The sequence below is a fragment of the Canariomyces notabilis genome (genome assembly GCF_033297395.1).
Source record: "Canariomyces notabilis strain CBS 508.74 unplaced genomic scaffold N656scaffold_5, whole genome shotgun sequence".
In the NCBI taxonomy this organism is placed as follows: Eukaryota; Fungi; Ascomycota; class Sordariomycetes; order Sordariales; family Chaetomiaceae; genus Canariomyces; species Canariomyces notabilis.
In genome coordinates this window covers 1,040,025-1,168,607 of record NW_027041827.1, presented here as the reverse complement: position 1 = coordinate 1,168,607, position 128,583 = coordinate 1,040,025, and the positions used below count along the sequence as shown (strand labels likewise).

General features: G+C 54.3%; 42 protein-coding genes across 42 annotated transcripts in view; 22 read left to right on the top strand and 20 right to left on the bottom strand.

The window, feature by feature from the left end:
- Positions 1–1,553, bottom strand: part of N656DRAFT_552781 (DnaJ-domain-containing protein) — a 2,134-nt gene extending 581 nt beyond the window's left edge. The window contains exon 1 of the mRNA XM_064810052.1: positions 1–1,553. This exon is cut by the window's left edge and continues 581 nt beyond it. Coding sequence (XP_064672428.1) covers positions 1–1,362 — 1,362 coding nt within the window. The 5' untranslated portion in view covers positions 1,363–1,553.
- A 5,651-nt stretch (positions 1,554–7,204) lies between these two features.
- N656DRAFT_821600 (Metallo-dependent phosphatase) lies at positions 7,205–8,885 on the bottom strand (the record flags this gene model as incomplete). Its single annotated transcript, XM_064818421.1, has 6 exons — positions 8,869–8,885; positions 8,785–8,814; positions 8,403–8,551; positions 8,267–8,327; positions 7,552–8,196; positions 7,205–7,365 (listed from the first exon to the last, which is right to left on the bottom strand). Coding segments are annotated over exons 1-6 (1,047 nt in total). The 5' UTR covers positions 8,870–8,885.
- Positions 8,886–9,994: 1,109 nt separating this feature from the next.
- On the top strand, positions 9,995–11,736 carry N656DRAFT_766999 (uncharacterized protein; the record flags this gene model as incomplete). Its single annotated transcript, XM_064813525.1, has 2 exons — positions 9,995–10,075; positions 10,156–11,736. 2 exons carry the CDS (start codon positions 9,995–9,997, stop codon positions 11,734–11,736), a joined length of 1,662 nt encoding a protein of 553 aa, XP_064672426.1.
- Positions 11,737–16,983: 5,247 nt separating this feature from the next.
- Positions 16,984–17,223, top strand: N656DRAFT_682943 (uncharacterized protein; the record flags this gene model as incomplete). Its single annotated transcript, XM_064810583.1, has 1 exon — positions 16,984–17,223. A coding segment is annotated over one exon (240 nt), but the record flags the coding sequence as incomplete, so codon positions are not given.
- Positions 17,224–23,448: 6,225 nt separating this feature from the next.
- Positions 23,449–24,395, bottom strand: N656DRAFT_552580 (uncharacterized protein). The gene is made up of 3 exons (XM_064810051.1): positions 24,173–24,395; positions 23,929–24,088; positions 23,449–23,855 (listed from the first exon to the last, which is right to left on the bottom strand). Exons 1-3 carry the CDS (start codon positions 24,191–24,193, stop codon positions 23,614–23,616), a joined length of 423 nt encoding a protein of 140 aa, XP_064672424.1. The 5' UTR covers positions 24,194–24,395; the 3' UTR covers positions 23,449–23,613.
- A 349-nt stretch (positions 24,396–24,744) lies between these two features.
- Positions 24,745–25,889, top strand: N656DRAFT_705483 (uncharacterized protein; the record flags this gene model as incomplete). The annotated part of the gene is made up of 3 exons (XM_064811273.1): positions 24,745–24,775; positions 24,835–25,263; positions 25,333–25,889. The coding sequence occupies 3 exons, from the start codon at positions 24,745–24,747 to the stop codon at positions 25,887–25,889; spliced, it is 1,017 nt and encodes a 338-aa protein (XP_064672423.1).
- Positions 25,890–26,257: 368 nt separating this feature from the next.
- N656DRAFT_705109 (dihydroxy-acid and 6-phosphogluconate dehydratase) lies at positions 26,258–28,126 on the bottom strand (the record flags this gene model as incomplete). Its single annotated transcript, XM_064811238.1, has 2 exons — positions 26,258–27,980; positions 28,047–28,126. 2 exons carry the CDS (start codon positions 28,124–28,126, stop codon positions 26,258–26,260), a joined length of 1,803 nt encoding a protein of 600 aa, XP_064672422.1.
- Positions 28,127–29,007: 881 nt separating this feature from the next.
- Positions 29,008–29,817, bottom strand: N656DRAFT_704858 (uncharacterized protein; the record flags this gene model as incomplete). The annotated part of the gene is made up of 4 exons (XM_064811217.1): positions 29,008–29,583; positions 29,636–29,661; positions 29,728–29,746; positions 29,794–29,817. 4 exons carry the CDS (start codon positions 29,815–29,817, stop codon positions 29,008–29,010), a joined length of 645 nt encoding a protein of 214 aa, XP_064672421.1.
- Positions 29,818–30,299: 482 nt separating this feature from the next.
- Positions 30,300–31,557, top strand: N656DRAFT_796466 (uncharacterized protein; the record flags this gene model as incomplete). Its single annotated transcript, XM_064817529.1, has 2 exons — positions 30,300–30,618; positions 30,674–31,557. 2 exons carry the CDS (start codon positions 30,300–30,302, stop codon positions 31,555–31,557), a joined length of 1,203 nt encoding a protein of 400 aa, XP_064672420.1.
- A 125-nt stretch (positions 31,558–31,682) lies between these two features.
- N656DRAFT_552126 (uncharacterized protein) lies at positions 31,683–32,315 on the bottom strand. The gene has a single exon (XM_064810049.1). The coding sequence runs from the start codon at positions 32,250–32,252 to the stop codon at positions 31,809–31,811; it is 444 nt and encodes a 147-aa protein (XP_064672419.1). The 5' UTR covers positions 32,253–32,315; the 3' UTR covers positions 31,683–31,808.
- Positions 32,316–32,422: 107 nt separating this feature from the next.
- On the top strand, positions 32,423–34,057 carry N656DRAFT_704869 (DNA primase, large subunit; the record flags this gene model as incomplete). Its single annotated transcript, XM_064811218.1, has 3 exons — positions 32,423–32,594; positions 32,663–33,824; positions 33,883–34,057. 3 exons carry the CDS (start codon positions 32,423–32,425, stop codon positions 34,055–34,057), a joined length of 1,509 nt encoding a protein of 502 aa, XP_064672418.1.
- Positions 34,058–34,552: 495 nt separating this feature from the next.
- N656DRAFT_788241 (phosphatidylserine decarboxylase proenzyme) lies at positions 34,553–35,859 on the bottom strand (the record flags this gene model as incomplete). The annotated part of the gene is made up of 5 exons (XM_064816677.1): positions 34,553–34,751; positions 34,851–35,409; positions 35,472–35,607; positions 35,672–35,707; positions 35,788–35,859. The coding sequence occupies 5 exons, from the start codon at positions 35,857–35,859 to the stop codon at positions 34,553–34,555; spliced, it is 1,002 nt and encodes a 333-aa protein (XP_064672417.1).
- Positions 35,860–36,648: 789 nt separating this feature from the next.
- On the bottom strand, positions 36,649–38,096 carry N656DRAFT_777030 (alpha/beta-hydrolase). The gene is made up of 2 exons (XM_064814747.1): positions 37,938–38,096; positions 36,649–37,883 (listed from the first exon to the last, which is right to left on the bottom strand). The coding sequence occupies exon 2, from the start codon at positions 37,728–37,730 to the stop codon at positions 36,828–36,830; it is 903 nt and encodes a 300-aa protein (XP_064672416.1). The 5' UTR covers positions 37,731–37,883; positions 37,938–38,096; the 3' UTR covers positions 36,649–36,827.
- A 920-nt stretch (positions 38,097–39,016) lies between these two features.
- N656DRAFT_704829 (uncharacterized protein) lies at positions 39,017–40,800 on the bottom strand (the record flags this gene model as incomplete). The annotated part of the gene is made up of 2 exons (XM_064811215.1): positions 39,017–39,849; positions 39,915–40,800. 2 exons carry the CDS (start codon positions 40,798–40,800, stop codon positions 39,017–39,019), a joined length of 1,719 nt encoding a protein of 572 aa, XP_064672415.1.
- A 1,417-nt stretch (positions 40,801–42,217) lies between these two features.
- N656DRAFT_552033 (uncharacterized protein) lies at positions 42,218–43,641 on the top strand. The gene is made up of 2 exons (XM_064810048.1): positions 42,218–43,480; positions 43,544–43,641. The coding sequence occupies exon 1, from the start codon at positions 42,416–42,418 to the stop codon at positions 43,388–43,390; it is 975 nt and encodes a 324-aa protein (XP_064672414.1). The 5' UTR covers positions 42,218–42,415; the 3' UTR covers positions 43,391–43,480; positions 43,544–43,641.
- A 1,101-nt stretch (positions 43,642–44,742) lies between these two features.
- Positions 44,743–45,241, top strand: N656DRAFT_766989 (uncharacterized protein; the record flags this gene model as incomplete). The annotated part of the gene is made up of 2 exons (XM_064813524.1): positions 44,743–44,803; positions 44,886–45,241. The coding sequence occupies 2 exons, from the start codon at positions 44,743–44,745 to the stop codon at positions 45,239–45,241; spliced, it is 417 nt and encodes a 138-aa protein (XP_064672413.1).
- Positions 45,242–45,358: 117 nt separating this feature from the next.
- N656DRAFT_777026 (alpha/beta-hydrolase) lies at positions 45,359–46,885 on the bottom strand. The gene has a single exon (XM_064814746.1). The coding sequence runs from the start codon at positions 46,544–46,546 to the stop codon at positions 45,368–45,370; it is 1,179 nt and encodes a 392-aa protein (XP_064672412.1). The 5' UTR covers positions 46,547–46,885; the 3' UTR covers positions 45,359–45,367.
- A 67-nt stretch (positions 46,886–46,952) lies between these two features.
- N656DRAFT_777025 (ribonuclease Trv) lies at positions 46,953–48,641 on the top strand. The gene is made up of 3 exons (XM_064814745.1): positions 46,953–47,425; positions 47,543–47,680; positions 47,744–48,641. Exons 1-3 carry the CDS (start codon positions 47,142–47,144, stop codon positions 48,183–48,185), a joined length of 864 nt encoding a protein of 287 aa, XP_064672411.1. The 5' UTR covers positions 46,953–47,141; the 3' UTR covers positions 48,186–48,641.
- A 2,966-nt stretch (positions 48,642–51,607) lies between these two features.
- N656DRAFT_704789 (uncharacterized protein) lies at positions 51,608–53,817 on the top strand (the record flags this gene model as incomplete). Its single annotated transcript, XM_064811208.1, has 2 exons — positions 51,608–52,404; positions 52,464–53,817. The coding sequence occupies 2 exons, from the start codon at positions 51,608–51,610 to the stop codon at positions 53,815–53,817; spliced, it is 2,151 nt and encodes a 716-aa protein (XP_064672410.1).
- A 1,931-nt stretch (positions 53,818–55,748) lies between these two features.
- Positions 55,749–56,419, top strand: N656DRAFT_796457 (uncharacterized protein; the record flags this gene model as incomplete). Its single annotated transcript, XM_064817528.1, has 2 exons — positions 55,749–55,845; positions 56,046–56,419. 2 exons carry the CDS (start codon positions 55,749–55,751, stop codon positions 56,417–56,419), a joined length of 471 nt encoding a protein of 156 aa, XP_064672409.1.
- Positions 56,420–57,995: 1,576 nt separating this feature from the next.
- Positions 57,996–60,357, bottom strand: N656DRAFT_704784 (uncharacterized protein; the record flags this gene model as incomplete). The annotated part of the gene is made up of 2 exons (XM_064811206.1): positions 57,996–59,203; positions 59,271–60,357. 2 exons carry the CDS (start codon positions 60,355–60,357, stop codon positions 57,996–57,998), a joined length of 2,295 nt encoding a protein of 764 aa, XP_064672408.1.
- A 279-nt stretch (positions 60,358–60,636) lies between these two features.
- Positions 60,637–61,616, top strand: N656DRAFT_551959 (uncharacterized protein). The gene is made up of 2 exons (XM_064810046.1): positions 60,637–60,842; positions 60,958–61,616. Exon 2 carries the CDS (start codon positions 61,030–61,032, stop codon positions 61,486–61,488), a length of 459 nt encoding a protein of 152 aa, XP_064672407.1. The 5' UTR covers positions 60,637–60,842; positions 60,958–61,029; the 3' UTR covers positions 61,489–61,616.
- A 1,972-nt stretch (positions 61,617–63,588) lies between these two features.
- N656DRAFT_705353 (uncharacterized protein) lies at positions 63,589–65,670 on the top strand (the record flags this gene model as incomplete). The annotated part of the gene is made up of 2 exons (XM_064811266.1): positions 63,589–65,223; positions 65,257–65,670. 2 exons carry the CDS (start codon positions 63,589–63,591, stop codon positions 65,668–65,670), a joined length of 2,049 nt encoding a protein of 682 aa, XP_064672406.1.
- On the bottom strand, positions 65,593–66,970 carry N656DRAFT_777019 (uncharacterized protein). The gene is made up of 4 exons (XM_064814744.1): positions 66,787–66,970; positions 66,524–66,667; positions 66,359–66,371; positions 65,593–65,980 (listed from the first exon to the last, which is right to left on the bottom strand). Exons 1-4 carry the CDS (start codon positions 66,839–66,841, stop codon positions 65,929–65,931), a joined length of 264 nt encoding a protein of 87 aa, XP_064672405.1. The 5' UTR covers positions 66,842–66,970; the 3' UTR covers positions 65,593–65,928.
- A 153-nt stretch (positions 66,971–67,123) lies between these two features.
- On the top strand, positions 67,124–68,674 carry N656DRAFT_551973 (uncharacterized protein). The gene is made up of 3 exons (XM_064810047.1): positions 67,124–67,913; positions 67,985–68,152; positions 68,227–68,674. Exons 1-3 carry the CDS (start codon positions 67,539–67,541, stop codon positions 68,584–68,586), a joined length of 903 nt encoding a protein of 300 aa, XP_064672404.1. The 5' UTR covers positions 67,124–67,538; the 3' UTR covers positions 68,587–68,674.
- A 1,913-nt stretch (positions 68,675–70,587) lies between these two features.
- On the bottom strand, positions 70,588–71,291 carry N656DRAFT_777012 (uncharacterized protein). The gene has a single exon (XM_064814743.1). It carries the CDS (start codon positions 71,110–71,112, stop codon positions 70,897–70,899), a length of 216 nt encoding a protein of 71 aa, XP_064672403.1. The 5' UTR covers positions 71,113–71,291; the 3' UTR covers positions 70,588–70,896.
- A 212-nt stretch (positions 71,292–71,503) lies between these two features.
- N656DRAFT_777011 (uncharacterized protein) lies at positions 71,504–75,023 on the top strand. Its single transcript, XM_064814742.1, has one exon. The coding sequence runs from the start codon at positions 71,661–71,663 to the stop codon at positions 74,799–74,801; it is 3,141 nt and encodes a 1,046-aa protein (XP_064672402.1). The 5' UTR covers positions 71,504–71,660; the 3' UTR covers positions 74,802–75,023.
- A 2,113-nt stretch (positions 75,024–77,136) lies between these two features.
- Positions 77,137–78,445, top strand: N656DRAFT_827773 (uncharacterized protein). The gene is made up of 3 exons (XM_064818517.1): positions 77,137–77,348; positions 77,442–77,708; positions 77,779–78,445. The coding sequence occupies exons 2-3, from the start codon at positions 77,489–77,491 to the stop codon at positions 78,144–78,146; spliced, it is 588 nt and encodes a 195-aa protein (XP_064672401.1). The 5' UTR covers positions 77,137–77,348; positions 77,442–77,488; the 3' UTR covers positions 78,147–78,445.
- Positions 78,446–79,414: 969 nt separating this feature from the next.
- N656DRAFT_705658 (ATP-NAD kinase) lies at positions 79,415–80,851 on the bottom strand (the record flags this gene model as incomplete). The annotated part of the gene is made up of 1 exon (XM_064811288.1): positions 79,415–80,851. The coding sequence occupies one exon, from the start codon at positions 80,849–80,851 to the stop codon at positions 79,415–79,417; it is 1,437 nt and encodes a 478-aa protein (XP_064672400.1).
- Positions 80,852–82,047: 1,196 nt separating this feature from the next.
- N656DRAFT_796449 (acyltransferase-domain-containing protein) lies at positions 82,048–83,432 on the top strand (the record flags this gene model as incomplete). The annotated part of the gene is made up of 4 exons (XM_064817527.1): positions 82,048–82,151; positions 82,243–82,486; positions 82,542–82,990; positions 83,054–83,432. 4 exons carry the CDS (start codon positions 82,048–82,050, stop codon positions 83,430–83,432), a joined length of 1,176 nt encoding a protein of 391 aa, XP_064672399.1.
- A 1,782-nt stretch (positions 83,433–85,214) lies between these two features.
- On the top strand, positions 85,215–87,635 carry N656DRAFT_796448 (MFS general substrate transporter; the record flags this gene model as incomplete). Its single annotated transcript, XM_064817526.1, has 8 exons — positions 85,215–85,442; positions 85,689–86,116; positions 86,329–86,415; positions 86,502–86,676; positions 86,747–86,844; positions 86,903–86,982; positions 87,043–87,299; positions 87,363–87,635. The coding sequence occupies 8 exons, from the start codon at positions 85,215–85,217 to the stop codon at positions 87,633–87,635; spliced, it is 1,626 nt and encodes a 541-aa protein (XP_064672398.1).
- Positions 87,636–90,426: 2,791 nt separating this feature from the next.
- N656DRAFT_766976 (Clavaminate synthase-like protein) lies at positions 90,427–91,921 on the bottom strand (the record flags this gene model as incomplete). Its single annotated transcript, XM_064813523.1, has 5 exons — positions 90,427–90,967; positions 91,076–91,245; positions 91,313–91,386; positions 91,450–91,680; positions 91,738–91,921. The coding sequence occupies 5 exons, from the start codon at positions 91,919–91,921 to the stop codon at positions 90,427–90,429; spliced, it is 1,200 nt and encodes a 399-aa protein (XP_064672397.1).
- Positions 91,922–96,271: 4,350 nt separating this feature from the next.
- Positions 96,272–98,204, top strand: N656DRAFT_705157 (uncharacterized protein; the record flags this gene model as incomplete). Its single annotated transcript, XM_064811245.1, has 6 exons — positions 96,272–96,625; positions 96,683–97,189; positions 97,242–97,344; positions 97,404–97,723; positions 97,774–97,993; positions 98,047–98,204. 6 exons carry the CDS (start codon positions 96,272–96,274, stop codon positions 98,202–98,204), a joined length of 1,662 nt encoding a protein of 553 aa, XP_064672396.1.
- An 812-nt stretch (positions 98,205–99,016) lies between these two features.
- Positions 99,017–99,640, top strand: N656DRAFT_796445 (TPR-like protein; the record flags this gene model as incomplete). Its single annotated transcript, XM_064817525.1, has 1 exon — positions 99,017–99,640. One exon carries the CDS (start codon positions 99,017–99,019, stop codon positions 99,638–99,640), a length of 624 nt encoding a protein of 207 aa, XP_064672395.1.
- Positions 99,641–99,968: 328 nt separating this feature from the next.
- On the bottom strand, positions 99,969–100,876 carry N656DRAFT_550718 (uncharacterized protein). Its single transcript, XM_064810045.1, has 2 exons — positions 100,732–100,876; positions 99,969–100,599 (listed from the first exon to the last, which is right to left on the bottom strand). The coding sequence occupies exons 1-2, from the start codon at positions 100,774–100,776 to the stop codon at positions 100,297–100,299; spliced, it is 348 nt and encodes a 115-aa protein (XP_064672394.1). The 5' UTR covers positions 100,777–100,876; the 3' UTR covers positions 99,969–100,296.
- A 3,957-nt stretch (positions 100,877–104,833) lies between these two features.
- Positions 104,834–105,636, top strand: N656DRAFT_549983 (uncharacterized protein). Its single transcript, XM_064810044.1, has 2 exons — positions 104,834–105,277; positions 105,392–105,636. The coding sequence occupies exons 1-2, from the start codon at positions 104,920–104,922 to the stop codon at positions 105,553–105,555; spliced, it is 522 nt and encodes a 173-aa protein (XP_064672393.1). The 5' UTR covers positions 104,834–104,919; the 3' UTR covers positions 105,556–105,636.
- Positions 105,637–108,605: 2,969 nt separating this feature from the next.
- N656DRAFT_788227 (putative UPF0364 protein) lies at positions 108,606–110,342 on the bottom strand (the record flags this gene model as incomplete). The annotated part of the gene is made up of 6 exons (XM_064816676.1): positions 108,606–108,836; positions 108,897–109,737; positions 109,813–109,929; positions 109,990–110,120; positions 110,194–110,264; positions 110,321–110,342. The coding sequence occupies 6 exons, from the start codon at positions 110,340–110,342 to the stop codon at positions 108,606–108,608; spliced, it is 1,413 nt and encodes a 470-aa protein (XP_064672392.1).
- Positions 110,343–110,839: 497 nt separating this feature from the next.
- On the bottom strand, positions 110,840–112,521 carry N656DRAFT_694927 (alpha/beta-hydrolase; the record flags this gene model as incomplete). Its single annotated transcript, XM_064810683.1, has 3 exons — positions 110,840–111,628; positions 111,684–111,933; positions 111,992–112,521. Coding segments are annotated over 3 exons (1,569 nt in total), but the record flags the coding sequence as incomplete, so codon positions are not given.
- Positions 112,522–114,366: 1,845 nt separating this feature from the next.
- On the top strand, positions 114,367–117,555 carry N656DRAFT_796441 (uncharacterized protein; the record flags this gene model as incomplete). The annotated part of the gene is made up of 4 exons (XM_064817524.1): positions 114,367–114,375; positions 114,455–114,568; positions 114,662–115,596; positions 115,650–117,555. 4 exons carry the CDS (start codon positions 114,367–114,369, stop codon positions 117,553–117,555), a joined length of 2,964 nt encoding a protein of 987 aa, XP_064672390.1.
- A 523-nt stretch (positions 117,556–118,078) lies between these two features.
- N656DRAFT_796440 (Glucooligosaccharide oxidase) lies at positions 118,079–119,676 on the bottom strand (the record flags this gene model as incomplete). Its single annotated transcript, XM_064817523.1, has 3 exons — positions 118,079–118,555; positions 118,612–119,146; positions 119,204–119,676. The coding sequence occupies 3 exons, from the start codon at positions 119,674–119,676 to the stop codon at positions 118,079–118,081; spliced, it is 1,485 nt and encodes a 494-aa protein (XP_064672389.1).
- Positions 119,677–122,193: 2,517 nt separating this feature from the next.
- Positions 122,194–125,483, top strand: N656DRAFT_843522 (ankyrin; the record flags this gene model as incomplete). The annotated part of the gene is made up of 6 exons (XM_064819096.1): positions 122,194–122,312; positions 122,380–122,564; positions 122,631–122,756; positions 122,811–123,704; positions 123,753–124,060; positions 124,155–125,483. The coding sequence occupies 6 exons, from the start codon at positions 122,194–122,196 to the stop codon at positions 125,481–125,483; spliced, it is 2,961 nt and encodes a 986-aa protein (XP_064672388.1).
- Positions 125,484–126,547: 1,064 nt separating this feature from the next.
- The window catches only part of N656DRAFT_776993 (uncharacterized protein), a 2,315-nt gene continuing 279 nt past the window's right edge, over positions 126,548–128,583 (bottom strand). The window contains exons 1-4 of the mRNA XM_064814741.1: positions 128,463–128,583; positions 128,327–128,404; positions 127,419–128,264; positions 126,548–127,362 (exon numbers count right to left, since the gene is read on the bottom strand). The exon at positions 128,463–128,583 is cut by the window's right edge and continues 279 nt beyond it. Of these exons, the coding sequence (XP_064672387.1) occupies positions 126,964–127,362; positions 127,419–128,264; positions 128,327–128,404; positions 128,463–128,583 (1,444 nt within the window). The 3' untranslated portion in view covers positions 126,548–126,963. The remainder of the gene's footprint in view (positions 127,363–127,418; positions 128,265–128,326; positions 128,405–128,462) is intronic.

Genomic DNA, 128,583 nt, shown 5'->3' with positions numbered 1-128,583 from the left:
GGTATACGATTCATGCGGCGTCGTGTGGGAGCGGCTCACACGCGGAGGCGATTCCGGGGCCACTGGAGGAGGTGAACTGTATGATTTGGCAAGAGTAGGGATCGGGCGGGCCTTTGGAGTCGCGTCGACAATATCGTACTTTGACTTGTCTCTCGACTTTGCGGCGTCGTGGGACGAGCGTCGCCCCGCCGCACGGGCAGACGAACGTCGAATACTCTCTTCCTCGAGGTCGACGGGAGCGGGCGGCGGCGTCGGAACAACCGGGGGAGCGGGAGGGGCGAGGATGGTCTCCTTCTCGGGAGATTGGGATTTCCAGAATGATGGCAAAACGGAAGGGGTAGAACCGGTCTGTCTCGCAATGTAGCTGGTCGCATGCTCATAGTTTTCCAAATGCTTTCGTTCGGTGATTGGTACGGCGATGGCATGCGGAGACTTGGCGCGTCTCGGAGTCGACTTCTCGCGTTCCCGCTCGCGCTCGCGCTCCCGATCCCTCTCACGGTCACGGTCGCGATCCCTCTCGCGGCCCTCGTCATGCTTCCTGCTCGACGAGCGTTTCTTCTCCAAGCGTGACGTGACATAGATTTCGTCTTCCGCCCAAAGCTCATCCACCTGAGCGTCAACGTAGGGTTCTACGTAGGGCTTGTGGCGGCGGGCTTTATCCTCGGCTTCGCGCTTCCGTTCCTTCTCGACCCGCTTCTTTTCGGCCCTGCGGGCCTCACGTTCCTTCTCCTTTTCTAGCCGCTCTCTCTCTCGTTCTTTGTCCCTTTGATACTCAGCTCGCATCTTGCTCGCGAGTATCTCCTCTTCTTCCTTTTCCTTTCTACGTCTCCTTTCTTCCCTGTCTCGCTCCCGCCTCTCCTCGTCCCTCTTCAATTCATAACTCGCTGCTCTTCGGGCCTGTCTATCAGTCTCTTCGTACAGTGGATGGACACGAGAGGACGGCATCTCCTCGTGCGAGCGGGCGTGAGGCGAGGAGTAGTGAGTGTAAATTTTGCCGCCCGATGGGGATGTGTGGCTCTTGTACCGAGATGCAGGCTCAGTAGTCCGGATATCGTAGTACTTTGTGGATGTGCGCGGGACCGAGGTGTTGGGCGAGTTCTTCACCGAGGCTTGCTTGGCGGCGCGCTGTAAATCCGCGAGCTTCTCCTCATATTTTGCCCTCTCAGCATCATCATTGAGCAGTTCGTATGCCTGTTGCACCTTTTGGAACTCTTCTTGTTTCTTCGCCTTGAGCGCCGGGTCTTGCACCTTGTCGGGGTGGCACTGGAGCACGAGTTTCTTGTATGCGGACCGGATCTCGGTCTTGTCCGCATTCCTCTCGACACCGAGGGTTTTCCATGGATCCGGCGGTAGGGTCGTCATGTTGGATGTTCCGATTGTACCGAAAAGGCTCGTCCCTGTCCAAATGCCAGCTGCGTATGTAGCTCACGACGAGCACACTGAGTAAGGTGCTGTTGGTAATCGACGTTTGCAAGTGCGATGCGAGATGCAGCAGCAGTCGGTGTCGTCAATCGGCGCAATGTGAATGGGAAGTGAGCCCAGATACTGTGGCGGCGAGAATAGTCGGCTAAAAATGAGGTAACACAACCAAGAGACAAGAATGCAAAACGCACTGGGAAGTGCTTGGGGGCTGTCGCAAGGGAAGATGGTGTAGTGGAAACTGAGCGAGCGGGGGACAAATGACTATTGTACTGGTGCAGCGAGCATATGGGACGAACAGGACGAGGTTTGGTGGAGCACGCCCTAGGTGATGCCGGGCAACCGTCGCCGCGAAGATGCCGTTGGAATGGCTGCTAGGATCTCTGAACCTGGGGATGGTGATGAGGCAAGCAAGCAACGGAAGAGAAGAAAACGGACGGCCGAGTTTACGGTCCGGCTGTGTAAAGTGGTCAGGGCCAGCCCAATATGCCGGCCTGCTGTTCCTGGCTCTGATGTTCGGTTGTCGTGTTGTAAGGTGATGGGAGAGAGGAGAACAGGCGATGAAATCACCTGGGCAGTCGTGGGATGGCCAGGGCGGGAGAGAGGGGCGCAACACCGTACCCCCAGTGCGTGGCTGACTTCCGGGGGCCCCGTTGCCGTGTGAGGGAAAGGATGGGGTCGTCTGGAGTCCCAGCTAAAGTACTGCAGTAAGACACTGTGCATTTGTACTGTCCTGTGCCTGTCTGTCCCTGGCACTCACCCTCGCATCGCTGACTGGATGTTTTAACAGGCTTTGGTAACCTGAAAGGTGGCGACTTTGGCGAGGAGAGCGCTGTGGGATCCACTAGAGTCTTCGCGGTCCAATTGTGGTGTTTGCCTTCGCCCGCTTAACAAACCTGAGAGCTGGCTTACGGCATCCACCCATTGCGGGGTCGAATCACCTAAGGGGGACTCGACCGTAAAGTTACGTAGGGAGTGGAAACGACCGGTCGTCCCTTCCTTTCTGTCGGTTTCTGTGCCCTCAGCTCTCCTTTGGACCCTCTCTGCCTGTGACGTTAGTTAGGTAGCTTATGCAGCTGTTGCACGCAACTCGGGGCAGAAGGTGAGTTTTACCCGTTTCAAGGCCTTGGTGCTTCCTCTATCCCATACACATACAGCACCCTCAGCAGTTGGAAATCCTTTGTAATATCAGGTCCATTGATTACCACAGCTATTATCTGAGACTCCTCGCGACGGCGGAATACAAGGGGTTCCTATGGTTCCAAGGTTGTCCCATGTGGATTCGCAGTGAAAGGGGCAACAACAATTCCAGTGGCCAGTTGATGGGTGGTCCTCCACTGGTCCTGATGCAAGCGGCCTCCCACGGCCCGGGGCCTCGGCAAGCGAACCAAGCAGCAGTTCCAGACTCAACTGAGCGGTTGGCCTCATAGAGATTTCTTCGAAGCTGGCTCACGATGGACAAGGTCGATTTCCAATCCACGAGAGAATTGCTCATATGAACTCTTCCATTTGACCAACAAGGCGGTCTGGAAGCAAGACCAGAAAGCTAAGGTATGGATACTCCGTACTTCGTACACGAGGGGACGAGACATGGAAGAGGGCGGGCCTGCGGTGGCAATGAGGCCCTGTAAGGGACCCGGCTTTGTGATTTCTCCTTCACCTTCATTGTGGCAACAGCGAGCAACGATCTCTTATTGTTTGTTACGAAGCGCTGCATACCGATCTGGTTTCATATTCCAATGTTGCTTCATCCGCAATCGGGGTCCTGGTTAGACTTGGGAAGAAGTTGAGGGGTATGCATGAATGACTGAGCATGTTGCTGGCACCGATAATGGCCACTAATAGTTCTAACGTTAAACGCTGGTTTACGGGGTCAGAGAACGCAATGGGCGGTGAGCTTGTAACATGTTGTCAAGGAAACCTCCAGTCCGATCACCTCGCCGGTCCGTAAAGCGGGGGCGGGCCGGAAGCTTGCAATCCCCCGGAATGAGAGTGAGGCCCCTGAGGAAAGACTTGTCTGCCTCGGGCGATCAGCCTCGATCGGATACTTAAAGCCATCCAGATATCCTCGACCAAGCCAACCCTTTCATCCAATTGACACTTGACATTGGTCTAGCATGCGGTGGGCGAAGACATAACCCATTTATAACGTTCTCAAACTGCTCGAGCGAGAAGCAGTCGCATCTTTTCCACCTCGAGCCTTAGCCAGTTGTCGGTTGACAGGCGTGCTCTTTGGGGCTAACGTTGTCACGAATTGGTTCGTTCTAGGCTCTCTTCCATACTGGCGGGGCAAGAGCGCCTTGTCGAATATCTCGCTCGAAGCCGTACCCGAATCCGCCAGCGGCAAACTCACTAAGCCGGGCGCGGCCTACTGTAGGACAGTGAATAGGCACAAGATCTTGAAGCTATTGATTTGGAGATGGCTGCATGGCATCTGTGACAGTCCACGGCTGAATCATCCAACTACCGTTCTCCTCTTTGTCAATGAACGCACCCAATATTGCTGGCTTTCGGAGAACCGAGAGGTTCGGCTTCTGTTGATTGGATTGCCGGGCTCTGAGAGTGAGCTAGCATTGCAGCCAGCGCACACGCAGCCTGCAAGGCGACTTGGTCGCGACTGTGTGGGCCCGCCAACCATTACTCTTCAGTTGTGATGTCCTGCAGGAGAGGGGCTATCACAGACCGCCGGCTAAGGAGCTCTTCCCCATGGCTTCACTGATCAATGGGAGCAAATGCGCTCCGATCCACCTCAAAGTGAGGCCACTCATTGACGAACCATCACCGGGTTGTCAACGTTATCCGCCAATGGGCTCCAGTTCTCCGCCATTCGCGCGCTCCATGCCATCCTGTGGTTACAGTGCACTATCGGGTGATGGTGAGTGAGGTACTTGTAAGGGAAGGATACGTACGGAGTAGCGTAGTCGTGTGGAAACTGGGAGCCATTGCACGTGCTGGTTGCGGTAGGCCATCATCTGAAAGATGGCAAGTCCAACAACAAGTCACAGCCAGTATCAACCACCTCACATAACAACACCCACAGGGCGACCCCCCCCCCTCGCGGGCCATAAACCAAGATCCCAAACCACCATCATCGGGATCCAACCACCTGCAGCCTGTTATACGACTTTGAAGCAGGTACGAGGCACTGCCTGACCGAATCCCCAGGGCGGTGTATGTACTTGTACCAGCCGGCTTCTGCAACAGATCGCCTGCTCACACCTCCTGCCCACTCAAACCTCACAAGGCTCCCCCAACTCCGGCACCCTGGGACCGATGATTGGGCGTGGGACGCGGTGAGCCCTTAAGACACCCGCATCTCACGGGGCACGAGGGCCTGCCTCGTTCCCCCTCATTGAATGAGTTAAAAAGGCGGGAGCTGATGACGCGCGGGTCGGGAGGGGGATTCGGCCTCCCCACCATTCGGTCGGCGCTCCTCACTGGCCAACAGTATCTGCATCGGTGGGCTGCTCCCGAGTTGAGCACCGGAAGTACTTACGACGTGAGGTGATATCCTATCAGGAGCCAGCTGCTGGGCTGTTGTGGGGAGGATTGTTGTTTCTCAGCCAATCATCGACCCTTGATGAAATATGCAGGGCTGCTGTCGCGGCACTCGGCGGGTCCGTTTCACTGGCCGCGGGGGCGGCCGCGGAGAGACGCAGCCGATCGGACGCTTGTGGGTTTTCGAGCTTCTTCTGGTCGACGGATCAAGCCGCTGTCATCGACGTGAACGACGTGCTGGTCGAGATAAAATCTTTCAGGGTCCCCTCTTCAAGCTTGCCGTGCCAGTCTTTGTTTACATAGTTATATCAAAGGTTAACTCCACTGGCAGTCGTGCTTCACGGTTCCAAGACCATTCTGACGGGCGGGTCGCTTGGTGGCCTTGAGGAGTTGGGCCGGAATATGACGATGAATCGTCATATACTTCGTACACAATTGCTTGATTGCTTGGTTTAGGTGCTCGACCACTCTGTCAGGAGACAGCTGCTTTTGGCGAGTCTGATTGGTTGTATGATGTAGGTAGAAGAAGCCACTGACTGCAGCAGACTTAGGTATGGACAGTACTTTGTATTGTGTTGTACCTCGCCAGAAGCACCTGTTATTAGCTTCATTAACGTCCCCGTCCCTCTCCGCTTCAACACTGTCGTCTGATGTCTCGTCTCGGGCTCAAGCTGGATTCTATACTTTTGACGCGGAACCAGAAAGCTTGCGGTGCCTGGACATGAAAGTTGGAGAATCGTGCGGGGAGGAGGGGGGGGGGAAGGTTTATGCTGACTCGAAACAGTAAAGACTGGGTTGGACTTGCTCCTTCCGTACAGTAGACATCCAGCTCTAAGAGAGACTAAGACAGCAAGAGCGAGATCCTCCACGTCAGGACCTCGGAGGGTTCCATTGCTGTATGGACACAGTAATCGCACCTCAACGCGGATCCTCGTCAGCGATGGGCTGATAAGGCGGGGTGTCGTACAGTACACCGTTGTTTTGTGGCGGTGAGGGACACCGCTTTGTTCCATTCGCTTGACCAGCTTCAGACCTTCCACACCTTCCACTCGTCCTTCCATGCTGGTTAAAGTTTCGGCTCTTCCGTTGGACTCTGAGTGGTTACACTAGACTTGCACGCTGACTGGTGCTTCTTGTTCTGGATACGGCGGCTACGCCCGCAAGGTCTTACTTGAATCGGGGTTTGTTGGATTCATCACTCTGTTCCTCGTGAAGTGCTGCATCAGCTGGTCGCCTGTCCTGAGGCATCTGCGCATGCCACTGGAGCACCATGTCGCTGCTACCAGCTGATAGCCTGATGGTATGAAAAGCGTAGCTTCTTGCTTCAGCTACGTGTAAAGCGACTAGGCTTGTGGAAACGTTCTCCTGGATCCTCCTCAATCCTCCACCTACCTGCAGTCTTGCACATATGATATCCACAACCGTGGGCAAGACTTATGTGCGAAGAATCGGCCACCTCCTGTTTATTGGCTCCTGGCTACAAGCTAGTGCGGCCTCATGACCTCTGCTTTTGTAGCCAAAACAACAAGCTGCAGGCCTCTAAGACGATAGATCGGTCCGGATGGAAGTGGATTCTGGGGTTATGTTCTGCTCATTTGCGAAAGGCCAGTTATATTGGCACTTCATTGACAATTCGACATGCCGTTCGGCTCGTGGGCCACCAGCTTTAGCCCGGGAGGAACCGATCAGGCCAAGCCGGCAATCGGTACCCCGTGCATACTTGCGAGGATGAACGAAGTTTGGGCCAAATGACGAGGCGTCGATGCTGTGCTGGAAGTGCATTTATTTTCCGACCTCTAAGCGCTCAAATGGTAAGAAACATACAGGGCAGTCCTTCGTTTTTGCGGTCCTGCTCTTGTCGTGATGATGAACCCCTTAGATCCATTGGCCCATGTAGGAGGTCAGGAAGCCACGTTCAAGGTCCGGTGCGGCCACGACGCAACGATATGCTAGTTTGTTGACGACCGGCCTTGCACGAAGTGGCCGAGAGCGCGAATCATTGGTAATTGGACATCCGATATATCGGATATGGAGGTTGGCAGTACTTTGATGCACGGCCTCGTGAACACTTGCAGGGCTTTATAGTCTATAATAGGTCATAAGCAAGCTCGATAGGGAGAGTTTGGGTAGGGATCGCCTCCTTGCTGGCATCAACCATTTCCTAATAGACAGGAAGGAGTCTCCTGTTGGTGTCGAGATCATGGATGCGGAGGCAGTCCCATGTTTGACGTGCTTAATGCTGTGAATCGCGAACACGTCGCCATGTCGAAACCGGGTCAACCTTGCCTCATCTCCACACAGGCAAGTCCAGGTCAACCACGATCGGTTTGTTGAACCGTTTACCGCCCAAGTGAGGCCATGAGGTGGCCACAATAGCACAGTTGATGACACATGTCTCTCGTCGATCAAGGGACCTCATCAGGTCTGGTAGTGCCGGAATTTGGCTGCCTGCCTCAGGTTCTGGAGTCTCCTGGTTCCGTACGGAGTCTCGGTCAGGACCGGGGCAGAGGTCGGGTTCGCCGTTGTCAGTGGACTGGTGTCCGCGCGGTCCCACTTGATCCGGACTTTCGGGCCCGGCGGACAGTGAGCTGCATAGACTCTGCGGTCGGGGCGCTAGCGGATCGGATATTGCACCCGGCGGCATTGCGGAGTCATGGAAGTCAAGTGCCCGTTTCCCACCACGTGCCGTCAGGTCAACCAGGCTGATCTTGGCAGAAGCGGGATCGGGGCTGGGATCTTGCCAACGCTCTACCGAGGCCCGGAGATTGTCGCAGTTTGCGGTGCCGAAGCCATCCGGATGCCACTTCACACGCTCTACCCCTCTTGACTGATGGAGGTGACCGCAGACGTGGAGCCGAGGGCGCACTTCAGCCAGAGCTTTACGCAACTCTTGACAGCCGAGAAAGCCATCACAATGACCGTAAGGCGGTGTATGGGTGAGAAGGATATCGACATCTTGCGGGATCGCAGCCCAGAGCTCCGCTGCGCTTGGTGCCATGGTTGTGGCTTGGTTTGATCCTGGGTCGTGATCTGCGCGGTCGTAGCTGAAGGCCCACGTACCGTGTCTGGGACTATAGGGGGAACCGAAAATGGTGAACTCAGTACCGGGCCCCTTGGGGTGTGTGAGTCGGATAGTGGCGCTGGAGTGCTGAAGATATGTGATGAAGGGGCTCGATGTCAGTAGTGACAAACACTTGGCCGGGTCTTGCGGATTCTGATTGTGGAAAGTCGACCCATGCTCCGAGTAGAAGACGCGATCCAAGGTGATATCATGGTTCCCTGTCATGGGTGAGTACACTACCTCAGAAGCCCAGAAAGGAACAAGCGTCCATCAAAGGGAAACAGTTACCTGCAATCACAATTTTGGCTTCGTAAGGCGCCTTCTCAAGCCACTCAACAGCACTCGACAGCTGGAAGGACGAAGGGTTAGCTACCTCATCTCGCCCTCCTCGTCTAAGTTGATAAGCAGGCAGCGCAAGTCGCACCTCGGAATAGGTCCCCTGGTTTGTCAAGTCTCCAGCATGGATCAGGACATCGCCCTTTGGCAGCCTGACAGTGGAATTATGGGTGTCGCTTATGCAAACAATCCTGGTCCGGCGTGTTGGACGTGGATTCAACCGCGGAGCAGCCATGGCTTCGTTGAAAAGTTCAAACTTCAAACTGCATCAGTGACATCGACAACCGAGACCAAGCTTGGAAGATACTGAGAATCGAATTTGAACACGTGAATCTAGGCCAAATTGTGCCAGCTAAACCCAGGACTCGGAATGAGGGCGGAGGATGAGCAGACAGAGGGGGTATTGTGCTTGAGGCCCTAGGAAAAGATCCATATGTATGTAAGGGAGGAAGATTATGTAGGGTTCTTACTATGGTGTTTCCATCCCAGCCATCCCTTCACTAAAGGCAATAAAGTTAGCAAGGTACTGTACTGTGTTGACATCTACTACTCACTACAACAGACGTTGGATCGTTCTTACCGTTCGTAGGATAGGTGCGAAGTAATTACTACAGAAACAACCGAGCCAGTGATTTCCATTGTTGCTTCTGAGAGTTCTCCATACAACTGAGACCCGGTCCCCCCACAGGCCCCAGTCATTGACCAATAGAATTCTGCATACAGATTGCTTGAATTAATGAGTGCCCCTTCTCCTTACCAGAGATCCATTTCTAGGGACCCTTGATGAATTTGTCTGACTTCTCGAAGCTCTTGAGAAAAATGAATGCTGCCGAGCTGCTGCTGTTCACGTCTTGCTTTCGCTGCTAAGCTGCTGCAGGCATTGGGCGGTCGACTGGCGTTTGAACAAAGCTAGGAAAACACGCACGCACCCCATGTTAAAATCTAGTATGGGTCTTGTTTGCACTTTCAGTTAAACGTTAGCTAGGGATAGAATCCCGCCGCCGCACAAGCTTTCCATGATCGCATCACACCCTCATTTCACCTTGACAACAAGCTCCCCGTGCTGAACACAAAGCACCCGAAACCTGGCCCTCTGCCCGCCGCACGCTGCATCGCCGTCGAACCGAAAAACAAAGACCAGCAACACAATTAGGAGTTAAGCTCCCAATAACTCGGTACTTTTGAGTTTCGGTTCTGGTTGCCTTAACCACTTGAGGCACGCTTCTGCTGCTTTTCGAATACAAATCTTCCGACCAACTCGAGGCCTAACGTTCGGACGCACCGTCGCCTTTTACACAAACGCGAGTCTTTGGCACTGCCCTTTCTGCTTTAGATGCAGACAAGCCCGGTTCAAACCAGATCTTAGGAATTCGATTGGCGCATGCGCATAAGAGGGAGAGGTCAGCGGCGCACTTGACGAGCCTGCGGCCTATTGTGGCCCGCTGGGAGGCTGGGCGGGCAGAGGCAAGAAAGGAGCTGTCGAGAGCTAAAACTGAGGGCACTATATTCGACACTTTCTTTCAAGTTACAGTCGCGAGTTCCCTTAGGTTGTGTGGATCGACAGCGTTGTCCTCACCTCATCGTCTCCCCCCTTGGTGAGAAGCATAATACCGGATCCTCGCCGACGCCACAGCCGGAAATCGCAGCACAGCGTTTGCCCGGTGCTGTTCCGATGAAAACATGGCAGCCGTATCCCACACAGCGACAACGTCGACGTCGTCTACTCATGCATGGGGAAATGGCTTGCCAACCGAGTTAGAGGTAAGAGCTTGAGCCTACCCTCGACCCCCGGTCGAGACCCTTTCTCCTTGCTCGAGATCCAAATTATGTCCCACTTGCAGGAGCCCTCTCACCTTACCCATCTAATCGGCTCTTTGCAGGATGAGCAGACGCTGGCGAACGACCAAGACATCTACCCCGCGGGTCGACCAGCCCTGGCGACTCATAATGGGAATACAGGCGTACACGACACTCATTCGCGGAGATACAGCAATGGGGAGGCAAGTGCTAGTGTGAGAGCAAAGGCCGTCGAAGCCACCTACCACCCACAGCAGAACCATAAGGATCCAAAAGCGAAAAGCGTGAAGGATCATGCAGGTCTTGCCGAGAGCTTGCTGGATCCGCAAGCCAATGGCAAAGATCGAAACGAACCATCACACCGGAAAGCGCCTGGCGACCTGCCTGCAGACTCGGACAGCGACGAGAATTCCAAGTGGATTCATCGGGACAAGCTAGCAAGAATAGAGAACGAGGAGTTACAGGCTGCGGGCATCTTTCTACCGCGCCAAAGGGATAGGGCAAGATCAAAAAGCCAGAACAGGCCAAGGAGGGATCAGAGCCAGGACAAGATCAACGGATCGGCAAGGTCAATCGGAGGTGCAGATCAGGCAAGCTTGAGGTCGAGGAAAAACTCGGCGGCAACTTATGTGGAACCGAGGACACCCGAGATAAGCTCTATTCCCAGCTGGGATTTGAGGCGACCAGAGGAGATCCTGGAAGAAGGCGATGGTTATTGGGTGTCCAGCAGTGGCGGCAAAGGCTCGTCCCGAATACCTGTGGCCAAAGTCAGCCCTGTGCCGATCCCGACGGAGCATCTCGCCCGGGACACCCCTCTGACCCGGAAACGAGATGCCAGTTTGAGCGAGGAGGATACAATAACGTATCCCAAAACGCGGCAAAGAAGCAGCAGCACAGGAAATGCTCTGGCAAAGTCAACAAGCAACGGGCATGTCTCACAGCAAAGTAGCGGGACCACCTCGCAGCCCGCCAAGCGGACCGATTCCTCTCCCAAAAAGACGACACCAGGGTCGGGCACAAAGAGACCGAAACCTGCAAATGGTGCTGCAGGACGACCGAAGACCAGAGGTGGTCCCAGCAAGGATTCGACGAGCAGCGGGACCGGCACGAGGCCGTCAACAAGATCTGGCGAACGGGAGCTTTCAATCAGCAGCAGGCCAATGGAAGGCGAACCCCCATGGATGGTCTCGGCTTATCGTCCCGACCCCCGACTGCCACCGGACCAGCAACTGCTCCCAACTGTGGCCAAGCGCTTGCAGCAGGAGAAGTGGGAAAGGGAGGGCAAGTTCGGGAACGTTTACGACAAGGAGTTCAGGCCGCTCACGGACGAAGGCTTCTTGAGACCTCCCGAGCCGGACGCCGTACCGAAACCAGAGGCCGAAAAGGAGCCGCAAGCAGAAGAGCACGCGGACTGGCCGCTCAAGCCGGACACCAAGCCAACGCTTCCTGGAAGAACAAATTCCTACTCTACCATGCCCAAAATTGTGGACAAACCAACCGACCCCTTACCAAGCCCAAGGTCACCAGCACCACAACCCCAACCCACGCCCGTCGTCAGGGTGCCGGTCCCACCAGAGGACTCGCCAGCAAAGAAAAAGGGTTGCGGCTGCTGCATAGTCATGTAACCCTGCCGTCCATCCATCCAAGAGAAGCAATCCATCCGTTCTCATACCGCCGCCCGGTCCTCACAGCCCACTCAAAACAACCACCAACCCGACCTTCTATTGCCTGTCCTAAATGCCGCCTCCGAGCCAGTGAATGGACATCCCTCACTTACGACGAAACGACTTTCTTCACTCTAAGCGCATTCAGCACTTTGTATTTCACCACAGGGGCCTCACCGCATTCGTCGATACCGTCTGGCCTGTTTTATTCAGCAGTCGCGCAATGTTTCCTTTTGTTGTATCGCACTCCTCCCGGGGCGGAGCATATTCTCCTACCTTTGAAAACAGAAAGCACTCTTCCCCTAGTCCCAGCTATGTGAGATTTCAGACGAGGTAGGGGACAGAAGCTTAGCTCCCAAGGCCAGGAGCCATGGAGAAAGCATCTTTAATACATCAAGAGTCAGTCAGAGGTTGGACGCCATCTCTTTTCATTAACCGATTCACCTACGTGCTATGCTGTCTCCAATCCACCTCTCGTTCCCTGTTTTCTTCGTCTTTCCATCTACTTCACCCTATCCTTACATGGCAAGTCGTTCGATGTTCGAACCACGAAGTGCTGGACGCAAACACTGAAACTTTTACTGGTCTACTTGGTAGCCACCCGCTCAGTCACCTCATACACTGCAGCGTTGGGGACGAAGGAATGTGGCATTTGGTTTTTACACACCCCCTTATTCCTCTTGTTTATCGATGGGAGATTGATATGCCTTTTTAAAACCGTTCGAAAGAAGAGAAGAGGCAAGCAGGGTGAGTGGGCGAGGGAGAGGAGGAGAAAGGGGCATGCCGCTATTATCCGGGTTGGTCTGAGTACCAGCCAGCCGACCCGTTGTCTCCTCTGTGCCGTGGTGCTTGTTTTACTCTTGCTACTTTGTTTCCGTATATTTCAGATCATGAGCTGGCGGTCCTTTGCATTTTTATTTGTTTCCCTCTGTGTTTACAGCTCCCTTTTTCTGAAGTCGAAAGCGCGGGGAAGGCGTTTGAAGCAGGTTTTGAGGAGTTCTGTTGTATTTAAACTGTGCAGAGGGAAGAAGCAGTGAAAGATATTGATACCAACCAATACCTCGACTAATGATGGCGCCGACGGCTTAATTTGTTGACATTATAGGAAGTAGTGCCGTGCCGGTGGGTAGCCGTTGAAAGTTCCTCTTGTGTCCGCAATCGCCGTTGCTCTGGTCTTATTCTCCTCCTTTCCATGCCATTTATCCCATTTCAACCACAGAGTGTGCACAAAGGGAGTCCTGGAACGGTGTCCTGCAGCTGCTTCAGTAACTCATGTGAACTCTTTCCTGTCAAGCCTCAACCCTAGCAGCACCTTTCCACTTCGGTAACGGAGAAGCATCACTTTCCCCCGAGAAAAGGTGAAGCGATAAATGAAACTGAGGGACCTGAATAACGGGAGTTGGATGAAACAAGGGTGGGGTGTCCAAATACCTGTCAACCCGGTCCCGGGGAAAAGGCTTTCAGGGGCGGGTGGCGATTTCTAGTTTTTGCGCCTCGACGGTGTCTACATACAATCAGTACCCTAGGTGAGGACTTACCTCTACGCGTGCATAGCTCGATCCTTATCTCGCCTGTCGATGGGGCCAAATCGGACCTCTGAAAAAGAGATGAAGGCGGCTGATGACCATGCAAGAATTGTTTTGCCCGCCCCCCTCAATGCCATCTACGCCGGTGTCAAGGATGGTGCAAGTCCATGGCTGGAGGGGACATGTATGTAATGTACATATCCGGTAGCTATGGGCGAACGGCTCTGAATGCATCATCTTCGATCCTAGATCCGGGGCTGCCCTAGTATAAGTGTACTTGCAGCCTATGTCAACCCTATGAGTGGTGTCTGCAATTTACCATCAGCAGCCGTCCCATACCGTCCGTGTTACTCGGTGCGCAGAAATCTCACATTCATGTGATGGTCTCAACTAGGGCCCATCGTCGATTCCCCTATTCTTCTTGATAAGGCCTCCTAAACGTGCTAAGAACTTACGCTCACAGCGTGGAATAGTGTCGAAACCGGCCCTGCTAGGCAGCCTAGGAACCCTAGGCAAGGGGCATGGGGGAATTGTGTACGTGAAACAGAGCGAGATGAAATGGACGTCATGGAGTTGAAAGAGTCACTAGAGTCAATGGATTGATCGGGTTTCGGCAATCGTTCTCTGATGCTGAATGATTGTGCGTACAGAGCTTTGCGGGAGAATCCTCAACAGGCTCATATCTCATACCCGCCATGACGGCTAGATCAGATGGTAATTATGCATTGCGGAACCTTCGGACTGGCATGGAGCCTCGAGGAAGCAGTTACCGATCAATGGCATACGCCATCAAGTGCGAGCTGGGGATTGGTAGGTTTGGGTGAACAGTATCTTGACTCAGCTTGACGCAGGGTGGATAATGACATAGCAGCAGTAAGGTACGCCCTGATCCACCGAGAAATGGATGAAGGCATGTCGGCATGTCGGCATGTCTAAGAGACCACAGTCTTGACAGCCCACGCAGCCAGACTGTAAGGAACAGATAGTCGGGGCAGCAGTGCTCGGGACACGCATATTCGCGATGCCCTCCCACATCCTCAATGTAATAACTCTAACGCGTAGAACGCCCATCTCTGGACTGCACCGGCCGAGATGTAGAAGCTGAAACTGCATGCCGCCGTAGCGGGCTAGGGATTCCTCGGAACAAGGGAGAAGCAGCTGCTGTCGTGCGTAGCTGGCCGCGACGTCAAAGGTGGGCCGGGCATGCGACGACGGCCGACATATGACGGAGGTCGGAGCTCTGCCATTGCCGTCCTTGCCTGCGGGCTAACCGAATACCTATGCTGTGCCTCGAGAGTCCGGGACTCGGAGAGCGGCTGAGCGGGTTCCAGCGAGGCCGGAACACTCGGAAGAATCGGAAGGATCTCTTCAAGTTCACGCCCAAGAGCACAGTCCAGGCCAGGCTGACTCATTGATTTAGGCAATGGATCTGCGGACCAACTTGGGCCTCGATTTGCATGTTTCGAAGGCGGAGGGGGCCGGCAACAACACATGCACGCTACAGTAAGCTCGGAGATGGGATAGCACGCGAATTAGGCCGGCCCTATCGTTCGCTCAATGTGTCTGTCCCCCAGAAATCGCGGCGGTAATTTTCCAGACGAGCACTGTAGGACGTCCATGCAAACTGCTAAACACGAATGCGAAGGACTCTTCACGTGTTCAATCTCTTCACGCTCTGTTGGATTTTTGCAGTTGAGCAGAAACCTCTCGAAAGCAAACAAAACACAACTTCGGCAAGTGGGTCTGATTGACAGCTTAGGTATCACGGGGATCGGGAGTTGCCGAGAGCATCTGACCCGCTGAAGCAGCCCGATCGTCGAAGCAGGCAGTCGTTTATGGAAATCGTGCAAAAACTTTGATGTTTAGCTAGAATGGGCTGATAAGAACACCGATGCTGAGAGGACGAGATCTTGTGTTTCGTATTTCATACGCTCTCGGTAGAGTTCGGCTGCTCGCCTTGCGGTCCAGACAAAGGCAGTCACTCGCTCCGTCCATGAACTGATGAAACGGGATGTCGGACCCGCATGATGGAAAAGACGTTGTGTGTGGGTGCCGCCAGGAACGCAGTCTAGAACTTTGGCTGGTAAATTGAGGGAATTATGTAATCCAGAATTTGCTGGGTTCTTTCTTCTGTTTTTAAGTGGGCCTGGCCAGTCCTGGACGCCTTCTCAGAAGAGAAATGCGGCCAGATCGAGATTTCGAGGCACAAATCGCGATCCAGACAGCTAACCAAAAATGCGAAAACATTATTCTGTGAGAGCAAAAATATTATTCTGTGAGAGCATGTGGCGCAGTCCACCGCACATGCTCCTCTTCCCTCAGTCTTTTGCAAGAGGGAAGAGCAAGCCATATGCTTGTATACATTCGAGTTAAATACCTTACTAAGTGACGAGCTGATGAAGCTATTTGCAATAGTATATAATGAGTGTATCCCTAATCCCTTTGCTGCATCTATATTCCGTACGGAGTACCCGACCTTCCGGGTTGCCTCGAAGAATCAATGTGGGCTAAAGTAATGGTAGCCTTGCTCCAATTCCTAACCCTGAGCTTCACAACACCGAGCTTTCGGAGTGGCATCAAACCTGCCCAAGGTCATCGATGCGTGCGCATGTCAATGGCTTCAATCCGCTTATCGTAGGAGGATGATAGTCTGTAAGGTGGCCTACGGTTGAAATTTGTGGTGGGTTGTGGTGGATTTGGCTGGGCGTTGAGCCACAAGATACGTATTGCTCTCACAGAATATTATTTTTGCTCTCTCAGAATAATGGATTCGCCAAAAATGCAGCAAACCGATTCTTGACTGTCTGCCGATCTTTCTCCCGACACAGATACCACAATGCCCATGCAACAATAGCCATACCTGCTGAAATCGACATCGACTTGTCACCGATACCAACTGTCGGCGAGAGATGGGAAAGGCGAGGAGGCGAAGTCCTACCATTGCTCCTTGCGTAGCACACACATCCCAAGATGGAGTGATCATTCGATGCACATACCTACCGGTATTGCATGGTACGGGTGGGCGCGTGTGACCGAATCTGCACACCGTTTCAGACTTGCTGATTGTTTCCATCAACATGCGATGCAGCTTGAATTATTAACGTTATGATTGAGCCCTTGGATGGTTCGACCATCGTACTCAAAAGACTCGTCGATGAAGGGCAGGTGCCACATATAATTCCAGTAATCCAGTGCAGTGGGTAAGACCAACGCCCCGGTAATTGCAAGCAGAGGACTTGAGGAGACGGTTGACCAGGGACACACACACACTTCAACGCACACGTAATTTTACTGCGTCCACCCACCTCCCTGGCCAAGTCTCGGACTTCCCACTCCGTCAGCTCCCTGGGTCCAGCCTTCGTGTTGGTGGAACCAGGCCTGGCCCAGACAATGCCGCAATACCCACTGCCTGCTCCCCTCCCAAAATAAAACTCTTGATAGCCCCCTTCCAAAAGTGCATTTTTCTACCCTGATAAAACACCCGCCTAGATTCTTGGAATTTCACAAATGGTAACCGACTTGGACCGGCCTTAGAAAAACGCTACATTACCCCCCTCCCCGCCGCGACCGCCCAGGACACCCACCTCTCATCCTGCCCATCATGTCTTCCACCCACCGGCCGCCGAAGACGCCATACATCAGCACATCAAGCTCATCCTCATCCTCCTCGTCGTCGTCGTCGTCGTCTTACTCCGCATCAGATTCTGATCTTCCATCCTCGGGTTCGGCATCATCGGGATCGACGGTTCGTCATAGCATGGACTCGACCATCCGTCCTCCGGTCCAGGTGGCCGTCATTCGATGCCTGCGGTGCGCCAGAGCCGAAGAGATTACGTCGACAGACGACCCCAGCTTGTCGGGCATGGTCCAGATTGGGACCAACATTTACTACTGCCAGCGGTGTGCAAAGATGGTCGGCTACACGTGAGCCGAGCTTGGGGGGGATTTCCTTAGAGGATGGCCAAAATTGCAGAATTTGCACAAGTCCATCGTTGCCGACGACAGCCCGCACTCGAACTCTGAATCAGCGAGCATTGCAGACGCCATACGCCCACGATTCACGGCCCGAAAAGGCTTGCCGCACCACGATTCCTCGGCGGCTTACTCGGGCATTCTGGAGAATGGGAACAGGCCGGCGGCGATGGCACGGGGCTCACGCTGTTGCCTGAGAGAAGTTTTGCTGGAATTGCAGGTCACCGACATTACTGGATTTTACCCGCTCTTTCTGGCCCGTATTTGAGTCTTACAGTTGCTGCGCCGGCAACGCCCGCAATCCTGGAGGCAACAAGTACATGGCCTTCCAGGCCTTTACAACGCGCCAGACGGAATACTCCTTCAATCCCCAGCCTAGCTCACAGGAGCAGTCAGCTGGGCACGACAGCGACTTATTCAATGTTGTCCGTTGCAAGGCGCAAAGACGTCATTCGAAACCTCCGATTCACGGAACACATCAAACACGAAGCTTGCAGGCGATGCCTCTCTTGAAGGGAGGGTTCGAAGCTTCAGCCAACTCCCTCTCCCTGGCCGGGCCGGGGAAGGGGACGGCAGCATATGCAGTTTTGCATATCTTCTCGATTTCGGCTCAATGCCGGCGTGCGCACACACGACAGCAGCCACAGCAGCCAAATCACCCTGCTGCAGCCAAAAAAAACCACCACTGAGCGTCCGGCTGCTGCAAGTGTTTGCTGGACCTCATTGGGGCGCCGGTGTGATCAAACGGCTGCATCCTCTCTTCCGCCAATGGCGGGGTAACGATGCAGCACCCACCCCTGACCAAGGCGCCAAGCCTCTGACGTCGGCATGCTTCAAGTCTCCAGCAGCTTGCTGGTCTTGCCTGGAGGGGGCGGGGTGAAGGAAGCGCACACAAGTGTAGCATCACAGCAAGCTGAGCTGCTGTGTCTTGAATTGTATGAGGTAGCTGCCTCGTTTGGACGGCTTGTTCGTTTCTACACCCATTCTGTATTCCCATCTGTTTTTCAGGTCTAGCGTTTACCTTCCTTTCCCTGTCGGTTATCTATAGCGTGGCGCCTGGGCTTTGGGAAAAACGGGCATGAGACATATTTTCATTTTTCTCGAAGGATACCAATGTCATGTACCTATGTTATGGGCTTTTCAGGTGCGTCAGGATATTCTAGAGCTCTCCCTTAGTGTATTTCCATCTACACTATCTGCCTAGGTTACAGTGTCTCTCGCCGAGACCGAATTGTATGCATAGATCAAACCGAAGCGAATTCACGGTTACGTCACACTTCAGCATAACTGTAGCAATACAGCTTGGCCACGTATGGTGCTTGTCCTAGATTGCGTGCAGGTACGCATGTTGCGCTTCAATCAGCTTTTGATAGCTCGCTGCATCTCCGATTGGCACAGTCGGTTGCAAGACCAAACACAGCAGCTTGGTGGGCTCCTACATGCTGCAGTGTCATCCTTCTCAAAGCTCGCGGCGTGGCCACCGCTGGAACATTGCCCATCCATTGATTATTCCCGTTGCCGACTCTGTAAACTTACCTAACCAGGGAACCTGCAAGCAGCCAACACCGCCGCGGCTGTACAGTACAGTATAGATGCTTCCGCTCTGCCCCCATCTTCTAGATATAGATACATGTCCTTGGTTGGGGCACTCGGCTGATTGTGAAGCCTGCAGTTTCTCGTTTCTGCATGTTGAGAGCTGCGTGCCCTGGATATTCCCGCCTTCCAGCAGCAACGGAGCGGCATCTCCAAAGGGAGACGGGAGATGCGGTCTACAGGCTACACATGCCCGTGCCTAGCTGATGTGGAGTGAGGTGTCAAGGCAGCCAGCAATATCTTTCCCGGTATTGCAGCGGAGAAGGCTCGGCCCCTTCGGCTTTTGAGCAGCGGGACAGAAATGTAATGTCGCGATTGATGATTTTGACTGACAGCTTCTGCCGCTTGTTTGCTTGGTTGCTACGGAAGTACAACTGGTTTGATCTTGATTTGAAGCCGACGTCAGAGTCTGCTGTCGATCCAGGGTCCCTCGGGCATCTGCTGGCTCTTGAGCTAGCTATGCATAACGGCGTCACTTTTTGGGGACCGTTTCAGTCGGGAAATACCTACCCTATCCCCTAAACACCAAACCAGGTGGATCGCAAGTGTCCTGCGGTAGCGGTAGAGTAGTTGGGTCCCGCTCTGATGACCTCATGGTGCATCGGTCCTGCAACGCCGTTGCTGTGGTTCAGTACCCGGACTGCCGAATCCCATATGGGGAAACAATGAGGGGTTCCAGTTTGAGGCAGAGTCTCCAATGCTCTATCACCACCACTACATACGTACTCAACAAGAGTAGTACCTCGTCCAAGAGAAACCGGACAGAGGGTGACAGGAGCATTCTGGACTCTATGTCCCGGAGCATTTGAAGCGCATGCTATAAAACCCTTCGCATCGACGAATAGGACTATGTAGCCACCAATGTGGAAGGACAGCCGGACACAAAGGACCGCAAACTGACGGGACGCGGATGTTGTGGTACGATTTGGGCTTACAGCGCATAGAAAACGACCGAGGGCGTGCCGGATTGAATGGACAAGTCAGCATTCGAAAAAATATCAGATCATCAAAGCGATGCGGGCGAACTTTAGCCTCTCTAAAGTTACCCAAGTACTTCGTACTAAGGCGATTTCACAGCGTGATCTCGATCCGCGGCACACTTTGACCCGAAAATCGCGCGATAGCAGAATGGCTAGAATGAGCTGAGGCCGGAGAGTTTGCTCCGGACAATTTCCTCCGGAAGGGCCCATATTGCCGTCCAAAGAGGTGAAGGTTGCAACTTGCAACGGGAGAAAACTTGGCCAAGGCTGCATGAAGACTGCAGACTGCAGACAGCTGCCCCACACAAGGGACGTTGCTCAAACGCGGCTCAACCCTGAACGTTTTTGTGGGAGGTGAGGGCGGGGTAAGTGCAAGTGTTGAAGTGCAAATCCCATAATCACATCGATATTGGAATTCTGATAACCCAGTTTTGCATCGCTCCATGCGAAAGCTGCAAATTCGATAGCGGCCCAGCAGAGCCCAGGTTGGGATGCCCCTACTGCTGTGGTACAGTGTAAATGGATGAAGCGGCATGTCACGTGTACAGTACAGCACATTACACAAACCTCGAACAGACAATGAAGAAGATACACCTACAGGAAGGTATCTACCTTAGTAGTGTATGTACACGAAGAACTGTACTTGGACCCAAGTTCACTAGAACGTAGAAGCACTCTTATCCCGGGAGGGGAGAGAGACCACAGCAGTAGGAACCCTAATGAACTTAGAAACCCGGCCTGCCAAAAACACAACCAGCAAGTCCAACCAAGCCCACGCTAGCGCCTCCCGATACAACGCCTGACAGAACCCCCTACATGGTATTGAATCTTCTCCGACAACGATGCTATAAGTTGCAGGAGGCGCAACCGCACATCTTGCAAACAGACCCGGTGCGGTGGTCTTGTAAAAAGGAGCAGCACCATGGTATCGCAAACCAACTCTCCTCTTAAAACCACTGGACCGCTCGTATATACCTACTCGAACAAACCCTCCACGGGCCACCTCACTCACTCACCCGCTGCTCCTTCAACTTCTTTGTAGACTTGGCCGTGCCAATATGGGTGTTGTGTACCTAAAAGTCGCGCTTGTTGTCAGCAAAGCAGAAACACCCCCCTGAACTTCCCCCGGCCCGAAGCCCGAACTCGACTCACCTTTGTAGCAAACCGCAAACTCGTAATAGTCTCCTTCAGGTGTGCCTCGAGCGGGCTGACCATGACAAACATGAGCGTCTTGGAGTTGCCGCCGAGCGAGTACTGCAGGAGGTGCGTCAACTTGGAATTCCGATACGGAATATGCGCCGAGCCGCGGCCGAGCGCCTCAATGACATCGCCCAGGCAAGCCAAGCTCTTGTTGATGTTCTGCGTCTCCTTCATGCGGTCACCCTCGGCCTGCGAGTGCTTGAGCCTCTCCGAGCCAGCAAGGTCGACGAGGTTGAGGGTGCCCTCGCACCGCTCGTTTGTCGCCGAGTTCTCGCCCACCAGCTTGAGGATGAAGACCGAGTGCGAGCGAGACGAGCGCTCGTTCGCTTTGGTGGCCGCCACGCTGCGGTTGTTTTGGGCCTGCTTCAACATGGTTTCCACCTTGTCGGGCGAGTCGAGCGCCACCGTCTTGCAGTTGAGCACCGTTGTCTGCTTGCGGGCCTCGTCGTGGCGTATCTCGAGCTTCTTTCTGCCGTCCGACTCCCTGCCCGGCGACAACAGGTCGTAAAGCTCCTCGTTGTACACCTCCACGAAGCTCCCCTCCATTGTGTACGTCCACGATTTCTCGGCCAGTTGGGTTATTGTGTCGTAGATCATGTGGGTGGCTCGCGGGATCATGCCGTCCGTCGATGACATGGTGTACGTCTTGCCCGAGCCGGTCTGGCCGTAGCAGAAGATGCACACATTGTAGCCATCGAGGGCGCTCTGCACCAGCTGCGAGATCTCGCCAAAGATCTCCTCGTTTTGTACCGATGGGGAGAAAACACGGTCGAACTCGAAGGGGATCACCTTGCGGCTGATGACTCCCAGACTACTCCTCTCTTCCGGCCCAGTCACGTCGATCTGCGTCGATGTCTTCAAATCCGGGAATGCGATCTTGGCTTCGTCGCCTTCCGAGGAATCCAACACAGGCCGCACTCTGCACATGACGCGGATGTTACCCTTCAGCTCCTGATACTTGTTGAACAGAACACGTCTCTCTGTCTCTTCCTTGATCAGCTTCTGTCGTGCCTCTTCGGCGATGCGCAGTGCTTCCTGCAGACGGGACTCCATTGCCGCATACGAGTCGGACTGCTGCTTGTTGTCCGACTCGAGGAAGTCTATCTTTGCCCGCAGGCCTCGCATCCGGTCCTCCAGAGTCATGTTGGTGGTTGTCATCTCGGCTATCTGCTGCTGCAGGGTCCCCTTGATGGTCTGTTCCCGGTCGAGGTCAGATCTCAGAGCCTCAACCTGCGACCGCATCTCCTGAATCTCACGCTCCTTCTTCAACAGCTCGAGACTCAGGTCCTGCTGCTCGGCCCCTAACCTGGTTCGCAGCTCCTGGAGTTCTCTGGATTTTTGCGTCTGCTCGTCGGCCAGCTCTGCGCGGTAATGCCTCTCCATCGCCTCCAAAGCCTCACGGTGCGCCCGCTTCAGTTGGTCGACCTCATCTTTGAACTCCCTCCTGATCTCGTCCACCTCATGTTTGTGTTCTCGTAACTTATCCTCTAGCTCGTACTTGTGACTCCTCTGCTCGGCCTCCATTTGCAGGATCATCGCCTGCTTTTCCTGCTGCAGTGAGTAATTTTCCTGCCGCTGCTGGTCGAGCTGATCCTGAAGCTGGGTATTCCGATCCGTCAACCGCTGCTGCTCCCGTTCAAGATCGTTCGCTTGACCAACTTGTTAGCCTCCAACGGACTACACCGCTGATCGTGGAACCTACCCCGATTCTTGGCCAATTCGATGACTTCTTCCAGCGTCCTCTTATCGGCGAGGCTGACGTCGAATGCCTCTTTCATTACCTTGAAGTGGGATTCGAATTCGTTGAGGCGGCCGTCGACGTCCCAGCCTACAAAATTGGTTAATCGTGAGTCTTTTGTTAGAAACGGTAGCTTTGCTGGAGAGCAAGACTTGGTTGGTGAAAGGGGATTTTTGCGGACGCTCTTGATAAACTCTTCCATCTTTGCCCACGATTCCTTTGCCGCCTTCGCGTTTGGGGCTCGCGTCGGCGTTACTGGGAAAGAAACTGGCCATCCTCGAGAATTGGCAGACCGGAATGGAGTGAGTCTGGCTGCTTCTTCTCGGCAATCTTTGCTGGAGGTGAAACTCTCTGACTGCGTATCCGACAACTCATCCGACTGAAACGGATGGAGCGGAGCTTGGCTGTCTTGGCTGATGGCCACTTGACCTCCGGACCTATCGCGGAGCTCATCACTGAATGATAGACTTTCTAGTTGGTTGTTGAGTAGCGACACTTCGTCGCGTTCTTGCTTTGTCAACAAGGACGTGGACTGTACAGAGACAGGTATCGGCAACTTCGATGGCCTTGCATTCTTAGACTGAGACTGAAAAGAAGGTGTGTCCTTCGTACCCTTCTGCTGAATTGCTGGCCCTGCTTCATCTTCAAGTCCCCGGTCCCCTAGTGCAGTAGCTGGCCGCGGACGGGCTGGTCCTCGGCGGCCGTTTGTTGATTGGGTGAAGCCCATCGATGTGGGAGCCCTTGCGGACGGCGCGGCGCGACTGCCGGGACCTACGCTTTTGGCGAAGCTGCCAGTGGGTGCATGTCGCGACACGGTAGACGAAGGATGCTATTGGACGCTAATGTCAGCATCGCGCCTCGCTGGCCTACCTCGTGGGCGCGCCGGACTTGGTGGGTTTGGGGGAAGGGCACCTACAGCAGATGACAGTGCTGCGATCGATGCACCCTTAATGCTGCTCGCAGGTCGTGGAAGGCCGGTTGACGCTGAAGGAAGCTGTGACTTGTTGGTGATGGGTTCGCCTGCTCTCTCTGACAACGTTTTCCGCGATTTCGGCTCGGGTTGTCCTCCTACTTGATATGGCACGGTCAGCATCGGTGGAAGAGAGTGATGGAACCAAGCTCTCCGGCCGGTGTAGATGCGTACCGTTCCCATTGTAGGTGCGTTTGACGCCTTGCGCGGGAGGCATTGCGGGTTGAGCTCTTGCATTGTGTTGCGAGTCGGTCATTTCTTGGAGACATGCCGCCGGGGTTCTTGTGGCCGTGGTCGCATGGATTTTAGGTGGACGAAGCCCCGACCGGAACGCCTTTGGGATTGCGACAATAAGTCAGCACAAAAATGACGACTTCTTCAGATCGCGCAGCAAAAGGGAATCCAATCGTAAACTTACCGCGTTCTCGGTGGACTCCATGTTGAGCGCGCGCAGTTGAACAATCAGAAGTTGCACAAGCAAGTAGGAGGAGAGGAGCAAAGCTCCAGTCGCGGATGAGGTCGGTGGCGACGTCGTGGCTCGCGGCGGGTCTTTCCTGCAACGATATTTGCTCTTCTCCCCAATGGGCGTAGCGTAGAATGCGTTCGCAAAGAAGTTTGAAGCTTTGTTTATTTCACCGGGGCAACGGAGTTGCAGGGTTAGGCCAATGGCGGCGCTTCAAGGTGGGACCATAGAAAGGAAGGTGCACACAGAAGGGTTAGGGTTGAGTCAAAGCGCACGAACCACTCGTTCACATGCTCTTCCCCAAGTCGGCAGTTGGGACCCTGGGTTTTCTAAAAAGTGTCAACTTTTCAACGTCAGCTTGCGCCTGCTATCATGATCAACGGTCGATAGCGTCAGATATAAACTCTTATGTGTACGCTGAAAGTCTTGATACATATGCGATCATAATATACAGTTCAATTCAACGGCGAATGCCTTCTTTTTTCTTTCACTGCCAGTCTCGATAGTCTTGCATTAGCCCGCCCGCCATGGAGAAGTTCTCGCAGTTCCGAGACAAAGGTAAGCGTGCATACTTATCTCGACCCTTCAGGTTACCAACTCAACTTTGTCCTCCGTAGGATCCGGCATATCGCCATTCATCCCCGCCACGACGCCATCCTCCGCTCTTACAGTCATCACCTCAACCTTCCTCGTGCTCCTCCGTCTGCCCTTCTTCCTGGCCTACTCAGCCCTGTACTTCCTCCTTCTGCACCACCTCCCGCTCCCAGTCTTTGCTAGGAAACTCCTTCTCTGGACCCTTCTCGCCATCCCGGGGATATGGTGGGTGGACCTGCAACTAGACGGCGTCAAGCGCGGGTCGCTGAGCCAACAACCGCCCTCGCGCGTGCCCCACCCGCGGTCCGTCATCGCCGCAAACTTCACCTCGCCCATCGACGCTTTGTACCTCGCCGCCATCTTTGACCCCATCTTTGTCGCCGCCTACCCCAACTTGCGCAAGGTCCGCCGCATCAGCCTCTTCGCCGCCATCTCGGCCGCGCTTTCGGCGAGTAGCCAATTCGCTGAGCGGCCCCCTTCCTCCTCCTCCGGCAACAGCAACAGCAAGGGCAAGGGCAAAGCCAACAACGGAGATGACGACGGCCTGACTGACCTCGGGGAGCTGCTCGCCCGGCACCCGGACCGGGTGATCGCCGTGTTCCCCGAGTGCGGGACGACCAACGGCAAGGGGATCCTGCCGCTGAGTCCGTGCCTCCTGGGCGCTCCTCCGGAAACGGCCGTGTTCCCCGTCAGCATGCGGTACACGCCGCCCGACATCACGACGCCCGTGCCGGGCGCCCGCGCGTGGGTTGTGTTTTTGTGGAGGCTGCTCGGGCGGTCGACGCATACGATTAGGGTGCGCATTGCCGAGGCCGTGCACAACAATAACACTTCTGACGGAGGAGTATCTTCTTCGTCTTCCTCCTATTACCGGGGTTCGGGTTCGGGTTCGCTGAGTAGGGATGGTGAGAGCGGAAATGATGGGAAAGAAGGGGACGACGAGCCGACGCCCGAGGAGCAGCGGATGCTAGACCGTGTTGGCGAGGCGCTGGCTAGGTTAGGTAGGGTAAAGCGGGTTGGGCTGACGTTGCGGGACAAGAAAGCCTTTGTGGCAGCTTGGAATAAGGGGAGAAGATGACGAGTTTATATGGGAAACGGGGTTTCTAGGCTTATGATACTACATTATGAGTGTTGGTGGTTTGTGTTTGGCTTGCATCTCTAGGCGTGGGATTCCCCAGGGGCTGCATTATTGGGAAAAGTACATTGGCCATTGTTAGGTTACCTTCCAACCCATTACCAGATACAAATGAATGAATCGACTTTTGGCGTTTGACCAATCGACCACTAGATATCCTCCGAACGGCCAAACCCAGCGATGGCATTGCAAAGCGCCTTTTCCGATGCCCAACAAAACAACAGACATTGCAAGTATATATACAGCTAAGTGTTCAAAACAAAACCATTAGACCAACACAGATCACTTCCTCGAGCGCCATTCCGGGCAGTCTAAGCGCTATCCGTCACGCACCCGTGGCTCGCATCGCTAACCAGCTTGGCGTACTTAGCCAGAGTGCCCTTCTTCGCTCTGGGCTCGGGAGCCTTCCACTCTTTCCTCCTCTTCTCAAGTTCCTCGGGCGAGACTTCCAAATCAAGCACACGCTTCTCACCGTCGATAATAATCTTGTCACCGTCCTTGACCAATCCAATCGGGCCGCCCTCCATAGCCTCGGGAACAATGTGACCGATCAGGAAGCCGTGGCTGCCGCCAGAAAAGCGGCCGTCGGTGATGAGGGCGACGTCCTTGCCGAGGCCGTAGCCCATGATGGCAGAGCTGGGCTTGAGCATTTCGGGCATGCCGGGACCGCCCTTGGGGCCTTCGTACCGGATGACCACAACCGTTTTCTCGCCCTTCTTAATCTCGCCGCGCTCAAGCGCCTCGATGAAGGCATCCTCGTAGTCGTAGACCTTGGCCGAGCCTTCGAAGCGCAGACCCTCTTTCCCTGTGATCTTGCCGACCGAGCCGCCGGGGGCGAGCGAGCCGCGCAGGATTTGGATGTGGCCCGTGGGCTTGATCGGGTTGCTCATCGGGCGGATGATGGGCTGGTCATCAGGGAAGCTTGGGCAGTTCTCCACGTTCTGCTTCATAGTCTTGCCGGTGACGGTGATGCCAGAGCCATCAATGACGCCCTCCTTCAGCAGGTACTTGAGCAGGGCGGGCGTGCCGCCGATCCGGTACAGGTCTTCCATGACGTACTTACCAGAAGGCTTCAAGTCGGCCAGCAGGGGAGTTCTGTCGGATACGGCCTGGAAATCGTCAATGGTGAGCTTGACGCCGACAGAGTCGGCAATGGCGATGAGATGCAGCACAGCGTTGGTGCTGCCACCGAGGATGTTGACGACGATCATGGCATTCTCGAACGCCTGCCGAGTCAGGATGTCCTTGGGGCGGATGTCCTCTCGGAGAAGGTTCTTGATAGCCTCGCCGACGCTCTCACACTCGGCCTTCTTGCTCGGGTCCTCTGCCGGAGAGCTGCTGCTGCCGGGAAGGGTCATGCCCAGAGTCTCGATGGCGGTCGCCATGGTGTTTGCAGTGTACATGCCACCGCATGCGCCGCCTCCGGGGCAGGCATTGCGGATAATGTCAAAGCGCTGCTTCTCATCGATCTCGCCGGCGATGTACTGGCCGTATGCCTGGAAGGCGCTGACAATGTCGATCGACTCGCCCTTCATGCTGCAGCCCGGCTTGATGGTGCCACCGTACACCATGATGCTGGGCCTGTTGACACGGCCCATGGCAATCAACACGCCAGGCATGTTCTTGTCGCAGCCCGGCAGCGAGATGTTGGCATCGTACCACTGCCCCTGCATGACCGTCTCAATGCTGTCGGCGATAATCTCTCGGCTCTGCAAGCTGTAGCGCATGCCTGTGGTTCCCATGCTAATGGCGTCCGAGACGCCGATCGTGTTGAAGCGCATGGGGATGAGGCCAGCTTTGGCGACACTCTCACGCACGAGGGTTGAGAGATCGAGGAGATGCATGTTGCACGGGTTTCCCTCGTACCAGACTGACGAGATGCCAACCTGGGCCTTGGACATGTCTTCCTCCTTCAAGCCCGTTGCGTAGAGCATAGCCTGCGAGGCGCCCTGCGACTTGGGTTGGGTGATGTGGGCCGACACCTTGTTGAGCTGCTCATCAGCGTAGCGGCGAGGCGAAGTTGAGAAGAGACGACTAGATGGTAGGATGAGCTTATGTCTACCATGCGAGCAGCACTGGGTTGTCTAGGGCCGAACATACAGCTGATTCCTCAATGGCAGTGCCCGGCTCGCGGCCAGGGCCCTGGGAGTCCCGGCGCGCAGGAGTGACGGCGACAGCATGGCGGACTTGGCTGAGCGACGAATCGTGGGGAGCTAGCAACAGGGCGCAGAAAGAGAGAAAAGACCAATTGGCCGTCGAGCGGTGTCTTGGAGTTGCCGGCTCTTTCAAAAGACCACAAGATTCATTCAATTGATTCACCTGTGAGGTCACGCAGTGAGAATCGGCATGTTGCTCGAGTTATGAGTCGAGCATTTCAGCGAAGTCGGACCTAAAATTTCGAGTTGCTGAGGTGCAAAAGTCACAGGGACAGAGACAGGGTCCCCGCAAAGAGCTCTCCCGCCTTGCCCCGGCTGCAAGCTGTCATGGAAATCCAAGCTCTCCAATTGGTCTGCCGCTGTGGAGTTTTGCTGACTACCGTTTCTCTCTTCCTGTGTCCCGCATCACTATCAAACACCTATTTGGACGCTGGTGCTACGTATTACGCTACACCGCGTGCTCTACTAACTATATAAGGCCTATGTACATTGCCCTCAGGACTACCTTAAGCTCTGAATTGAGTGCGGAATAAGACATAACCATACACGAATGGCGATGGTAGTTTGTACTGCCAATGCAGCATGAAGGCTATATTTGTATGTAGCTGACTGTCCACGGGAGGTCCGTTACTTGGAGATTCGCCGGGAACCATAAGGCTGCCGAATCTTCGGAGCTTTCTTGCTGAACCTCGCGGCTTTGGTGGATGGCGACGCATGCTACATGGCCATCTTGCACCTCTCTCCTAGCCGTGCTAACGCCCACGCCCCCTGACTCCCGTCGACTTCTGGTCCCAGAGGTCTGGTTTCGTTCGGTTTGGTAAGCCCGATATGGAGAAAAGATTGCAGTCACCGAAATGACGGACGATCGAGGTTGCCCCGTGTGTGCCGCGCATTCTGTCACACCATCATGGCTTCACCTGGCTGGTGCCAGCAGACCCGGACTTGCTGTCCTCCTTGGACCTCTGTGTTAGGATTTCGTCTATAATACCGTGATCCTTCGCCTCCTCAGCTGTCAAATACTTGTCGCGCTCCATCATGTCGTTGATGGCCCGCATATCGTACTTCTCATAGCCGAACGACTTATTGATATGTTTCTGCACGATTTTGTTGATCTGTTCTCGTATCCTTTGTATTTGGTTGGCGTAAATGAGGATATCGGCCGCCTGGCCGCGAGTCCCGCCCAGCGGCTGGTGCACCATGATGGAGCTGTGCGGCAGTGCGTACCTCTTCCCGGGCTCGCCGCCAACGAGGAGAATAGCTGCCATCGAGGCAGCACCCCCAACACACACCGTCGAGACTGGAGACTTGATGTACGTCATTGTGTCATAGATGGCGAGCCCGGAACTCACCTCGCCGCCGGGCGAGTTGATGTACATGGTAATGGGCTTGTCGGGGTTGTCGGATTCGAGCCACAGCAGCTGGGCTACTATCGAAGCTGAGACGGTATCGTCAATCGATCCATTGAGACACACTATCCGTTCCTGGCCGAGTGTCAGCCGCGTGCGAGGGCTCGACAAGGAAGAATCTAGTCACCTGGAGCAACTTGGAGAATATGTCGGCTTGGTCGCGCGGTTAGCGCCAATTGATATCCTAAAAAGACGCGGTGGATTCGGACGGGAACTTACATGTCCGCCAGCCGCCAGACTAGTTTGTCAGCAGCGGGTCAACCAAGGGAGCTCGGGAATGCATACTGTGACCTCGGTGATGTAGGGCATTGGGATGTTGCCTATAGGCGGCACTGCTCCAGGGGAGGAGCTAATCCTCGAAAATCGACGACATTGAAGAGCGCCAATCTTCCGTATAAGGTGAAGTGCACTGCGATGGGAGTTCATGATGGACTTGGGGTGAGCACGATGAGCTCGCTCGAGCCCGTTTGCTGATGTTTTTGCGATGAGGTCAGTGGGACAGTGGAGTGGTTCGCTGTGCCAATGCCCCGGGATGCGCTACTGGAGCTTCCTGGCTTGGCGCCGACGGCTTCCCTTGCTTGCCAAGAGATGGATGAAGCTCAGCGCTGCGCACGGGCTCATTTGTAACTCAGGTACTGTATCCGTACCTCCGTATTCATCACGTTAACCCGTCAGGTATCCGTAATTTTGATGAATTCTCATTGTCAACACTTGAAGTTTTGAACTCGCTAGAATTTTTAACCTTGAGCTCATCTATGTTTCTGGTGGACAAGCCAGCCGGTTGAGACGATATGGACGTTTTCAGCGGTGTATGCTTGAGATCATCGCTCTGCAGGGCATATCGCAAGCCGTTGAACGCGGTTGCTGCTCGGAGAGTTCACAGCAGCATAAACAGCAGCCATGTCGAGGGCTCGCCAGAGCCTGATATGCGACATGTGCAAATCAATCCCGAGGCCGGGACAGTCGAGACGCCTGTTGGCTCCCTACCGATTTCTCCGTTCATGGACCCATTGTTCTATGAAGCCAGGCAGAGGTTCACCAAGAGCAAACCTTCACATTCCCCCTTCAAGAGCACCAAGTTCCAACGCAAACTGGCCAGGAATCCTTACGGTAGAGCGCCCGCCTCATTATTGACCAAGGGGAGAAGCACTAAACTCATACGCAGCCCGGGCTCTGGCAACACCGCCTCGAAATTGTCCAATCTCGTCTGTGGTGCTTCCCAATTTCTTCTTGCAAAGATTTAACCTTGTTGCACACCCGCACACCCAGCGGCCTTGGTTTGTGCCCCAAGATCTCGAACCAAAGGCGCCGAAAGCTATCCCCACGGCCACTGAGGAGACCCGCGACGGGGGATCTCCTGACTCAAGCGCTACCGGGCCTGTTAAGGAACAGCGGCAGGGCATCAGGACCGGCCCTTCAGGATACACCCTTTCGAGCCAGCTGTTGCTGCAGGAAATACAACGCCGGTTCTCACCATACTTCAATGGCCACACAAAACTCATGCGCATGAGCGATCATGGGAATGCACAAATCTCGACGGTCCTGAACCAAGCGGCCTGGCGCGACGACATGGACTCGTTTCTGTTGGACGTGATGAGGAGGCGCGTCGTGGAGTCGCTGCTTCACTTTGCCGGCCTATCCGAGCAACCGGACCGGAACAAATACCTGGTCAAATGCGAGCGCTGGGACGATGCTAAAGACCACAAGCACAGGGGATGTCTTTTGTTTCTGCCCAAGGACGAGGCCCTCTCGGGTTCGGAGACGGAACTGGTTCCCCCAAGACTGTCGACCATGACTATTGAGGGCGTCAAATATGGTAGGAAACTTGCGGTTCACAACCTGCTTGTGTTGCTAGGCGAAGATCATATGGGCCAGCTCAGGCGGGGATCGGCGCTTCTACGGGATGGCTCGCTCTTTCTGCTGGGCAGGCAGGCGACGGTCAAGCTACAGATGCTGTTATGGAAACTCCAAGGGTACATGGCATGGGAAACTCCCGAGGATGCGAAATCTACCACTATCGACGAGAAACCGAGGAGGCAGCCAGCCTAACCGCCCCATCAGGCAGCGGAAAAGTCCAAGATACAAAGGAGCGGCCAGCCATCTGAAAAATTGGGGCTCCAATCCCCGAGATCAACAAGCCGGAAGTTCCCTTCTCTTGAAGAACCTCTCGGCTCTAGCGCTCTCAGTCCCACCACCAGTATTCGGAGCCGGACTGAAGGCTGTACGAGAATTTATGAACTTCATGGTTAACACGACCACAAATCAGCCTCCGTTCCAACCAGCGTCACGGTAGCGCTAAGCTACCCCGGGTTCGGGTTCTCTAACCAGAGGAGATCGAGTTGAAGCCGATGTTGAGCACACCGCGCTGAGAATCTTACGTATCTCAAAGTGCCGGCGGCTGGGAACTTGGACACTACGAGTAGCCTCGACCTCGAGGCGCAATTTACCTCCATTCTGATTTTGGAGTTCGGGCTCGATATACGGGGAGCCGTAGGCATTTCGCCCAGTGTATCATTGTCATACCAGATGCCAGATGTTCCTCGCTTGCAAGACATCACAGAAAAAGGAAAGAGAGGGCACAGTACTCCGTATAGTATTATAGCCCCAGTTGGATATTCATGTATTATGAAAGCCAAGTGCTTGTGGTTGGAGAATAAGCCAAAGCACAAGAGTCCACCCCCTGAGCTGCCGGAAGAGCTGCTGGCATACCATGTCAGGGTTAGGGTTCTCGCGACCATGCTCATTGGTGAATTCGTGTTTAATTGTTCCAAGGGAATAAAGCGCGTCCCGCCGCGTCCGACGCGTCTCCCGCATCAGTGCTATGTTGCCCATCGCAATCCATTCCCATGACATTTGCCAGGGCCAAAGCCTGAAGACCAACTCATAGGGAACTGACGGCCAAGTACCAACCATAATGAATCGTGTAGACGTCAAGAGGCGAAATGTCGACCATCGCAAAACTCAGTTTGCAGATCCTTCATACAAGGAGACGCAGTACCCTTACCGTCTAAACTTCTACTCGACCCCGCCAACCGCAGACATCACTCTCGAGCAGTTTGAACAATGGGCTATCGACCGGCTGCGGAGTGCGTATACAACACCGAGGCCAACCAAGCTTGAGTCCGCACAAAACTAACCATAACTGTCCATGCAGTCCTTGCCGAGCTCGAGGCCTGCTCGTTCCGCAACAAGACGCCCGCCGAGACGGCCGCGCACATGAAGCCGCTGCTCGACAAGTACCTCCCGCTCGACGCCAACAGCTCGCGCGACCCCAAGCTGGCCGCCCAGCGCCAAAAGGACCACTACAGCCACTTCATCCTGCGCCTGGCCTTTGCGTCGACCGAGGACCTGCGCCGCCGCTTCGCCCGCGTCGAGACGATGCTGTTCCGCCTGCGCTTCCAGGCCGACGACACGCGCGAGCGCGCCGAGTTTGTGCGCACCCTCAACCTCGACTGGGACCCCGTGTCGGATGACGAAAAGCGCGAGTTGGCCCCCCAACTGGCAACCACGGTAGGGTTTGGCTCCTCCAGGAAGGCGGCGCAGCAGGTCATGGACGAGGACTGGTGCAAGGTCGAGTGGGTTCGCGTGCCGGACCTGGTTGACGGCCGCAAGGTGTTTCTCAAGGCGGGCAAGGCTTACGTGCCGGGGCGAGAGCAGCAGAGTATGGTGCTGAACGAGTTTACCTCCCGGTTAGAACGGGCGCTGGAGCTCACTGCCCGCGCCCTGCCCCGGTTAGACGAAGACGACCGCCTAACGCCCATCCTCAATCACCTCTCAAAGAACTTCATCGCCCCGGAGTCGAGCTACACCGGCACGGGGGCCGCCATTGAAGGGGCCGAGATGTCTGCTCGCAACATTGACAATCTGTCGCAGCACTACCCGATGTGCATGGCGCACCTGCACCGCACGCTGCGGCGGGACGCGCACCTCAAGCACTTTGGCCGGCTGCAGTACAGCCTCTTCCTCAAGGGCATCGGGCTGAACCTGGAGGAGTGCCTGGTGTTTTGGCGGTCCAGCTTCAGCAAAATCACCGACGACACCTTCAACAAGGAGTATCGCTACAACGTGCGGCACGTGTACGGGGATGTGGGCAGCGACTCGAACCGCCGCAGCGGGGGGTACAGCCCCTACAGCTGCCAAAAGATCCTCACCGAGCACCCGCCCGGCCCGGGGGAGGCACACGGTTGTCCATACAGGCACTTCAATATGGAGAACCTGGCGGCCCTGCTCCAGGCCTCGGGAGTGACAGACCGGGCTGTGCTGCAGGGTGTCAAGGAGGACAAGGAGAGTCAGAAGTTCCATATGGCGTGTAACCGGTATGCTTATCTTTACCGCTCGCTGTATTTTAGGCTACTCAGCTAACGTTTTCTACAGGGTCTTTGAACACCTCCACAAGGCGGAGCTGAAGCGCGCAAAGGATGAGGGTATCATGACGGCCGCCCAGCTCGAGACCATTGTGCACCCCAACGAATATTTTAAGCGAAGCTACCTGCTCAAGAATTTGAACAAACAAAAGGGGGGTGGGACAGATGTCAAGATGGAGGGGTGACAGCATTGGTGGTTGCCACCGGAGGTCACGCGTGAGGACGTCAGCTGAGTTGACTTGAGTGGCTTTTCCGTCTTGGCTAGGGGGAACTGTGACCCTAAGTCGGTGAACACCGGATGTTTTGGGCCCGGAGCGTGGTCTGTGGAGTGTAGTGGACGGCGCATGAACAAGCTGTATTGGGATTCTGGAGCATGTATGGGGGATTCAGGGGAAATGGTGCAAACGGACTCGCTCTTGTAAATCCTGGGTATGCATGTAATGAATTTCTTTTATGTTTAGGCAGCCTCTTGTGCCCTGTTCGTCGCAGGTCGAACGAGTACATCACCGGCTTAGACATACGGCAAAGCGCATTGCGAAGTAGTTCATGGGAATATCATTGGAATCAAGCACTACACAATCGGTTCTCCCTCAACCCGAAAGCATTACTCCGTACCGTCGTACGCCACTCGTAACTAGATCCTAGAAAACATCCGCACAGTGTTCTGACAAACCCTTCCCCTAAACAGCGCGACCCAAACTCATTCCTACCTCTACCGCGACCTGGATCCGCTGTTTGCTGAGGTCAACCAGGTCCTGGTCAAACCGGATTCTCCCTTTTTGGAACACAACGAGGATCGAAGACCCGCCGAACTGGAAGATCCCTAGCTCATCGCCTTTCTTGATATGCGCCCCCTGTTCCTGGAAGCGGCTATGGATTCTGCGAGACATGTTAGTGCCACTGCACATCTTTCCGTCTGCTTCGTTGTCCATTGCTCGTCCTAGGGAGCTAGGGCGACGCTTTTGGGGTCTTTCTTACTTGACTGAACCCACGTCCGTAGCACCAATAGCCACAAACAGCACATCCCCAAACTCCTCGGTCTCAACGACGACATACTCCCTCCTATTACGCGTCAAGATATCAACCTTGCTATGCAGCGCTATCGCATCGACCTGGTAGTAATCCCCGGGGACGCTCCTAAAGAGCTTGATCCTGCCCGTCACGGGAGAGTGGTAGCGGTGGTAGTCTTGGGGCGACAGGCGAAAGCTGGCAACGGCGCCTTCGGAGAACTGCTTGCCAAGCTCGGTGTCCATGACAAGATTTGTGATGGAGAAGTCGCTGCCCTTGATCCAGAGTCTGGCCGTCTCGGCAACCGACTCATAAACAACAGCACGCGAGTCTGCGACTACCACGGCTTTCGACGCATTGTTGGGTTCATGAATCGGACGCGAGCCCGGCTTGTGCGCTCGTGTGAAGAATTCTTCAAAGTTGCTGTACTTGTCCACGTCGGATGGTTCAAAGTCGTTCATGTTGATGCCGTACGTGTCAACGAACTTGCGGATTTGCTTCTTGGACTCGGCTGTGCCTTCTTTCTTGCCTGGAACTAATGGTCAGTAGAGGTTTGGCTTCTAGCTCTGTCTGGACTCTGGAGATCCTTGCCTTGTTCGAGAGACTCGGAGTGTAGATGGAGACGCATGGCATGAGTAGTGTCGATCCATTCGGTGACAGGATTGAAGAGAAGAAGCAGCTTCAGCTTCTTCAGCAACGGCTGCTGCTCTCTCTCTAACCTGCCCGTCTGGTGATTCGGAAGCCGTTAGCTACATGTTCCAAACGAGAGTAAGGGCCTGTAGAATACATACTTTCCGGACGCATGTCATCCACCCCCATTGAGCATTCTAGATACCGAGAGAGAGTAGGTTAGCGAACTTAGCTATTATTTCTCGTTGAAGCCTGTCCTCGAAATCACATGGCTTACCGGATGAATCCATGACATCAAATAGTCAAGAATCGTATGTAAAATCCGATGTAAGATCTCAGTGAACTCCATGTTTGCAAGTCAGTTGCTTTCGATGAGAGATGGTAGATATTAGAGTAGAACGGATATATTGCTCGGTTTGGCTTTGACAAGAGTGCTGTATTTAAAAGATCCTCATAACTTCTCGAGTGTGCTTTCAAATGATGTGGGAACCAGGAATGACGTCAATATAAGTCGGCTCTCAATGCGGTCCACAGACGACGTTGGAAGTGCCAGTGAGACTAGCTACTCTATGCAGAGCCGTCTGCGAATAGCATATGAACTGGATAGAAAACTGGCTGATTTCTACTATTGGGCTTTAATGGGAACCGTTGGAGCTGGGAAGAGAACATTGAACAGTGAGGTGTACGGACAGGACAAGAGTGCTTCTGGCCCAATATAACAAGCACAGAAAATGGGAAGGGCTAGTATCCGCCACTTCTCTAATTCGTACTTCCATCCTCGATATGAAAAAATGAAGATATCTTGAAACTGAAAGAATTCAGGGGTATCGTCTCCGCTGCGATTTGACGTTTCACGGGTTTGCCTGACGCCCGGTTCAAGTTCGCTGACTTGGTCCTGTTTTGGCCGAATGAAGTAGCCAAATAACTTATAAGGTTCCAGCAAGGGTTTACGGGCAAATACACCGAAAGTTCGAGTCACTGGCCTTCGTGCTGAGAGCCCCATGGTCTGATGTCTGGCCGAGAATGAGGAGGCGGCGACTTCACTTCTCTCGATTTTCACGCTTGCGTGCTCTTTCGACGGGGGGAAGCCGGCCTCATGTCGTATCCCACGCAACGATACTGTTTTGGGTATTCGTGTACCTGTTGAAGCGTACTTCGGTTGGATCAAAGCGTTTAGTATCTATAGATGTAACCGTTTTCGTCATTCCCTTTACCTCCAACCCGCCATGCGATCCCAGAAAACTGGCTCGAATTCAAATCGAATCAACGCAGAGATTCTCCAGCCAAGGTACCCCCGGGCCCCTCAGTGGTGACTGATCACCAGATCTGATCCTTTCTTCCTGCTTCAAGCTTGAGGCACGCCTGTCTGATTGCCTCGGTCACCGCTTCAGTACTTTCCATCTCGAAGATGTTGTAGTGATGTCCTGGGATGTCCATCACCGTCGTTATCAAGTCTTCTCGGTACTGGCCCCATCCGAGAAGTCGGTCGTCTCGGTGCGTATCTACCATGGCGATTCCCCCTTCCGCCGGCACGGCTTCCATTGCTCGGAGCAATATCACCTTGGGGGGTCGTGCATTTGTATGATTTGTCGAAGCTGTCTTGGGCTCGAGGGGAGGTGTATTTTTTTCGTGCCCGCCGTCACCCTGCTCTTGTTGTTCGCCGGTAGGTTGCGCCTCTGCCCACTCAGGCAACTTCCACTGCATGAGCATCTCTCTGGCCCTGTCAAAACATCGCAAAACCCGCTCCCGCGTCTCCTGTTTGGTGTGCTTGCTCCACTGTATGGTGCGCGGGACGATGGGCACCGAAGGAGGGGTTGAGACTATCGGGCAGACCGAGTCGATCATCACGATCCCCAGCAAATCTAGCGTGTTTTGGGGGTCGACGGCTATAAGGTGCGCCACTTCGAGGGAGAGCAATCCACCCAGCGACCAGCCTCCGATGATGATTTTGCCACTTGGAATCACCGCCTTGATGAGTCCAAGATAGTGCCGTGCCATTTCCGGAATTCCGCCCTCCCATCTCTTGCCCGACTCGTAGTTTGGGTTGAAAATGCCGTAGACTTGGCGACCCAGCTCGCCCAGGAGATGGTACGAATAGACTGTGCCGCCACCATCATGGATGAGAACGAGTGGCGTCGCTTCCTTGACCGCGAACGGCCAGTATGTATGTCTTGGAGCCTCCTGGATGAGATTTGGGTTGGTGTCGAACATGGAGCCCATGCCGCCTGCTGCCCGATTACGCACTCAGCGGCTCAGATCATCCAGATGTAACCAGCAGTAGTGAGCGGAAAGTAGGAAGGACCAGTCACAGTTTGCCTTCGTATAGCAATGGCGGAATTCTTGAGGTTCTGGTAGGGTGAAAATGCTTGTCTAAATGGTGAGCCCAATGAGGGCAATTGCAAATGCGGTTCGGTGGGGGTTACCTGAGGAATAAGCCCCCGAATCTTCGGACCGCGACGGATCGCCGGGATCGGGAGGACTTTTAAGATGGATACCTACCTTAAGGTATGTCACCATATGTGGATCCCCACGAGCGGCTTCTACGCAGCTACTTCAGGGGTAATCTGCTGTAGAATGACCTGCATCACACGAAATCGAAGAAGCGAACACTTGCTACCAAAGGCTCAGGTAGCATTCTATATTCGGCGCGAAGGACTGATGAGTTGCACAAGGTGTAGAAAGGAAGTGGTTTAGGTTAGGCAAGAATGAGGCGCAGGGAATCTGGGGAAGGTGCAGGTAAGGAGGTTGATCGTTAATGAGATGTCACCTTGTTGTACCAAGCTGGGGATGACGGCACCTGCCACCAAGGACGGCCCACCAATATTTTCGTTGGCCTCCTAGCCAAGTTTGGGTAGCCGTTACTATATTCCAGTTAATCATTGTGGTTTTTTTCAACACCGGGTATCTGGTGCTAGTCAAGTGATTGATTTTGAACTTACACTCGGTTGTAAGCCGGTACACCCTCATGCTTCTCCTTTTGCAAAGCTTGAACCACAGGGCACCCCTTTATTTGTCACATCTTCCCCGTTTTTGGGGGTTGAAAATCCTTTAGGAGACACGCGGCGATGAGATCACAGGTTTCTTTCCTGACTGCCGCTCATTCACCTTGCAGGCAGGCAGGCGTCGATATACCGAAAAGTCTTACGTACCGGGCCTAGAGCATACCTTCACTGTGTATCAGACAGCTACTCGATGATCCAGAATTCAAAGATGGGTTAACGACAGAGAAGAGAAGCATCGGATGGATGCAAGACACGGATCGATGGAAGACTGAGTGTCGCGCGGTATATAGAGCAGTAGTATGAGCCTCCCCGGCGAAGCGTTCGCTTTTGCCATTTTTTGTATCACACTGAGGGAAAGCAAGAATCCAGACCAGGCATTCACCTGTCCATCAAGGTAAAACACCAACCGGAGGTATGAATGCACTGTTATTAGTTAACGCCAAACAAGAGGATGAGGAGATATGCAAAGCAGAACGCCACAGCCGGACAAGATGCGAGAAGCCCTTACTCCAAGAAGGAAATCAGCTGCTGCAGCTGAGCCAAAGGCCCAATATGCGCAACGTACCCGTCGGGCCTTACGAGGACGTAGGCTGGCCTTGTGAACCCAAACTGCGTGTGTAGCTTGCCCTCCGGATCCGTAAACCACTCATCACCCGATCCAACCAGGCTTGTTTCAGCTTGTATGAAGTGCAGCTCCACATCGCTCTTGAAAGCTTTCACGACAGTTTCTCCCGCAGCGACGAGTTTACTCTCCTCCCAGACATCATCATCCCCAGAGCCAGCAAAGATCATAAAGTGATGCGCACCGCCCACACACACCCGATGCAACGTCGTCTCCTTTCCGCCCTCGTCACCACCCTCCGAAACACTCTTCGTAGTCGTCTTCCTAAGCTTGCCGTCAGGCAGCCGATCACCACCCTGCACGGGGCCCCGGAACCCTTGCGCAGTTCCTACAATTGGGCTACAGCCCCTGTAGGTGACCCCAAACTCGGACATGAATTGATAAAAGCCCAACCGGCGCTGTTTATTGCGCACCACGAAAGGGAAGATGTAGCGCACAAGAAAGTCCCGGATGAGATGGAAAAAGGGATTGGTGCTCGAGGTAAAGGTAAACACTCTGTCCGTCCCCTTGAGAAGGGCGTAGCCCACGGGACGGCGCTCGGCATCGTAGGTATCTAGGAGGGCGTCGGCACGGGCACGGGCACGGGCAGCGGAGGCATCTTTGCCCCCGGCGTCGTCCGCGTCCCGGAGGTATTTCAGAGCGAGGGCCAGCTTCCAGCCGAGGTTGATGGCATCCTGCATGCCCGCGTTCATGCCCTGTCCGCCGGCGGGTGAGTCTGGCCCAGCCCCAACAAATGTCAGCTAACATGCTTTCTTATCGGTTCCGGTTGTATGTACGTACGGATGTGGGCGGCGTCGCCGGCGAGAAAAAGACGGCCTTCGCGGTAGTGGTTGACACATCTGTGATGGAGCCGGAAGCGGGATATCCAGACCGGATCCCTGAGCGTCCCAGAACCCGGCTGCGTGACGGCACTGAAGTAGGACTGGAATTGCTCCAGGGTCGGCTCCTCTTGGTCCTTGGGGATAACTCCGTCGCCTGACGCGACGATGCGGATGGTTTTGTCGCTCAGAGGGAAGAGTGCGAGAACGCCCTTGGGGTTGAGAAAGAGCGAGACACGATCTTGTGGGAGATTGGAGTCGTGTAGGTGCACGTCACATAGGAGAAAATCGTGTGGATAGGCGGCACCTTCGAACTTGAGCGTCTTTGCCGTCTTGCGGACGAGACTGTGGGCTCCATCACATCCGACGACGTACTTGGAGCGGACATAGATGGTCTTCCCGTCGGAACTCTTGAGCGTCGTGTTGACGCCGTTGTCGTCCTGGACTATTTGCGTAGCAGTGAAGGGCCGCTCGATAACGATATTGTATTTGGAGAGACAGTCATCGAGAAAGCACTCGGTCTCGGCTTGGGATATGTTGAGCGGCAGGACAAATTCGGTGTCAGTGACACCGAGGTCATCGAAATCGAGGTTGACTGCAAGTTGCCCTTTGACGTAGGCAGCGCCACCTCGAATACTGCGGCCTCGACGAACAAGGACGTCGGATGCTCCATGCCGGTTCAGGAGCTCGAGAGTACGGGGCTGGACAACCAGGGCCCGACTCTTGTTGCTTCGCACTGGTGCTTGGTCCACAATGCGGAAGGATACGTGGTGAAGAGCGAGCTCCAGTGCCAGAGTTGTCCCGACAGGCCCAGCACCCACGATGAGGACGTCACAGTCATGTGTCATGGTGAAGGCAGCGGTCAATGTACAAGTGTAAACCGACCTTGATGATGTTGAACCTTAGGTAGTTATCGAAGAACGATCAACTGACATAGTGCAGTATTATATCTTCATGCGAATGTCATACGTGTGAGATGCGATTGCTTCATTGCCATAGCTACCTACCTTACCAATTGCTGTATGAGCCCGGAAGCCGACACGGGCAGCCGCCGATGACTGCCAAGTTATGAGCTGAGCTAGGTCCGGCCGGAAGCGCGAGCCACCGGTGGCTCGACGCTCGCTCGCTCTTCAAAGGGTTTGGCTAGGCCTTGGCCGACGACACTTTCCGGCATCGGGATGATCGGCGCGCAATTCAACGCGAACCAGATTGCCGTAAATTGCGGCCGGAGCCCAGCGTGACTTCGATTACCCGTTTGTTAACTTGGACTGCTCTTGGTGGACAGGCAAGCCTCAGCTGAGGGTACATTGCAGCTGCCAGTGATGGAAAGCGCGGAGGGAAAGAGGAAGTGTGGTGACATAGGGGAGATCTGCAATGAAACCTAAACGGCGATGACATATCGGCCAGCTGGCACGGGCCTCAAAATTCAAGATTCCCCATCACAATGAACACAATAACTTGTCCTCGAACAAGGGAACCTGGAAGTTGCGAGGAGACATGGATAAGACAGATGCGGAAATCTCAGTCCACGCGCCATTTCCCGGCAAATGTGTAAGGTACGTACATGACTGGGGTGTGGCACAGTTGTTGTGTGGCAGAGCTTTTTGGGGAAAGAGGCACAGCCACCAGCGGCCAGAGTCACGCGCACGGACCAATTGAAAAAATTGCAGAATGCAGACAGGCACAGACCACCATCAGCGGGTATATAATCTCGCTCTCCCTCCTACCTTTTGCTCTGTTTTCTTCTTCTTTTCCTTAGCTCTCTTTGCCTTTTGGCTTAGATCAAGTGTAGTATCTGTTCTTTTCAGTTTAATCTCTGAAACTGCTCTACGGAGCAGAATCGTGATTATTCCAATTTTTGTCACTCGGCGGACTTCCCTCTGGGCTTGCCCATGGTCGTCTGCCACAGTGTCCCTGGTATTACACTGCCTCCAGGCGACGCGAACTTCTTTTTCATTGCACTCCTGGGCTTTGCTTGGGATGTGAGGAAGAAGACCACGCGATTTGAGTGCAAGCCATCCAAAACGCGCCACTATTAGAGTTCCTATTGAGCCGTCTTTGCGCATTTGTTCCCATCATGATGTATGTATTGACACGGAAGCTTTTGAGTCGGCTCGAAGGTTGAAACCAACAAAGTTTCACCTAGCACGTGATGATATCCCCAATCTGTGCATCGTACTGGAGAAACAACGATTTTGACGGTGACCTTTGTCGAAGTTAACCTGCCGCTGGTCGGCTGGCGGGAATGGAGTCAGCTGGCCGTATGGTATTGACATGGTGGAGAATTGCAAGGCAGTGATCTGTTTCAAACTACCTTCCGAACTTGTGGAATATCTTTCTCGGTTCCTTGACCGCCAATGCCATCCATGAGTGTCTTGCCGGTCACTGCAGTATGCGCCATACACAACAAGTTCACGACCAATAGCTTTTGTAGGCAACTATTCTCAACTATTTTAAAGGATAATGAGCGGACTCCGCGCCTCACGGCATGCGCCGGGGTCCCGACAGTCAACGAGCTGCAGCAATGCAACCCATCGATCCTCATCCCTACCCGCGGCTCCCGCCCGCGCCGACTGCTGTAATGATACTCCGAGTCGCATACCAACCGCCCTCACCACCTCCCATCCCTCCTACAACCTCCACAACGCCCAATACCCGTCACCGCATGCGAAACACGAACTTGCCCGGTACAGCAAGATAATCCGCCGCCTGCAATGGAAACTTCCTTTCCTCGCCCAAGGCTACAACCTAGCCATCGATCGGCTCGGCAAGGATCCCGTTGCGGTGGCTGAAGCCGAGTTGATGTTCAAGTTGGACTTTTTCGAATACTACATGCTCATTGAGAGGGCCCTGGTGCACCTCCTTGGGGTGTATGGTGTGGACGTTCCCAAAGGCGGCTGGAATCAACCCTGCGCCGATAACGCCGGAAAGTCAAATGGGTTGGCGGGGAGCGCGTGGAGCAAGAACAAAGGCCAGCATCGGTACCATGCCAATGTTCTCGCAGCGCTGGATAAGGAAGATAACCCGCTACACGAGACACTCGGTACCGGAGAAGTGCGAAAGCGGCTCGGGAGGGCAAAGGATCTGCGGAATCGGTGGAAGACAGCGGGAGAAGAAGGATGTGAGCTTGAGGCCAATAATGGCTCTCTTGAGGGTTCCGCCACTGCGAAGGGGGAGCGCGAGTGGCATACCAAGAGGGTTGCCTCGCCGCTGGAGACGTACGATCTCGAGAGGATGCTAGAGATCATCTTCAAAGGGCTGGATGACGCCTACCATGTTGCCGAGCAGTTTGTACGTGACGGTGCTCGGCCGAATACAGACGCGGACATGGATATGGTCGAGGATGATGGGAGGGTGGGCCATGATGGCGTAGGGCCTTGGGAGGAGGAGGACCAGTGGGGGTTCATGGTGGATGCTATGGACTGGGAGGCCGTTTGAGGTGGGGGCTCTGGCCCTCAGGAGGTGGCATGAGATCTCTGGCCATAACGGAGAGAGAGATTCTGCATAAACAGCATGGTCATCTCTACGGTCTGGTTCCTTTCCGCGTGCTAGCGTAGCACCGGCTTAGGCTAACAGAGATACGTGTTACAGGTATCCTGGCGTTGGCAACGAGGCAGTTACCAGCCAGGAAAGCCAAACGAGACTCTACACAGGACGCGATCTGAAAACTGATGCCGTGTGCTTGGGTCAGATGAAGAAGTCACTAGCTGGGAAGGAAGCATCACCACATCCCGGTCAAGGCGAGGCCCTGTTCGTTCCATGAGCGTTGAGCACTTATAGCTCTAGCGTAGAAGGCGGCTACTGTTTATCCTGTCACGACATCTCAGTACGAGCGACGTCGTGGAGCCTGAGACCTGATTCTCAAGTTAAGCACGTATGACAGGCGGACGGATGACGGAAGAATCCAGAATGAGGCCCCTCGCTTGCTACGTATACAAACCCTTACGGTTTGCACCTACTCGTTCGGACGAGTGCCCGGTTCTTGGTGTCACCTGGTCAGCCATTCCACGGCACCTGCGGCCCCGCAGCTCCGGCAATCGTAGGGTTTGCGGTGCATATCTTATAGTACTATGCATGCGGGTCGTGCCAGCTCCGCATCGGATCGGCTTTGTGCTCCATCAGAAGTGGTACGGTGGGCGGATTAGCCGTGGAATACGAGGGTGGTCAAGTGCCGATCCTTGACTGCAGTTGCATCTCTGCGCCGCAATCAGCGACAAACCTCGGAATACGAAAGGAAAGCACTATGTAAGCAGCTGTTCCATCGTCAAGCTGGCAGGTGCAGCGGTTTTCTGCGATGAGCACCTGCATTCTTGCGATGGCCGTTGAGGTGACAGCCGGATGGATGCAGCTTCCATTGGCGGTTGCCATTGTCGCCTCACCTCAGACGGGGAGAATTTGCGGAAGACCGAGGCTATGACGACACAAGGGAAGGAGCTGCCGTATTAGGTGAGGACGGTCGACGGCACCGTACGTACTCCTCAGCAGTGGAGTGTCAACGGCTGCGGTTGCCAGAGCTCGCCAGAACCTGGTTGATCATGGACAGAGCACTCCTCCTCCGGGGAAGCGAGGAAGGACCCCAAGAGGGCAGCACCTCAAGGATATAATGGACACTGCCCGACCTGAACCTCTCCCGATCTTCTTCTTCTTCTCCAGACAACTTGCTTCACTTGGCTTGCTCATCACCAGAACAACATTCATCAATCCACAAACAGATCTCAGACAGCAGTCTTCCACATTTCTTCAAGCCATCATCTTCATTCACCAATATCAGTCCCAATCCACCCATCAAGATGCAGTTCTCCAAGATCCTCAGCATCCTCTCTGTCTTCGCCGCAGCTTCGTCAACCACAGGTATGCTGGGCCCCCGCTATCCCCCTTTGCACTGCCTGCAGCCTATTGAGCCAACACTGACACCAACATCGCGCCTCCATAGTCTCTTATGACGCTGGTTATGATGACGCAAACCGCTCGCTCACCGCAGTGGCTTGCTCGGACGGCACCAACGGCGTCATGTGGAAGTACAACTGGAAGGTTCAAGGCGATGTGAAGAACTTCCCCTACATCGGCGGCTCCGAAGCTATTGGCGGCTGGAACTCGGGCAACTGCGGCACCTGCTGGTCGGTCTCGTACAACGGCAAGACCATCAACGTTCTGGCTATTGACCATGCTGGCTCGGGTCTTAACATCGGACTCCGCGCCATGAACGATCTGACAAATGGGCGGGCTGAGGCTTTGGGCCGCGTCGATGCGGCCGTCGCGCAGGTGCCTCTCACCAATTGCGGTCTGTGAGTGGGTGGTGGCTCGGGCATAATCGGTGTTTCGGTTCATTGTGAGGGTACTTCGGCGTTGAATTTTGGCATTTGTATGGATGGAGGTTTAGACTGGGGGAGAGCATAGGGAGGGACAGCTTGAGTGTTATGCAGTAATGCCAGTCACGAACGTCTCATTTTCTTTCTCGCAACCAGCCCTGGCCCTCAGGAAGATCGTCATGTCTGTGAGCATTTCTGCGGAATACCAGTGGCCCAGGCCCTGGTACTCACTCCACGAGACATCGAAGCCCAGGGCTCTCAAGCACTCCGCTGCCTCTTTGCCACGCGCCATGGCCACGTTTTCATCTTGATCCCCATGACCAAGAAAGATAGGGGTATCAAACGACCGTGGACGCGAGGGTGGTGGTTTCAAATCTAGTTCCAGCTTCTCTATCAACACCTTCACAGCGCGAGCAGCTCCGTCAGCTGGCTCCTCATTCTCGACGTTTCCGTCGCGCACAAAGGGATCAAACCCCTTCTCCCAATAATCATCTGCAGAACTCAATTCCCGCTTCTGCTGCTTCCCATTATCAGAAACAATACTGCTCATTGCTCGCTCAAATGGCAACCACCCGCACATCCCTAGATAGCCCCCCAACCTCTCTCCGTCCCACAAAAGAAGCGCCACCAGCCCAGCGGCGCAACCTTGGCTGATCCCGCCGAGAAAGATATTCCCCGGCCCGCCGACGAGTGCGGCCTCCTTGCGGATCAGCTCGTGAAGATGCGCGACGGTAGCGTGCAGCCCATCAACGGCACGCCACTCCTCGCCTTCGAACTGCCGCCACCACCGCTGTTGCTGCTGCTGCTGCTGTTGGTGGTGGTGAAGGCGTTGGTGGGAGGATAGATCCTCGTTGTTGTTATTGTCCACATTGACGTCGAGGTTGAGGTCCATGTGCCAGGAGTCAAACCACTGGTTGATGCGGCTGCGTTTGTAGATTGTTGCGCGCTGCCGGGGCGCGCAAGGGAAGAGGAGTTTTGCTGTGGGGAAGGCGGTTTTCAGCGTGAGTGGTGATGATATTTGAGGTTGAGGTTGCGATTGGGCTTCTGGATCTGGCCTCTCCAGGGCGGGTTGTGGCGGTTGTGATGAGACCAGGTCGCTTGGAGCGGCTAAGGGGGTGTGGGTGGGAGGTGATTGGAAGGGCGTGGAGAGGAGAGCCGGGGCGAATTTGGATGCGCTCGAACCCCGGCCATGGAGGAGGATGAAGGTCTGTTTCGGCATCTCTGGGGAGGTGATAGGGTGGTAGGTTATGGGAGGGGGAAAATAATCCGATGAATGAGGAGCCATCTTGATGTGCACTGTAGGCTGTATTGCCAGAGAAGTAGGGGGCGCTTTAGTTTCTGGTGATGGTTGTATTGTTATCCTCTTGGTGGTTTCGGTAGGGATGACTTCTACCTGTAATCAGGGGCGGATGCTTGTGAAGGTGATAGAGATTATATGATCCTTCATTGTGGCGGTTTTCAGGTACGGCTATTGACAACAGCAAATGAATGGGCTAGCACTTCAACAAGCGAATCGCATGTACTCTTTATATGGCATTTGTGGTGATAAATCCGCAGTGTTCGATGTCTGTCGTGACTGCGGAGCCTTCGGTATGGCATCGGACGTTGCAAATCTGATTGCGCGACTCACAAGGTTCATGTCTCGGTTGTGTTGGCGGTTTAACACTAGGGCCTGGGGTGCAGCGCCAAGCCCTTAACAGCCAGGGATGTTCAGGTCCTATCCTCTGGTTCTTGACTTCATCCCATCCCAAAGCCGTTCCCGTCGATCAGCAGTGTGTTCATTGTATCTCGCAGTAATACCAGCTTGAATTTCCGATCGCATCGACGAGGCTTATTCACCCACACTGACTGCGATTCCGAATTACTATCTCGGCGGCGCCATGGCGCCTTCGCTGCGTGCCCTCGTTTCCTATGCAAGCAACTTCCTCTCGCAGCTCCCACTCTTTGATAGCAACCTGCGCAATGTCTCCCCATACGAACCTCTCAGCGGCGCACCGAGGTGTCCAATTGACGACGGGCCAATGAGCTGCCACAACAAAACGGCTGTCGCTGGCGACTCGTGCTGTTTCGTCCACCCTGGCGGCCGGATCCTGCTCATACAATCATGGGACCAGCGGGTGCCTGCTAGCGGCATTGAGGAGGATTGGACGTTGCGTGGCTTACGGTATGAGATGCTCTCATTCTCTCCCGCGGTTCCAGTCAAAAGAGGCAAACCTTAGCCCGGCAGACTAGGAGGACAGAGCCGAAGGACCAGCGCTGACCTTGACCGCTAATACATCAGGCCCGTTCTCTGCGATGGCACTCATCATGATCAATACTGCCACCTGGCTCCATATTACACCGACATCGCCACTGTGCTGCGGAATTATGGCCAAGACAATCTCCTAAAGTTCATGAGCCGCTACTGGCCCGCGGCGTCGTAAGTTATCCCCATCCCCCATCCAACGAGCTTGGAGTTCCTAAACCCTTCGTTTATCCATAGAGGGCCAAACTCCCTCCTCTGGGAGACCGAATATAACAATTACGCAACATGCATCAACACGCTCTCCCCTCGATGCTACGGCGCAGCGCACAAGCCCGGGCTCGAGGTTGTCGACTACTTCACCCGGGCGGCCGCTCTCTTCCGCACGCTCGATACCTACAGAGCCCTCGAGAAGGCGGGCATCGTGCCAGACTCTGGGCGACACTACGCGCTGGCTGACGTCCAAAGGGCACTGGAGAGGTTCACCGGCGGCAGAGTGGTGTTGAAATGCAACGGCGGCGGGGCGGACATTCTGCAAGAGGTCCGGTATGTCTACTTCATCAAGGGGAGCTTGCAGACGGGCCAATTTGTGCCAGCCCAAGATCTTGGTAGAGAAGAGGAGGCGGGAAACTGCGCCCCTTTGGTCAGGTATCTTCCCAAGAGGCCCAAGGGAGAGCTTTGAGTTATGAGAATGGCCGCGTAATCATGGGCTGGGCTGTTTGGCTGGGTCTTTTGGGCGTTCCGGTATTTTTGGGTTCAGCATGGATATGTGTAGGTTCCCAGGTTCCTACTGCCCGGTGTGTGAAGGGCTTGGCTTCCGCGCTGTAGTTCGATACGCAAATGACGGGCCGACTGTTGCCTGGAGGCAACCTAAGATGATAGTCTCTGCAGCAAGAAAGATCTGTCGCTGGTCAACGCGCGGAGAGAGGCCTTTCTCTCGGGCCATTCTCCTCGCCAACCCCGAGCCAAGGAAGGAGATGGTCAAGCAGGCGGCTTCCCATTGTTCGATGTCTAGGCACAAAGGACCGACTAGAGATGGGGTAGCGGCTCTAGCTGCAAAGGACACCTCACGAATAGATGTGGAACAGATGATCTCGAAGCGATACCGACTACAGCTTGCTGCCCAGCTGAATTGAACCTATAAAGTGGGGTTGTTCAGGCTCAGACACTTGCATCGGTCCGAACCACGACCCGGACCAACTGGAGTACAGATAGGGTCGTGCAGCACCTAACGTTAAGGGGCTTCGAGGTTCCAAACCATCACTGACAGCGGTTGACCAGCTACACAACAAGTCCTGTTTGTCAGGCTTGAAAGATCGGGCCTACTGGCAAGAGCTTTGCTCTGAAAGGCTGGATGGAGACTGCCGGATTTCGAATAGTGGGTTGACAATTGCTGTTAAGTGATCCCGTCGTGGGGGATTTGGGGGCAGACTGTACTAAAGCACGATTAGACTGACTTTGGTAATATTGTATTATCCTACACGTTCCACAGTCGCCACGGACCTGGCCATCACGGAAACATGGCTCATGGGTAAGATATGCGGCGCATTGATAGGTGTATGACAGTCGAGGAAGCGGGTGTCAGGCTGAGGTTTGTCGGACAAGGTTAAGCGGGCGAGACTAGGTTGATTGCCTAGCCCTTTGCATTGGAGCAGCAATCGACACAAGGTTCTCTGTGTTTAGCACGAATGCGTCCCAGTGCGGTTGTACTCGGAGTACGGAGTAGTGCTGACCGTGATGCTCGAAGTCAGGGAGCAAGGCTGAGTGAGGATCAGGAATCTGGTAAAAGATCTGATTGGGCGGAGTGGCATGGAGCTGCCCTCAGCCTTGTCGGCCCGATTGTGGGCGGCCAGGGCAGAATATGCTAGGGATCCTCCGCATTCCCAAGGCTCGGCCCCAGCTTTTACCACTCCTTCAATGCAACCTCGTCCCCGTTTCTTCTTTCCCCGCTGTCAACCAAAGAAACGGTCTGTTGAACGGTTTCTTTGCCATTTGCCGTACACAGTACGGAGTACATACCTAGGCACGGGTGAGTCGGAGACTGGAACGGTGCGCACTGCGCAGGAATCCGTATCCACACCATCGTTCGGATGACAGGATGTCGCGCATAAGGTAGGCGGTATCGCAGGGTTCGACTGTCGGTGACCTATGTACTTTGACCCTGACCCATTGCCTCGGATCATTCTGTATTGTACGAAAGCACAGTCATCATCCACTGGATGTCTAAGGTAGGTAACATTATCAACCAGGCGTGCATTACACTATGTTTTAAGGATCTTTGGTGTTTACGAAGTACTCCATAATCACTGTTAGTGTTAGGAGCAGGATTGCCGGTTCTCGGCAGATGCGTGTCGCGCCTTGATGAATTGGCACTTGGCAGCTTGTCAGTGCACGCTGGCAGCGAGGATCCAAAACCCCAAAAGCAACAAGGATACACTCTTCGTGATGTCCGATGCCCCAAATATATCACCCATACGTGTACTGAACTCAGGTTGCGAATAGCTAGATTGGACATGAATGGCGAGAAACGGGGAATGCAAGACAATGAATCGGGCAACCCAATAAGCCCAGGAACACGGAGTAGATATTGTTGTACTTCGTAGAGTATATAAATATCGTACATACGGATACACATTATGACCTGGACTCTGCGTGTTCGGGCAAGGAGACTGGTGCACTCCTTGAATTTCATTCACCTGAAGTTAGCGTGGCTAAACGGAGATCGAAACATGCAAGCACCTTCCTAATGCATCAACGTTACCCAGATGCATCGAACGTTTCCTTAACCATGCGGGCTGTGATTGGCTAAATCCCACAATGTCCGCGAGTGCGGAGTACGAAAGTACATAGTGCCCTGTACGTAGTATATGCACCACCGTTTTCCGATCCGTCTTACTCTTGTCTATTTTTTGAGGCACTGATTGAAACAAGGTACTGTACATAACAACGCAGGGAACGAACCTCTGTTCAACTATGAATACCTTGGGGCCTGTTCATCTACAACGTAGTTGGCGGCTACAGATCTTGTGGCAGCTCGATCGCAAGGCGGCCATCTTCCCTTCAAGTGAAATCGTCGATCCAACGGTCCGGCTACAGTTACAGAGTGAGACAGTCGGATCTCAATGACCGAACCTCCTGTACAATGCAATACAGGACTGTGCTGACCTTAATTATAGTCAATAAGGTCTACTCCGTAGGATATCATCAAATCGAAAACCTAACTATCTCCGGCTGCAACGGGGAACGCCGGCGCTCTATGGTCGGAAAGATTTGCAGCAGTATGGCCATTGGAACAGTTAAGGCTGCTCCATAGATATCGCTGCACAATTTTGTACATACACCGAGTGCATACAGCTACATATTCGTACAGAATGGAAAGGCCACGGCGATTCCCTGTCGCGTCTTTGATACAACTCCCAGCGCTCCAGGCGATGCGCCAAAATGGTCTTCATGCGCCTCCGCACTCTGCGCTGAGAAAATGAGCTCCGTTTCGTTGAGAGCAGGGAAGAGTCGTCAATTCTAGTGCCGAGCCTAGCTTCATCAGTCAGCATAGCCGCCATTCCGTAACAAGATTATTACCGTTAGTTCGGTAATTACATAGTGCACTGGCCAGGCTGGGGCCCATTTCCCACTCGACGTTTCGCTTTTCATCCTGGCCTCCGTCCCATTTCTTCATTTCCCGTCCCTTTTTGATTCCTCTCCCCTTCTTTGCCGACGTCCTGCTCCCGTTTTGAGTGTCGACAAACAACACCACAACACGTTGTGGCCAGGTGCGAATTGTCTACTGCAGCGCTGGGGGACGTAGTTCACTCATTGATGTTTTAGTTTTGCTAGGGGCCGTCTTTGCCAGTCAACTCTGTCCACGACCCATCGTGCGGTCCCAGCGATCTTAACCGACCAGTCTGACGGGCCGATTCAACCCCAGATTGCTGCAATCGACTTCTCTGGAGTCTCCACGATTGCGCACCATCGCCCCAGACCGTCCCAGCGCGCTGGATTTCATCTGAAAATAGGGCTGTGGATGCTTGCCTCCGGACACGGGCTCCTTCTTCGCCGAATTCAGCAATTGAACGGGCTTGCAGGTAGCATCACACGTTCGACACCATGACGACGGCGGTGAAGCGGGCCTGCGACGCCTGCCATCGTCGCAAGGTCAGGTGCGATGGCATCAATCCATGCCGCAATTGTTCGGCCTCGCAGCTGGCTTGCACATATAATGCAATTCCCCAGAAAAAGGGCCCCAAAGGCTCACGAGCCAAGGTGATTAACGAGTTGAAAGAGACGCAGCGACAAACCAGCCTCTCAGCCAAGCTTCAAAGCGGAATGAATGGCGTCGCATCAAGCCCGACTCTTGCGCCGAACCCGCGGCTTTTGTCCAAGGAGACGCTCAAGGCGTGCATCGAGTTTTTCTTCGCCCATATGTATCCGATGATGCCGATACTCGACCCCCAGCGCCTGGAACAGGACACGATGTGCATGGATCAAAATCTGGATACCTACTGTCTTCTCACGTCACTCTGCGCATTTGTCTGCCTGCAGCCGGGCATGGTGCTGCCAACCATGGGAATGCCCGTAAACGATCCATTTAACCCAGACATGATGTTTGGCGGGAACATCCTCACCAGCTCGCTGCTAATGGATGAGACGATCCGTGTTCGCAAGGGCTACGACTACGTAGCCTCTCCAACTATTAACAGTCTCTGCACGAGCTATTTCCTTTTCGCGGTCCACCATGGGCTTGACATGCACGACAAGGCGTGGTTCTACTTGCGCGAAGCTACGACAATGGCACATATCATCCGGATGAATGAGGAACGGACATACCTGCAGTACGATACCAGTGATAACATTGATGCATCCAGACGCAGGCGGCTGTTCTGGCTACTCTTCATAACTGAGCGGTAAGAGTCACTTCTTGTGGCCTGATCTGATGTTTGAAGCTGACAAGCATGGTGTCTAGTGCCTACGCCTTGCAGCACAACCGGCCTCTGACGCTCCAGGCCACTATAAACCCGCCGTCTTCTGGAGATCATCCTGCAGACCCCTTTCTCCACCATGCACCCACTTTCCTGCGCCAGATTGATCTGTTTCGTGGATTTGACGAGACTCTTCTCCCTCTGTGGATGAAGACGAAGCGTGATTGTTCCGATTCGTATCTCTCAGCCTTGGAAAAGCAGCTCCAGGAAGTCTTGGCGCCCTATCCCAACGACACACAGGCTCAGCTCTCCGAAATGCAAGTAAACCAGCAGTGGCTCAAGCACAAGGCTTGGGAACTGAGCATGGCTAACGGCAATGGGAATGATTCTGGAGTCCCATATGTGGATACCATCAACGGTCTGCTTCCAATGGTGTCCCACTTTCCCGGCAACCTCGGCTTGCACGGCCTTGGCCTTGCCGAACATCTGCTTAACGTCACCTGCTCCTTGACTGAGATACTCGCCGCGCAACCGGCACCCCGGACTTCGTTCACACCCGGTCCTCACGAGCAGCTGCGCAAGATTCTGAACATTGTTACAGTTCTTCGCAATGGAGAGCATCACTTCCTCCCCCTATTGCTGAGCAAGGTCCAGGCCGCCCTTCCCAAGTTGGCCAGCCCGATGCTGCAAAACGCTCCCGAGAACGCAGCCCCTTGCAACATTGATATCTTCGACGGGTTTGGGAATGCTGGCATGGCTCAACCACCTGTCTACTCCGCAGGGGACTTCGACAATAAGTTTGCAGTCCCCCATCTCGACGACATGAACTCGGATTCCAGTAGTCCGACGGGTGCCCCGTCGAGCGGCAACGATATGAACTCACCGTTTGTCAGCTCGCCGGCGATCATGTCTCCCGGTATGGATATACCTCACGGCTTGCCAACGGACTTCAATTCGATGCCCGAGATGGTCATGAGTCCAATTGGCCATGCACCTCCTCCTTCAAACATGGCAACTTCGGGCGGTCTAAATAACCAGCAAACACACCACTCTCAACCGCCAGCATCCTCATTTCCGGCCCCGAACGCCCAGATGCAAGGAATTACTGCCACCAACGTTAACCCGCCACCCAACATACGTCTTGCATCACAGATTCATCTCAACCAGGGACTTGCTGCTGGGATAGGCACAAGTCTCGGCCAGGCTGTTGGCAACAGCAGCCTGTTAGCTAGGGCACCGCCACAACGATCAAACAGCTTCGCCATGGGCCTACCACAAATACGTACAGTAGGTGACTTCCAGGCGCTTCAACGAGCCAACTCGGACATGAACACGCTAGGTACGCTGGGGATCAACTCGATGGGTCCGGATATGGATTTCAACACGCTTCCTAGGTAGTGACGCTGGTCCGGGGGACGTTGATCCGATTAGCCTACAGCTTCTGATGGAATCCGGGACCCCAAAGAGTACCGAATCAACGCCTTCCCCGGCCGCAACATGGTACAGGAAGGGCCCTCCGGTGAACCTCCGTACCCGACACTCTTTGTTTTCTTTCCTTGCTCCCCATAGAACATCTTGAAACCGGCATTTGGCATTTATACTGGAGTCTGGGGCTTTTCTGCTATATCAATTGGCCTTGCTTAGCGTCCTTGCTGCGTCCTTGGAAGTCCTCGGCGCATACGAGTGGAGGGTTCCTTTTGGGGTCGGAAACAGCACCAGATTGCGCATAAATTCGTCATCGAACAAAAATTTCCTTTGTCACTACTTGTTTGTTTGTTCAGTTGGATCTTGGAGGTGTTGTAGCGAGGCGGGGCGTCTTGAGGTTCGGGTTGGATTACTACTGCCCTCGAATTTAATGGTGGATATGTGGGAAGTTGGGCTACTGGTGGGATATGTTCGCGTCAAATGGAAATACCACGCGGCGACTTGAAACGGGTTGGTTGAACGGTGTACTGGTTGTTCCGCGTCTGTCATGATACCTAGCCATGACTGATAAGCGCGGTCTAGCTGGTTGTAATAATAGACTTGATGTCTAACTCCTGTTGACTGCTTGGGTTTGTGTTTACATGGTGCTTGGGCATCGGCGCCGCTGAGCTTTGCTGGTTCAAGGGGCATGGTTTTGAGCGCAAGAAGATCTGACTGTGTTTGGGGAGATGGGCTTGGCACGACCTTTCGTTCGCTGGATAATGGCAAGAAGACGGATCCAATGGGTTCTTCAATCTGAGACGGCGGTGGAAAGCTTGTTCCTGCAAGGGGCTAAGAGATATCAGGCTTGAGTTGCGGGATCAAGCGATGCCTACACCGCCTGGAAGAACGACAGCTTCGCGTCTCATGCCTCGTGGATTTGAGCCAGATTTTCCGGCGGAATGGATGAGATACGGATACAGCCAAATGTGTTCCTGTCTGCTCAGTGTACCCGCTGCCATGCAACAGCCGTTGCTACGTCCTTCGCGTCACCGACTTAACGCGCCACAACTTTGGCAGAACGAGGCTATATGCAGACGCGTCGCCCAGCTATACATAGCAATCTGGCTTTGCTGATTCCACGCATTCGGTTCGCTTGGCGGCGTCCACAGCCCCCTCTCCGCACGCACGCATTGACGCCGGAATTAAACCTGGGGACAAACTCAAGTCACATGAAGGCCAACCTATCCCATTCATAAAAACGCTCCTACTCCCAGGAAGGCTGTGCCACAATACAAAGCAGAAGTGCAAGGCGAGCGGGTGCCACGACTGCAAAGCGGGGGAAAGAAGAAATGCGGCTGATTCGGGACGGGCTTCCCCCAACCCAACGTCCACCCAATGACGCCAGCTCTCCAGAACACCCATGGCCTTGTTGTTGGCTTGCTGACATTCATCGGTCACCGACTGTCAGTCCTACACGGTGATGCTACATACCCCATCGGACGCAAAGGAGGCCAAACAGAGTTTGCCGACCCTCAAACTCTCAGACTCCGATATGGCATGTTGCCTGATGAACAAAGCGCAACGGCTTTGCGAGTGCGAGCCTATTCTTTTGCGATCCATGAGAATGGCTTGAAAAAGGGGGCTATAAATAAGTGAGCCACCAAGGCGGGGTTCGATCTTGCTCTCAGGCGACCAAGAGACACGGCCACCTGCGCATTCTTGTACAGCTCGTCCTTCACCGTCTTCAGCCGCCGCATCGCAGATCTTAGTTCCCATCTCATCCTTACTCGGGAAACGGGAAGGCTGCCGACCCTTGCGGCCTGTATCGTACACTGCCCCCTTTGAGGACCTTCCCTCTCAGTCACATACCTACCCTTGCCATACCAGTTTTTGCATATATTCCTTCTTGAGATTCCTCAGCAATGGCCACCACCACCGCCCCCATTCCTGTTGCCACATACGGCAAGGACTCCAAGATTGCCGAGTCCGTTTCCGAAAAGCTTCTCCCAGAGTATGAAGGTTGGTAGTGGTATCTACTCGAACTACTCCTCCTGAAATCTTTTGTGAACTCCCCCTTTGGTCATCAAACAACCAGGCTTCAAACAAACTCCCCTTCCATCCAACCCTATCATCCTCCGCTTCAACACTCTCCTTCGTTTCGTGCTCTACTTAACTTACACCAACTCCCCTCTTACCGGGGGAACTTACAAATCCGAAAGTCGTCCACTGCTCCCTCTCGCTGCCTTCAGCCTTGGAAGAGCTACCAGCGCTCTTCGCAGGCGACCTGACCAAGGTGCCCGCGTCGGGGTTGGGCACCAACGCGGCCGTCACCGACCCGGCCCAGCGCAAGACCCCCCAGGCCGTCTTCTTTGGCGGCGGCTTCACCGACGACGAGTACGAGGCCATCGTCAAGGCCGTCTGCGAGGCGGTCGATAAGAGCCAAAACGGAGCAACCAACGGAAACAACAAGGGGGTCCAGTTCATCAAGGTCCAGAAACGCGATGTCCTGGCTGCGGGCTCGTTCGGCCCCAACGCGGAGGTCATTGCGCGCATCTTTAAGCGCAAGATGGCCGCCGCCTTGGAGGCGGCGTAGGGGACCGGGACCTCTTGGTAGGGGTTTCAAGTTGTTGGTGTGTTGCGGTGGCGGAGGAAGTGTTGGCGCGGCGAGCACAAGTACAGCGGCTGGGGCTCCTGGGAGGAGTACAAGTACAAGTAGGGGTTGGGAGTGCCTTCTCGGGTTGAAGGGGATTGTGACGAGGTGGAACGGATACACGATACTTGAAGAGGATGAAGACAAGATGGGAAATGCGGACCGGTGGAATGCAGTCGTCGTGGCGATGGGCGGGATCGCGGGCTTGTATGTGCCCGTCTCGGACCTGAATGTCTTGAGCGAGCTGGCTGAGAGGAAAACATCATCGGTGCCGCTTTCTCGGCAAGGGTTTGGCATGGACGACGATGCCATGCCGCTTGACGACTTATGAGATTCTTGGACATTCATTTGGTCGCGGTTGGGTGAAAGACATTTACAGTATCGCGATTTAATATTACAGCATGATTCAATTTACATTGAGGCCCAAAGAATTCTGGGCTGCCACTGGCATCTTGGTGTATCTCTACATCGGGCCATCGCGGCAAGTGTTTTCACGAACTGTTTGAAGAAAGAAAATGTGACAAGCGGCAATGCTCACCCGCTGACTGTCGATACGAGTCCAGCTCAAGGGGTTCCGTTTGGCGTGCTGGAAGTCTCTTGCGCCCCTGAAGTTGATTACCCCTATGTTCCTCATATACTGGTCTCTTTGCTCCCTTTTTGAACGGGCAACCACACAATAATACATGGCAGTATCGATCAGAAAGACAACCAAGAAATCCGGCGAACTCTCTGCAAACGCCCATTTCCCCCCTTAGCCTTCATTCCTCATCTGGTCCACGCTGAACGCAATGACAGAACTCAACCGCGCCACATTCCGCCCACTGCCATTGGTATGAACACTTGATAATCCAATCCGAAAAGCATGACCACAACGTTCTAAACTATGCATCTGCCATCTTCCCCCATGCAGCCTCTCCTGACTTGAAAGAAGGTTCCCCAATGCAACGGTGATAGAAGAAGGGATCAAACAAATACGAACCAACCGGACCAGTGGTACTGTACCATGCCAAAGCAAGCCAATCCCCATTTACCGCAGACGCTTCTGAAGCAGCAAACAGTAAGAACAAAGCACCAAAGCAGAGCAAAAAGCGGTGAACAGATAAGGGAAGAAAGCGACGACCAAAAAAGAAGGCTGGCATATATTCCTACATGATGTCCTCAGAAGCCCACATCCACATTTCTCCTTTCCTCCCCTCTAGCTCACCTCCCCGTTCAATTCGCAAGTCTGTCGCAGCCGCACAAACGAATAGACAACCGACCGGCCACAAGCCGCTCTCCATATGTGCAACCCATTCCATCCCTCCGCCTTCTCTACAGGAGCCCCCGGGAAAACCGACCGACCGACCGACCAGCCAAACCAGCCAACCAACCGACCAAAGCATCCGCCCCCCATCTCGAATCCAGAACACCAGTTGCGTGCCTGCATGCCTGCCCCACCAACGCACAAAAACCCAAACCGAACCTTCTTGAGGGCAAAGGGAAAAGGACGAGATGACGACTCAGCGATGCTCTCCCCCGCTCAACCTCTCCGGTCACCGTTCCCCGATCCAAAATCAGGCTCCGGCACCATTTTCTTGTCCTTTCTGGCCTTGATGACCAGCTCAGCCATGATCTGGATGTGGTCAGCTGGGAAGTGGTAGTTGGGGAAGCCCGGCACGCGCTTAAGGTGGTGGCGGTCGGGCGGACCCAGCAGTTCCACGACCTCAAGCGTGTTGGTCGAGTACCAGATGTAGTCGATGACCTCGGCGAAGCCTGGCACGTAGTTGGTGAAGGTGAGCTCGTCGGGAGTGCCGTCTAGGTGGACATAGGCGGAGCGCATACTGAAGGGGTGCTCGACACCGTCGCGGGTAAAGCTGCCGTACTGGTGGTCGCCAAAGTCGTTGTGGCTGGGCCCGACGCGCCCCTTGGAGAGGAGCTCGTACACGCTGCTGTCCGAGGTTGAGTTGTAGTCGCCGCAGACGAGCAGCGGTATGTCGGTGTTGTTCCTGTACTCTTGTGACGGGCCCGGCTCGGGCACGTCCGCCCTTTGCTCTCCCTCTTCGAGTGGCATCTGGATCATTTTCTTGTCCTTGAGTGGCGGCCACCTGGCGTACTTTTCGGCCAGTCTCGTGATGTTCTCCATGAGAATGGCCGTCTGGACCAGCTTGACGTCGGCAAGCGTCGGTTCCCACGCCAAGTGCGTATTTGCGACAATGACACGTGCTCCAGTCTGTCTGCTCTCGAAGAAGCAAATGATGCCAATATTGTCCTTGGGCATCACCCGGTTAAAGATGTCGTGCTGATTCTTCATGTCCGGGCGGTTGATGGCAATGTTCGCGTAGTCGATGAGCTGCTTGTCAAGCAAGATCCATTTGTTGGCCTTGTAAAAGGTTGCACAACCATCGACAGCTTGGGCATCCTTTTCAGACATGGTCTTGGCCTTTGGCCTCGGCCAATGTACCCCTTTGTAACCATCCTGAGCGAGCTCGGGACTGAAGAATTCCCTGAAAACGTCCGTGGCAATTTCCTGGAGACAGAGGAAGTCTGCATCCCGATCACGGATCTCCTGCATGATTCTTTCCTTTCTGTAGTCCCACGACAGCGCGCCGGTCGGCGTGTAACCGTACAAAGTAGTAGTTGCATACTTGTCGCAGAGTATGTTCCAGGTGAGGATCTTGATCCGCTCAAGATTCGCTGACACGTCCTCTTGCACCACGACCGGTTTTCTCGGTATGGGGGGCATGGGCACTATAGACCCGCGATATTAGCCAACAACCAGTGGGGTCTTCCATAGAGAGAGTGCCGAGATACTGACCTGGAGCTTGCTCAAGGAGCATGTTCACAAGGCTCTTTGTGCCGCGTTCCATGATCTCCTCCTTGAGAGAGGGGTTGAGAGGGTTCCCGTCGATGCCAAGCATCTCCAGGAGGTACAGCGAACCGACCTCATAGGGCAGATCGCGGATCTGGTTGTCGAATAGCAGGAGCGACTTGAGGTTAGTGCACATGCCAATCTCGGGCGGAAGCTCCGAGATGAGGTTGTTCGAGGCCTCGAGGAGGCGGAGATGGCGGAGCCTACCAATGTCGGCGGGAAGGTAGGTCAATCTGTTGGAGGCAATGTAGAGCTCCTGCAAGAACTCGTAGTGGAACAATGGGGGCGCAAGAACACGCAACCCTTGGCCACTCATGTCCAGGTTGTGCCAGTCCTGTCGCTTGTTGGACTTGTCTAAGCTCCACGGTCTTCTTCGGTCATCCTCGCCATCAACAGCGGGTGCCGCACCCCCGCTGCTGAGGGCGGCGCCGCCGATGCCCCTATTTTCACCCGCTTTTAACCTCGCATAGTAGTGGGGTTGGTGCTGCTCCGTCATAGCGGCATGTGCCCGTTCGGCTTCCTTGTGCAGCCGGAGTTGTTCCGCCCAGTGTTCGTTGATCTGCTGGGTTTGGCCACCCCTCGACGTGGCTCCGTTCTGCAGAGCGCTACCGGAAAAGGGGCTGGCGTTTGGCAAGACGCCGCTTGAAAAGGCCGAATGGCCCATGATGCCCGTGCTGGCGCCATGGCCGCCGTGGTCTGGTTGAATCGCTTGATGGTGTTGGGGGTGGGCTTGGTGTCCATGAGCCGCCTGCTGCTGGAAGTTGTACAGCATGGGCATGGGCTGCTGCCGGGCCGGCGCGCCATTCATACGGGTGTGCCCCTGTTGGTGGTTCTGACCGTACATGCCGCGGATATTCTGGCTCGCAGAGCCGAGGGCCGGGGTTTTGGAGAGAGACGGCGGCTGGGCAGCGATGAGTTGGGTAACGAAAAACGAGTTCAGAAAGAGGCCGCTTGCGATCTGACTATTGGGGCTGCCGTTCGGAAAGAGCGGATTCGGCAAGGCGTGCAAGAGATGGCCGCGACCATCTGCCATCTACGGGTAATGCTGCAACGAGGTTCAGGGTGCTGGAGGCGGCGGAACGGCAGCTCGCGCGGTCGGTAGGAAACGGACTTGAAGGATGGCTGTATGGTGTCGTAGAGGGTTTAAAGCTGGAGAAAGCGGGGTTTGCATGAGGCTCAGCAAGATCTTGGTCGGGCATGGAGGTGGTGTGCTGAGCGCCTTTGCCGCGGCTGGTGACGGGGGTTGAAGATCGCTCAGAGCGCCATCCACCAGCAAAGTCGGGTGGGGACTGCACAGCAAAGATATCGTAACCGTGGTGTGTTCGCTCGGAATTGTTGGTGACGAGACGCCGGACAAGTCCTTTGGCTTGGCACTACGATCGCGAGAGAAGATGAAAACGATGCTCGGTGGTGAAGCGAAACTTTGTCTATCTTCTTCCTCTTTTTTTTTCGCTTTTGGGTTTTTCTCTTTGTTCTTTTTTGTTGCCTGCTTTAGCCAGACTACAAACCTGTTGGGGAATTCACCGCGAGTCAGCGACAGAACCAGAACAATAGAGTGCTGGGAAAAGTCAAGTTGCCTGGTGGAGGTACGATTGGGACAAGAGAGTCAAATCCAAAAATCGACAAGCCTCACAGGGAAAGCTGAGGTGCCGCTGTGTTTCGCTTGTTCCCTTTTCTTCCCGTCGCTGAACAGAGTGCTCACAATATGAAAGAAAAAATGCAACAACCTCTTGCTGATGGCAATAATACCGTGGTCGTCCAATGGATACTCGAAGTGAAGGATATGTATGGGGTGTGCGCTGGGCGAGTCGTTACTTCGTATGTGTCAAGCGCCGCCTCCTCCAGTTGGAGCCCGCCGCGATGGAGTTGCAGCAGAGATGCCCTCCAACACCGCCCTGCTTACCTAAGAGCGTCACGTGATATGACATCTGAGACGATACGAAGTAAGATACGTAATTACCATACATGCGGTACTAACGTTCAGTTCTGTTGTACCGCACTTGCAAGTCCTTTTCACTCACATATGCTTTTGGTAACGTTTGTTGAATTCCTAGCTAACGGCGCACTGACACGGCACAGTGAGCTAGGAAAGACATCGAAGAGACGGATCAAGTCGGTGAGAATGGAGAAGAGTCAGCCTGTCGCAGAAGACACGCCTCCTTGATTCTGAGCTGTGGAACCTTCGCGGATATCTTCCATGGTTAAGTGGTCTCGGTGGTTCATTGATTGCGGGCTAACCCAATGCATGAAGTCGCAAAGTGGTTGAAAGTAGCATCACCCGAATATAACATACAAGTCGGCAGAGCTTCCTTGAGACGGGCCTCCGCTTCAACCAAATACCTACAAAACTGCCAAAGGACACTTGTTATCCACAGCGAGCCCTTGCAGTACTGCACAGAAGAGGGAATCTGGGTTGCAGGATGTCCGTCCGCCGGCGCCTGACCCAAAAGAAGAATGGCGAGATCAAGAAATCCTTCTGTCTCGGAGTGAGCAAAGCTTGGTATCATTCGATTCGCCCTCTGCAAATCCATGCGAAGCAAGCTGTGTGCAAGCCTCTCAGGAATTGCCCAGCCAGCCAATGCCAACCAAAAGTAGGTACCTTAGGAGGGGCTTTTTAGCTGCAGTGCGGGGAAGCCTGTCCTGCCAGAAGAGGCTGTCTCTCCGCGATTGGCAGCCGAAGGTGAGGCCGAGCCCAGAAGAGGGCAAGTAATGGACGAGACTGGTATGGCACCGCGTCGACCAACCTGCCACGATCGGGTGCGGTCGAAGGGCGAAGAAAAAGTGGTAGGTAGTAAAAGGTTGTGTGTGCCAGGTAAAACTCGGCGATTAGTTAGTAGTTGGTTTCTCGTCTCTGTCGAATAACTAAAGCACTTGCTTCCTCTTGCCACGAATCTGTCTCAGCCAGAAGAATTCCATTCTCTACAACAAGGCCACTACAGTGACCACACCAGGTGCTGCCATGATTGCTGTCGTCCTTATGATAATATCTCAGCAGCACGCACGCAGCATAAAAGCACGCAACTAATAGACGACTCGTGAAAATATCGTCGGCCGTTTCTTGTCTCAACTCGACCACCCTTATTATTGACCTGGCCTGGAACCTGCCAGAAGGGCAAAGCTGCTCAAAAGCCTCAAATCGTTGCTTTCCTCGGAACGAGCCAAGAGACACTTTGAGCATCTGGGCCAAGTCGCCGCCGCGATTGATCGTGGCCATATCGTTCCGGCCCTTTGGGGCTGTGCGGAGCAGCGCCGCGTGACAGTTTGCTGTCGAGGATATCCCTGTACTAACCATGAGGGATGATCAGAACGCAATGCCTGGCGAACATTGAAGCGAGAAGAAGCGACGCAAAGTCGAGGGAGTTGCATCCTGCCCACGAAAATCTCCCAGTCGGGCGACCATATACGGATCCCCTGACAAAGTGACCCCCAACTGCCGCCGTCGCATCAATCGTCCGCCTGCGTCTGTTGGTCGCTCATTGCTTTTGTCGGCCCCGGTTCCACTAGCCCCGTAGCCGGAGACCTGTCAACCCTCGACAAGGAAGGAAGCAAGCAAGCATTTGAAGAAAACCGGCCGTGAGAAGAAGAAGGCGGGGCTGCTGTCTGGAAAGGATAAAGAGAAATATCCACCACGGGGAACGGCAAGTTGCAGTGCGGCCAAGGGTCCGACTCTCCGACGGGTTGCCGGCTCATCGAGTTACCTACCGGGAAACGACCGAGCTTAGTTACAGGGACTCGAAACAGGCCCAGGCCCTGGGGACGCCTTTCTATAGGAAGGAGGTGGGCCAATTTGCCTTGCTTCAAAGTGCTTATCGACTCACTGGTTTCTCCTCCTAGAGCAACCAGGGGACGGGCCCTTGGAACCGAACGGTTGCAACCTTCTGTTGAGGGCGTGGGAGGAAGGCGGTCCAAGTGCGAAAAGGAGAAGCCAATTTCCAGAATCCAGGTTACCTATCGCCTCCCGCGTGCCGTGCCCCTCCTTTTTTTTCTGCCTCGCTACTGTAGAGCGAGGGACCTGCACTAGACGGGGGCGTTCGGAGCCTGGAGGCGCTGCGCTGGATGACGCCGCATTGCTAGCCTAACCCTTCTAGCGGCACGGCCCCATTACGGTGCCTCCCGCTCTCTCTCAGCTGCTGCAGCGGCAGCATCAAACGCACCGGAACAGCGCCGCGGCAGCTTAGGCGGGGCACACCCCCCCGTCCCCGGCCGCGTCCCCTGCAGTTCCATTAAGGAGAGAAAAAGTTTCACTGGGACCGCAGCATCCAGAATGGAGTTTCTCTCAGGATATGCAGCCGCCAGGGCTCCTCACGCCGCCTACCAAGTGCAACCGCATCCTCCTCCCTCTCCTCGTTCAAAGGGGCCAGCGCGCGCCAATTCGACGTCGGGAACAAGAACAAGTTCAACTAACAAGAGGCGATCGCGCATTCCGGGTCACGGTCACGCCAGGACCAGCAGCGCGGGAACAAGCAGCAGTCGCTCCGACGGCCACCCCCTGCTGCACAACGTTTCGTGGCCGCAAGCGCCGTCGCCGGCAGGGCTCGACGCTGGCGGGGCCGGAATTGTCGACGGCGCGCCCGTAATCGTGACATCAGACTCGGCAGGCCATGCGGGTCCGCGCGATTCCGACCGGGAACGCATGTCTGCCCCTGTCAACTATTACCAGGACAAGCAGCTCCCTGCAACTCCCCGTCTAAATACCCAGGCCGCTGCCGCTTCCGCTTCCGAGCCCGCATCTGCGAGCGCCTCTGCGAGCGCCACCAGTTCGGCCACTTTTGGCAACCCCGCTACTGCAGGCGCCGGCTTCTCGGATCGCCGAATGCTCCAGCTCCAGCTTGCCGCCATGTACCCCGAACTTAGTCTTAGCGCAAAGGTGCCGGGGAGCGCCGGCCTCCCCCGGGCTGAGAGCATGTCCAGTGTCTCGGCCCACACGACGGCGAGCAACCGCACAATGCCCTCGACCGAGCAGCATCAAAGCGAGGCACCGGCATATCACCACCGCCCCTTTATTGTCCGCAATGGACGGACCTACTTCTCTGACCCCACCATAGCATATCCCCTCCCGGTCGACCTGGAAGAGATCCACCGCCAGACGCTCAAGACGATGCTCCTGATGCAGCTGCACGGCCGGCCGATATGCTCCCCGCGCTTCGCCAACAAACCGCCATCGCGCATCCTGGAAGTCGGCTGCGGATCCGGGTTCTGGAGCATGATGTGCTACAGGTACTACGAAGCCCGCGGACAGCATGCAAACATGAGCTTCACGGGCATGGACATCGTCCCATTCCCTCCCACGTCAGGCGGCCCCAAAGTGCCGCCATCGTCAGCAGCGTCGGCAGAAGCGGATACCAGACCGGATAAGGACATGAACTGGCACTATGTGCATCACGACATCCGCAAACAGCCCTTCCCCTTCCCGGACAGCTCGTTCGATTTCGTCATGGTCAAGGATATGGGTCTGGCCTCCCCATTGAACATACAACAAGGCCTAATCGACGAGTATATTCGCATTCTCGAGCCTGGGGGGACGGTCGAGATCTGGGAGACTGACCACACCATTCGCATGCTGAGACCGCACGTGCCGGACTCTGCCAGCACAGTAATACCTGCTCCAACGCCCATACCCACATTTAACGCCGAAGATCACAGGTCCAGCGACCACAATAATACCAACAACAACAACAGCAGCAACAACAACTCAGAAACAGACCAGCAGCAGCAGCACCCTAATAATAAACCAGGAGGAGGCTGCCCAGCCACCGAGGTCGGTGCCGCCTACCTCATGACCCCCGGGACGCCGCTCAGCACGCCGACCAACATGTACCTGGTCGAGTACAATGGGTGGGTGGCCAAGGCGCTGGAGCAGCGCCTCCTCTTCGCCATGCCCTGCACCGCCATGGAGTCGGTGCTGGTGCAGGAGGCCGAGCTGCTCAAGGAGGTGGGCAGCCGCCGGCTGGCGGTTCCCTTGTCCGAGGTGCGCTGGGAGCGCGAAGGGGTAGGAGGTGTGGTGACTAAGGACGGGAAAAGCTACATTGAGACGGGCAAGGCCAAGCAGAGATTGGCTAGTGGGGCGAGTAGTACGAATAGTGGGAGTAGTGGTAGTGGCGCTGGTGGGGGAGGGGGAGGGGGGCCGTCGTTGGACCCGGCTGCTGCCGCGCTGAGGCATACCGCACTCATGACGGTCGTGGGCGAGATACAGAGCTTGGATCACATACTTCGTGAGGTTAGTGGTAAGAGCCAGGACGAGTGGGATGCCTGGATGGGCAAGATGATGAATGATCTGGTGAGAGAGAATGGGACTAGCTGGGGGGAGTGTCTGGAGGTGGGGGCCTGGTGGGCGAGAAAGCGGTGAGGGTGAGCCCGGCCTAGGTGACCGGCTGGGGTGCCGATGGTGGTATAGTTGCTTTTCTTTCAATTTCTTTTCTTTTTGTTTTTGTCTTTTTCCGTGGGGTGGGTGGCAGTTTGTCTCTAGGCCCTCTCTCTACCTATGCCCGCTCCGGGCCCGAGGTTACGGCAGCTTTGGGCTCTGCTGTTTTTGGATATGTGACACAACCTATACCCGACACTGGTGCACGTTTTCGGTCGTGTATCATACTTGGTTATTTATATGTTATGTCCCCTCATATCTCTTTCTCAGCGTCCGGTAACGTTTGAGGTAGTACCTGGATGAATGTGGGGGTCAGTGTCAAGGAAATATGTAGAGCTGGACGTTGAGAAATGAGGAAGAGAAAGGCAAGAGGCAAGGGATGGAGATGATTTGATGGTTGGGGCAGGCTCTGCCGTATGATAGATTGATGTCGTATATATATGCATGCAGATCTCGTCTGGCCTGATGCTCATGGCATAACAAATGTATGGTTACTATCATTACTCTTTTTCCTTGGAGAGCTCATGATAGGGAGGCAAGGAGACAAGGGTTCGCATTCTCCTTGATCTTGCACTCTTGGCAAGCAGATGGCTAGAGTCCAAGCCGGTCGAGGTTGAACAAGAAGGCATGGGACATCGAAGATGCTCGAAGGAGAAGAAAGGGTATCACCTACAAAGCCTCGATCTCTGTGGGTTGTGTTAAGGACTAGGTTAGCGGCATAGTTTTGTGCCAGGAGGTGCTAAGAAAGACATTGATCTCGACTGCTTTTACTCATAAAATCCTCTTCTCCTTCATGGCTGTGACCATGATCAGACCCGAGCGGGGCATATTCCCTCACCTTTCCTGACAAAGTCGGCACGCGCGATCCCTTTCCTTATTTGTTCTTCATCCTCGAGATGAGCGTTTGCCTTGAAGGCGCGATGAAGCCGTGTCCGGAAGTAGTCGTATCCCAGGGGGTAGTCTCTGCCGAGAAAGAGGAGCTCTGGAATATAGACGGTGAGCAAGTGCGCGGGAATATTCATAGTTATCTAGTTGAATAAGAAGGACCACGGGGGAGTTCAGATGAGCGTAAGCAGTTGAGAGATTCTAGAGGAAACTTGCGTTTGTAGATGGCAATAACCTGCCTCCTCAGTTCCATATTCACAACCGCCGGCATTGGACTCGGAAAAGTGAGGATATCAGTGATAGATCCTCAATCGCTACCTATACCAATGGTATTTGCGTGGTGTTGTGAAGCTGGGCGGAATCTCGACATTTTTGGATGCTTGTGCTGTGTTGCCTGTGCAGCACCAGTGACGACATAGCCTAACGTTATCTTATCCAGCAGTGACTTACAGCGGGAGGATTCCACAGTCCACACAAACACCTTCGTAGTTACAGTAAGTGCTTGAACTCCTGAACAGCCTTGCCCCTCGCGCTGTTGGATACACTGACTGGAAAGTGACTTCTAATATGTCCCTTAACGGTCAGTCCGCAATTGAAGTGGATATTTAACCATTCACATGGAATTCATCACAACGTTTCTGCTGCGCAAGCTTTCCTAATGCTTCGGTTGGAAGTCGCCCGGCTGGCATCGGCCAAGGATCCCCACTTCTTGCCGTCCCTCGCTATCCGCCTCGCCGAAACCCGAACCGCCCGCTGTGCATGACCCAAACATTGGCGGCTCTTAGGGAAGACCGGCGAGGCGACGCGATTTCGGGAAGAAATCTGCCATTGTTCAAATCCGGAGGCATGACATGAGCGGGATTCCCAAACCAAGGAAAGAGTTCCGAATCGCTTCCTTCAAACCGCGCAGTTGATCAATCCATGCATTGCTCTTCAAGAGACCCGAGAACCCGTTGCCATACCGCCCGATGCCGACCCTTCAGCAACCGGTGAGCTTGAGGCTTGCTCACAGCGCATGCAGCGCGTCAATGCGCTCGCGGATTTCCGTCTCAAAAACCACTCGTCTGGATCCCCGGCGCCGACCATTATCGACGTCGGCCCTCCCGCTCTCACGCCCCGTCCCGCCGCCGCCGCCGCCTCGATGGATCGCCGACCTTCGCGCTCGAGTGGGCAAGTGCATCACCTTCGGCTGCAACCGTGAGCAGATCAAGCGGGCGGGAGCGGTGCTGGGCGCATTGACGGCTGAATGGAAGGAATTGCTGGCGGGGAGCGAGGGGTTCCTGACGGGCGGGCGGCGCGGGCTCGACTCGAGGGAGATTGCTTGGGGTGAGATGGATACCTTTGTAGGTTTGCCCTCTTCCTTTTCTAATTGGGTGAAAGTACTTCAGTGCTGACTGATTGCTGGGCCGAGTAGGGGCACGTCAACAATGTCAACTACTACCGCTTTGCCGAGTCGGCGCGTGTAAACTGGATCACAAATCTTGCGCTTCTCGACCCGGCGCATCGCGATGAGTGGCGCAGACTGATGTCGCCTGAAGAAGTAGGGGTCATTATGCGGAGTTTGAAGGCAGATTTCAAGTTTGTGCGTATCACCATTCACCACTCTCCCGGGCCCTTTCGGAGTGGGTGACGATGGCTAACTGGAACTGACTACAGCCGATGGTGTACCCAGACAGGATCTCGGTCTACCACAAACTACGGTCTAGGCCGAACGATAATCCTCCACCTAAATCCTTCTTTCTTGACTGCATCGTTATTTCGCACCAACATAGACGGGTAACTGCTAGGCTAGAGGAGGACATTGTCATTTACAATTATAAGGCGGCTGAGAAAGCCAGTATGCCGGGGTTCATGCTGGCCCGGTTCGAAGAGACGTGGCAATTGCAGGAAAAGGAAACGAACAGGGCGAGGATGAGAATATGGGAACTAATAAGGTCTGTCGAGGCGTTGGAAAAGGAGACATGGGATAGACCTGATGCTGTTGAAGACTTGGGCAGCGCGAGGAGTAGCTCTTGAAATATCTTCTTCATCCCCTCGGATTCACCCGCCTCGCGGTTATGAATCGAAATACTGAGATCTTGATGCCGACTCTGACGATAGAGCTGATAAGTATCTGGAAGGGCCTGGAACTCGATCACTCCTAAGATGGACTATCTCAGTAACCCACCGATCCCAAAGCCGCTACCATCGACTCAGGGCAGCCATGTAGAGGACCCAGCGCTTACATCGTACCATAACCACTTTACCCTAGACTCCGATGACTTGCTTTTCTTGAATCTCTTGGTGCCAGAGGAGACTCCGGCGTGTTGTGACCTCGGTAAACCTGCAACGCCGTGCAAGACCTTCAGAATTCCGACGACTTGGGAGAACCAGTAAGAGCTCAAGTGACCCAGCATGAACTCATCACGCGCACATACAGTACCTCTAAGTTAAAGTCGCTGATATAGATCAGGGTTACCGGAGCGGTTTGCTCCGATGCCAACACACACCGTGAGTCAGCCAGCCCTCGAGCATAGGTGCCCGCTTTGACTTCCATCGTAGTGTAGTTGCAATTAGGTACGCTCGTCAAGGCGGCAAGCAGTTCGGCATCGCGACCCAAGTAAAGCGCCCTGATATCATGCTACGAAGTGGCCACCCCGCACTTCATCCATTCCCTGTGATTGGATTCGAGTGCTGTAGGTCGACCTGTCTGTAGCCATGCACTCTACATGAGGTAGCGGGGTCACAGATCGTCCGCTAAAGCACCGTCCGGATCTTCGGCGGAACTTGGCAGGTGGCAGCCGCGAAACGCGACGAGGGAAAAGCGAACTGCCCTACTAGTGTACAGTCTAAACTGCACAAAAGAATCAGGTCCGGAACGCTATTTTTGATTCTTATACCCAGGTTATTCCTAATGCCAGGGTCCATACATAACCCTAACCCAGGTCAAAAGTTGCCCAAATCGGGGCCAGAATGGCAATTTTCAGGGTCAAATGTTCGGTCCCCCAGCCCCAGTCAGGGGGTTCAACCATACCTTTGCCCACCTGTATATAAGAATAAACCTGAATTTGTATGGGTTACTAAGCAAGATTCGTAAGAATAATTCCAATGCCCAGGTTGTTCTTATTTGCCATACAAAATGCTCGGGAACCCCGATTTTGATTCTTATACCCAGGTTATTCCTGTGCCTCGTATTCTTTTGTGCAGGTTAGACTGAAATGCCTGGAGGTTAGGTAAGGTCTCGTGGAGAGACGATGCGTTCTCCTCTATGGTGGGCGAAATAGCGAAACGAAACGAAATGGGCACGATATGGGTACCGGGTATCCACATTAATGAGAGTGGGGCGGGATAGTGCCTAAACCAATCAGCGGAATTTAAAGTCACGCAAATGCCGAAGTGTGGAAATCGTGTGGAGTCGGCATATCCGTACTGTGAACCGAGAGACGGGACCTACGGTGTACTGTAAATCATGCACTACAGTAAGGAGTTGCATTGTGTTCGAAGTATGAGGACAACAATTGTAGTCCTACAAGTAGTAGCGCAGCAATGGTAGGTTCTGTAATGTAAAGATGTCCGGGTCGCGATATGCTCAAGGAGGAAGTTTGTCGCTGGCGATAGTGGATGAGATAAGCTCAATCTCCAATGTGGGGTAAATAAGGTACAGTAAGTCAGGTATTTACAGGTTTTCCATCCAGCTACAAGTACACTAGTGGAGGGATCGAAAACCAACATAAGGTACCTAGGGATACCACTTGTCTATCGTGTAAAAGAGTTCTAGCAACTGGGCATTCAACTCATCTAGAGACATGCCCATGATCTTACGCCTCAACAAGCGACAAGTCTTATAAACACATGATGGCATCATGCGTTGAGCCGGGAAACAGAGCAACCCTGGATTGGCTACGGCACGACCTCCAGAATCCAGATGCAGCAGGCCTCTGGGCTTTCGACGGTGATCGCAAATGGTTGGTATTACGCTATACACTATGGTACTGGTATGTATGCACTCGTATTTCTGGCGAGCAGTGATCGACATGTCACCATCTCCCCGCACCGCATGTCGGGTCCCATGCTTGATTCGCGGATGTAACCTACTTCGGCAGGCGGTCAGCGTCTTGTCGACGATCATCACAGATGGCCCAAGGTAGTCATTCGCGAGGACCTTGGACCTAGCACGTGCGGACAGGTTTTTGGGTGCCGGACGCCTGTTGATGAATGATGCTGACTATGCCGACGGCCGATGAATCTTTCTCTACTGTCTGTGAGTACGGAGTGCCTACCTTGAAAACCTCAAAGTGTATCTGGAGGATTACATCAGAACCCTATACTGCGGAGCAGGGTGAGGGCTTAGCTGACTGCGTGGTTGCAATCAATATCCATGTGCCGCAATGCGTTGCGAGCCGCGGGAAATTGACGTGAGTGTGCGTTGCCTCCCGCCGTGAGCAGAGTCCAGCCAAACCAACAAACGAGGGATATGCAGGGAGCATCGAACCAACGGGCAGCTTGATATGCTGGAGCGGCGGATCGCGCGTGATTGCTCAAACGCAGCACGCAAGTCCACATCACTCATGCGGACAGCCGATCCCCTTCTCTGCCCATGGAAACGAAGGTTGTCTTGTACCAAAGCCGTCTGCCTGAATTGACGAAAAAAGTTTTGAATTTCGAGGGACTGACTCAGGACATCGTTTTATCTGAAAATTGCACACCTTGGCGACACTGCATGTATGTACGGTGGTGTCCCTTGCATCGGTCGCAGTGCCGGAGGATGTAATCCCCAGTCGCCACAGAACTGGAGCGACTTGTAAAATACTAAATTTGCGACCTCAGCTGGTTGGCGTTGGGCTCGGTGAGCGCCCCTGTTGGTTGTTCCTTGTTGGATGTTGCCCGTTTGGTAAAGCGAGCTGAGCTAAATTCTAACACTGTGCTCTGCACCTAAAATCCTCAGCCGCCAATCCAAAAAAATCCGCTTTCCTCCTTTTAAACTCAAATCGCCGGTTTGCGTTGCCTCCAATCCGCACGTAGCCTCAGAAAACCTAGGGAGAGGATACCCAAGATATATTACCTTCTAGCCCACGCTCTAACGGTCTCGGTCTACGTTGCGACGACAGTGTATGACGACACCGACATCTTGGCTACATACAATTCGAGACCGGCTTCGATTTGGTCGGCCTAGCGTTGTCGCCCGGACCCTGGGAAGCCCGCAAGCATCAATCCGATCTGCGGATCGTGCTGCCGCCGCCTTAAGCTCGACAGGTGCTGGGCTGGCTCAGAACAAGCCTCTGGGTCAGCGGATGCGCATGCCTCGCGCGTCAGGTTCGGCAAAGCGACATCAGGGAGCAAGCAACCAGCGTGACACACGCCATGAGAATGGTCTGGTAGGCCCCGGCAAGCGCGTCACCAAGCAGAAGAGCCAGGGCCAGCTCGATGGCGGCTTGAAGCCTGACGTTGACAGTGCCTGTGCGCCGCCCGTACCTCCTTTGCCCGCTGCCGCGAATGATTCTCCGGCCCGTTCCGACGACATGGCCCCGGACCGCAAGGCAGCCGAGTTGGTGCGGAGGGGTTCGTTAGGCACCACCTATTCCGAGTCGTCTTCGGCCGAGTCCCTCCCCGCGGTTCCCGCACATGCCGTTCCCGAAGAAGCCCATCGTCGAATCGATGTTAATGACGCCAAGAACAGCAATGTGCACCGTGACACGGGCCCCTTGGATTATGCGATCACCGTTCTCCGATCCTGCCCGCTCCACGACACTCTTGCCATCCTGATCATCCTCATGCAGCTGTCGCCCGCCGCCTTGGCCACCATATACATGCTGTTCACCTTCCTGACCTTCGTTCCTCCCGTCACCACCAGCTCCGGCCTTAGTATCGCCGAGATTTTCGATGGCAACCAAGGGACGCCCTCCCTGACGACGCTTGTTTGTATGGATGTGATCATGCTGGGAATTTGGCTATTTCTCTGGGCTCCAATGCAACAATTCATACTGGATCTTGCGCAGGTTGTGGTGTCGCTGACCTTGGGCGGCGGGGGCACGTCGAGGCATGGGACGACAAACAACATCCTGCTCTGCGTTGTCATCGTTGGCGCGTCGCATTGGAATCAGTATGCAAGGTTGAATGGTCTCTCCCGGCTGACTACGCTCTTTGGCACGAACCGCTTTCTATCCTCTAATTCTTCGACGACGGTACGGGCTTTCGACAAAAAGGGCCCTTACGGGTGGGTCAGGAGCATTCTGGCAATTCATATCCTTACACAGGGCCTTGTCCGATACATCCGAGAATGGTACCTCCGTAGGGAACGGCGAGACTTGCAATCCCAGGGCTTGCTTGATCCTGAAGCAGGCAAGTCGGTCTCATTCTCGGCTGAAGGCTCTTCTGATGTTGCCATCATGGCGGCAGACAGTGATGCGCACCTGCAGACTAGCGCGGCCAGTTTCTCCAGCAAGAAGAGGCGAAAGCAGAGTGCCCAAGTCAGGATACGACAGCCCCTCTGGGCGGCACTTGCCAGCACCAAGATCGTCATGGTCAAGGAGTATGAGCTATCGCACGCGGCAAGCGAGTCGGCAGGCTCTAACGCCACGGATATTCATAATCTTGGCAACGCGCCTTTCAATACCCAACCCGAGCAAATTTGGATATGTTATGTCGGCTGTGATGAGGTTTGCTTCAGCACGAGTCACTTTCCGGATCCGCCGGCTCAGGAAGCCATCCTGGAGGATAGCGAACCAGGAATAGACGCCACCAAACCATTCTATGTTAGAGTCAACAATGTAATTTGGCAACCAACCCGCATCATTCCAGTCGAGAACGGCGAGGAAGACAATACTCAGGGCACAAGATGGACCGGAGACATTTATGGATTGACCCCGTTATCCAACTACGAGTGCGAGTTCGTGAGCACAACCACCGGCGAGGTCCTCTTCTCGACATGCGTAAGAACCGTCCAAGCCAAAAGCAAAGACCCGGAGACCAGCTCGAAAACCACAGGCAGCCAACGATCACACGCCCGCCACGACTCACCAGCGACAACGCTCCGAGCATCAATTGCGGCCGCTGAGGCCAAATTGGCCGATGAGAAAGCTCGCCTCAAGGCTGTACGCAAGGATAACAACCGCAAGCTGAACACGGCACGAAAAGAGATCGAGAAACTCTCTTCTGCAGTTCAGTCGGCGGGTGGCGACGATGAGAAATTGAGACAAAAGGTCGCCCAGAACAACATCCAGGAGAAGCGAGCCGAGGAATCCATCCGCGACCTTGACGCGCAGCTGAAGGAGTTGGAGGTAGTGCCTGAGGATTTGCTCAACGAGTATCGAGCCAAGCATGAGGCCTGGGTTGCAGAAAAGGCCATGTTCGACAAGGCCCGCGCATCCTTCAAGAGCTTCAAGTCTTCTATAGATAAGGAACTTAAGTCTCTCGATGAGGACAAGGCCAGCCTGCAGGCAAAGCGGAACAAGATAGCGACGCGCATTGCCAAGGTTGACGACGAGCATGCCCGGATCACGGATGCCAACGCACGGGGTTTGAACGAGGCCGAGCGTCGCCGTCAGGACCGCGCCAATTTGGAAGCTGAGGTGAACCGTTTGGAGCAGCTGTTTCGAGAAAGGATACAGTCTCTGCGAGCCAGCAACTTCGGGAAACAGACTCAGATTCAGGAACTGGCGAACCAGCAGGCATACCTGTCCAACTTATCGGATGAGATGGCGTACGATGCAACCTCGCAGCCCGGACACTACGTGCCGCCTGTCGCGTGGGCGCCGCCGGCTGGCCAGTACAATGCGCAATCTGTATGGCCGCCTGTATCACTGCCTACACAAGCTGGTCCTTTGTCCGTCCCCCCACAGATGCCTGCCTACCCCAATCCGATCCAGACGGCTATGAGCACGCCACCACCCCAGAGGACACGAGGCCGCTCCTCGTCGATGCTCAGCAACATCTCAGGCTTTACGCAGTCGACCGATGAAGATGAGCACGACGGAGGTAACGTCAACAACGCTGGTAGCACCATGGATTCTTCACGTCATCGGGGTGGTCATCAGCCTGCTATCGGGACACCGGGGTCGACGCCGCTGCGAGCGCCACCAGGATTGGGCTTCAAGGGTTTGGGCTCCGGATCCGGGTCCGGATCGGCGTTGGGCTCGGGTTCGGGCTCTGGCTCAGCATCGGGTTCCGGGTCAGGCTCAGGCTCGAGGCGCAGTAGTGTGCGGTCTGGCAGCGGGAGCGGCGGAAGTCTCGGGGAGGCTACTAGCCCTGTCTGATTCTAGGGCAGGGCGGCGTCGGCGTCGGAATTCCGATGCTATGCAACCCGAGCACGCAGTCGACAAGCTCCCCTTGCATCTTGCTCGTGGCTTTGGCGATGGGCGGGCCTGGACTGCATCATCATGGGACTGAAGAAGCGTGCTCTTTGCCTCAGCTCAGCTCAGCTCTGATCCGTAGATGGGTCAATGTAGGGTTGGTCAATGCGAAAAAGTTAGTGGCTTTGTCTTTTGTTCCTGGGCTCATTGACGTGATGATTGCAATTGTGATCATGGTATCGGCCAGGTAGGGTATGCCAAGCATGATCTTCGTAATCAGTTGTCTGAGGAAGGCCTTTCCCCTCCACCCTTTGCAAGCCACATCGGTCTTCTTCCCGGATTGAAGCTATGCCATGTTGCACGGCTGAGTAATGCATCACATTCTCTTCGCCCTCTTGCCTGTCTCTACTACTACCTCGGCCTGATCGATCACGGCTGTCGCGTGAATGTAAGGCAGAAGACGGGGTAAAAATGTGCGTACGAGGGTTGAGCTGTTTAACCTCGAAGACGTTGCCAGAAGATTTCACATCCACAGCGTGCTAATGTAACATCTGCAGGGCTCAGGTCAGCCGTCAGATCAGTTGAATACTATGATGCTCTGCTCCCGCATCGGGTTGCCCACATCTGTGCTAACATCATATACGTCGTCTGCCGCTGACCCTCGTCTGGATCCGAGTCCCCTTTTTGGGTATCAACCAACTCAGAGATTCCAATCCGCAACCACAAAGATGGTACGGACATAGGGCTAGTAATATCCTTTCATGGGTGTATGTCTCCCTTCTCCCCTCTTCGGTTCTAGATCCGAAGGCTGCCAGTCTTTTAGCACGCCATGATCACGCATTTTTGAGAAGTGTCCAATACCTAGGTTGTCATGTAATGGACTCCGTTCTGTTCCTGACTCACAAGGCTGAGTTGTGCAGTTAAGAAAGTGCCCACGGAGTTCTGGCTTGCCACTCTCGAATTTGACATGCGACGAGGATCTTATATCCGGGTCAAAAAGGAGTTGTCAAAAGCCACAACAGCTCTTGCCTCCCTTATGATGAAGACGTCTGATCTTGCCGGAGCTCCCTGAACTCGAGCCCGGCCAAATCTCAGAGAACCAATTCACGACTCGACTGACCCGACTTCACGCAATGCAAGACTCCTTTCCATTGGGTTTTCTCATTGTAGGATCTCAGAGACTCATATTCAAGTGTCTTTTCTTTATCCTTGTTGGGTAACCCCTAAAGTGAGGAAAGTTGTTATGTTAGAGCAGTGCAAGGTACGCATCGCACCTCACATGACACGAGGAACTCCCCCGAGAATTGTGCACGTCGTGTACACGTGTATGCAAGTAGTTAATCTGAGAACGCTGATGGCCCTGGCATTTCCTCGGCACAGCCACCAGGGCAGGCAATCAGCCAATAATCCCGGTTGGATCGTGGTGTAGTGTAGTATAGTTGTGCAACACAACAGGCGGGCGAGGATATTGTGGTGTAATTAGACTGTTAGAGTAGAGTGTAGGGCCGCCCAACTGATGATGCAAGTGGCGGGAATAAGGCCAACAGGCGTCAGCCCAACAGGAAGGCGGGCAACCTTGCCCCGCTCAGCGGCTCAACAGCCTCAATGGCTGAGCACTATCTCCGTATGCACAACTTCAGAAGCTAATACAATACAGTGAATACCCCGACTAACGTATGTGTGAAACCTTCTCTTCACAACAACCTCCTGGGGCACTGTTGGCCTGGGGTAGGGCCGGCTAGGGCTGGCAATGCTGTTTGCTTGTTTCCGTGGAACAACAAGCGGCCGCTAACTTGGCCAAAGCCGCCTGGTCTGGCAGAAAGATCGCCAGCCTGATGGCGTCCAGGCGGACATTCTCGGCGATGCTTAAGTCTTCAGTCTCCGACCAGTTGTTCGCATATCCTAACTACACTAAACAACACTGGGCCACAAGTTAGTCGGTGTCTGTACGGATAACAAGACGGTAGATGAGTTGGGGTAAGGCTGCAGGGCGCCGAGGCTTCTCTTCAACCCTTTTCCTGTGTATGGAGCCCACATGATGGGAGACCCAGTCCAATCAAGGCGCCGGAACCTTTCCACGCATCTCAAACACGCCCCTTGTTGGTCTTGAAATATGAACAGCTTTTATTGAAGGCTAAGATTTGAAGAGCTGAGGTTAAGTGCTACGTTACTGAGGGTCTTCTGGCATAAAGTGAAGGTCCAGGTAGTTGGGGGCGAGTCTCGTGTTAACAAACTGACCAGATCTTCCAAAGAAGTCCTGTTCCACCACCCCGGATTCGCTGCTGACGATTCTCCTGTAGCTGCCCATTAAGGCTAAGAGCATGACTGGATCGACGAACAATCCTACACTGCAATACCACCCACCCTATGTGAGGTCCAATGGGCTCTAGCCAATGAAGCGCTGCTTTCGCGAAAATAGACGGTTGCTCCACAGCCTCAGGGGTTCATGTTTGCGCACGCCGCACGCCAGGTCGGGGAAGAAGTCCAAGGTGTCCGAGGTATAAAATGAGGGTAAGGCCTCCTCCAACTCTCAACATATAACCGGTCTTCATCGCGATCGCGGCATCCGTCAATTGTGAAATCTAGTCACTCATTGTCCTTGAGATCGCTTTCAACAAACCCGCCAGCGAAGCCCCCAAAGAGCCTTCAAGATGAAGTACACTGCCGTCCTTGCCGCTGGCCTCGTGGCCGTCGCCTCAGCCCAGGACTTTGCCGACCTCCCGGCCTGCTCCCTCCAGTGCATTATGGATGCCGTCCAGGATAGCGATTGCCCGCCGACCGACCTCGGATGCATCTGCGGGAGCATCGCCGACATGATGGAAGCCGCTGTGGACTGCGTTATTGACGCCTGCGGCGTGGATGTTGCCCAGGGTATGTCCACCACTTGTGACTCCCAAAAGTCACTCAATCATAGGTAATAATACTGACGCGATCCAACCAGACGAGGTCCTCCCCACGGCTCAGGAGCTTTGCGCCCTGGTTGCCCCTGGCCCCGGCTCTTCGGGCTCAGCGACAACAACGAGTGCGAGAGCCACTGCCACTGCCACCACTACCACCACCACCAGCGAGACAGATGATGAAAGCACAACTACGTCCGAACCAGTCACCTCCGTGACCACCCTGCCGGGCGGCTCGTCCAACACGACCCTGTCGACCTCCCCGACGACGACCGCACCCCCTGCATCCTCGTCCTCAGGCTCCGCGCCCCCGCAATCCACCACCACCTCGGCTGTTACCGGCGGCGCTCCTGTCGCCGGCTACATTGGATCTCTGGGCATGCTTGCGCTGGGCTTTGTCGTTGCTCTCTAAGTACTAGTAATCGACCTGGTGTGACCTGGTGCGAAAGCGAATTTGAACCGTGTACGAAGTAATTACTGGCTGAGGGTATGAGGATCTCTGGCGGCAAATTTGGAATGTTGTTGTCGGGTTGTCACAAAAGAAGAAAAAGGATAAAATTACCTTATATTACTTGATACCTTAGAATTTGAATTCCGTTGTTGTAATAGTGCACACCAAGGTATCTGCTACATTACCTAACATAGGAGGTAGGTATGTACGAAGTACGAATACATAGCACTTATTTCTCTACAAAAGTGGCACAGTTGCCCATAGATCCCAATCTATTCTCTTGTGGACTAGCCGAACGATCATGGCCTTGTTTAACTTGACTGTCATAATGCATTTCCCTTGTTTTTAATTGTATTTGTGCCTCGTTCCTACATACAGGGGAGTACCTATGGTGACTCTGGTGAGACGCCTACCTCCAGACCTCACCTGCGATGTGTGTGTGTGTGACTGCGATGCCTTGCTTGTTGGTTGCATCGCTTGTAACAGATTCGTATTACCTTCTTGATTAAATGACGATTAACAACTGGGTAAATTCACTGAAACAAGATCATTTCCCATATGGAGTACGGAGTACCTACAGTAAGGGGCTTCGCTCCCTTTTGTGATTGCTACCTAGGTACCTATCCATAGAGTACAGGACCGCGACTCAAGAATAGAAATCTTGATGCTAACCGAAGGCCGAATCACGAGCATGTTGTTCGAGGTCTTATACTACTAGATACCTGAAGGAGCCTCCCTACCTACCTAGTGTGAGTAGGGATTACCTTGACTGTCACCCGACTCTGTTTAACAACCCTACTTTGCCTAGGTGCCTGGTACCTGACCGGACCTACAATACTCTAGAACCTACTACATCTTCAAGAACCAAGAAGCAATATCCAGGGACCAGCTTTGCGTACCTTGTGCACAAGGAGCCAGTTCAAGCCACACCGTTAAGCTTAGCTGTCTTGAGCGATTAGGTAGGAAACCAGCCGTTCCTGCACATGCATCTGCCGGTCCAGCACTGCATTGCAACACGCCACAAAACCTACAGGCTTCAACAAACCACAGTACGAGCAGAGAGAAGATGTCCCAAGGACTATTTGGGAATATATTGCAGGGTATCACATACCTATCCACCAATGCCACCCAAACTTTCATTTTCTAGCCCGATAAAAAGCCAACGGCACCTCCGTGGTACACTAGTATGCACACCCGTATTGTATTGTACCCCTCACATCAAAACCATCCTAATGCATCTCCCCCGGCTCCCCAAACGGGTAATTGAACTTCAACAACCCATTCAACCCACCAACCCAAGAGTCATCATCCTCAGCAAACCCCTCGGGGCCGCCGCCGGCCCTAGACGACGCGCGGATAACACACGGCACGCCGCCCCTCCAGCCGTCGGGGGTCCTCTCCAGCTTCTCACCCTCGACGCGGACCTCCATGCCGATAGACACACCAGCGCGGCGTTTCCCGTCGATGCTGACGGGCAGCTCGCGGCCGCGGTTGCGCTTGCTCAGCTTGAGCACCACCTTGGTGTGCAGCGGCAGCACCAAGGGCCGGAAGCTCAGGCTGCGCGGGCTGATGGGCGTGATGAGCAGCGATTTCACGAGCGGGTGCACGATGGACCCCCCCGCGCTGAGTGAGTATGCTGTTGAGCCCGTTGGTGTGCTGACCAGGATCCCGTCGGCCACGGCCTCGGTCAGAAAGTGTGAGTTGACGTAGATGTCGATTATGGCCAGATGCGGGTGCGAGCCGCGGTCGATTGATACTTCGTTGATGGCGTGGAGATAAGGCGGGGAGCGGCCGGTGGGGGGAAAGAGAGGCGGGTGGTAGCTGAGGTCGGCGGGCGTGCCGAGGTCCGGCTCGGCGGTTGAGGTTGGGAGGAGGTGTTGGTTGATGTTTCGGCCTTCGCTGTCGTAGATGCCCACACGCAGTCTGTTGCGCAGCAGGATCTTGGAGGTCCGGCTCGGGCCCATGCATTGCCCGTTGCCGCGGACGCCGTCCCATGCGCTGGGGACCGGGGTGTAATCCAGCCGGTCAGGAGGGGATAGAGCTGCCCGGGTATGGGGGTCCACCAGGTCTTCTATGGTAACGGAGCAACCGCTCATGTAGCACTCCCTCCATGCACGCTTGTATTCGCCAAACTTCCACTCTCCCAGAAAGCCTAGGGTGCCCATGCTAAAGGACAGGATCGGGGGGACGCTCTCATGCATGGAAAACAGGCTCGCGGCGCGTAGGATGGTGCCGTCGCCGCCCATGGTCGTGACGAGATCGATCTTTTTGGCGAACTGTGTGGTGGCATCCACCGGAGCGGTCGTATAGACGGGGAATGGCAGCGTCTCGTGGATGTCCTTGGCAACATGGCTCTCAAAGACGAGGTTTAGGCCGGGATAGTTGCTGTGAATGTGCTTGGCGAACTCAACGGCCTTAGCAGTGACAATGGGCGCGTGCAGCTTTGGCATGAGCAAGATGTTGCGCGGCGGTTGCGGCCAGTGAAGAGAGAGCAGCGACGATGTTTTCGTTTGCTGGTAGTGAGGGACGGTGCGGTCGGGGAGTGTTGAGACATCAAGGATCTGTCTGCATGCCATCGACACAGAGAAGAAGCGAGACGTTCCACGGCCTCTGACACTCGCACTATTGCGCCGCAAGGCGGCCATGCTGGGCGACTTCAAGGCCATGGGGGCAAGAAGACTGAGGTGGCGATCTCGAGCCAGAAATGACGGGCTCGACATGGCGACATGTTCGGCGGCCGCAGGCTGCTTCGTCCCTTTGTGAGTTTGCGGCGGCTTGTTAAAGCTACTGATGATGCGCCTCGCAACGGCGCGGCTCGACATTCAAGTGTCCATTGCCCAGTTGCAGGTTATGCATTTGCTTCTTGAAGCTACGGGTGGGAGGACTTGTAAAGGAGCACTGTGATCGACGGCCGAAGATCAAAGCTAGCCAATGGGAAAGCGCTGATTTCACCCGCAGGCCGCAGCAGCGGTCAATGTACCCCACTGAGCCAAGACACTAACGTTATGCCGGCATTCACCGCTTTGCCTGGCTCGGAGCTTGATTGACAAGTCCCTTGGTCCCGCCGTCGACAAAAACATGGAAACATCAAGAAGAATCCGTCAGTTATCGAGCTGTCTACTCGGTACAGTACATTCTGACACGCAATCAGGTAAATGATTTGGAGTATTGGTACAGTAAGTGGTTCCCTTCAGACCATCTGTCTTGGAAGGCAGTGCTGGTCCCAAGCCTAACTTCCAGGTTACACTGGCTCGACCGGTTACCTGTAAGGCAGACTGTGGTGGTGGGGCGGGGCATCCGAACCCAAACGGAAGTCGCATGCATATGTCACTGATGGCAGGAAACAGAGCTTCGGTTGATGCACACAGATGGTCCATCTGATCTGCGCTTCTTTACTTTGCTCGAGTCTCTTTCTGACCGAACCTGTCTAACACAATGGCTTCGCCAAGAGACTACGATTTTGAACCGAAGTCGCAATAACGTTAGCTGGGTGCAGCAGCATTGTGCAGCGTGAGATCCAGGCCCCGTTTGTCGTCCCGAAGCTGCCGAACCAGAAGCTCAGCTCGAGGTCGCGTGCATGTGTTCGAGCAGCGGATGCCTGCCTTGCCGTCAACCTCCACCAAGCTCCCTGCAGCTTGGTCAACCTCGTCGCCCACTTCCTCCGACGTCAAACTTTCCTCTGGTTTTGAGTCTTTATAGGTTTGGATACGTCTACATATCCTCATCTCACGGCTGTTTCCCAGCCGTATTCGGATCGCGGTCTTGAGCTCGGACTGAACTGCGCCCGTGCGATATGGTTGCGGAACTGCGTCATCCCGGCCCGGGCCATCCGCCGGCCGATTCCGCCGCAAAAGATGCCGCCATGGCTCCGAGTAGCCATCCCTCCGGTCGGGAGAAGCACGGCAGGCTGATGCAGTTGCTTCGGGGGTTCTCATTCCTCGCCTATTTTCTGACCGGCGCCATTGCGTATGTACAATACCTGCAGTTACAGACATCGACGTGCCCCGCCAATATTTGCATCGGATGGCAGCTGACACGCGACACGGCACCATGGCAGCATCAACTTAACCCAGTTCCTTGGCGCGCCGCTGTACTGGATCGATCGCGACCTCTTCTATGCCTATATGTCCCTGACGAAGCAATCGTTTGGCCTTCTCATCACGACCGCCACCCACTGGTGGGGCCCCACGACGATACGTATCAGCGGCGATGCCTCGGTGGCCGACCAGATTAGAAAAACAGAGGATGGGCTGGTCGAGTTCTCATTCCCGGAGCGCATGATCATGATTGCGAATCACCAGGTTCGTTGCGTCTACAAGCCGTCGGGCAGCATACCGTAGGCTGACCCTTTTGCAGATCTACACAGATTGGCTATACCTCTGGTGGGTCGGCTACGCCAACAAACCCAAGAGCCACGGTTCCATCTACATCATCTTGAAGGAATCGTTGAAGTATATACCCATAGCGGGGCCCGGCATGATGTTTTATGGCTTCATCTTCATGTCGCGGAAGATGGCTGTCGACCAGCCGCGGATGGCCCATCGTCTGCGCAAGCTCAAGGCCCGGCACACGGCTCCCGACGGGAAGAGCTATCTCAATCCCATGTGGCTGCTTCTGTTTCCCGAAGGGACGAATGCTTCCCGAAACGGCAGGGCAAAGTCGGCTAAGTGGGCCGAGAAAATGGGGGTCAAGGATCCCGAGCACGTCCTACTGCCCCGTAGCACGGGCATGTACTTCTGCCTCAGCGAGCTCAAGGGCACAGTCGACTATGTCTACGACTGCACTGTAGCGTACGAAGGGGTTCCGTATGTCCTGCCCCGCCATCAGCTTTCCATATCCTTGTTGACTAACAGGTATGCTCTGAATAGACGTGGCAAGTTTGGTGAGAACATCTTCACCCTCTCAGGCACCTATTTCCGGGGCCAACCGCCAAAATCGGTCAATTTCTATTGGCGTCGATTCCTCGTCGATGATATCCCCCTTGACAACCAGGAGCAGTTTGGCCTTTGGCTGCGCGAGCGATGGTACGAGAAAGATGCCCTCATGGAACAGTACCTATCCACTGGTCGCTTTCCCGCGAACCCCGCCAATACCCTTACAGAAGACCGGGAGGAGTTCCTCGAGACCGAAGTCCGGACTCGATACCCGTTCGAATTCCTCCAGATCTTCAGCGTGCTCGCCGGATTTAGCCTGTTGGTCAATTTGATCCTTAAATTGTGGAACAAGCTGGTCTCTTTGGTTTTCTGATTTGAGGCGTTTGGATCGAGATACCCTCTCCACTCACACATGCATGGATCGTGATCTAGGTATTTATGGGTGCAAGCCATGCCAGGGGTCAGGTGCAGACCTTTCGTTTTCCTGCGCTGGGCTAGCAGGTTGGAATTGGTGATCCCTGTCAGGCCGGTGCCTCTGGAGACCGATCAGTGTGCAACGGCGGCCTAGAAAGCACGATTTGGGGACGAGGCTTTGGATAACATTTACGGCAAGGGCGAAACGGGGCTGACGTGTTATGGAAAATGATTACGACATAGTATACCCTTTTGCTATTTACACCGACATTTACACTTATGAATTTTGGTTCCAGACCGGACCGCTGGTGGATTCAGCACCACGGAGCTAGGTCAAAGAGGTTATGGCTGTTATTGAGGGGCATTGCACACCGTCCAACAGCCTACTGATATGAGATCTAGACTGGTCGCTATACGACAATAGGTTTCTTTCCAGGTCGGTCGTCGCCCAAATTGGCTAATCCCCGGTATAGTTCCTCGGGAGAGGGTTTCTAACCGGAACGATACCGGAGCAGCGGGTTACGCCCAACTCGGCTCGGCATGGCAAGCACTTGGTCCATTATCATATCAGTTCGGCTTCTGGTAGACCGAACTGAGCATGCTGAACGGCACATGACCAGTCGCAGTTGTTGGGGCCAATCGGGTCCGAGCCCCCCGTGGGCCCGGCACGGGGCAGACGTGTTCCCTGTAACATATCCGTCCCAAGGTGGAATCGACGGGTCTCGCCCTCAATCCAAAGAGGGGCGGCTCTTCCAACCCCGTGGCTCATCGGAGACGTCTCGGCTTGCCAGCACAGGGCCTCGACGACCATCACCAGGACTAGCAGCGTTGATGAGATCCGGCCGAAGTTTCACCGCTCTTGTTGATAACCGTCCAACGCTACTGCAGAATGCGCTATCTCATGGAAAGTGCTAGTCATGTTGGCCGATACTACACGATATGTCATGTCGAATTTCGCTTGTTGACGCTGCGAGGGAGCCCAAGACGCAGGCAAGTAGCCCCTATTCGGCCAGTGGCCGGAGGTCTTGCTCTGGGTCTTGTCCGCTCCGGGGAATATTGTCCGACCATCTAAGAACCTAACGGTCAACACCCCGTCCAATGACGACTCACGATGCCGGTCGAAGAGGTCCGATGTCTTTCCGGTGTCTCGGGGGGTTCATGTCTGGGCATTCGTGCCGGTACCGCATGAGTACGTCTGCGATTCCATGAGTGCGTCCGACCCTGACGGCGAAGAAGAGCAGCAGGCGCAGCAACACCAGGCGGAGTTTGGCGGATATAGCAACTTTACCGTGTATCCCTGCGGTCGACATGGCGTCGACTTGCATCCCTTCAAGAGCTTGGAGGTTGGCCGGGGTACAGCACCCACAGTTGTCGGACCGTGAACGAAGGGCGATCGTCAACGTCCAGGCAGGGGTTCAACGCACCAATGCAAGTGTGCGCTATCGTCATCAACGGCGCTTGACAACTCATTGACACTATGTGTGCTTCCTTCACGATGCCGGCAGACTCCCCATGCTCGAAACGAGGAGGCCATGGGGATGGAAGCTGGGAGGAATTGTGAGCACTCTGGATGACCATAAAAGGAGCTGGTTCACGATCTGTTCTCAACATAGATAACACGTCAATATCACCGAGGATACTGATATATTTATACTCTGGAAACACTTGAGCAAGCACGCCTTTCCTCGACATCAACCACCGCACTTCATTCTTGCTAGATTTCTTGAGCCAAGACTAAACCATGGAACCACAAGTGCCCATCGAGGTGGAAAAGCCCTCGCCGGTAGCTCGCGCCGACTCGTATGCCACCACCAGCAGTGAAGGAAGCCTTTTCTGGGCTAAAAAGGGGCAAACCTCCTGTCTCGTTCAACCATCTACGTTGTCGCTCCCCGTGCCTGGACAAGAACCAAGTGTTACTGTCGTGTCGTTTAAGCCAAATGACCCGTCCAACCCTTACAACTGGTCGACTGTAAGCCGCCCTTTCTCACTACTTACTATCTTTCAAGCCGAGCCATCTCTGAACAGTGATTACGCCTTTGAACCACCCTACAACCCTACTCCTCCGACTACCACCTCCTTAAACCGACCCCCTACCCCCTATCAATGCAAAGTTCCAAGTCCAATATCCCCCATCCACCCCCCAGATATCTTACCTTACCTTACCTTTACCCATCTTACTAACCAAGTCACAAACAAAACTCTTTTGAGAAAACAGCAAACCAAAACCCTCATCCTCCTCGCCGCCACCCTGACAACAAGCATAACCTTTGTCCCGTCCACTCTCCCCTCCAATTTGATCCCACCGATAGCCGAAATCTTTGGCGTTCCTGCGACGGGGCCCAACTCGGTCCTGCCCGCGTCCATGTACCTGGCCGGGTTTGTGTTTGGCCCGCTCGTGTTCGCGCCGCTGAGCGAGGCGCCCCGTGTCGGACGCCGCTGGGCGCTGGTCGCGGGTGCGCTGGGGTTTCTGGTGTTTTCTATCGCCGGGGCGGTTGTTAATCCGGACGGGTCAGGGTGGGCGGCGTTCCTGGGGACGAGGTTTGGCCTGGGTGTGTTTGCGTCGCCGCCTGCGAGTGTCTTTGGAGGGGTGGTCGCGGATTTGTTTGAGGGGGAGGTGTTGAGGGGGAGGGTTATGATGATTTGGTGGGTGACTTTTCCTTTTTTTTGTTTCTTTCTTTTGGGTTGTTGTTGGGTTTGAGAGGGATAGGGGGCTTGTCGTGAGGATGGGGATGGGAGGAAGTTGAAGAAGAGGGCAGTACAGGGCCCGTTGTATGAGTGAAAGGGGTCATGGTTCTGGTGTTTACCTGTGAGATCATAAGCTGACCGTGGGGAACATTGCTTACGGCAATCATCAGGTCCGCGGCAACCTTTATCGGTCCCCTAGCTGCGCCTATCCTGGCGGGATATGCGAGTCCCGTGTTGGGGTGGCGGAATGTCTTTTGGTGAGTGCTCTGTCAGGCGTGGCTTGTTTGATTTTTGCTTCCTTTCCCCTTAGTCATGGAACTCTGCTAACTGGTGACCTTTGGAGGGTTGCGGCCATTCTTGCGGCTGTTGGATTGGCTACGACCTTGTTGCTCCCCGAGACACTGGCGTCGACAATCCTGAGGAAAAAGGCGGCGAGGCTGAACAGAGAAGGCCATGACAAAGCTAAGCGGTTCATAGCTCCATCAGACCTGGTTGAAGAGAAACCCTGGACTACGTATGTAAGTGAAAGCATGATGGGCCCATGGTAAATCGAATCTCAAGTACCTAGGTGACTGACTTGATATCAAGAAAACGACGCTGGGGCGACCCTGGCGTCTACTCTTTTGCGAGATGATTATTTCCATCACGTGTGTGTACTTGGGCTTTGTCTACGCTGTGTTCTACATGTAGGTCTGTCCGCTCGAGCTTCTCTAGTAACACTACTCACACACGGCGTGTCTCCAGGTTGGTACAGATTTTCCCGGCCATCTTCCGCGGTGTGTACGGGTTCAGTGCCGGCATGTCGGGAATCCTTTTCACGATCAGTAAGTACAGCACCTGCGGACTTGATACGAAAGCGGATAGTTCTGACTTCTACCGTTTAGTGGGATTTGGCACCTTTGTCGCCTGCTTCATCCTATGGTGGTACGACAGCCTTGCCCTGCGCCTGAGCGACAGACATCCCGACAAAAGGGAAGAGTATCTACGGCTTCCACTCGCCTGTGTCTCTGGGCCGGTATTCGCTGTTTCCATGCTGTGGCTGGGCTGGTCGTCACGGCCCGAAATTCACTTCCTCGTGCCTCTGGCATCTACCATCCCCTACGGACTGACCTACCATCTTATCTTCATGGCCATGATCAATGTAAGCAGAGATTGCAAAAGCTTCGGTAGGGCGAGCAGGCTGGACTGACTTGTTCTTCCTTAGTATGTCGTTGATGCGTACGGTATCTACTCGGCCTCGGCATTGGCGGCGCTCAGTATGACGCGGAGCCTGGCGGGAACCATCATTCCCCTGGCGGTTGAGGACATGCTCGCGGCCCTGGGGATTGCTTGGTCATGCACCATCCTGGCAGCTGTCAGTGCTGTTCTGGCCGTTGTCCCGTTTGGCTTCATCGCGTACGGCGAGAAGATACGCGCGGCCAGCCGGTTCAGCGCCGAGCTCAAGCCCGCGCTAGACCTGGAAGCGGGAGTCTTGTAGGTAGTTTGAGAACATGAAGCTGGACGTTATGTGAGCAGTGGATGGGTGCCGGCTAAGGTGGATGAGTTGACAGCCTTGAGCTTTACTCTAAGCGATACTAAGACAATAAAGGCTGGGAAGACGGAAGAGACTTAGACAGCATTGAGTTAACTCAGAGATACAAAGGTTTTAGCATCGCGATGTGTAAAACAGGGTTCGATGAAAGGACTCATGAGGGTTGAGCAGGAACAAAACAGCAGTCTCTTTCTGTTAGAAACTGAGCATGTACAGTACATACCTAGGTGCATTTGCAGCGCGGTTCAGTGGCGTGTTGTTTATTAGGCTTCCGATGATAATACATCCGTGGTAGAGGAGACGGATTTTCCTGGGCAACTCATCAATCAGCAGAGATTAGAACTCAGCAGATACTAGAAGGAAGCCTCGCTGTGCTCCCGAGTCATCATTGCTCGGTACTATTTAATACTAGTATGATCTAAGTGTGGGGGATCACCAGCAGAATAGATCTCACCAGTCTCGCTACTAGTAGTACCTTGCAGTAAACATTTGTTGCAGTTCTCATCCTTAGTGTCGGTCTACATGTAGGCTACAATCGAATCAAAAAAAAAGGGGGCCTAGGATCTGTCTTCCTCCATTTGTTAGCTACCTCCTTGAGCAGGGCGGGTAGTACCAAGGTGAACAATGGATTGAGTTTCACCGAGGTAGATTCAAAGAGATGACAGTGATATCCGGGAATATCCTATTTGTCTGCCACATGCACCTTATGCAGCTTGAGCTGTGTAACGTATCATGCTACATCTGCGAGATGCCGTCGTCCTCAAGAGTCAGGACACCACATGCAGGATAAGTATGTACTACTAGTAGTGGTTAGGCCTGACGGTGAATTCCCGGGAACTTCTGCCGTGATAGCTACTATGAATCGATGCTGTCGGGATTCGGCTTGCTTCTGACCGACAGATGTCGCCTATTAAGGGGGTGCCTGATACAGACATACAACTTCACATGCAGCTGCTGTCGGTGTGTCTAGCCGTCATGTAAATGATGCAGTATGTTGCAGTACTATGGGGCGACTATGCGAAGCCGCGGAACAAGCTAATGCAGCCACACAGGTACCCTTGATGTGGGAAATGCAAAGAGAGGGTGGCCTTGGGCTGCCAGATATGTGGTGAGGTGGTGTGTACCGTGTAAGTCGAGGGTCCCATGCAGTGCCGGGGCAACCGGGACGTACAACTACAAGAAGTTGAGCTTGCCATTTGATATCAGCACCCCCCGATCTCATCGGGAATTTTTGGATGCAGCATTTGGAGCATTCGTGCTTCGGTCCTGAAATCGTATCCAATCGGACGATGGTTTGAGGTACCTGGCCCGGGGCCTCTCACAGGGTGATTGTCGACCAGATGCTCAAGTCGTTGCCGCGTTGCGTCGTTGGCTAGGTGTCAAGGTTACCCTACACAGGGAGGTTACAGGATTGCCGAATGCGTTTTCCCGTGGATCTCTATCTCCAGCCCGTGGCATCTTGCTATAATCGACGCGTTGTTGCATCCCTCAAGCCGCTCCCATGAGAGTCCTATCAGACGTGCAGCAGCAGGTTGGTGCGTAGCTTGCGCTGGCTGATTTGCTATCACCCAGCCGATTTCAGTCTCCATCTGATGATCTTGTACTCGCTGCATCATGATGATACTCTGCTGCATGATCTAACAACTTGGCCGTGCATGGCTCACGCTCAACCCCTGACCACTCCACATTAGAACATGTCGTCTACAGCAGGGTGAAGCGGCTTTCACTGCCGCGTCTGCCACGAATACAATGCTTTTTCAAATCCCGTCTTGCGCGCATTCCAAGAAAATGTCCGATCGCGGAGGTCAAGAGGTGACGGTGCTAGCACCTGGAGCTTCGCCATGTTTTCCGCTCAGCGTCACTGTGCCTAAGGCGAGAAACTTTTTCCTTTTTCCTTGGCTTTCCACTCAACCTGGCTGAACCATCAACGTGCTCACCCACACTGAGTTGGGATCTCGGAGTTTCGCAGCATGCCGGGATTGAGGCGCTTCCGGCGGCAGGTTACCAAGGTGTTAGTGTGTAATTGCTTTGAGGCAGTGGTGTCGATCTGGCAGTCGAGGAGATAACCGTCCGAGTATAGCCACACACGTAGTCATGCTACTGACAGTAGACTATCGGTTGGGCAATCCAGATTTGGCAACGGCAGTTGTGTACCGTTTGATCCGAGAGAGAAAGCTCCCCTGAGCGGAAAGAGGCGATTGTGGTATCCGGCATTGATATGGCCGGGCCATTACAAGATTGAGAAAGTGTGCTTCAGCAATCATGGGATAAGGGGCCATCATACGGTCCCGTCATGTATGCAGATTGTGGAGGAGAAGTCAACAAGAGCATACGCTGTTCAGGGGGTTGAGGGATGCAAGGGGAGATGTAGTCAGACTGTCATGAATCATGAAGCTAGTTGACAACCTCGCAAACTACTGATAACGAGACTTTCATCCTCATGCTTGACATCAAGCCGGCCTGATACCTGGCCGTGCGATGAAGCGGCCAGCAGCTAGGAGAGTGTAAGAGACGTGACTGCTTGCCAGACGGCTTAATGTGCCTAGGAAACCGATGAGCTCAAATCATCGTGCTGCAGCACCAAATCCCTTGGACGTGCAATCCATCATGGCATTTCGAACTTTATCCGCCAAGGAAGCCTGTTGTTGACCGAACGATAGTGCATAGTTGGCTTCTAGGCTGAGGTAAGGGAAGCGAGCTGCAAATGCTGCGTGACTGCGTCGAACCACTAGTAATGTCAAGCCGAGCCCTGTCCGTTTACATCGTCGTTGTCCTCAAGAATAAACGCCGCTGAGCCTGCTGTGTACTTTGGCGGCTTGTATTCTGGGGTTGGGAGGACGGGATATTTCGTTTCCACCTTGTCCCGTTGGCTTGGGACACCCTTCCCGCCCGGGCCGAATGCCGCCTCCCATGGGACTCGCATCAATTTCGGGATGTGCCAAGCAAGGGCAGGATTTCGCAGCCACAGCCGAACAAGATGACGGCCCGGTCCCCGCTTGGCGTCGACGTAAGGGTCACGGGCATGCAGAAGGGATAGGTTATTGATAAAGACAATGTCCCCGGGCTTGATGTCCAAACGGAGGCGATGTTTGGAGGCCAGGTCCGAGAGGACCTGGAGCGCTTCAAGCTGCAAGGGGCTCAAATCAGGAACGTGGTCTCGCCCGGTTTTCGCCGTCGCGGGGTGGAGGCCCAGCCGTCCCGGATCAACACTGATGATGATCTTGTCCTTTGTCACATGCAGCAGTGGTGCAACAACGTGGCGTGGTGGATTACCTGATCTGAATGGCCGGCATTAGTCTTGTTAGCAGGCGAACCACTTGTATAGCAGTACAGATATGTGAGGTGTGACAGAATCAAAACAACTGCAAGAAAATGCGTTGACTGACACTTGGATCGGCCAATTGGCATGGCACAGCGCTTCAAGCACCTCCGGGTAGGAGGCGGCGAGCTCCTTGTAGATGGTCCAAGATGACGCCACATAGGTATTGCCGCCGGCCTCTGCTAGAGACCGGACATGAAGCGCGAGAACATCGGTTCCCATGTCGCAGTGCCAAGTCTTTGAAGAATCGATTCGCATTAGCAGAGTAGACATGGCAAGATGCCTTGGGCTGTAGGCGACATACTAGACCACTGGTGGTATGAATTCCATGGCGGAGTTCTGGTGGCGTTGTCCAGACCTTGGACTGGGTGACGTGGGCTATTCGTGCCAAACTGTCAGCCCGATGGAACCCTCATGTCCGAACTGCTCTGCCGTACGTACTCAACATGGTCCCTTTCTTGTCTTGGGCGCCTTTCTGCTCGCCAATATAGTTCGCAATTCCCAAGAAGATTGCCACATTGTCTTCAGCGGTGTACTTCTGAGGATCGAGTCCCCGAACGATGGAGAACCCCCGGCCTCGGTGGACGTCGAGACAAACTTGGGCGAGTTGCGCTTCGAGCTGGGGAAGGGGGAAGTTATCACGCGTGATGGCGTCTCCGTCAAACCCGCGCTCTGTCCTCAGTCAGTCCATTGAGTGCTTGCTTGATTCAACGAGGCAGCCTTGCTTACCCTTGATGGCCCCCAAAGCTTCTTCAACCTCGGCAACACCCCTTTCGCCAATGTCAATGACATACGATGGCTTGGTCTGGGCTTCTTCTGGGCTTGAAAAGTCGTGAGGAGCCCAAGCCATGGGATGAGAGTCGAGCCACTCAGTCTCCACGGAACGAGACACGGAGTCGCCCTGGGTGGCCATGCTGTGGTGTGTTTTGTCCATCTTCATGGGGCGGTGATAGTATGTTGCGGTCTTTGGCTGATTGCCAATGCTCCTGCTGGCCTGATGGGACTCATGGGAGTGATCGAGTCTGGACGGGATCGCAAGGTATTTCAGGACGCGGGACGCGGTGGTCTGCTGCCATGAAGGCGGGAGCTCGAGTACGCGACATGGTGAAGGGGTCGATGGGATCAGGTATCCCGCACTTGGCTCCTTGGATCAGCGGGGTGGGCATCGCGGTGACAATCGTAACGGGAGGGAATTGATTGGCTCTGCAGGCCGTGCTGTCGTCTTCGTCGCTGAAGGTCCGCTTGAAAGGGACGTCACAGAAGAGGAACCGTGGACTGGGTGGACCGGGACCCGGATGGACTGGTGTGTCACCCAGTTCAATCCCTTTGGCATGCCCTTCCACGCCATCTGCCGAGTAGATTTCGATATTGCTTGGATAACGTCGGCCGAAGCGAAGATCGAATCGAGACTCCGGTATCGCCATCACCATCGTCAACTAAATCACATGGAGGTTTGGCTCGCGGTCGGGAAAAGAAGGGAGAGGGTGGACGGGTCGTTAGTCGGGACTAGCGGCCCACGCGGCATCCTGGATAAGCAAGACGGACAAGAGGAAGAATAATCACTCTCCAGTCCCTCGCCAAGGGTGGTAAACCGTGCGGTCCGGGCCCCGGCGAGATTCCTTGGGGAGCAACGTCACAACATGTTTGCCAGAATCCCAGCTACCTTTCCCTAACATGAGGAAGGAGATATCGTTCCGACAACTTCAACAAGACAAGTCGAAGCGGGTCTTTGGGATTTTTAGTATGGTCCTTGACAGTGGAACCGAACCGAAGAAGAGTTGATAGGTCCCCATACAGACCCCAGCTCATGCGAATCATAAGTTAGGCAGGCTGCTGGGAAGCTCGGGGAAGGAACCACTCATACACTACTGGGTAAGGTACACCTCCCTGCATAGAAACTTGGCCGGGGTTATCTTAGGTATTGCCCCTGTGAAGCGCTGAATGTGCATTCTCGCCTGTCTCATCCTTCTTATTAGCGGGCATTGCAGCGAACACGCATGTGTATGGATGTTCCAACATATCCTAGCCCAGCTTAGGAGTTAGTTAACCCGCGCTAGTCTCCGCTATACTTCATTCTATTGATCCAATATCCATCAACGTTGGCAACAGTCTTCCACGTTGTTGGACTTAGAGGATGCCAGGACGCAAGGCATAGAAAGATGTCAGGTCCGCCGCCTAAATCGCCCTGGACGTCAGGCCGAATTGTGAGCCTTGGGACAGACGAGCCTAGTCAAACCACGTGTAATTAGTGTCGAAGAGGGTTAAGGTTCCTTGACCGCTGGTGGATCTGATGCACTTAGCATTCCTCAGCTGGATCGGAACGGACCGCTCGGCTGCCGCCCGCGGATGGGTCCCGTCAAGCGGTGCGGAGGTGCAGTTGAGCAACGCCAGTCGTTTCGGTGCAGGACCACCTTCATTATGGCAAGCCGTTTCAATTTTGTTCAAACAGGTCTTTCTCCAGAAATGATAGGCAATTCGGAACAAAACCAGCTGGCAGCATGTTCGCTCACAGCTGTGCGGCCATCTGTCCACGGCGTGTGAGGCATCTCTTTTGCATCTTGACAGTCCTGCTGTTGGAATGTTGAGTGTGGGAGAAACAAGGGTGCGAAAAGCTCCCAAGTTCGCCAAGCTTCTAAACGTTGAACGTCTATCGTAGACGTAGAGAAGCTGACCTAACGCAGATAGTTGATTTGGTCAACAGAAGTACATACCAATATTCACTACAATGCCTCTGATGTGGTGTTTGCTCATTGCAGGTACTTTGGGTATACTCTGTGGTTAATGTCAACGATTTGACGATGATTGTTGAGCACCCGACGCTTGGCGGAGAGTGGGATAGCGTCAACTTTGGCGTGGAAAGAAGGTGCCCTGGAAGGTTGGAGGCGCCAACAACTGTGCGCCAAGTCAGCGACGCTGCAGCGTGGCGCTGCCCAACTGCCCCTCTACCGAACAGCATCACACTCAGCAGCCAACAGAAGGAACAACCCGTGCACCATGGTGAGTTCCCCGAATGGAATAGCGAGATCCTGGATTGCAGCAAACTCACTCAGCAGACCTTTCCCCCAACCCCGTTCGGTCGCCAACTCTGCACAATCTTCTCTCATTCTTCAGCCTCTGTCTGCATAAGTATCGCAGTAGCTGTCGGACTCACCGCCCACGGCGAGTTTCCCGGCCGCAGGAGAGAAACGCCTCATTACTTTTCATGAGCACAGGCATCCCACCACCACCTCCACTCCAATCTTTCCAAGAACTCCCGCTGTAACCATTCAATCCTTGCATCTCTGCCCGCCTGTCTTCCCTCCTTGTGAACCCCGACTTCTCGTTGGCTCTCTTTTGTCGCGGCTGTAGAGAAACGCCTTAGGTACTCAAGCTGCACCGCCGGGCGTACTCATGATTGCCACGGGCCAGCAGGGTTCATCATCCATCCCACTTCTTGACCGTCGTTGACTTTCCGGCCCACAAAGCTTTGGGGGTCGTCACCACGTTCTGGTTCCATCTCCTCGGACTGTGAAACCCCGGTGGCCGTGTCGCAGCTCTCCTCACCGGTTTCCAGTCTCTCTTCGTCACCCTGGCTAACCTTGTGCGCTCTCTCTTGCTTCCTGGTTGGACACCGGGGTGGCCGGCGCTTTCCCGTCTCTCCGCACTCTCCCCCCAGATCGCCGGGCTCGACACGCCTGCACCAGCCGTTCCCCAGTGCGTCCATCTGCAACTTATTCGGACACTGGCGTGCAGTTGCTCGTGCCCCCCTTCTTGGTTGCACAGCGGCACAGGTGGGAACAAGAAAAGGAAAGGGGAAAAAAGAGAGAAGGTTTAGGTTAGCTCAGAAGCTTGGGGAAAAAAGGCCGGTTGTGCTTCTTGGGTCCAATCTGCTCCACCCTTCCTTATCCAACGGCACGGGGTTGATCCGCGCCCCTTCACCTCGTTGGGCTCACCGGCTTCACTAGACAATACTTCGGCCGTGGCACCTGCATCCTCTGCCGAAGTGGCTCTCAGTGATTACCGGGTGCCAGTACTCACTGGTTGCAAGTGTCGCCATGCTTGGCTGACGGCACGTTGCCCAGATCCGAAGCCCTTGGGGAAAGGGGGCGCATTTTATGTACACTGCCCACAGCATTATTGAGGACCAGTGTGTCAGTGCTACAAGCAATCAGTACCTGGCGGTAACCATCTGGTGCCGGGCAGAAGCAGCAACGCGGGCCGGAGGCTAACGATACCAGCGACCGCACATAATGGAGACTGACATCAATACCTTCTCCATGTCTGGTACCCCTGCATTTGTAAACCCCTCCCCTTCCCTCGAATCCATCCCCCCACCCTTTTATAGAGTTCATGCTCATCAGTTAACACCATGACCTTTAGACCGGCTTCACTGTGCTACCCAGCCCCAGCAGCCCTACGGATGCAGGATTCCGGGCGGCAAAGAAGCGTCGCAGGGATGGGGCGTTTGTTCGCCCAAGTAGAGACATTCGGATCGCCTTGCCCAGTCTCCAGGTCAGCCCTGGCATACCTCAAGGAGCACTCGGTATGTGGTATGGGGGATCTACGTCCGTTCAGAACGGCGGTGGGACAAGCAATGCTGGGGCCATCACCGTATGGCCAACCACGGAGCAAGGTACGTTAAGCAGTTTGATAGCAATCTAGAGGCCCAGCACTTATTCCAATCCTAGGGTCGTCTAACTTTCAGGGCAGCAACCCCAGTCCGAGGGTGCCGAGGCAGGGGAACGGGCAGTTGGGCGTACCTGCGCTTGCCGCAGAGCCAACTGGATGTTTCCCGCCTATCCCGCAGCCGTGGGTGAATGCATATGCCGCAGTGAGCTCTGGTCACACGTCGTGGGGTTCCTTGCCTCCCTCACCTGTTGACTACATCACCGCTGATGGGCTGTCTCCCTTCTCTCCCGTGTGGTTGTCTCCTGCACCACCCCTGCCTGCTTTCCAAGGGGTCGAGTTCCAGCCTCCGGCTGGCCCTTCCTATTTCTCTGGGCCTTCGCTGCCTTCTCCCTCGCTCTCCCTCACCGGCTCAGAGGTTCCTTCTCCTGTCGGTATTCCCCTGGGGCCCGACAGCCGCCATCCTTACATGGCGGGAGGGCGATCGATGTACAGCCTTGGTGGCTCAGGTGGCCAAGTCGGCTGGCACCTTCCTTTGCATAATGTGAAGGACTCAAAAGCACAGGCCGTTGTAACTTCAACGTTCGATGAGCTCCCAGGCGACCCAGGGAATGCTGTTGCTCATATTATTCAAGACCCCAGCACCACCACCGCCACCATGGTCAACCCAGTATTGTCACTTTCGCATGACAATACGAATGCCCTTGCGCAGGATCAGTTCCCTGAGCTAACTCGACCGTACGTTCGGGTCATCCAGCGGCCAGAAAACGAAGACTGGATCAAGAATGAGCATTCTGATCAGTCGGATTGCGATGAACAGGTGGTTGTACCGGCTGAGACTGACTTGAGCGGTCCTTTTGTCGATGTTGCGCAAGAGCTGGTGAATTCGTCGGATAGCGAAGGGGGACGTGACCGAAAGAAGCGCGGCCGGTTTGATGAGGGGCTGCGGAAGCAGACTTCTAACACCCGAAGCATGGGCGCCTGCTTGCGGTGTCATAATCAACGTGTTCGTGTAGGTGATATTCGAACATGTCGAGAGACGAGTGTTCGGTATACTAATGTGTCGCAGTGTGTACCCAACAAGCTCGACAGCAAAAGCCCGTTCGCGCCTTGCGAGACCTGTCTTAGTGTACATCGAGACTCAAAGAAGACGATCCACAACCTACCGTGTTTTCGATTCAAGGTCACGTCCATGACGGTCTTCCGGGCCGGTGGCCTGGGACTCACGCAGCGTTTTGACCACACCAAAGTAACGGATGTTACCGAGTATCCTGATAGCACCATCTATGAGATTCTGATGGACCAAGGCCTTTGCAAGAGCCCGGTGCGGCTACGTGTCCGGCGGTTCCTCGAAAGGGATGGCGACATATCGAATCGGCAATACATGGACAACGGGGCGCTTAAGACCCAAGAAATCAAGGCCTTTTGTCTTGTTGACGCCGAGAAGACTGCTAAGACTTTCAAAGAGTATATCTACCACAACGCTCTTGATGGTCTTGCGGAAGCAGTCAAGGACTCGGACGGCATGATCAGACAGACCTTTGCCATGATTGCCAAACACTGTAGCTCGTTACCTGTGAGATTTGCCAAGGACTGTTGGTTTGGAGCAAGCCACTAACAATCTCTAGGAACCAGTCAAGTTGGAGGGCGCCGAGTCACGAAAGGAGGCCAGGAAGAACCCGGATCAGAAGGAGTTCTTGGAGAAGGCTGTTATCCTATGGTTTGCTATACGTGGGTGGCCCACGTTAGGCCTTAATCTCTTTGCACGTGGCTAACAACACCGGTTTCAGGACACGGGACATATTCGGCATGGCTTTGTGGTGACGAACTCTTGGGGATGGCTCCAGAGACTAACCCCAACGCTCCAAACTATGGCCATGTGTCGGTGCCCAGGATGATTGTTGCGCAATTCGACAGCATCCGACACGAGCGTATCTACAAAAAGCTCGCACCCCAAGTCCTTCGGACCCTTGAGACGTTCCTTACATCGTGCAACAAGGAGGCCTGGTTCACCGTTTTCCTCGCGACCTTCTTGCTACTCCATCAGGTGGCCTGCACTTGTGCGGACCGGTACCGTTGTACCAAGAGAAATGCCCCGAAAGGGGGTCCGGTAAGTACCTTATCCCATCTCCACCATGAAGCCTAGCTGACAACTTGTAGGAATCACGCTACGGGGAGATCGATCATCCGCTCACCCGCCTAGTTGAGGAAGTACAGCATAGTGCCGTGATGTTGCTCGCCCACTGGCAATACTTCAAGCGGTGTGATCTCATGAACTTCAACTGGAATGACGTGGGAGATTCGGCCTTGATGTTCCTCGAGCCATATCAGCTCAAGTTCGTGAAAGACATGGTTGCCCACGTCAAGAAGAAATGTAAGCGTTTCCTGAATGATTCCATAGGGATATATGGATGGGTGCTAATTTCAAGCTAGTGGAGACGATCCCGAAGACACCAGCGGAGGGTTGCTGGGAGCATGAATACTTCTGGATCTCCCAGATGTTTCTCTCGGAGCCTTCGAAATCATCTGACTGGACACCTCCCGAAACATTTTCAAGGGAGAAGCCCAGTGTCGGCAGAGAGACGATATAATCTCATGCAGAATGAATCTTATCACGAACCTGGTATGAGGGTCATGTTTGTTGATTATGGGCTGGTCACTGCTTGTTTGGGTATCCGGGCGGCTATAGTTTGGTTTAGTAGTGAGTAGTATCCATTTGATTCATGCGCCCTATATATCCTTACTTTACATCCTGTGGCGATACAAGCCCTTAAGAGTCGAACTGACCTGCTTTACTTCTAGCGAGAGATGTTGAGACGCTTTTATGTCTTCAAGGTTGGTTAGCTTCCTACGGTGTGTCGAGTCTCCTGGCCGGAGACCCACTAGATGTGTGCAAAGCGCGCGTTGCCGGGTTGTCAGAGAACATACTTCGTAGTTAGGGTGGACATATGAAGGAAGAGCCAACGGGTAGTGCAATGGTCAGTCAGGTCTGAAGTATAGGTATGCCAGCTCGTACGGGTCGTACGAAGGTCAACACGTGTTACCCATTCGTGGGGTCGTGGGGAAATTGTGGGTCGGTCGTTGAGGAACATGAGCTTAGGTAATCACCGACCACCTGCGGGTTGCTGATAAGATAACGATTTCTGGGGAAGGCCAGCGACGAAGTTCGCCAAGCATTTACAGCTGTCCTTTTCAAGTTCAGGCAAACGACCCATTGACCCACGAATCGAGACACCATCTACGTTACTATCACCGTACCCCTGGCTTAACATTTGTTGGACTTATTTTGTTCGAAGCAGCGTAATTGTGCCCCAGCACGAACAGTATCCCGGCCGGCTCTCCACGCCGTCCATCCTTCGATTCCCTCCCTCGGAGTCCAGAGCGAGCAATACTACCGCCCACCATGTCCGACCTAGAAACATTCAACTTCATCCCGCTACAAATTGACCCAAAATCCAAAGCCATATCCTGCCCGTCGCTACCAAACGACAAGGCGCTCCAGGCCGAGCTGGAAGCCCTCAACGCGCTGCACCGCTCGCTGCTGGCCCTCGACAGCCCCGGCGTCCCGCCGCCGCCCTTCCCCGTCAACCCCAAGCGCAGCGCCAACGTCAACAAACTCCGCGAGAGCGGCAACGCCGCCTACCGCAAGCAAAACCACGACGAGGCCATAAAGTTCTACTCGCTCGGCCTCCAGATGGCGCTGACCCGTCCTCCCTGGGAGCCCAGCCAGATCGTGCGCGAGGAGGCCCACCAGCTGTACGGCAACCGCGCCCAGGCGCTCATGCAGCTGGGCCGCTGGCCCGAGGCGGCTGTTGACGCCGAGGCCAGTGTTGAGGCTAAGAAGCAGGGCAACGCCAAGGCTTGGTACAGGAGGGGGAAGTGTCTTCTTGAGATGGGCAGGTGGGCCGAGGCGCGCGAGTGGTTGGCCAAGGGTCTTGAGTTTGAGGGGGAGGAGAAGGAGCTGATTGAGTTGTTGGCTGAGGCGGATCGGAGGTTGGCTGGTGAAAAGGCGGCTAGGGATGCGTAGGGAGGTTGGTTTTGCTTGACAAAGGAGGCAGACCTGGGTGGGACTTTCGGGCCGTAAAGGATAGCATATGTTTCAAGTCCATTTAGGTACTGCGCTGTGTATATTGTTTCTTGATGCAGGTCAGGCGTTTGGGGGAACTAATCGGTTGGTATTGGAGACAATACGATGAGGGCTATTATTCGCAAGGGACCAATGGAAGGTGCAGTGTCGTGATCCAGCCCGTTTCCGCCTCTTGGCAGTCAAACCATGTGCTCCCAGAATTCATACAGAAAGATCTCGGCATTAGCGATGCGTCGTGATAGATTCTATCCCAGGTCTCCTGGCCGGCGTCATTCCCAAACCCCGCAAGCCATTTCGGCTGGTTACCCTGAAGCCTTCGTGACCAATGCTTCTTCGAACAACGCAGAAATGCCGATAGAATGATGCTCAGAATTGCAAACCAAGTAACACAGAACCCGAACTTAATGTTAATGAACCCCACCGATCCATTCCGTTCTGAACTCGCTCGACATCAGATTGATCCTTCGCTCTATTTCTCTCGGGAAACAAGCAATGTGGATTCCGGCTCGGCGAATGCTGTCCGCGAAGAGCCATTTGATGGCTCGGTGGCCCTCGTCTCTTCTTCTCATGTATCTAGCTGTCGGTAGTTGCGCGCTTTATGCCTTCTCCTTCTCGCTGAAGTGGGCCACCGAAGACTTGCGCGGACGCATGACGGCGTCCTGACCGGTCATCCGTCGATCGAGCGCCCGCTCCAGCTTTGCGCCGAGGGCCAACTTGGCAAAAGTGGCCGTCTTCTCTTCGTCCAGGTACACGCGCTGGTCGGCTAGCTGGGGGTTCTTCAAGCGCTCGAGGCCATCGACGATGGGCCTGATCTCGGCGGTCGCGCTGTCGCTGCTGAGGACTGTCGGGGTGACTGAAGGCGCCATGCTGAAGGTGCTGTAGCGAACAGAGGCACGTGCCTGGGAAAAGATGTGTGAGCGGAATGATTAGCGAACGAGAGCACTTGGGACGGGCGCTCGTGTTGATGTCATAAGAAGCGATGTTGAGTCGCAATGCGCAATCGATGGGACGAAAAGCGAGGCAGGACGTACCGAAGCTGACATTATTGGGCGAGACGAATCAAGGGATGTAGGCATGATTGATGGTGGGCCTGTTTACGCCGTGTTTCTTGTCTTGCTTTGTTTTTCCGATTGTTCTATGGCGGATTGTGGGCTCTGCAAACTTGAAACACTGAACAATGAGAGATGAGAGTTGTCAATTTCCGCGGGAGGATGTTCCTCTCGAACAAGCAAGCGGTAATTAGCTCGGTCTTGGGCTCTTTGGCGCTGCAAGGGGGTCAATGAAGGGTTAGATTGCAAGTCAGACTTTTCTCGAGAATGGCCTTGGGATTGAATGTATCGCACACTACACCAAGTGAATCAGTGGAATGGTGGAGGACGGTGCAACTGACGAGGGGGAGGGAATCAGGCAGTGCAACGGCTCGGGCAACGGGTCGGGCTCGTGGTGGCCACCTCCCGTCGTTTCTGCAGCCTGGCCATGTGGATTGCTGCAGGAGGGTGGCCCGACCGCTACACCAAGGGCGGCCGACAGCCAACTGTGATCCTGGACAAAGTGGGGAAATGTGGGACTCAGGGGTAGGCCTAACCATGATGATCATGCTCGTGACGTTCACGACGTTCACAACAGCAAGTACAATCATGGATTGCAGCGATCAAGGCTGATAAAACAATAAGGTACGCCACGATCCCAAATTCCCGGGTAAACGCCGCGGAAGCAGGTTAGAGGAACGTGGTGCTATCTATCAACGCGGGTAAGGCTGCGGGTTATGTTCTTTTTATGTACGTACTCCATACCTTCACCTGAAATTATCAGAGCTCCCTGTGACACCGGCGATGCCACGCGTCGATTCTAGGATCGTGAAACTGATCCAGTCAAGGTACATAGTACTTCGAAGGTCGCAAATGCTGTTAGTGCAGCCCAAGATGTTGTATGCGAAAATCATCCTCTCTACGACACCTCGTAACTGAACCTCGGTATACACGCCTTGAACCGAGATGCAGAGGGAAGGATACGTGTAAATGAACGCTCGACTGATCTCGGCTATTCAACTCCGGGCTTAGAAGCAGCAAACCACCAAGCCTACAATCGACGGCTCAAGACTCCCTCCCTGATCAGCCTCGAATTCAAAAGATAACAAGATAAGATAGTCTGGTCACATAATTGTCAATTTGGCCGGACTTTGCCCTGAATGGTAGATACCAGATAACTGCCTGAGCAACGGAGTTGGTGATGGTATCTTGCATTTGCAATTTGCAGGGATGTGACTCAGGAGTGAATGAGGAAGACCCCCAACTCTCAGTCGCATGGTAATTTAACGATCCTGGTCTAGGCTCAGTGAAGATCTTCCACCTTCAATGCTCTTTGTATTGCAGGCCACGGTCCCGTTTTCTATCTGGCCCCAAATCCAATATTGCCAATAATCACAGCAGGAACGAGCAGGCTGTGGCTTTTGCTGAACGGTGAGAACCCTTCCATGCTCTTTCTCTAACACAGGCTAGCCTGACTTCCCGCCTGAAGACCTGCCCGAGTCGCACCTGCTTAATGACCTCCATACCATCCTTCCCAGCCAGGAGAAAATTAATTTGGTGAGGAGGCCCATTTTTCTCTAACCCTCTCGTTCTGGCAAAGACAGACTTTGAAAGTACGACACTCGGTTCCCCCCACACATTGTTGCGAAAGCACAACTTAAGTTAAGTCGAGCGTCACAAAGACAGTGGGTATGGGAACATGGGAACAGATCCCTGAGTAATTGTCGACTTTGATTCTCGAGAAACGCTAGAGAAACTGTTGCTGGTGGAAAAGGAACAACGGTACTCGAAGGAAGCCATACTCCATCCAGTTCCAACTTTCTTCGTCCCTCTTCCTCACCCCTAGGCGTTGCCTTCAATGGTTCAGAACACCTTCTCATCCGTGAGTTCCCTGTTCTCTTTTCCTCACGCAACGATCCTTTCTAAGCAGTTGTCTCTCGTCTTCTTCGTTGTGATCCAGCATGATACCGTAAGTCGTGCGGGAGTTGACTGGAGGAGGATTCTGGTTTTGACTTCTGCTGGCGTTTGAGAACATGTTTGCCCTTCCCGCCATCTTTGCGTTTGTGCTCCTCCGGGTGATCAGGAGCTTGACAAGTGTCAGAGTTTGAAAATGGATATATCTCAAATCATGATCCGGGCAGTCCGACTCACCATCTTTGGTACACTTCCTGCAACAGCCATGATCGCATGACAAGATCCACTCCCACTCGTCCGTAACGGCGTTCTTCTCCCATCTGGGGCTGGCCAGCATATTTCTGCACCACCCGCTGTTGTTCCTTCCTCCGCAATTGCAGCAGGTCCACTCAAGCCCAGCACTGTGAAAGTCGCAGTTTGCTAAAGGGCAGCTGGAGGTTGACGGCTGGGATGCGGCAAAGGTGATGTTGGTACATGGTGTCTCATAGCCCGTCTTCAAGTCGATGAGAGCTGACGGACAATAGTGCCAGTTCACAGACTGATGACCGCAAGAATGGTGATGTGGATGCCCATGGCACATGGCTGGTTGCTGGAAAAGGAAGAGGATCTTGTCTATCAAGATTTTCTGAACAGTTAATAGGCGGGCTCACAGGCTGGTTTCGTTTGCCTGGCAGGTTATTAGTGTGTCCTACTTTGCTAATGACTAGCAAGCAGACAACAGAACGACCTCTGGCCTTATTTATCACCAGATCTCTCACCAAGTTACCAACGCAGAGTCCGCAACGGCTTACGGGCCGCTTCCGATGCCATGATTGTTGCCAACACTGTTCCAGACTCTAACATGCTGCTGCTCAAGGGCGTCTATAGTCTCTGCTGCGGCTGAAAGGATCATTGGCCAAGGATGCGCGGGCATCCCGAGATCAGGGATGCGCTCGACCTCTTGGGCGCCTTGCTTGGTTCCACAGGACGGTCAAGATGTTGTACCTCTGTCATACTATCACTCCTTTGTGAGCAAGCGAGCCTGCAACCTCAAGGCTCCAGGAGGCTTCAGGAAAGAGGCGTAGCACCCATGGTTACCTATCCAGGTTTCTCGAGTGGTGCATTTCGTAACGAGAATAACAGGCCATCTTCGCTACCTTCTCTCACCCTCGTCCAGACTACGGCTCCACGATGTTTGAAATCAAGTCCTTGCGTTTTCGGAGGCTTCTCTATACAGCTCTGGAGTTTTGACACTAGGAACGCCTCCCCCGAACCCCGACAGCCTACATTAGTCTACAAACATGCTCTTATACATACTGTATGGGAAGTATAGCACTAACCCCCACACAGTGTTTAAGATCGACAATACCCGGCCATATATACATCCGTACATACGCGAGCTCGAAAATCCAGAGAAAGGCCGTTGATTGTCAGGCGTGTGTTCTTTGCATGGGAGATCATATAGCCTGTGCTGTTGTCATCGCTCACACCGCTGTGTCATCCATCTTCGGTCTGGGGAATTTGAATGGCACGTTGTTATGCATACTTCGTAGGAGATGGCGAAATATCCAATCCTACTCTCACTTACCTTTCCCTTAGAGTCGGTTCAGCGCCACGCACCTACACTTGTGCATAAAACAGTGCTCAGAGGATCTGCGAATTTCCAGGAGCAACTACTGTTCTCGGTATGCTTCAGGCTATGCTTTATGACAGACTGCGCTGACAAGGCGTAGTACCTGCATAAGATACGCTCATTGTGAACTGCACTGAAGATGCACCTACTGGACACAGAGAATGGACTGGAGGCTGGGGTCGTGCCCCCGCGGGCAAAGAGCCACATTCCATCTTCAACCTACGAGCGCGCTGCATGGCGGCACTGGCGGGTAAAAGATCGACAAAACACAGTATGCCGATAAATCGATTCGGGGCGGTTTTGGGGACAATAATTGCGCGTATCGATCTGGCTCTATCTCTTGACTTCGTTAATGGTGGAAACCAGCCGGGATCCCCCCTTGCGATTTTTAGCGCGCCAGGAAGGAATTGGGAGATCGAAATCAAGTTCTGAGATTAAATATCTCTCGACGTCAGTTTACCTCCTGTTTGATTGGAAGAGCTGTACAAGTTTCTAATTGAGCTGACATAGACCGAAAGTTGAGGAAACCCAGGTATGTACTTGGTCCGAAGACTCGACGGAGAGATGGCTGCCGTGCGTGGACTCCATCACATCGGCTCTCCGCGGCACGACTTCACCTTTGCCGAGGAGTGCGGCGTACAGGCGGCTGGGTTACTTGGCCACTCATGTCAGGAGAAAACCGGCATTCCTGTACTGTTTCCGAGGTGTGTACGCCATCTACCTCAGTCACATGTGGTCAGCCATGTCGATGGCCACATTCAGAGGAATGCAGGCGTCTAGAAACTTCTCTGCATGCTGGGCTTGCCTCATGTCCAGTAACACTACCTTTATGGCGATTGCCAAGTTGCCCTAGCCGAACTGAGGCGTCATGTTATGATGTGAAAGGAGAAGTGCTGAAGAAACCAGGATTCGATACCAGGCGCATCGACACGCGTTTGAGGTCTGAGAATTTCCTGATCAAACCTTCTCGGCGATACCCGACTGAAGGCGCTACTGTGGCAACCAGTCGAAGGGGAGGATCAGGTAAGCATGTGTGAGATGGACCGCGTCTTCTGGAAGAAGGCTGCTCATAGTGTTGGCCCCTGAACCGAGGCAGAGCGTGATCCCCGCATAAGGGAACGACTAACGAGGAAATAGTAGACGGTATATCAGAAACAAGATGGGAGCGCCGCGCCAGCTCGGCCAGCCCGATGAGGCTCCGTGATCTTGGATCGCTGATTCTTGCCTATTACAATCTCTCCTTTGCCCGTCCACTGCTTCAGGAAGCGACGGACACAACCTGGTTTTTGCGCCAGAACTAAACAATATCACATCTCACATTTTCCTTTCCCTCTATCCCCCCCTCTTTGACGAGGATGATGAAGACGATGACGAAGCCGGGTCTGACCTGCAGTCGGCACAGCAGACATGGTAACAGAACGTATCCGGGCTGGTCTTTTGACGATGGTAACACCAGCGGTACTCATTGCCCTTGCCTCCGCACTGGCAGCATCTCCACCGGCCGCCCAGCTGTGCCAGGCGGCATCCGCCCGAGGAGCACTCCGGAGAAACCAGACAGCCGCCAGTAGCGCAAGGGTCGTTGTAGTCGACCTGTTGCTGTGCGGCCGTCTCGTCGAACTGTGGCGTGTCGCACGGGTAGACAGTCCCTGTCACGATGTCGGTTGTTGAGTTGGGGCAGTAGTTGTAGTGGACTACAATGTCGATTGGCCGTTGACAGGGAGGGACATGGTCTGGTTGATTGTGTTAGTCGCCCGGCCATTGCTTTCCTCCTTTCAACTTCCATTTCCTAGCCCGGATGACAAAGTACAAGAATGAGTTTGGTCTTACATACGGTGATGGAGGTACTCGTATGTGCACATCTTCCTTTCTCCGCTTTGGATGCTGCCTCCTTCCTTCTCCTTACTGTTAGAGGGGTCGGTTGATCGACCCGATTTCCTGTCTCGATTTCCTTCAAATTGCTTGCTGATGCCGGGTATCCCCCGAGTCTAGAGCGTGGAGTTAAACGCCCGAGTTGGTAGCGACAGTCGTCAGGCAAAGTTGTCCGACCTTCGAAGCCCTAGGATGATGGCTCACTATGCAGGAATCCGCAATCTTGGCAGTCTATCTCACTGTCCCCGTACGGGAAACCTGGTGGCGAGATCCGTTGTAGGCTGTGGGAATGGCCCGCGGTGAGAGGCAAGATTGACTCAAGTGAGGATCGCCCTTGAGATTGTCAACTTCTAACTGCCGAGCTGACTTGGGCTTCCAGATGGGTCCAAGTACGGTTGAATGCTGGGGAACTATGTCTTCTTTGGCGGCAGGATAAGGCGGCGAGAAGGTTCGTGGAAGCAAAAAGCATGCCAGAAGTCGTGGGCCCATGCTGACAACACCGCGGATTATTGATCTTGTAGCTGGGATGAACTCTCACCGAGTCCCAATACGCTATGTGTAGGCGCCCTCATCCCATCTGTCACCCAGACTCGCCCGGGGTCTGAGGTTTTAGTCGCGGTTCAAGGCTTGCGTCACTCCCACTCCAGTCTGCAACCGCTGGGCTCAGACCTTCAGTTGAGTCCCGGAAATACCAGCGCGGAGAAGAAAGATAGGGCCCTACGCGAGATGCTCCAACTGCGTCGCCATGAGGGAAGACTAGCTTGTCTCGTGTCCCCTCAGGTTCCAATCTTGGCAGAGAGTGGACTGTTCGACTCCAGCGGCGACAAGATTCTAGAAGGCTTCCACGACCCTGGATACAACCATGGATCCATACCAGCCATGCGCTTCTACGGACAAGGTCTACGGACAAGGGCGTAGTACGCGTCGAAGCCGTCACGGTAAACGCTTGATCGAGACAAGCGTGACACAGTGCTGAGACAGAGAAGACTGCTGCCCCCACGAACGCAGGCCGCGATGGACACGCATCGACGCCTTGAAGATCGGCGCTGGGCTCCACGACAGGGTCTGGCCTACTCCGATAGCCGAATTACTCACCCACTTGGTCCATCTCGGGGTCCATTCAGCACCACCGGGATTTGCCTCGGTTTCAATCATGATCCTCGGGACCCGCTCCGTGGTCTTGGCTCGGCATTTGAATCTTATTGAATCAATTTGATGAATGCCGGTCCCTGCCCCGATCCCCATTGAACCTGTCACTACGGATTAGTAGTTACTTACGTATACAGATACGGATTGCACTCGACGAATGAGGCATTATCACTTTCCTATGGAGCTGTCGCATAGTTCCGAAACGGTCCAATGTCTGCTGTCTGCTGCACAAAAGAATTTCAAACCTAACCAACACAGCCGCCTTCTAACGCATTCACCACCTTGACACATTGAAACGATTTGGAACCGACCGGCGGCCGCTGAACGAGGAGATGCAACCCGATTGCAGGAAAAGTGAACTTTCTTCATGAGGCAGGAGTCTGCACTGCCACTGTCTTAGGTTGAGTTCCAGAACCTTCAAGGTGGAAGGCAGTCTTGTACAATACCTAGTGCAAGAGTGCTAGGGCTTCATCATGTCTCACAAATCAGACGGACGCAAGCTATCAAATGGCTCACGGGCCGGATGAGGCCTCGTACCAGTGTATTACTCACGGTATGTATGGATTGTATAGTACCCCCAACCTAAAGCGCTCCCGGTTGTCATTGGTGGAGTAGTCAAACTTGACGCCTCGTGGTTCTGAGTACTATGGAGTATGGAGAACGAAACCAGTAATCAAATGGAAGCACAAGAAGCCCTTGAATACGTATATCATCCTGGACATGTAGTCATGGACCCAGCGCGTGGATCTTACATCCCACAGCCACCCCCGTATCCAGGCACATTGAAACTCTTGGCACGAGCTCTTAAGCTTCAAAGATCTGCCGCCGAGGGAGACGGCATGGCACAGACCAGATCCACGACACGGACTCAATCCAGCCTATCGGCCTGCGGTACGAAGTAGACTCTGCCGATTTGTCAGGAACTCAAAACCCCTGTCAATGACAGGGAGCCATCTTATAGACTGCCAGTGGCCTTCTATTCCCGTTGAATCTGTTTCTCTGAGTTGTTGTACTTGGGTAGTATTTGTCTATTGATTGCGTAGTACTTGATAATCACTGCATTCACTGGCCTGTATACTCAGCGTGTGTCTGCGAGAACCACTCTGCTGTCCGTATTCCTAGGTAGTACGCACGAGCGATCACGGAGCATTCAACTATGACAAGAGGTTTGAATTATTGGGAAGCGAGCAAGATTCAAAGTGTCGCTTTAGGTTGTGTATCGGTAGCTCCCTTGGTGAACCGTCAAATCTTCTTAGCGTTCTATGATGCCCATTCTCCATGCTCCTAGCTGTCTTGTGTGTGGCTGGCCTTTTGATTGTTGCAACAGTTGCCTTTATACCCCCCTGGAGAACGACACCACAGCCCACTTGCCATTCCACGCCCACTTACGAGCCCCTGACTCGCCACCTCCCCCTTCCATTTGCCTCAACCTCTCGTCCTCCCCAGGCTTCAACCCCACCACCACATCCGCCTTGCACGTCCTCAGCGCCAGAACATTGATTCCGAATCCCGGACCAAGCGGCCCAATCGCCTCAGTAAACGGTGTCGTCGGATCCCAGCTCGCCTATCCCACCCGAGTTGAGTCAGCCCAAGAACGCTACAGCCCAAGAAGAGACAGACTCACATCCCCAGTCAGCTTCCTATAATTCAAATCCCCCTTAAAAACCACCATCTCACTCCCTTTCAAATCCTGCACCAGCTCCGGCGCCTCCGCAGGCAGCCTCCAGTAGCTCCCCGGACCCGTCCACACCCGGTTCGGCCGGAGAAGCAGCATACCCTCAGCATGGAACCGACTCCATTCCGCGAACAGAAACCCCAACTCCTCCACCTCCTTCTCGCTCAGCTTCTCCGGCGTCACGCCCTGCAACTGATCCTCCTCGGTCGGCGTCTCATAGAACCCCCTGGGATCCGCCAGCGCGTTCAAGAGCGAGGCAAAATCCGCCGGTAGCACGTCCGACACGAACCAGGGGATCGACTTGGGGTGCAGGACCACGGTCGTGGCCAGGCCGGAGGAGAGTAGATATCCTGCCAAAATGAGGTCAACGTAGAGCTCGAAGCCGGCGTTGTCCAGGACGATGTCGACGCGACGGTCTTGTCCCTTTTTCTTGGCGGCAATGAGATGGGCGTAGGCCTTGTCGAGGTCGTTGATGAGGATATTCTTCTCGGCGGCGCGGCGCGCCTCGGACCCCTGCAGCTTCTGGATGTCGTCGTACGTCAGGCTCGTTAGGAGCGAAAGGTCGGTCGCGTTGCCCCATAGGCAGACTTCGAACATCTCGGCAAAGAGCAGCTTGTCCGCTTCGGTGTCATGCGCCTGTGTCGATCGTATCTGCGTGACTAGTTCCTTGTACCGCGCGGCCAGTTCGAGCACGGCGGGCCGTGAGGAGCGGAAGGTCTTGATCTTTTGCCGGGCGAAGACGTCGTAGTTTTTCCAGTACTGGGAGAGGGCGAAGGAGGTGCTGATGCGGCTGGAGGGCAGGGAGACGGTTAGTCCAAACTCCAACGTCGGTGATTAGGGGGAGGGTAAAAAGGGGGAAACACACCGGAAGAGATAGCACTCGGTGAACAGCCAGGGGGCCTTGAGCCAGGTGGGATTGCCTAGCTGCTCGAGCTCCCTGTTATAGACGGCGACGTCGGGGTATCCATCGTCTCGAATCGGACTGCCCCCTCATGGTTTTAGCATGTTTCTCGCATCCAAAAGCCAAGAACAGGGAACAAACGTCAAGGCCCGGTCGTGTTGCACCTCGTATTTCAGTCGGGCGAGCTCCTCCACAATCTTCTTGCCCTCATCGCGCTTGGCCGCGTCGTCGCAAGCGGCCACGGATCGGTATGCATCGTCAATGGCTTGTGTCTGAAGAGAAAACCAGACTTAGCAAGCTGTGCTTGGTTGCTGAGGCGACAGGGGAATGAGGGTGCAATCTCACGATAATGACGGGCCAGCGTTCGCGGGCCGTGGGGTAGGCGAAGGAGGTCGGGTCGCCGGTCGAGTACTGCGCTACAATAACTTGTGGTTAGACTCTGGAGGCACAGTGAGAAATGGAATGTCCGTACGAATCTTTGGGTCGAGATCCATATTTCAAGCTGTTGAGAACTCCCGGTCTTCTACGTTGGGCCACGAACGTTGGGAAACTTGGGACGGCGAGCTTGCAGTTAATGGCGCGTAGTGGGGTAGCTTTGGAGGGGTCAATTTGCTCTGTGATAGCGCTGAGATTTGGCCTTTGCTCTCGGTGAAAGAGACCCTGGCATCCTCCCACCCACTTGACGGTAATACTGAGGGAATGGTTTGCAATCTTGCATCAATGCTGGCCCAGATATATGTGCTATCGTCGTACGTAGAATTCGTTACGCTGTTATAACTCCCGTCAACGATTCGAACTTGCAACCCGCCAGTTCCTCTGGGGAAGAAGCGCCCGATGATGCCTTGAAAGGCACAACTCATTGGCCACGATGCGCCCGACATAAACCCTAGAAAAGACACGATTACCCTGAACTCCTTGGTATCATTTCATGGCATCATTCCCCAGAAGAAAAGAACCCCTTTCCAAGCCAATCGTGTCGCAATAATCACGCTCCCTGCCCGATGACGGCGTTAACAGCAAGCGTCTCGATCCTCCCAGCATAGAGCTTCATCATATGGCTGACGGGATCTCCCCAAATGACGGTACGGAGCTGCTCGTCTGTCGCCAGCTGCGCTACCACGCCTTCTTGTATTCGCTCTTCCACTGTTGTCTTCTTCCCGCTGAGTCGTGCCTTCGGACTACCCGTCCGCAGCACCACTATCTGACCTGCGCAGCTCAACGTGTTCGGCGGGACTTTCCATACCGGACCCGCACTCTTTGTTTTCGAGCCGCCTCCAGCCGCCGCCGAGCGCCTGCTAAACATCTTGTCCCCCTTGGGCGGCTTCTTGGTGCTGTTGCCTCCGACTTGTGCTTTTTCCGCGGGAACGGGCGGCGCCGGCGCAACAAACAGCTCCAGAAGGCTCTTCACATACGCCTTGTCCGCCCTCGCCACCGGGTCCCCTTCATTGACGAAGCTGAGGAACAAATTTTTCGAGGGAGGCCTGGGCGGTGTCAAGGGCATGAGGCTCACCGGCGGTGTGCCAAAGGTGATGCAATGCACCCTCTTGAAGCAGCTGGCCACCGCATTCAGCTGGCTCTCGGCCGACTTGGATTTGGCGAGCATGTGACTGTACAGGAGGGATGCAACTGCACCGCCAGCACTGTGGCCCGTGATGAGCAGCGAGTACGAGGCGCGGCCGGGGTCCTCCTCAAGCAGGTTGCACAGGCGGCGGGCCACGGGTGCCACCATTTTACGGGCGACAGAGAGGAACCCGGCATGGCAGAGGTTTCCGGGGTCATCCTGCCCGAGTTAGTGTCACTGTTCGACTTGGGTTGAAAGGAACGGAACTAGTTACCAAAAATCCCTCGGGAGACTTGGGCTCCATGTTGAGGTTCACGGCCCAATCCATAAAACTAGCGGTTCCACGAATGGCAAAGACAATGGTGTTCATGTAGTCCATTGGCATGGACTTGATGACCATGGCTTTGGTGCCGGCCTTCCAGTCCGCGTCGACATGGAAATGCCGCTCCGAGCCCGACGGCTTGTCATAGACACGTTCAGAGTACTGCGCTGCCAGGCACAGCAGTGGATAGGTAGAAATGTATCTGATAGGAACGGTCAATGGCACGTTGGCAAAGCGGGGAAACGATCATTCTGTCATACAGTTTCAGAGGCGGCAAATCCATAGGCAATCTTGAGTTGGCGTAGCGATCGACTCTTGAGAAGATGCTCCCCGACACGACTGTTGCTGCTGCGGTTGTCTGCCCCTTGGGATTGCCTTTACTGTGCGGTTTCCGGCTTCCCTTGGGCAAGCCCTTCTCTCTAGCCGAGGCGCCGGGCGGCGCGGATTGCGAGGGTGACTGCATTGGCGCCCAGGCCATCAAGTCCTGCTCTTTCCCATCGCAGTTACCCCGGTCAATCATGGTCAACACATGATCAAAGCGGTTGGATACTTGATCCATCACAGCGTTGCCTTGGCCAACCAGCTGACTCCCGCAATCACTCCACAGTGGCCGCGACTGGTTTATCAACTGCGAGACGCATGTTGCTTGACATATCTCCTTGGCCCAGTTTACTGCCGGTTCAAGATTCAGCTTTCCCGGGGGCGAGAATTCTGTGCGCGGCGGTTCAGGGGCTTGCGAAGGGGGCGGGCCTCCGAGGTAGTAATGGTGCTGGTTTACCACGATGGGTGGATATGTTCCCGGGGGAATATAGGCAGTCGGAGGCTGCGGTGTAGCTGTCCATCCGGGGGGCGGTGGAAGGAGGCCCGCTGGTTGAAAGGGTACCGGTTGGCGATAGGGATCCCAACTCTGCGAGACCTGGGTTGGTGGCGGCGGAAGCACCGGCCGGTATTTCGGAGGGGTATGCCTTTGCCCTTTGGGCGGGGACTTCGGTGACTCCTTTTTCACCTTCTTAGTCCTGACGAAGAACCCCATGCCGAAAGCACCGTCCGGTCTCTCATCGAAATGGAATGGAGACACCTCAGAACCTCTCAGCGATTCTCCTCAGCAACGCTACCAGTGTAAGACAGGTGCAACTGCGGTAGGGCAATGAAGGCGAAGTCAATCAAGTCTGTTTGGTTTGCCAAAAGCCTTCAGCGGGATCCAGAAGAGAGTTGTCCAGGAAGACGGAAATACTGGGGTCCAAAAGAACTCTTATGTCTGAAGCTCGAAGGCGTCGGTACATGTGCCTTGCCGTTTCCTGCGGCCAAGATGACCATGACATCCCGGTCGGAAGGCGGCTGTGCGACCTCATTCGCTGACGCACAATTGCTCAGCCTCGAATCAAAACCTGCATTGGCGGTTCGATGGATCCAGGTCTGGCCAAGTCCACCGTGTATCAAAGGTCCAGCGAATGAGACCACTTGTCGAATGAGAGCGATGAGGTACCGCTGCAGGCTGATAGCCGCCCTGCCCCCAGAGTCAGAGTGTGGGGGAAGTTGTTCGGCATCTGAGAGCGAGTGGCGTGTTGCCGAGGCAGTTCTTGGTTAACGTTCGGAACGGGGCCTGCAGATGGGCCGCTGCAGGCCGCCGTCCAGTAACGGCCCGTGGAGAAACAGACTCCCGACCAGTCAGGCCGGAATTGGTCGGAGTGACAACGCTATCGGGCTTGGGCTCCGCAAATTCACGATAGGAGACAGACCCGGACTGTGACAACCTGTCGGGGTTGCAGGAGCTCATCCAGTCACCCTAGGGCACTTAAGTTATTCGCCCAGAGTCGATATCTGGCCATGATGGAACCCAAAGATGCACATTATGCTTCGTCGCCTTGAAACTTTGTCGGAATACGACGTCCAGTCCCTCGTGCATTTTTTCAACGTGCTTTTTCTCGGACGACTGGTTGCGAAGCTCCCGTCGCGTTCTCACCGGACGCAGGGCCCTCGGATCCGGTTACCTGAAGACAGCACCGGACGGCGCAAGGTGAAAAGTAGCAATGTGTGCATTTGCTATAGGACCGTTCGCAAGAAAGCAACCTGACTTTGACAGAGATCGAACCCAGAGTCGGGACTTTACCGGACGCGACCAATAACTAAGATGGATCTGAACACGGTTGATGAATCCCCTGAAGAAGCCATGTCGCAGTCAGGTTGCAGCCTAAACGGTACAAGCGGTTCCGCATTCAGTTCCTGCCGATACACCGGGCAAGCAGCCATGATGACAGACTATCGTGGTATGTCGGAGATTGATGTTCTGCCTGCGAAGAAGGAGGAAGTTGCGTCTTTGGATAACGAATCTTGTACGGATAAAAAATGGAAAGATTGTTCGAGTGAACCGCAGCCAGTCGGCAGGACATGGCACCCCTGACAGCGTCCGTGCTCTCAGTTCCAGGGTCTTAGCTGCCGGCCGAGGAAAGGGGAGGGGCCTGCCGGGCCGGCAGCGGAGCCGGGCCTGGACGCGACCTTCCAGAACCCAAAACGGCTAAACAAATTCGCGACATCTGGAACGAGATATTTCATGCATTCGACTTAGAGCATCCCAAGGGTCAGAACGTCGTTTGCACAGCTTCGTCTCATTCCCCGAGATGCATCCAAGGACGCTATGGAGTTTGTGAGTCGCCCCAATGAATGATGCGCGCTACTGTACTGCTGGACTACGGGCATTTGCTAACACTGCAACGTTTCTACAGTGGTCGCGACTCTTAGCACATACGCCGCTCTCCTCGGCAAACTCCCGCCGGGATTTTGCGAAGGATCCCGCTCGTCGTTTGCATCGGTTCGAGAAGGAATACAGCCAGCTACTGGTGAGCATTATGCGGTTTCCCTAGCGACGTTCAGCGCGTCGTCCGTTTTCCATCTCCCCGTCTCCCTCGCTGACCTTGGTGACTCCGGCCCAGCACACATGGCGCAACTCGTCCAACCTAGCTCACGATGTGGAAGCTGCAGAACGCATCGAGATCCTTCTACAGGAACTGACAAGCTTGTTGAGCGACGAGTCTCGCCGCCCGCTTCCGCACCCTTGCATAGCCTTCTCGGCGGCCAAGCAGGTCTACATCCCCGTCGCCAAGATTGCAGCGAGCTCCTTGAATGAGTGGATTATCAAGGAGGCCGTGCTCTTCTTCGCAACCCTGATCGAGAGCGAGGAGGAAGCATTTGTTGAAAATGAGAACTTTTCTGCCAGCCTTACAAACCTATTGGTGCGCATAACCGGCCCCAATAGCATCCGTCTGGGGAACGACACCGAGGCCCGCGTCGTCGAGTTGGCCTTCAATGTCACCACCAAAATCCGCCTCAACCCGGAAATCCTGACGGCATGGTTCAAATCCCAGCAGAATGGCCCCTCGAATGCAAAACAATTGGGCTACCATGAGAAGTTTGCTGGCAGGACGCAGAAGCAGGACTTCCCCCTGTTCTACCTCCTTATGGACTATATCCACCATGAGGGCAAGATTGGGGATTTTGCGAGGACTGGTCTACTCTACATCATCGAAGCCGCCTCAAGTTCTGTCCTTCTCGAGCAGTGGATTGTCGAAAGCGACCTTTCGACGCTAATGGCGACTGGTTTGGGTGCTCTGTATAGTCAACTGAGCCGCAAGCTAGTTATTGATCACCCTCCCAACGAACTCCCACCTGTCCTGGCCTTTTCCGACTACCAACACCCCAAGTCCAACTACGAAATTGTCAGCTCCTGTTCGTTCGAGTTCCAGTCGCACCTGGACACGTTCCTGTCCCACCTCCTGTTTTGGCAAGATGTCCTGAACCACTGCAAGTCGGTCGAGGTCAAGTCGACTTTGTTGGAACATTTCCAGGTTATTTTCCTGCAACAATTATTGTAAGCGTCTCTTTGTCTGCAGCGAGAATGGCGCCCACCCACTAACATCTCAGATACCCATCTCTCCTCGAGTCGTCCGATATCGATGGAGGCTCATCCGTTGCTGTATTAACATATCTCCGGCGGATATTGGAATCGGTAGATCATCCTGATATGGTTAACCTAATTCTACACTACTTGCTCGCCTTGCCCGACATCGTGGGTTCTGTCAATCCCGGTTCTGGGGACGTCGTGAGCGCCGCCCGGAAGCGAAAGTCGCTAGACCTAGCAACAATGATGGCCTCCAAGGGCGAGGCTGCCGCAGATCCGCTGCTCTTCAACCTGGTTGATCTAATTTTAGCATGCCTCAGGTCTCAGAATAACCAGACTGTTTACGTTACTCTCCAGCTAATATCGGTGATTCTCAAGAGGCATCATCGATACGCGGTCATCACTCTGCTCTATACAGAAGGTGTGCTTGCCGAGTCCCACCATCGAACTTCAGGTGCCCATCAACAGGAGGTTGAGTATCTCATGTCTCTGGCCGGAACTATTGGCGGGCAGGACAATTTTGACGAGATCTACAACAATATCTTGAAGGATACATTGGTGCGACTAGAAAATCACCCTTGTTCCATCAAGTTGGTCACGCCGAAAACGTCAACCAATAATCGGGAACTGCCCGCCATCCCCGATAGCTTGCCCGGAGCACCAAGAGACGTCCGGCCCCATACCCTCCACCCGAGTGATCCCTTACTGAACATCGTGCTTGATCGCCTCGAGAACTTTTTTCTCAACCCCGTCGATATGAATCTCTCGCTGACCGAAGCGGTTTTTGATCTCGCTGCCTGCGGATTCATGCACCTGGAAGGATGGTTTCTAAGAAACCCCCAGAACTATGTCTATGAAGAGGAGGACGGCCCCCCTTTACCCGAGCCGCCATTAGACCCAGAGTCGCAGGAGTACACCGAGTACAAGCAAATGCAATCCATGCTGGAGTCTCGCCGCCGCCCGAGGTGGATCCAGTCGAGCCTACCTCGTCTCCTCAGCATTCTCCAGACCCTCACTGGGCAAGTAGAAGCCTACCGAGAAACCATCCCCCGCTTCGACGACCTGCTCCAACAGCGCCGCGAGGCCTTTCAAATAGCAGATTGCGCCGACCCCCCTCCCAAACGCCCCCCGACTAGAACCCCCACTCCGCAGACTTCCGGCACGAGCAGCACTCCTTACCTGGAACGGCCTCTCTTCGACGAGGGGCGTAACGCGTCCCGCGAGAGGCCGTCTGGACTGGAAGGCTTTGCGCAGCGCATCCTCTCCGAGCTTGGCACGCCCTCCCGGTCAGGGAGTCCGCGAGGCCGCAAGGAGGTAAAGCGGGGCCAAGCCTCCGAGCAATCCTCTAGCCCGGTCCCTGACACGCCGTTACGTGGTGGTGGTGGTGGTGGGCCAGGACCGAACAACCCCGGGCTAGGCGGCGCGAGATCCTATCCTCCCGGCGCACCCCAGCAGCAGCAGCAGCCTCCGTGGGAAACCCACACCCACACCGTTGTCAAGGAAGACGCCTTCACCAGCCAGGCCAGGGCCTTTCAGGCCATCGACCAGAGCATCCTCGCGCGGCGGGTGGGGATTCCCAAGATCACCAAGCCCAAGGTCTCGGAGGAGGAGGTCGTCAAGCCCATCCCGCTGAGCTTTGATCGGCAGCGGACTGCCACGGGCGAACCCGATGCTGAGCAGGAGGAGGAGGAGGCTAAGGCGGAGGAAGGCGGTGGGGAGGATGCGTTGCTCGCTCCGTCTGAGGATGGGCAGGGCGAAGATGGGGATGCGGATGCGGATGATGGGGAAGGGAAGGGAGATGGGCGGGGGCACACGGCGTCCGTGTCGCATGTGCTGACCAATGTGATTATCCTGCAAAGCTTTTTGTTTGAGCTGGCGAGTCTGGTGCAGGTTAGGGCTGGGTTGTTTGATGAGGTGCGGTTTACATAGTGCATGACTTTTGGTTGTTGGGTTTTGGGGAGGTGGTGGGGGATGGCATTATGGGTTTGTTTGTATTGGGGGTTGGGACGTTGGAAGAGGAGGGTTTGCATCAGTTGGCGTCGGTGGTGATTACCCCTTATTTTGTTCTGGGTTGTTGAGGTTCCGTTGCGGATGGTTGTGATCGCAAGATACTGCATACCTTATACATAAATGAAGAAACGCGGCTTGAATATGTGCCCATACCGGTACCTCGGTCGTGTGTGTTCGAGGCCTTGCTGTTATGCTATCAACTCGTGTAAGATTCCATCGCCACCGCCTTTACTCTAGGACTGGGGATATCATGGATTCGAGGTTGTCGAGACAACTGTTCGGCCATTGAGGTTCATCACCTTTGAACAGAACTAGAGCACTGTTTAGTCGTCTATATCTATCTACCTTAGCTTCTCCATACACGGGCACCTGGAAGTTCTGGAACCTAAGGGCTGTGAAAGAGATCTGCGCCACCTAAATCTCTTACACCCAAGCCAGATCCTCATGCATCTGCCGGCAAAATCCCTTGCGGATGATGGAACATATCATCCGGATCCACGGCCTTCTTGATCGCCTGCAACTTAGCCAAGTGGCCTCCCCAGTAATTAACCTGAGCCGCTTGCTGATCCAATCTTGAGTTCGGGTAGTTGATGTACATGCCCCAGTCGCTCCTGGACATGCCATCGGTGATGTTGCGGGCGAAATTCTCCATGTAGGTGTGTCCGTCAGCCGGGTAGACGCGGTTCTTGTCGACACGATCGTAGAACAGGTACATGAGTAAGTAGTCGCGGTGTGCATACGAGGCTGAATCCGACTTGACCGCTCTCACGGCCGAGTTGTTGCCCCCGTGCAGGTCGATCTGTACATACCAGTCTCTCTTGTTCGTCTTGGCGTGTTGGAACCAGTAGCTGACGAAGGTCTTGAGCTGGGGTTCGCTGAGGGCTTTGGTGTAGAGGCTGGTGGAATAGAATGTCTCGTGCTGTGATGGACTGTCAATATATGCCTGCGTTAGAGGGGCCTTGGTTCTGAGCATACCTCGTCATAGGGGTGCCCTTGGTCGATGCTGACACCGCCCCCGAAATGCTTGACTTGATCCAGCCAGCCACCTGTCTCCGTCAGAGCCAATGTGGCGTTCGTCTTCTTGAGCAGGGGCGCAAGAGCAGCTCGCAGGTCTTCCTTGTTGCCGTAGTACATTCCTTCGAGGTTGATGAATCGGCTGGCAATGAACAGGCGCATGTTCAGCTCAGCCGGCATGGACTGGGCAAACTCCTGGACCGCTTGTACGCCCACGAATGCCCTCGCCTCCGTGGGCCATTGCACCGGCGCGATGAAGTAGGTCACCTGCTCCGGAGCCTCGAAGGTGTTGAAGCGGAACTCGGTGACAATACCCATCGACCCCCCGGCACCACGCAAAGCCCAGAACAGGTCTGGGTTCTCGGTTGCCGAACAGTTCACGATGGTCGAGTTGGCCAAGACCACAGTTGCGCCAACCATCCAGTCCAGAGCTAGACCCTTTGTGTGAGAGCTTACCCCGTATCCTCCATGGAGTGCATGCCCGCCAACACCCACGCTAAACAAGTCAACATACAAGTTCAGTCTTTATTGATTTGTGAGAATCTTCACTCACCCTGGACAAGTGCCATGACTGAACGCTCTTTTGCCTTGATTGTAGAGCTCCCAGGCGACATGGCCAAGGCGTGAACCACCCTCAACTGTTGCGATCCCCGTGGTGTTGTCAAGAACCACTTTATTCATCCGGTCCATTTCAATGATCAGGTGGCCGTCCTCTCCGCCTAGACCGAAGGATGCATAGCTGTGCCCTCCACACTTTGCGTTTGCTTTTATGCCAAGCTGTCTCGCACAAGCAACGGCATCCTGCACATGCTTAGGTGTCCTCGGCACGGCTATGGCAACCGGGGTGTAGTTAAGCCGGAGGTTGAATGGCGCCGCATCGAGCTTCCAGTCACTGGACCCTCGAGCACTAATGGGTACGGCAGCCTTTGTTAGGCAGTCACTCAAGTCCTCAGCCTTGTCGAGGGCGGACGAGTGAGCGGTGCTCGCGAAGCCCAGCAGGGCCAGAAGGGGCGCAAACGGGAGCATGGGGTCTAACTTGAATAGACGGCTGCGTTGGGGCCTTAACTGCAATGAGCCCGGCTCTTTGGAAACCCGCCGTGGTGTCCACGGGGTCGCGTCTTCTCTTGGTTCAGGTCGTACGGACTTCTAGTTGAAAGAGAAATACTGGGGAAATGCACACCAATATACAGTTATAGTCCACTGGGAGATGTCGGGGCAGGGGCGACCAACTCCAGAAGCTTCAGGTCCTTCTCACACTCCCCAATAGAGGTTGTAAAGACTGACAATGATAGAGACGATGGTAATGGCGCCATTTTGGATTCTTGGTGGTATGGCGATCTTGCCATACTTAAATCTGCTGCTCTTGCCGTCATCAATTCATGGGTCAGCGGAACGCTAGAATCGGATCACGCAGCGTTTTGCCGGTAATCGCCATATTAAAATCCCCAGTATTCGGGCTTATCAGTCCTTGGACGGCTGCTGAGCCCGGAAACGTCCTCCTGCGGCGCGGTATCGAGAGGCTGAGCGGTTGAAGTTGGCTTGGTTCACTCGGATGACAGCAGCCATTTAATCTCGAACATGCAGAGTAATCCGGCGGAGTTATTCCTACGCCGCATGCCACGGGAAACGCTTCGGCTGGTCTTCCATGAGCCGCCGAACCCCGGGCCGTTCCTTCATGGCGGCTTTTTAGGTGAGGCAATATCGGGGTATGCAATATCGTCCTCGCTGTCAGCCGCATCGTGCGGCAATCGCGCTTGTGCTCTGGGGGCTGACTGCCTTGCCAGAGTCCACATTGGTCGGACGCATGGAAGGCATGATGCATACAGGTGGTTGTATATCGAGGCCAAGACGTCAAAGATCGTCATGGGGGTATATTGAGCGGCTCGAATTACCCGACAGGCCGGTTCACGCTCGTTGTGGGTGCAAGAAGCCATGTAGGTATACCATAGGTATGATCTTTACACTCCTGGGAGACTGTGGCACGAATGAGTAAAGTAATCTGAAAACAGCGGACAATAGCGAGTGGTCGCAATGCAATCTTACCTGGTAGCAACGTGAAGGCAACCTGTCTACCTAGGAGCTAATCGACCCCGAGACTACTGGGAGCCTCCCACCAGCCGCAAATATTCTCAGGTACTCCTCCTCGTTCCAATGCTGGGGTTTGACTCCCTTGCTGATGGAGACTGGGTGCGGATTCTAATCAGGCTGCCGGTTCAAAGCTCGGGTGCTATTTATCCAGCGTCCCAGGACAGGTATATACCGCTAGACCGCTGCAGAAGGAGCGACAAGGCAGCACATTGTACCCGATTTCCGATGCATTTCCGATTCGAGCGTGCAATATTCCCAACGCTGGCTTTGGGTGGATCGTTCGATCCTTCACTAGGTGGGCATCAGCGTGATCAGCACTTGCTACTCGTTCCACTCTTGGTATTGGCCATGCCATGATTAGATTAGTAGATTGGTTCAAATTATCTCTGCATACACTGTATGCGCTACTCCGAGTTGTTGCCAATTGTGGTCTGGTACTGCATTGCGATGTTGCGGTTGTGAATAGATCGAGGACTTGTTGTGATGTTCTCCACAGCCCTCAGGGAGGACAGCAAGTCAGCCCCTGAATGCCAAGCCTTAGCCCCTTTTTCAATGCATTGCATATTTTGACAAGGGGGCTTAATACCAGGTGTTGCCGCGTTGAAATGACCGCCCTGCTTTGACGAGGAAGAAAAAAAAAGACATGTTGGAGCCTCTTGAAAGTAGAGTTCATGGGAAATATCAAAAGAACATTTCTGCAAGGACTGGAAGAGTTCCTTGCTTGGGGAAGCTGCTAGTGTCAAGCGCCTTCGGCTGGGGTATGCTGATCCAAATTGCAGGTTGCCGACATAAACACTGCTCAGACAGCCCAAGGAAAGACTGTCCGAGGCAATATCAAGAGGTAGTCTACCTGTAGTATGAAGTTCAGCTCTGTCATCTCGAAGTGAAAGTCACTTGTGCCACGCAGAAGCGGGCTGAAGACTGCACAAAAAGTTGAAAATTGGGAGTGAGTGATTGATTCTTTTTGTACATCAGGAATGGTCCAACAAAACATTTCCCCTCCGAGCCGATTCACAAGAATTCAGACAAGGTCCTGGCCTCAATCAGGTGCTAGGTTGTCAAAAGCTTCTGGAAGTGGCCAATTGCCGGTTGTTGAGCAAGGGCTATGGGTCTCTGACGAGAGCCTTCCGATTCTGATGCGCAACTGCTCAACGCCAGTCAGTAACCGACGATTTTGGAAGGAACCACTTCAAGAAGGAGCTATAGACAGCCTACAGGCACTCACAGCTGATGACTCTTGTTGCTGCCTAATCATCTGATTCATGACGATCTGGTGCTGGCAGGTCCTGTTCCCTCTTCTTTTCACCGAGTGATGCTACAGCCCTTTTACCCTTGCGTTGTCCTTCTGGATCCTCTTGAGACCTACACCTGATCATTCCTCGAGTACCCAAACGTCGGCACCTTCAGACATTCAGTCTTCAGTGCTTCACCTTCCCTTTCAACCAAACTGGCAGAATGAAGAAGCCCAATTGGGAGGCGCATCGCGCCGAGATTGAGCGACTACACATTGTGGAGAAGCGAGCTCTTGACGACGTGATTGGCATCATCAGAGCAACTAGAGGTTTCGTTGCGAGGTGCGTGTGATTGCAGCTTTTACATTCACTCCCGTAGCAGCGGTTAGAGTGGCTTACGATGTTTTAGCAAGGAGTCATACGAGAAAAGAATAAGACGATGGCGCATCCAAAAGATCATGAGCTCGAAAATTCGGGAGTTGTTGCAGCAAAAGGCAGCGAACGAGCCTCTTGAGACAGTACGGAGAGAAGTTTCCAGATATGAAAACCAGGGGTTCAAGCTCCGAGAACAGGATGCAATCGTGACGTTGAAGGGTAAGTTTTAACATGCTCATCTACCTGACATTCTGAGGGTGGTACATTAACAGTTTCGGGTTGTAGATTCTCGACAAACGCGACTAAAACTTCCCGAATTCATCTTCCCTCCTAATCCGATCCACCAACGTGTAGAGGGTGGGAGCCCCTGGCTAGGCTTCATGAGGACTCTTCGCGCATTAGGATTCCAAGGTGGGTGATCTTCATCCTCTTGGTACTGGATATTGGATTGACCGAAATCCACAGCTCCAATTCCGTCTCGTCCTGCTTCGCCAACGGCAGCGACGTCTCTCATCATCACGAGTGTCGGAGGTTCATGGCCAAGCTCAGACGCTATCACCGCTCTCATATCTGCTTCAGGCTCTGATTGCCGAAACATGCCGCAGGGAGACCAAATCATCCCATGGGCAGCTGAGGCGCTCAGGCGCCTAATGCCAGAAGAGTATCCTGGACAATCCAACGATATCATTCAGGCGTTGGTAAGAAGCCGCACCACAACGGAGACTGAAGAGAGTCTCATGGTGCAACTCTACCTTCTGGTGAATAACCTCTCAACATACGACCATATGCTGGCCAAATGCTCCTATAAGGAACATCGCGATTGGGAACGAGACTCGGATGAGCATGTCTTACATATATGGGACATTGTAAAAACGGCCGGACTCGCTCGGTGCAAGACCTTCTTCTCTACTCCCAATGTCGCCATCTCGGCCATCAAGGACCGGTGCCTATCGAGCGCTCTGAGATTAGGCAGGCTAGACTTCTTGGAGTTTGTATTGGACTCTGGAGTCGATGTTAAGAGTCCTGTTCCAGTCCCGTTGTCACTTGACGGCGAATATCCCCTCCAACTTGCAGCAGACATCGACGATGAGGAAACATCACAACAAGCCGTCCGGATGCTTCTCCAACGTGGTGCCGTGCCCGAGCCGAATAAACACCGATCCATACATCACGACAATCCAGACCAGTCGCCGTTGGGCTCAGCCATCAGGTTAGAACACTGGGCGGTAGCAGAAATACTCATTGCGGCGGGAGCTCCCGCCAGTTCTGATGCCGTGTGGCACGCTCTCGCTGATGGACATGAGGAGATGTGCCTGCGTTTATTGGACGCGGGAGGCGACCCTGACGCTGCAAACTGCGGTGGGCTACCTGGTTTATTTCAAACGCTGACACTGCTTGGTTTGGCAGTTGAGAAGGGTGATTTGGAAATGGCAGAAGCCCTGGTGGCACGAGGCGCAAACGTGAATGCGTTGCAGGAATTCACGCACTCAACTCTCCTTCCGGGCCATGTCAACGAGCTCCAAGCAACAACACCCCTTGGCCTTGCTGCACGCGAAGGGAACTTCGAAATGTGTGGTTTCCTTCTACAAAGTGGTGCCAATATCAACATACCGACATTCAGCGAGATTCCCAAAAAAGACTATCATTACGTGAGCCAGCCGCCTGTTCCTTACCTCCCTTTAACTGTCGCATGCGGCAATGGGCACATGGAAATCGTACGGTTTTCTTGTGGAAAACGAAGCCATCGTCGCCCTTGCAGATGCAATCGGGATAGGGCGCCCCCGCCTCCCCTGGAACGTTTACAAAAAGGAAACTCTTCTTGGGATTCTCATCAGTCAGTTCAGGGGTTGCGAGATTCCGCAATCCGGTTTCGAGCTGTGCAAATCTTTGATCCAAAAGGGCGCGCTCCTTGATGACGCGTTGATAACATCGATCACTGCTAAGAACCACGCGTTGGTTCGGTTCTTTCTCGATGAGAAGGCGCCTTTTCAGGCACCCACTTGGGCTCTCTCGAGGAAAACGGCTCTGGGAGCTGCAATTGAGAGTGGCGATGTGGCAATAGCCCAGTCTATATTCAATGCCGGAGGTGTTGAGACGGGGGAGCTGAGCGCTATTCCAAACCAAGAGATGATGGATTTCATGACGATAACTGGGCTTCTTTGTCCTGCTCTTCTGCAGTACGCGCCGGAGATCGTGAACAGCGCCATCAAAGTCCCTGACGGAAACAAAGCTATACTGCGCTGCATTTTGACGCATAATATCGACTTTTCCAATGCTGGCATGAGTGAGTACGGGCCACTCGAATGCGCCATCAAAGAAGATTTGGATCTAGGGTTGATTGAGTTCTTACTTCAACGGAAGGCACCTGTCCGCCAGAGGACTGTCGCGCTGGTAGTCGAGGCGATCAGCAAGATACGGCACAAAGAGTCGCAGAGTTCGAAACCACGCAGGTCAACTCCAAAGGCCAAGCAGACTAAGCTGGAGAAAATAGAAAAGATCTTCAACCTTGTCCTCCAGCATATACCGGACGCTTGGAAACACGGAATGACAAAGGATTCCCCAGATCGTTGCCGCCCACGGAGTGCGGCAAGATTCAATTTCAATTTCGACGGGCCCCGAAGGATCAAACTCGACCTTCCGGCGATTATCGTCGCAGCAAAAGAAGGGCTTCTAGATATCGTCAAGATACTGCTCGACAAGGTGGACTGGGGTCCGCGGATTGTAGGAGTTGCTCTCACCGTCGCGATTCTGAACAGCAATTACCATGTGGTGGATTATGTTTTAGCAACGGAACCTCTCCCATCACTAGAAGAGTCATATTGGGGATATAGCCCGCTTGGATACCGGGATTCCGGGTCAATAATTTCGCCTCTGTCTGCCGCAGTCAAATCAGGCAAGGTTTTTCTAGCCAAGAGGCTTATCAAGTTAGGAGCCAGGGTCGACCGCGGAGATGAGAGCTGGCACGGCGAGTATACGGCACTCCAGTTAGCTGCATCCCTTGGCCGTGAAGAAATGGTCGACTTGTTGCTGGAAAATGGAGCTGACCCTAATGCCCGGGGAGGAGGTTCTTCGAGAGGGAGGCGAGGCTGGACAGCTTTGCAGCTTGCCACAGATCAGGGTTACTTGAGTATTGTGTGAAAACTTCTGGAACATGGCGCTGATGTGAACCAACCTGGGGGATCTGTTGACGGCAGGACGGCTATCGAAGCTGCTGCGGAAAATGGTCGGCTGGAGATTCTCCATTTGTTATTGAGTTGGGGAGGTGAGATGGCATGTTACGGAGGAGGACATACCCATGCAGTCTGGCTTGCCAAACAGGGGGGACACATGGCTGCTGCAAGACTGCTGATGTCTCAAGAGGACTTTGCCCTTCTCGCGGATAATCCAAAGTCACAGAGACCACACTGCAGGGATTCACACTTGTTGTTGGGTGATTCGGATACCGAGTCCTCCCTATCGAGCTATGACGAGGGCTCGGTCGAGCTGTGACGAGGGCTCGGTCGAGCTATGACGAGGGCTCGGGGGCGGACGAGGGCTCGGAATCTTTAAGTGGACACATCTTCCGAAGTGAGGTCTGCCGGCATTGCTGAGGCTGTCAAAAGCAAGAACGATTTTCTTCGGCCTAACGTTTCAGTAGTGACGGCCCGGCAATTACAGAAACGCAGATAGGTGCAGAGGGCCCTTGATCGACTGGGAAGCTCGACTGGTAACCAGCAGACAGCCTCCTTTCATGAGTGTGAAGTTGAAGGTTTAGCAATTCACAGTACCGAAAAAGAAACGGGATCTGGCTGCTTCCCTTGGGATCATCCGGAGCATACGAACGGACTGGAGCAAACAGGCTCGATATTGTCTATGGGATGAACCTCACATCTTAAACAAGATTGACTCTGAGCATCAATTGTCGCTATGGAATTAGATCTTGGACGGGAACGCATCTTTTGGTAGATGGAGATGGATGAAACAGGCTGTGAAGAGGTGCAGTGCGATTCTTAGGTACGCAGAAAATGGTCACTTGAACCGAGTTGATTCGAATCGATCCTCTGTAAGGAGACTCGAAGTATACAAAATAGGGCGATGACTCCGACGGGCAATGTGAGGAGGTGACCGTGAGTGGCCAGATAGGAAGTACATCTTAAGACATCACCCAGCATTCGAGCAGCGATGAGAGGGATACGTGACTCAATATTATCCAGTCTATATCCATATATGGTTGCACAACTCCAAACAACCCCAAGCTAAGCCCGTATTCCGCCGTAAAGCTCCAGTTTCCCATCAATATTCTCTATTCCTAACCAGGGTTCCATATCCTTATGGCGAAAGACAATAAGCCTCAGAGTGCGTGCTTGTTCTCGGACATTTGCCGGATCAGGATGTCGTAGGTAGAAGATACTGCTATGATTGAGAGGCATGCGAGCAATTCATTGGTGTTTGGATTACTAACTTACCCAGGCCTGGCAGGCTGCGGTTTTACCCTGCCCCTGGACTCAGATGATAACAGTACCTTATTCTTTGAACGAGAACGCCCACAGCGGATCCAAATCAGCTCCCAAACTCCAGAAATTGACCCAATGCAGTAGTTATATGTACAATGCAACCTCCCCTCCTGGCTGCCACCTGGCTACGCCACTCGGTCACTGTTCCTCCCCACTGTACTCGGGCTGCCAGGCCCAGAATCTTCCTCTACGACCGCGTCCTCCTTCAACAGCTTTTGCCGCGCCGCATGCTCCTCATCCTCGTCGTCGGTCATCAGGCCGTCGAGCTCAAACTCGTTGGCGTCGCGGAGCTGCGCTTCATCACCACCTCCTCCGCGGAGCACGTGCCCGTTCACGGTAGGTTTTGTTGGTGGGTTTGCAGCACGGTCGTAGATGTGGATGAGGACCATGACGAAGAGGAAGAGCAGGAAGGCTAGACTGTAGAGGATCAGGATGTACGCGACATGGTCCATGCCGGCGCCGGCGATGAATGACATTTGTTCCTCGTTCGCGCCCATGAAGAGAAAGCCTGATGCGTACAGAAGCTGGCGTCATGGTTAATACCCTGGTGGAGAGAAACATTGACCGAGAAGTGACTTACGAAGACAGGAATGTATTGGAAGCCGGCGATCTGGGTGCCGTTCGCCGAGAGGCCGGGCTTATCCCGGAGGATAAACGAAATCTCAATGATGCGAGTGACGCCAACGGCCATAAGGGTGTAGCCGAACATCTTGTGTGTCATGGCGCTGATCATCAGTTCCTGCGGATGCGCCGACATGGCCCAACCAGTCAGGAGTATCACAAAGGCAGGGACGAAGTTGCGTTTGGGGCTGCCGTCTTTGCCTCTGCTGAGCCACACACCGACGAGCCCGGCGCTCCACCAGACAATGCCCATGGTAGTATGCTGCCAGTCGTTCTTGACCCAGGCGGTGCCCCAGCGGTGCTCGGTGAAGGTGTTGACGCAGCCCCAGGCGGCAATGACGGCGCTGTCGAAGAATTCTTGACTGCGGCCTGTCCGGCGGAGCCACAGTTGCCCGACTAGCAAGAGGATGGTTAAGAGGACACCATAGGCGATGAAGGCGCCTCCCATGATAAAGTGCGCCGCGCACTGCCCAAGATGATCACCCTGGCAGAAACCCAGCGCCGTGATGCCGCCAAAGACCATCTGTACCCATGCGTATACAGGGAAGGCTTTGCCATTGATGCTATGTGCGATGCGAAGGACCGGGCGAATGCGCGCGTGAATTCCCGTTTCGAGGTGTAACTTCAGATAGATACCCAGTACGACTTGAGCCACCATGAGAAAGAATAGGGGCGTGGCGGCCTTGGCGTGGACGTTCTTCGGATTGAACTGCCTGCCGCGGTGCAAGTGGCCGAGGGCGTAACCTAGGAGGGCAAGAGCTGTGCTAAGAATTTGTAGCGGGACGTGCCATCTGTTTTTGATGATCTAGACACGCAAAGCTTGTCAGCCCCCCATCTCAGTCCCTGGGAAACACACTGAGCACTCACCCCAAGAACCATGCCCAAGGGGAAGAGCACGCCAAAGGCGAGCATCTGGACGAAAATGTGTATCCACAGCGTCGTGTCCTTGAAGAATCCGTCAGCGTGCTTCTCCGACGAGCATGTCGCAGCCAAACAGGCGTACAATGGGATCGGGCGAGACGGTTTCCCCTTCCGGGATCTTGTCCGCGTCGTGTCCTCCGTGTCCCTGGACCAGCGGCACATATGCTGCCGCTAGCAAAGCCATAGTCGCTGTCATGCGGGAG

Bases quoted from the DNA above. Each gene is read 5' to 3' on its own strand.
- N656DRAFT_551959 (XM_064810046.1), top strand. From the start codon at position 61,030: ATGAAAGAAAAAATGCAACAACCTCTTGCTGATGGCAATAATACCGTG.
- N656DRAFT_777025 (XM_064814745.1), top strand. From the start codon at position 47,142: ATGGCGCCTTCGCTGCGTGCCCTCGTTTCCTATGCAAGCAACTTCCTC. The intron at 47,426-47,542 runs GTATGAGATGCT...CTAATACATCAG, and splicing joins TGGACGTTGCGTGGCTTACG to GCCCGTTCTCTGCGATGGCA. The intron at 47,681-47,743 runs GTAAGTTATCCC...GTTTATCCATAG, and splicing joins CGCTACTGGCCCGCGGCGTC to AGGGCCAAACTCCCTCCTCT.
- N656DRAFT_551973 (XM_064810047.1), top strand. From the start codon at position 67,539: ATGCCGACCCTTCAGCAACCGGTGAGCTTGAGGCTTGCTCACAGCGCA. The intron at 67,914-67,984 runs GTAGGTTTGCCC...TGGGCCGAGTAG, and splicing joins GGGGTGAGATGGATACCTTT to GGGCACGTCAACAATGTCAA. The intron at 68,153-68,226 runs GTGCGTATCACC...AACTGACTACAG, and splicing joins TGAAGGCAGATTTCAAGTTT to CCGATGGTGTACCCAGACAG.
- N656DRAFT_552126 (XM_064810049.1), bottom strand. From the start codon at position 32,252: ATGAGCATGGTCGCGAGAACCCTAACCCTGACATGGTATGCCAGCAGC.
- N656DRAFT_550718 (XM_064810045.1), bottom strand. From the start codon at position 100,776: ATGCCTACATCCCTTGATTCGTCTCGCCCAATAATGTCAGCTTCG. The intron at 100,600-100,731 runs GTACGTCCTGCC...ATCTTTTCCCAG, and splicing joins GCCCAATAATGTCAGCTTCG to GCACGTGCCTCTGTTCGCTA.
- N656DRAFT_777030 (XM_064814747.1), bottom strand. From the start codon at position 37,730: ATGGGCTCCATGTTCGACACCAACCCAAATCTCATCCAGGAGGCTCCA.
- N656DRAFT_777012 (XM_064814743.1), bottom strand. From the start codon at position 71,112: ATGTGGACTTGCGTGCTGCGTTTGAGCAATCACGCGCGATCCGCCGCT.
- N656DRAFT_777011 (XM_064814742.1), top strand. From the start codon at position 71,661: ATGACGACACCGACATCTTGGCTACATACAATTCGAGACCGGCTTCGA.
- N656DRAFT_777019 (XM_064814744.1), bottom strand. From the start codon at position 66,841: ATGCCGGCGGTTGTGAATATGGAACTGAGGAGGCAGGTTATTGCCATC. The intron at 66,668-66,786 runs GCAAGTTTCCTC...TCTATATTCCAG, and splicing joins GGTTATTGCCATCTACAAAC to AGCTCCTCTTTCTCGGCAGA.
- N656DRAFT_552033 (XM_064810048.1), top strand. From the start codon at position 42,416: ATGAGCGGACTCCGCGCCTCACGGCATGCGCCGGGGTCCCGACAGTCA.
- N656DRAFT_827773 (XM_064818517.1), top strand. From the start codon at position 77,489: ATGAAGTACACTGCCGTCCTTGCCGCTGGCCTCGTGGCCGTCGCCTCA. The intron at 77,709-77,778 runs GTATGTCCACCA...CGATCCAACCAG, and splicing joins CGGCGTGGATGTTGCCCAGG to ACGAGGTCCTCCCCACGGCT.
- N656DRAFT_549983 (XM_064810044.1), top strand. From the start codon at position 104,920: ATGTCAGGAGAAAACCGGCATTCCTGTACTGTTTCCGAGGTGTGTACG. The intron at 105,278-105,391 runs GTAAGCATGTGT...ACGAGGAAATAG, and splicing joins CAGTCGAAGGGGAGGATCAG to TAGACGGTATATCAGAAACA.
- N656DRAFT_777026 (XM_064814746.1), bottom strand. From the start codon at position 46,546: ATGGCTCCTCATTCATCGGATTATTTTCCCCCTCCCATAACCTACCAC.
- N656DRAFT_552580 (XM_064810051.1), bottom strand. From the start codon at position 24,193: ATGGAGTCCACCGAGAACGCG. The intron at 24,089-24,172 runs GTAAGTTTACGA...GCAATCCCAAAG, and splicing joins TGGAGTCCACCGAGAACGCG to GCGTTCCGGTCGGGGCTTCG. The intron at 23,856-23,928 runs GTACGCATCTAC...TGCCATATCAAG, and splicing joins ACGCACCTACAATGGGAACG to TAGGAGGACAACCCGAGCCG.